General features: G+C 40.3%; 11 protein-coding genes and 1 long non-coding RNA gene across 19 annotated transcripts in view; 5 read left to right on the plus strand and 7 right to left on the minus strand.

The window, feature by feature from the left end:
* Positions 1–902: 902 nt before the first annotated feature.
* Positions 903–13414, plus strand: LOC127371424 (uncharacterized). The gene is made up of 2 exons (XR_007886404.1): positions 903–1079; positions 11786–13414. It is a non-coding gene; the product is annotated as an uncharacterized LOC127371424 (long non-coding RNA).
* Positions 13415–14566: 1152 nt separating this feature from the next.
* On the plus strand, positions 14567–64721 carry sema3fa (sema domain, immunoglobulin domain (Ig), short basic domain, secreted, (semaphorin) 3Fa). Of its 4 annotated transcripts, none has more exons than XM_051414187.1 (19): positions 14570–14941; positions 16604–16757; positions 43598–43758; positions 43902–43964; positions 46417–46536; positions 48019–48108; positions 49431–49524; positions 51001–51120; positions 53039–53178; positions 54600–54714; positions 59134–59203; positions 60018–60162; positions 60285–60507; positions 60749–60837; positions 60993–61034; positions 61342–61498; positions 61636–61719; positions 61917–62050; positions 62233–64721. In XM_051414187.1, the coding sequence occupies exons 2-19, from the start codon at positions 16646–16648 to the stop codon at positions 62659–62661; spliced, it is 2388 nt and encodes a 795-aa protein (XP_051270147.1). In that variant the 5' UTR covers positions 14570–14941; positions 16604–16645; the 3' UTR covers positions 62662–64721. The 4 variants fall into 4 exon arrangements, with proteins under 4 accessions (XP_051270149.1, XP_051270147.1, XP_051270150.1 ...); XM_051414188.1 differs by having other exon boundaries at positions 14574–14941; positions 61342–61499; positions 61652–61719; XM_051414189.1 differs by lacking the exon at positions 48019–48108 and having other exon boundaries at positions 14567–14941.
* Positions 64722–65879: 1158 nt separating this feature from the next.
* Positions 65880–69614, plus strand: gnat1 (guanine nucleotide binding protein (G protein), alpha transducing activity polypeptide 1). The gene is made up of 9 exons (XM_051414204.1): positions 65880–66152; positions 67145–67187; positions 67273–67414; positions 67524–67681; positions 67765–67893; positions 68003–68132; positions 68222–68375; positions 68466–68682; positions 68771–69614. Exons 1-8 carry the CDS (start codon positions 66047–66049, stop codon positions 68654–68656), a joined length of 1053 nt encoding a protein of 350 aa, XP_051270164.1. The 5' UTR covers positions 65880–66046; the 3' UTR covers positions 68657–68682; positions 68771–69614.
* A 1101-nt stretch (positions 69615–70715) lies between these two features.
* edem1 (ER degradation enhancer, mannosidase alpha-like 1) lies at positions 70716–78950 on the minus strand. Its single transcript, XM_051414191.1, has 12 exons — positions 78330–78950; positions 76437–76509; positions 75375–75478; positions 74526–74697; positions 74241–74424; positions 73957–74131; positions 73438–73558; positions 73179–73349; positions 73005–73078; positions 72820–72916; positions 71955–72134; positions 70716–71829 (listed from the first exon to the last, which is right to left on the minus strand). Exons 1-12 carry the CDS (start codon positions 78797–78799, stop codon positions 71740–71742), a joined length of 1911 nt encoding a protein of 636 aa, XP_051270151.1. The 5' UTR covers positions 78800–78950; the 3' UTR covers positions 70716–71739.
* Positions 78951–82148: 3198 nt separating this feature from the next.
* On the minus strand, positions 82149–89869 carry arl8ba (ADP-ribosylation factor-like 8Ba). The gene is made up of 7 exons (XM_051414210.1): positions 89626–89869; positions 86933–87013; positions 86770–86843; positions 86517–86610; positions 86240–86307; positions 85341–85411; positions 82149–83121 (listed from the first exon to the last, which is right to left on the minus strand). The coding sequence occupies exons 1-7, from the start codon at positions 89746–89748 to the stop codon at positions 83072–83074; spliced, it is 561 nt and encodes a 186-aa protein (XP_051270170.1). The 5' UTR covers positions 89749–89869; the 3' UTR covers positions 82149–83071.
* A 2071-nt stretch (positions 89870–91940) lies between these two features.
* On the minus strand, positions 91941–96138 carry tnfrsf18 (tumor necrosis factor receptor superfamily, member 18). Of its 2 annotated transcripts, none has more exons than XM_051416070.1 (7): positions 95984–96138; positions 95735–95860; positions 95420–95551; positions 93659–93767; positions 93507–93574; positions 93252–93273; positions 91941–92514 (listed from the first exon to the last, which is right to left on the minus strand). In XM_051416070.1, exons 1-7 carry the CDS (start codon positions 96108–96110, stop codon positions 92418–92420), a joined length of 681 nt encoding a protein of 226 aa, XP_051272030.1. In that variant the 5' UTR covers positions 96111–96138; the 3' UTR covers positions 91941–92417. The 2 variants fall into 2 exon arrangements, with proteins under 2 accessions (XP_051272030.1, XP_051272029.1); XM_051416069.1 differs by having other exon boundaries at positions 93252–93377.
* A 3211-nt stretch (positions 96139–99349) lies between these two features.
* Positions 99350–103299, minus strand: si:ch73-361p23.3 (tumor necrosis factor receptor superfamily member 4). The gene is made up of 7 exons (XM_051415988.1): positions 103091–103299; positions 102820–102930; positions 102025–102159; positions 101876–101942; positions 101498–101766; positions 101294–101398; positions 99350–100934 (listed from the first exon to the last, which is right to left on the minus strand). Exons 1-7 carry the CDS (start codon positions 103164–103166, stop codon positions 100849–100851), a joined length of 849 nt encoding a protein of 282 aa, XP_051271948.1. The 5' UTR covers positions 103167–103299; the 3' UTR covers positions 99350–100848.
* A 5558-nt stretch (positions 103300–108857) lies between these two features.
* On the plus strand, positions 108858–119878 carry ddi2 (DNA-damage inducible protein 2). Of its 3 annotated transcripts, none has more exons than XM_051414429.1 (10): positions 108858–108986; positions 109158–109390; positions 110874–111003; positions 111615–111950; positions 112040–112166; positions 112415–112542; positions 113664–113792; positions 114370–114473; positions 114623–114815; positions 117266–119878. In XM_051414429.1, the coding sequence occupies exons 2-10, from the start codon at positions 109253–109255 to the stop codon at positions 118765–118767; spliced, it is 2787 nt and encodes a 928-aa protein (XP_051270389.1). In that variant the 5' UTR covers positions 108858–108986; positions 109158–109252; the 3' UTR covers positions 118768–119878. The 3 variants fall into 3 exon arrangements, with proteins under 3 accessions (XP_051270389.1, XP_051270390.1, XP_051270388.1); XM_051414430.1 differs by adding an exon at positions 116879–116927 and having other exon boundaries at positions 108873–109390; positions 117266–117366; XM_051414428.1 differs by having other exon boundaries at positions 108874–109390.
* Positions 119879–120682: 804 nt separating this feature from the next.
* On the plus strand, positions 120683–124330 carry si:ch73-15b2.5 (rho guanine nucleotide exchange factor 19). Its single transcript, XM_051414431.1, has 12 exons — positions 120683–120924; positions 121008–121166; positions 121245–121309; positions 121400–121698; positions 122130–122290; positions 122374–122526; positions 122618–122747; positions 122834–122908; positions 123091–123183; positions 123323–123471; positions 123656–123820; positions 123910–124330. Exons 1-12 carry the CDS (start codon positions 120767–120769, stop codon positions 123953–123955), a joined length of 1653 nt encoding a protein of 550 aa, XP_051270391.1. The 5' UTR covers positions 120683–120766; the 3' UTR covers positions 123956–124330.
* On the minus strand, positions 124149–127333 carry cplane2 (ciliogenesis and planar polarity effector 2). Its single transcript, XM_051414432.1, has 5 exons — positions 126977–127333; positions 125796–125948; positions 125579–125703; positions 125296–125435; positions 124149–125138 (listed from the first exon to the last, which is right to left on the minus strand). The coding sequence occupies exons 1-5, from the start codon at positions 127086–127088 to the stop codon at positions 124916–124918; spliced, it is 753 nt and encodes a 250-aa protein (XP_051270392.1). The 5' UTR covers positions 127089–127333; the 3' UTR covers positions 124149–124915.
* Positions 127334–128324: 991 nt separating this feature from the next.
* Positions 128325–129492, minus strand: LOC127371566 (heat shock protein beta-7-like). 2 transcript variants are annotated; one of them, XM_051414434.1, is made up of 3 exons: positions 129343–129492; positions 129181–129242; positions 128325–128694 (listed from the first exon to the last, which is right to left on the minus strand). In XM_051414434.1, exons 1-3 carry the CDS (start codon positions 129419–129421, stop codon positions 128560–128562), a joined length of 276 nt encoding a protein of 91 aa, XP_051270394.1. In that variant the 5' UTR covers positions 129422–129492; the 3' UTR covers positions 128325–128559. The 2 variants fall into 2 exon arrangements, with proteins under 2 accessions (XP_051270394.1, XP_051270393.1); XM_051414433.1 differs by having other exon boundaries at positions 129109–129242.
* A 1506-nt stretch (positions 129493–130998) lies between these two features.
* epha2a (eph receptor A2 a) overlaps positions 130999–141110 on the minus strand; it is a 13135-nt gene continuing 3023 nt past the window's right edge. Inside the window, exons 3-17 of the mRNA XM_051415612.1 lie at positions 140819–141110; positions 136804–136959; positions 136353–136685; positions 135533–135660; positions 135239–135416; positions 135019–135121; positions 134730–134782; positions 134500–134625; positions 134224–134409; positions 134051–134112; positions 133439–133648; positions 133101–133250; positions 132600–132793; positions 132236–132391; positions 130999–131790 (exon numbers count right to left, since the gene is read on the minus strand). The exon at positions 140819–141110 is cut by the window's right edge and continues 345 nt beyond it. Of these exons, the coding sequence (XP_051271572.1) occupies positions 131682–131790; positions 132236–132391; positions 132600–132793; positions 133101–133250; positions 133439–133648; positions 134051–134112; positions 134224–134409; positions 134500–134625; positions 134730–134782; positions 135019–135121; positions 135239–135416; positions 135533–135660; positions 136353–136685; positions 136804–136959; positions 140819–141110 (2436 nt within the window). The 3' untranslated portion in view covers positions 130999–131681. The remainder of the gene's footprint in view (positions 131791–132235; positions 132392–132599; positions 132794–133100; positions 133251–133438; positions 133649–134050; positions 134113–134223; positions 134410–134499; positions 134626–134729; positions 134783–135018; positions 135122–135238; positions 135417–135532; positions 135661–136352; positions 136686–136803; positions 136960–140818) is intronic.

Here is a 141110-nt window from a genome sequence, read left to right on the forward strand (position 1 = left end):
GTCTTCCCGAACTTCACGATGGCCAGCCCGTCCACAGTGGGAGAAGTTCAATATGAAGGGATGGACTGGAGTCAACAAGATGTGACATTTAACACAGGAGACTCTTACTGGCAATCAATATGGTTTTCTTTTAATCATAGTTCTCCTAACATTACCCACATGATTATTATTGTAACCAACCAAGCCTTAATGAAATAGTCTTTTTAATCCAAACCACAATGTTTCCTTAACTATAACTAAGTATTTATTTTAATCCAAATCATAATCTTATACATAATACTAAGTTGTGTTTGTGTCTTGTCTTGACCTTACCAAACCTTAACTATAGCCAAGTCCCATACTGTGAACTCATTTGAAACAGTTTTGAAAGGAACAGGCCAATGATGTCATCCTGCCAGTAGGGGCATCAGATCAGAAAACACTTTTACGCGTTGTTCTACAGGGCAGTGTTTTGTCATTTAATTTGAAGGAATTTCTTGGGTAATTTATAGGACTTTTTCACAGCAGACATTTTGACATGTCATTGTAGGAAAAGCACTGGTGTTATCAATAACATTAACGATGACGCTGTTCTATTAAAGTATTCCAATTAGCCATGACAGTGCGGCACTGATTACTTACACCTGTGCTTTATTTACTGACATGATACATCAAACTTTGGCTATGCAGCATAACAATAAGAACCAGTTAATTCGAATCCACTTTACAGGCACACTCTCTCAGTATGTCCCTAACGCCCATGCGTCTGTGCAATCCCACTGTGCCCATAGACTCGTTGCAAGAGAAGCATCCCAGAGAGCGTTGTAGAGTTTTCGTTGCCATGGTAACAGAACACAGTTGGGACTGCAGGGAGGAAAAAGACGTGTACAGCAGATTCAAATGGTGCTACAGGTGAACCCACATGGGCTCTGAGGCTCTGACATGTAGGGCTTTCAGCCAACTGTGCTGAGGGATGACATACATGTAGGGAGGATGGAGGAGAGTCTTAAAACATCAGTGTGTCAGCAGCTTTCTCTCTCTCTCTCCACGGTGGGCTGTCATACATGAACAACATCTCCCTACAGCATGCTGCACTGCAGGTGAGTGTCAGGTTTGAATCTGCTAAAGCTTCATTAATATTCAAAATTGAACTCACCAGCAGGCAGTGAGCACAGCTGTGCCTGAGAACCCGATATGGGTGAGGTGGAGAGCTCCTCCAGCTGTGTGAATTGAGGGAAAGATGTGCGAAATACTGTGAGAGCTGGGGATAGGAAAGGACTGGTGACAGTGCAGGGACTATCTTTGTGTGGAGCTATGAAGTGTCATGAAAATGATCCAATTACAGAACAGCCAAAGGCACCAACTGTCACTTACAGGACATCACTTTGGGCTCATTTAAAAAAAAAATGCCATGCCACAGGAAATACCAATAACTTTAGACTGCAGTTTTATTGGAAGTAGAGAAATTCACTGTCAGAGGTTTAGCCAGGTCCTTGTGGATATACAGTAATGAGTGCCCTCCTCTCTTACCTGACTTTCTATGTTAATGAGAAGTGACACTAAAGATGTGGCTGATTTCCTACATGGCCCTGGCAGTCGCTTTGCATTAGCAGGGATGACAGATGATTAAAGGGGGAGGCAGAAAGTGGTATCTCGCTGAGTGACAGTCAAATGAGGGAAACGCGAGTAAGGCAACAACCTGCGAGAGGCAGGAGCTTGATTACTTGATCGCTCCCTCTCTCTGGCTGCTGTGAATACATGCAGGCTCCCCAGCAATTTTTAATGAGAAAAAGATGCAGATGCAGATAGCTCAGCTGAGTATCTATTAGCACAAGAAAAAAAATTACACATTGAATGAATTTGGCAGTATCATGCTGTTTAATTCACTGCTATACCTAAAATGTGTTATAATCTATGCAGTGAAGAAAACAACACTTAACACCTCAGAGGAATCAGAAGACCATTTATAGACTTGTAGTTTTGCTGCTGTTGGCATTTCACTATTTGTATTGACATTTATTTATGGCATATAATAGAAATGAACAATAAACTGCAGTAACTGAAACATAATTTCATTACTATGTATCACAATTGTCTAAGTTCTTGATGCCATAATGGTGCCTTGTTGGGTCTAGGTACACAATCTTCCTCATTTTTATGTATTAAATGTCTACAGTTGCCTTGCACAGATTGGTGCCTGCACTCATATATGCAGTCTATGCAAACCTGCAGACCATAGTAAAGACTTAACACACACTCTTAAACCGAATGCACTGCGAGGTCGGTTAATTTGTTGGTTTGCTAAAAGCATCCCACCATCCTCCTTCCCTCTTTCAGTCTGTCAAATAGCCATTTCCTGACATTTACAAGTCTGATAGTCATTGTTTGGATAATAAGGGGTTTCCACCAACCCCCCCCAAAAAAAGCCATATTGCTGGCAAGTGCAGAAGGGACCATAGAAATGTGGCTGGTCTTGGTGCCCCAGGGAGAGCTGCATGTGGGGTTCTCCCCTGCTGTTTTCAGGAAGGGATTAGTAAATCTATTGTGATTACTGCTGCATTGTGTTCAACCTCTCCCCATAATATCTTGTGGTACAGAAAGTACCAAGGTTTACCATTCCTCAGGCATCTCTCAGCCCCTGATGGCTCTCATTTGAATTGAATCCACATTATACTAATAACCTCAACTAATTGATTACCATGTTTTACACAAATTAACATGCTTCAGACAGTCGTCAAGACATTTCAAAAGGAAAACAACAAAGCGTGCATTCCACTTAACATTTCCCATATGTATCGGTTTACATAACATTGGTTAGGCACGTAAATCCTGGAGAGGTGAGAGGTTGTGTCAGTGACAGTGACCCAGGTCCTGGGTATCTCAGGAGGGAAGTCCCAGCACAGCATTCTGGGGTAGCTCATGTTGCAAATATGTCTAAAAGTCACAATCCTGCAGGAAAACAGGGCTGATATCACATCCACTGCTGGGCCCCGCTGACCCCTCAGTCAACGTGACAAAGAATTCAAGGCAATTATTTTGCACAGAAGTTCAAATGTTATGTTGCCTCAGCCTTAAATACAGGGCAGGATATTATGTGCTGGTATTGAGTGTAAGTAAAACAATTTATACTCATATTCATTAACGAATATTAAGTTGTAGACTAAACCTGATAATTTATCAATCAGTGTTTTACTTTATTTAAAGTAAACATTTATGAAGATCCATTGGTAGAAATTAAACATAATATAGATAGGTACGTTTTCATTAGTGTAAAATCACTTTAAAGTATACTTTCAAGACATCATTGTGTATTCGTTATCTTAGAATGAGACGCCTACCGCGGTGGCCGCCATTTTGACCCGCCATGTTTCTACAGTAGCTTGAATGGACAGACCAAAAACTGGCTTTTGATAGGGCTGTTTGCGTTTTCTGCATTTTTCTGTCGGCGTAGTTTCTCCCTTGTGGTTGGAAACGGGGCGTGAAACAAGTGAGTGCGATCTGTAACTACACCGCTAGATGCCACTAAATCCTACACACCGGACCTATAAAATTGTGGATAATTGTGAACTGTATTATTTTTACAGCAAATAAACAAAAATCTCCCATATATGACTAGGAGAAATAATAAAAATTGACCTGCAGACAATTATTAACACTAAAGAAGTCTAAATATCAACTAAACAGCAGCAGCAAGTATGCTGGCAGCCAGGAATAGTGTCCAAATGCTAACGAGAAAGCTTCTACTGTATGACTCTGGTACATGAATTCAACCTGGCGAGCCCCCAAAAGAAGTCTTCGGTATTCTCTTGCAGTGATTTGGCATGTACGGAAAGAGGGCAACGACTATGTACAAGAGCAAGTATCACCCGCAGCAAATCAGGTTGAGTCTAGTATATGAGTTCGTAGTGCTAAACAAGCTCAACCACGAGCACATACAGCTAAGGAAAGCCCAGACAGGAAAGTATGTGTCAGTGTTAAAGCAAGTTAAATAGTGCTCAAGTAAGATTGTAAATCTGTTAGGAGTGGTCATGGTAATGCTTCCATTTTGATCCCTGGCAGTTGCTTATATATAAAAGTAGAGTAGATGGAAAAGAAGAAGACAAGAACTTTTGTCATGTCGGAGTGTGAGGCTGTGGCTACTTCCTGGAAACAGAATGTACCAGTAGAAAAGATTTGTTTGTTAATGTTTGCCAGCAATGGCATGCTCACAATTGGAGCTCTCTACAGAAGCTGCTGGGCACGGAGGATGGAGACAACATTGCCTCATATCTTTCTTGACTACCTTTGGCCTTTATCACATGGATGCACGAAGCATGACACACTGCATGCTGGTCAGTGTCCAGCATGGATTAAATGTGGGATACTTCATATATCTGTGCAGGTTGTCACAAAACGAAATGCTGATGAGGGTTATTAAACACTGACACATTTCGTAGCACCCATCCTCAGCTCTGTAAATAGCCCGAATTATTTCCATCTTTTGCCAAAACTATTTCTCAATTTTACCAGCCCCAGATTTAGACGTAATTCAAATGGACTGTGTATTACGTCAGCCAGCGTGTTAGAGATGGTTGAGAATCCTGATCTGCTTTGAGTGAAGCTAGCACAGCCTTGACTAGCATGCTTGTCAAAGTGAGCCATCCATGGCCCCTGTCCTGGGCATCATGCCACTGGTCTATTGCTGGAGACATGAACTCTTGGGAATGTTGGGATAAACAGTAGGTCACTGTATGATTACAGCGCATGTTCTTTTTCCTGTAACACCACCAAAAAGAAGAAGTGACTGAATAAAGAGAAAGGCAATAGAAGTATACTGCATGCTAAGTATACAAGGGTATTTATATCTTACAGTTTGCTGCAATCAATCAGTGTTTGCCCTTCATTTTCCAAAAAAGCAAAAAAGACAGTCAAATTATGAGGAAACTGTTTTGGCAAGTTTAAATTAACTTTATCCTGAATCTGAATTTGCATGTACTGATGGAACTGGTGAAGAAATCCAGTCCGCTGACATTTTGGGAAATGTGCTTATTTGCTTTCTTGCAGAGCGTTAGATGAGAGGACGGATACCATTCTCATTATGAAGTTACAACCAGCGTGTGGCCTGTCCTGTCTCGTAATACCACTTTGTACCTCAGAAGGTGATAGTGATTCACTGTAGCGTCCAGTCTGCCCTCAGTCCAACATGAGAGGATGGAGAAGTTGCACTGCTTCAAGGGCAAAAAAACGTTTGGTGGCAAAGAAAGATGTGATAGAAATAGACTCAAAATAAGAGTCAACTTTGGCATTGCTTTCCACTGCTGAAGACAGCTCTTGGTGAGTAAAGGGATAGTTTGGATTTGTTTTTTCTTGTCAAGCTTTCAGAATTCTTTGTACTAAATAAACCACTATTGCTGGACAAATGCATCACTTCCTGTGTGCAACGGATGATTCACAGAGAAGGCCTCACTAAAATGTATAACTGTGTATGAGTTGAATAAGTTATTCTGTTTGACCATATAAAAAAATGTTGCCGGTTACCTTAATTTAGTGAGCTTTTAGAGAGGAAAGTTTTAGATTTCAGCAGTCTGTGAATTATAATATCAGGTTTTAACAAAAGCATGTTCAACTCTCAACAAAGTATTTGGATTGTTCAGACTCTTTTTCATACAAATACACCAGAACAAGGCAGACAGGACTTGGCCTTTGAGCCTGAAAAACAAACTCATACACAAGGGAAAAGGTGGAAAAGAAAAGGTCCTCTACCACCTGCCTTTTGACACAGCAGGTGGGTTTTTTCCTTCGGTTTAGAGGTTGAGGATATGCTGGTTTGTTTCTGTGAGTGGCAAGCCAGAGGTGAGAGGTTTGACGGAGGCTGCGGGGCACACATAAGAGTCTGCCTGGACCCACTTGGTATGCTGCGGGCTCTCAAGGGGCAGAGAGAAAGGACGGGGGCTTCAGTCTCTGCTAATCTAGTTGGCAGATGACTGACGTCTCCCTGTCCATCAAAGTGTGACCTGGGGCATACTTTTAATGAGATCCATTCCACATGACAGGCGCCACCTCTCCCTGGGCTGTCTGTCTAATCGCCTCCTCTGTTCCAGTCATATTGCAGACTACATGTGTTGCTGCCTTAACGTACAGAGTGAGACTGTGTGTCTATGTGTATGTGTACAGTGTTTGTATGTCTTGAGGGTAAGCTCCTCAGTGTGTCTGTTAAAATGTCTCAGAAAAGGAAGTGATGTTGAAACCTCCAACAAAAACTGAATGAACGTGTCAAACTCAACACTAGCCTGTCAACTGCTTCTGTCAGCCACCAGCCTTCAAGTACAATATTGTTTTGAGTAACAGCTCATTTTACTTTTAGCTTGTCAACTTTGTACAACAGCACATTTTCATGTCCTTACAGCCAGTACAAAACTTGCACGTATACTAGAGATGCTGAACAGTTTACATTGTTTAACAGCAAAAAAAACATGCCCAATGTTTGTGGAGGCGAGAGTATTTATTCAACAGTTGAATCTGTCAACCTCACTTCAGAGTTCATGTGCTAATGTGGAATGTATGTGCACAGGCAAACATCCATCATACACCCAGTAGAAGAATCTAAGCCTTGGCTGAACTGGATTGGCCTTTTGGTTTGTATCAGAAACACATCTTGCTGGGAGGTTGTGCAACCTCTGCCACGCATCTTTAAAAAATTCTCAGATTCAGAGAGACTGAGACAGAAACAATGAAACACTACATGCTAACAGCGAAAAGACATGTGAGGTCTGGGATTCTGGATCCTCCAGTATTGCCCAATTGTTTCAGTAATTACTACTCAACTTGAAATCTGGTAGCCATGTGGTCCAAGACAATAAAATGTGTGTCTGCTCTGTGAGTTTCAAGCAACAAAGTGTAGGAACCTTCACACAAACACAGTCTCGGTCCACATCCTTACAGCGGACAACTACAGCGTATCTGGAAATACAGAGGCAAATGATCTCTCTGTCAACTTCACACAGAGAACAAGATGAGGTTAGCTTACTTTGGCTGTAAACCACTGGCACAACTGGTTCAAATGAGTGCTCTGCTTCTTACTGCAGAATTATGAGCCAGATATGCCATTTAGCCAATTGCTGGACACTGTCCCCAGTGATTGACCATAAAACTGTCAACATGTGTTAATACCATGGTGTAATGTTGTGCAAAGCAACTGGCAAGATATTTTGAACATTTTGAGCATTTTTCAATTTGGTTTCCCTGTATTAGAACGAATTGACACAACTGTATCAACAATGCTTTGACAACAGAAAATCGGTTTTGCTGCCAAATCTAAAAGAACCACAGCTGAAATAAAATCAAAGCCATACTGTGAACATGACTGACTAACAATACAACAATGCTGTGATCAGAATTTGTGTGAAATGTGTGAGACCGATTGGTAACTCGAGTGTCGGGAGGAGGGAGTGCTGATGGGAAAGCAGACGGTGATAAGACTGAGTGACTTTCTTCTGGGATTGAGTGGGGAGCCACCGACAGTTGTGACATCCCCTCAACAACATTTTCACAGCTAATTAAATTGGGAACTAAGCCACAGAGAAAGACATAGTTTAGAAAATGTGCTTGATGTGCCATACTGTCTCCAGACAACTTACTACAGGATCTTTTGCAACACAACTGCTGGAGAAAAATCTGGGAACAGATGTCAAGGCAGATTTGCTTTCTTTCTGCAGAGCTGAGAAAAGTTTTCTGTTAGTAAAGTATTTCTTTGTATCACTGCAAGTCACTGTATCTGTTTCAACAGATCTATACAATGCCACAGTCATGAATGCTTTTGACTTGTATAAACCGTCCAATATACCGCTTCCAGCTCTTCATCTGCAATACTTTAGAGTCCAGGGTTTGAATCAAGGAGGATTTCATTAACTTTAATTTAATTTAGGTGTGTTCTGGAAACAGGCTCACAGTTTAGGCAGAGAGGGGAATCTGAAATAACTGTGAGAGAGAGAACTAGAATGTGGAAGTGGGTTCGGCAGAAATTATCAGCAAAAACACAAAGTAACCAAATTAGAATTTTGTTTGTTATTGTTGTTTTTGGAGGGCCCCTTCCTTTCTTCCTCTCTCTCTTTCATGAACACAGACACACACACAGAATGTTCACACACACACACACACACACACACACACACACAAACACACACACACAACTGTTTGGTTGCCATCTCTCCTATGTCATTTTGAATTCTCGAGCCACCTGTTTCACGGCCTCATCAGAGCAAGTGATGACAGGAGGATGAGATGGGGGGAGAGAGGGAGGAGGAGCGAGGGGAAGGGTGAAGGACAAGGGACTCAGCATTGTCCAGCTAGAGTCGCTGCAAAATAAGGGTAAATTAAAGACAGGTATTGTCAATATTTTAAACATTGCCTACTCTTTTAACCTCATGTGAACACATATGTATTTTTTCTCTTGTCAGCTGTAGATTGAAAACTAGACTAAGATTGTACAGCTATGCAAGCAACTCTGCTGTGAGGCTGTACGTCAGTGCTAAGTATAGGAAAAAAGGAAATTTTGCCCTGACCATGACACTTCATGAAAAGTCATCAAAGCAGTTATATTTCATGTGAACCTCACAGTGGGACAAGAAGAGAGTCACCACCGATTTATCCTCTGGGAACGATGAATGTCTATACAAAATGTTATGTCAATCAGGGGTTCACGTTATGTGGAAGCCAGTGGAACCTGAGCTCCCAAGAAGAGGTCTGAGTTCCTATCGAAGCAGGTCACTAATACGTCACTAAAAAACATTATTTTAATTACAAATAATGGATTTTTCCATATAATGATTATTACTTCTCTCTGTATTTACTGCTTGCCTTGTATTGGATTTCCGACTAGCAAAAAAAAAATTGCATCTTCCCAGTAGTGAAGCACTTCATAGGGTAGGGTACTGTGCAGAACTTAAAATAATAATTGCTGGAAAATAAGCAAGAAACTCAAAAGAAAGGGCGCCTGGTTAGCTCAGTGGGTAGACCTGGCGACCCATGTACCGAGGCGGAGTCCTTGCTGCAGCGGCTCAGGGTTCGAATCCGACCTGCGGCCCTTTGCTACGTGTCATCCCCTCTCTCTGTCTATCTTTAGCTGTCACTATCATAAAGGCAATAAAAAGCCCCAAAAAATACTTACAAAAAAAAAGAAAAGAAAAAGAAATTCAAAAGAAAGTTGTACATATTGAGAAGGTTTTCATTCTCTATAAATAATGAAAGAACTAGGCAATGGCAAAAAGTCCCATGTATTCCCCTATCAGACCACAGGCTACATTAGATTGAGCTCAACTACAAAAGCTGACCACTTTTCAGTGCAGTGTAGAACAAAAAGCATAGTCATTTCCTCTTGCTGTCTTCAGTCTCTCCCTCTGGCCAGAGACCTGCGGCTGGATGCAGATGAAGAATGACACTGACAGACCAGACCCTCAGCGCTGCATGGGAAAACTGTTTTCCCAAACCCACTCAACCGACCACAGGTAGCATTGCCGGGGCACCTTCAACCACAAACTCATGCTAAATATAAAACCATTGTTATTGCTTGCAGTACATTTTACTACGAAGAACAAAAAGACAAGGGGCAAAAAGAGCTGATGTAATGTAATACGCGCTCTCCTCTGGTTGATACTGGGGGAGAGAATCCACCAGACAGCTAGGGGACAGGATCAGACCCTGTGGAGCCTGTTAGGAAACAGCTTTAATTCATACCAAATCATCCCACCACAGCTGCCCGCCTTCCCTCTGTTCCCAGGCAGGAGACATGTGAGCCAGATACAATGAGACAAACTTGTGTCATTTAAAAAAGGCAGCTGTCCCATTTTTAGCTCCGCAAAGCTCCAGCTGAGTCATAGTCAGCTTCTGTGACAAAAGACTGAGGAACAAATACGAGCAGAAAAATGACAGTCAGCCAAACACAGTAAGATCTGGATGAGAAAAATATGAGAAAAGAGTGTGGGTAATTTTAAGAGCGCAGCTCAAAAGGCATGTCATGTGTGAGTAAGGAAGAAAAGTACATACGTGTTTGGCTAATTACAGATTCACTAGCAAACAATAACATTGTCTTCTACATTTGTTAGTGTTACAAAGAGCTATTGTTTTAGATTTAAAGTGGACTATTATAATACAGTAAAGTCAACATCGCTAGCATCACCGCCAGGCCAACAAAAATAGCAAAAATCCAAGGTATTTTTCTGGTTCGGGTTCAAACACTGACTAACAGTATGTGGTAAGAATGTGAATCTCCAAACCGGGGGTGAATGTCTCTCCTGCTGCCATGAATGTACTTGAAGAATAATAGACAAATATTGCTGTGTATATTACTGTACTGTTAGAGAAAACACAGAATGGTGGCTCTAATATTAGAGTAACAAGACAGAATATCTGGAATTACTCCAACAACAAGAGACTGTCCGCAGAGTCAGCATTTTATTTGTGATTTTACATTCAATTAACTTTTTTTTATTGTTTTGCTACTGAGTATATAAAGGAAAATAAAGGAATATAAATCCCTGTTGATTGGCTCAAGTTAGATTCACTGGCAGTTATAGTATGTATAAAATATAAAAGTAGAATAGAACAGACTGTGACATAACATTACTAATAAGATGTAACTATTTCCATTCTCAGGTGTCTAAAAACAGACAAAGTTTTCAGGGCCTGATTCAAGTTTTCTCCTCTGTCTGCCAGCTTTGTGATGGAGGTATGACTCTGCGAAGTGCAGTGTTATCTTTTTCCCATTTAAATGCTAATGAGTGTGCTGCCGTACTAGTCAAAGCGCTGCAGAAACAGTGTGAATTTTTAATATCTTATCACACCAAAAGGTAACAGCTCTCCCAGTGAGGTGGAGGGATGAGTACATGTTCCCTCATTAAATTCTACACAAACGATGTGTCCCTCAGAGAGCGCTGAGGGCCAGTCTGTGTGCCACGGCATCCTCAGCTCTGCGTGTGTGTGTTGTTAGTGTGCTGTTCATGGTCAATTGTGTAAGGATGTGTGCCACTCACTTCTGTCCTTGTCATTTAGATGTGTACGTACGTGCAGATGTGCGCAGCAGTGTGCGGGTGCACTTGATTTTTCACCTCATCAGTAATGAACAGCTGTTAATTGCCTCCCCATCATGTGGTGGAGCCAGCAGACAGAGGTTAAGGTTGTCACAGCCTGTTAATAATTACCTTCCATTGCTGGTGGAGTCATTGATGGCAAAAGGTTGGAGGAACATTCATTGAATGTAATGAAACTCATATGAGAAAATGACCTCTGCTCTTCTACTGCCTGGATTTGTATTCCCCGCTGCCACCTGTTTCCATGAAAACCACCAGTGTCTTCTTCTCAGAATGTAAATGTTAATGTAGTTGTGAATGATTTCCTTGTTATAGAGTTGCAGTGGATAAATAAATGTGAAATGGTTCTTATGAGCAATCCTCAGAGAGCTCAGATAACAATAATCTATTCAGCATTGCCTTCATGTCCTCCAGAAAAATGACAACATTTTTAAATAGATACGTTCAACTTGGAGTCAGACTCACATTGGCAGGTTTAGTGTGGCTGATAAAAGTGAAGCATTTGTGTTAAAGTGTTGTGATGTAATATCTGGAACAAACATAAAACTTCTCAAGAGAAAGAAGAATAAAGTGACCCACCAGCAGTATTCAAACTCAGATTTATAAACCTGGCATCTCCTCCGCAGAACAAAAGGCCCAAACGTCACTTTTTCACAGAACTCCTCTAAATGTGTTGCCTCTGTGGTCTGGCACCCAATGGTGATCTTTGGTTTCAACATTATCTTTCACATTTTACTCCTCAGATAGCTGCCGGAGAAAGCAACGCTGGAGGAAAAAACTGGAAAGCATGAGGGACTTTTATGAAGGCGTGCGCTCCTCAAAGCCAGGATTCAATAATTGCTTTCCTCTTGTCTCACGCAAGTGACAGATGGTGAGGCCACCAGAGGCCTGAAGATGGGAATAATATTGTTGATTAAAAAGAAATATAGGAAACAACATGCAGCTGTTGGCTACAATACAGACGAGGGAAGACAAAAAAGAAAGAGGAAAGAGAGAAAATAGGACTAGATGGAGCTTGGGAACAAGTATCAGTAATGACACAATTAAACTTGGCTGGTCCACACACATTTGGATTGGAGATTGTTTGAACTGCCGATATGTGAAGTTTGGGGGTAGAGATTTTATTGTTTGACTGATTTATTCTTGGTGAGTCCTGCGGGATTGGGAGTTGTGTTCCAGATATTTATGAAAGTAGTTATTTATTTGGCTCTGTGCAGTCTGGTGTTCAGACCACCCTTCAAACATGAACGCCCACCTGCATATGTTACGCTGTGTGCCTGTTTGTGCTCGTGTGTGAGGGGAAAAAAGAAAAGAGTCTTGATGATTTTTCAAGAGTGCCTAAGATTTAGATGGACTAAAACATATCAATATCTTCTGCCTTGTGTGCGTGAGCTGGTAAGTGTGAGGGTAATTGTTTCCCAGAGCTCTTTGCTGGTATCAAGGGAAATTTAACACTTTTAATGGCAAATGCTGATGCTGAGCTCTGTTCCTTTTTCTGCTATGAGCATCAAAGCCTGGAGTCACACTGCGAAGCCTCTTTTGCATAGACTAATGTAGTAATTGTCTTTCTTAGGCATCTTTCAAAGGACAGAAAACTTAAAGTCACAGCCAGAGATCCAGTATCTTTTTAGTTCACATCCATCATAAAGCTGCTGACTCCACCAATCCAATTTATGATCCCCGTCAACACAAATGTTACAAAAAGACTGAAAGTATAGAAATTTGTGACAAAGTAAACGGCAAAATAAACATAAATTAAAGTCATACATCACCAGTTTGGTTATTTTAAATGGAGTACAGATAAGTTTCAGTGAAATCGCCACCCAGTCAGTTTAGGTGCAGGTTTAATGGTTTAACACTGTAACGTTATCTTTCCCGTGAACTAGGAAACACAGAACAGTAACAGGAAACAATAAATCTGCTCTACAGCCATGATTCAATAACAGAAAGTCTTTGTATCCTCCAAATTCCTCTCTGATGTTATACATTTCTGCAATAGTAATGTCCCTAAGACTGCATGAAACCAGAGCTACTGTATTTATCATTTATGGAATAATAAGCATGCACACTGGGCGTCAGCTGCGTTGTGCGTTGACTGGATAAGAAGCAAAATAAGCCAGTGTGATCAGGGGAGGGATCGAGTGAGATTAAAAGATTTAAGGCTCCATTTGCCCATGAATATCTGATGCCTATCTGAGGCGAGAGCCAGTGATCCTCTGTCAGGTCGTGAGGTGTCAGAGGAAATCTACCTTATCTGCATCTGGCCACTTTTCAACAGTTTCTTATGTGAATGTGCCGCCACATTCCTGTTGTGCCGAAGAGTTATGCAGCAGCTGTTTGCATCAAATGAAAACTGTTCCTCTCATCTTAAATCATTGTCGACTTGGTTGCTTGTTTGCCTGCAAGTCAAAATATAGTAAGTGATTCATACTTCATTCAAAAAGCCAACACTGTTCCATACTGTGAGACTGCCAATAGCAGCAGATACTGAACAATTGTTTGGCTCAGACCTGCCATCTGAAAGCTTCTCAGCACAATTCCATGTTGGCTCCAGTCGGCAAATAAAAATCAGTAGCTGGCAGCCACAGGCTAATCAAGTTGTTAAATGACCTCAGTCCTATTTTGATACTTACACAGCCCAAAAAAAAAAAAAGCTTCCTCTGGACAGTGCAAAGAATACCCCCCCCTCTAAAACTGAACAGAAACAAAGTACAATTTTAAGACCTTATTGTTTGGACACATGGTTGTGACATTGTTACAGCAAAGTATTGCTTCTCTCAGACAAAATTAAGACTACCCAAGTTCCCATGTGTCCTGTATTACAGTGAGTATGTGTGTTTTGCATTGTTTATTCTGCAATAAAGTCATTATAGGGGTATTTGAATTGGAAACCTTACACTGTCTGGGAGCTTGTGCCTGTGTGCCTTTGCTTGTTTTATATTAATCTATCTTTATCTTAATCTTTATCTTAATATATCTACTTTCTGGGGACAAAGATAAATGCTAATAGAAATAAAAACAAATTGCATAATGTCCGCCTACTGCAGGCTTTAATTTCAACTCAGTGAATCAACTACAGATCACACTGACAGAGTATAAAGTGCAGATGTAGCCTAAATGCAACAGTGTTCCCACACTTTATAGGAAAAAAATAAAAACACGGTACGGGAGTTGTGATATGATAATTAAATACCAAGACACTGGAGACGCATGCGCAAATGTTGCCAACTGCTTTTAAGGTAATTTAAAAACCAAAAGGTACATTTTTTTAGGGGGAAAAAGATATTTATGTTATTATTCTAGCAGAAGATTTAGTAGAACTCCTCCTAATGTTGAAGTGATAATCCCCACATCTCCTCCAGCTGCCCTTCATCCCACTTGTACAGCTTGTTCTTCATCGTTTTCAGCGAGTTTACCTCTGTAGCCCCTCTGGAGTGTATGAAGATGCAAAGCAGACTTGTTTTGTGCTAGATTTTGGGGCGGAACGGAGCGCAAGGATGCTAAGGTAGGTTCCCTCCCCCATGGGTGTGTTCAGTGCCGGGAGACCTCAGTCTATCCACCTGCAGAGCCGCTTCCCTGCACTACACACTTGAGCGCCACTGCGCACGACAGAAGCACCGCACTGCCACCACTCATCTCCAGGAGCAACTCTTTGTTTCTAACCTCCTCCTGTGGACAATACAGAATCTGTTGATGCGATTTAGAGATCACTTCAAGTTAAGGCGGCCGCGTCAAGTTAATTTTAAATCCAAGCTTTGTTTGGCTCTGGGATAATCGTGCAGAATCTGCGGCGGATACACTGATACTCTGCGTGCGGACAGAGGAGCTCAAAGGATCTGGGTGGAGGGTTTTAAATGTTGACCAGCTTTATCACAATATTCACTGGACGTAACTAGAAGGTAAGTCATAGTGCAAGTGCTATTTTGACACATGACAAATCAAATGTATTATTTGTATTGAGACTGGTGCGCATATAGGCAGCCACATTTGGTGGAGTCGAGCAATAAGACTGATTCCTGCGCTTCATGTGCAAGATAGAAGGCTCTAATATATAAAAAGTGTTTTAAAAGTTCTGTCACATAATTTTGTATAACTTTGAATATTGTTTATTTTAAGCAATTATTTATCTTAATGTATTAATTTATTTGTTGGTGTGTCTTTCCAGGAAGCAGTTTTAAATGAACTATAATTTCAAACACAAATTTCTAATACTGCAAGAGCTAACACAGTAGGTGTGTGTGTGTGTGTGTGTGTGTGTGTGTGTGTGTGTGTGTGTGTGTGTGTGTGTGTGGCGGGGGGGGGGGGCTTTCAGTGCACTGAAAGTTTTTTGCTGCATGTGATGCTGTATATATCTTCACAGAGATTATTCCCAGTGATTGAATGTATGTCCTCAATGTCAGTTTTCACATTATCTTAAAATTCCAGTTACTCTTATAAATGACACGTGGTTCATGTTCATGTCCTCATAACTCAAAGCACAGTCACGCTTTATTTTGGTTAAGGGATCTGCTTTGGAGTTCTGCCTTCGGGGGGCTCAATGTGGAACTTGATCTTAAACCCTGACTGACAGTTTGACCCCAGACTCAGATCCACGTTTACGAGTAGATATCAGATCAGTGCCATGCATGGAGAATAATTACAGCAAACCGCTCTCACTGAAATTGTTTCATTGGATACAAAACGTGGCACAGATATTTCATTCTATAAGTTGTTGGGGTTTTTTGCGTGCTGGTATTTCGCACAGTCGTGCCACCGCGTCCGCACGCTGATAACTTGAGTCATCATCCGATCCTTTTATGGGGATATTATTAACTTCAGCTCCCTTTGTGGCGGATAACAGCGTGTTGATGCGCTTTGTGATTTAATCTGTGAGCACTGCCAGTGCGCGCCAGGCTTAACGCGCAACTCCGTGTAGCCTACTACTGGGGGGGATTCAGCTCTTGCTTTTTAATCGTAATAATAATGCTTTACCAGGTATTTGCACAATTCTGTATGAAAAGTAGAGAGAGTGAGGAGCTCCTTCTGGCTCTCCCAGCTGGAAGGAGACTCCGTCCATTCAGACTGTTGCCCTTAAAGCACACAGAAGCCGACACAGACAAGAATAACTGTGGGCGGTTAGGAAAGGCACATTCATAAGAAAATCCATCCAGTAGCAATGATGACAATTCAATTCTGAACCAGCAGAGTTTCCTTCTAAGCCCTCGGGTTCTATGGTTCAGGTTTTGCGGTTTTGGGTAAGTTACTTGGTGTCTTGGTCGTGTTGGACACCATAATGAAATTAGGACTCATGTCAGGATTTTAAACATTTTGATTCTCCCATATGATATCCAACCAATAGCTTGTGCACAGCAGATCCAGAAACAGATGCAGTTTTTAGCTTTGTGTCTTAGTCCCTGCTCTGTCTCATCAGTGTATGGCCTCAGTACCAAAAAACCTAATGCTGTGTGACTATACGAAAGCAAACTGATTCTTTATGGCAGCTCAGTGACCGACGATTAGTCGCTGCAGCTGGTTTGTGAGGTGGAAGCACGGCCTCATTGTTGTCCCATTTTGTCCCTCAGCTCCTGGACTCTCCTTCTCCTCTGTTAACAAACAGAGGAACAATGTTGTGGGACAAACTGTGCTGGCTACTGGCCCTGCTGGCCCTATCATCCGGGGCGCTAACCCCCTCCAACGAGCCCCTCTCTGCTCCCAGGATCTTCCTGTCCTTCAAAGGTAAGGCACTCAAAATACTGCTGTATCTGTGACCCAGTTTGTTTGGTTCTGTGTTTCTCTACAGACATGTAGATGTGATCGCTGGTGTAACACTCACTTCTGTCACCGGCCTTTTATCTCTCGGTCTTGTTCAATAACTGGAATGGGTAAACTATTGGCACTGGCTGAACTCAGAGCTTGGCAAGCCTGGCATTTATTCCTTCACTGCCTAACAGAGAGTTTGATTGTGTGTCGGTGTGAGAGAGGCATGATGAGAGGGACGAGGAGATGTGCTGCTGATTGTCCTGACTATTCAGGGCCAGAGAATATGTCTTCATTTAATCGCCCGGCTGCTATTAGTTCCCCAAACAGCCCTTTGTGTGACCTCGGCTCCCTTCTGAAATCAAGTCAGATTTAACACTTGGCTGGGCACACACTCAGGGCGCAGATCCAGCATGTTATGAATGTTTGCCAGTGCCACATGAGACCCTGTGTGTGTGTTGAACTGTCCTGTTAAAATAGGTCTCAGCGGTGCAGTCTCTGGTGCTTTGTCCTTCCAGCGCCGGTGTGGCCGCCGTGTCCATGTAAAGCTCTTGAGGTTTTATAGTAGGGCTACCTGCCTCTGAAGGAGATTTAAATAAGCATTTCACAAGTTCAGATTCCTGTCTTGTCATGAGATTACAACACATCAGTTGTGTGGAGGTTGAACAATTGGAATTGGAGTAATCTGTGGAAATCACATGGAAAATCATGTTTTTTAGGGCATTTATAATCTGTCAGATGTTTCTAGTGTGTATTTGTCAAGATAACCCAGTCCTGGAATAGCAGAAATATTTTATTTGCTTACATTTTTTTATTGTTACCTCATGTCGAGGTCTCTTGAAAACTTTAAACTGAGAGCTTTCTTAGTTTCTCCCTCTTGCTCAGATATTTTGCTTACCTGTTTGTTTTCTCTCTCTTCATCCCTCAAATCCCATCTCTTTCTCCCTGTCTCTAATCAAGTTGGATTTCACACTCGGCTGGTCTCACATTTACTTGGTAGAAAAGAGTTCATCTATTTTCTTCTTCTTTTAATTGAGTTCCTTTTTGTTTTTAATTAGTTTTGGAGGTTACTTTATGCCTCACGGAGCAACTTCAGATAGCTGGAGACTAGAAATGCACCTAAGCTGTGCATTGCCTAATTGTATCGGTTTTGCACCGTACTGTTGGGAATAGCTCTGTAATGTGCTTTTATTAATTTTTTATGTGCTCATGTACTTAACCAAATAATTGGCTTTAGGTTTCATGATATCTGTCTAGTGCTGGCATAAAGATTTGTTGTAATAAATGCTTTTTGATAACATAATAAATCCGTCAAATTTGTAATAAGCATTTCAGTTTTGATGATAAAACAAAACAAGGAGACAAGCTACAAATGTAGGCAACTGTAGCTGCTAATAGAATCAGTTTTTTTTCTTACTGCATTGTTGAATTTCTTTCTGTCTGTGACCTAGCCTTACATGTTTATCCATAAAGGTTACACAGTATCACTTCCAACTGATTATTTGGATTTTATATTCTGGTAGAGAAGATTTTGTTGGTTTTGGCTGAAATCCAAGACTTTGACACAAGAGAACCAACATTTTGTCTTTGCTTTTCAAATATTTGCCCTCTATCAAAGCCAAAGACAACGGGTTATATATATGGATACACACACATTTCTCTAAAGGATATATTATATATATATACAGAATATATACAGTATTATTACTGCATTTCTGTTATAAACACTTGAAATTCCATTCTACATACACTGCCATTTATTGACTTTTCAGCTTTTTTTTGTGTTGATCTGAGATATTTATATAATATGCCATTTTTCCTGAAACTCTGCATAACTAAATGCTAAAGGATCTTCATGCATAAAAGCCCAGATCAGATCACACAAAACATCACCATGACAAGCAGGTTAAGTTTAATCTAAGAATCTAAGAAGAAAAATCATGCACTTTGGTATTTGGCTCTGGCTTTTCCATTTTGTACAATATTAAAATCAATTGTTTAATACTGGAAGATAATTTTATGCATGTAATATTTTCATTCTTGTTCAGCATTTAGGCTCTATGTCTGCAGGATCCTCAAATAAATAAACAAATTATTCAGTAAGTAAATTGTCACTACTAGATCTCTTAAAACTTAGGTTTACAATGTAAACAACCATCAGCAACCTACGCTTTTTTCTGTCTCTTGTGGTTCCTAAAGTAGCTACTGAGTGTGTTGATGCAAGCTGTGTTATTAACTGTGAAAAGGACCAAGAGAGCAAACAGAGGCTAAGACCAAAGGAATGTACAAAGCTTGTAGGGGTAGATCATCAGCCCGGACTTCAAAAGACACACACACTTTCTAAACACCATGCTGCAATGCATTTCTCAAATTAAACATTGTGTCCCCCCCCCAAAAAAAAACACCCCCACAGCGAGCTATATTCTGCACTGTCACATTTTTTCAGTAGTACATTCATTTAAAGGTGTAGATGAGGTTATGAAAGTAACGTTTCTTAAGCAGCGTACTGATGACAAACAAAAGGTCACAGTTGTGTAGGTGTATTCTTTCTCTCATAAAAGACTGGACGAGGTTTGCTTCAGCTGCTGAGAACTCCTATATTTACTTTTAAACAAGGTCTGTAATCACATGCTATTTTAGTGCGTGGGGCTCTGTGAGGTTGTGACCCTTCAAACAGAAGCCAGTCACGCCCGAGGTTAACTGCCCTCAAACTGTGGGAGAATGGCACCATATTAACAAGTAATAGCTTGTTACGCTAATCCTCGGGCGCATTTGAAAGTGTTTAACTTTGTTTTTCTTCAGCCCCCGTAGTCCTTGGTGGAACACCTGGGCACAAGGTTAGCTCTGGGAAGAAAGCCAGACAAAGGAAGGTGGTCCTGTAATTGGACTAATTCTCAGGGACAATCTTAAGGTTACTCCTGCCTTTGCACTTTCCACCCGACGTCTTTTTGTGCCACGTAATGGGTCGATGATTGTCACGCCTGAACAAAGACTTCCCTATCGGCTCATCTCGCACGACAGTTTTCAGGGTTAAGATCAGAAATGGCGAGTTGTCCTCCACCTCTTTGTTCTCTGAATAATTAGGAGCTGCTACTGAGTTTGAACTTTACAGCTTGTTCTATTTCTGACTCTACAACAATAGACCTCATCACCCACAGATTATGTTCTATAGGCAGAGCTATGTGTATATATATAGTACATAAGAGAAGCCCTTTGTCTTTCTCTAGTCATATCAGGGTGACGTTCGTCTACAGTATGTAGGTGGTCCTTTTGACTTGTCTGGTGATCGAGAAAGTATTATAATAATAATCATCCTTGTCTTGCCATGAGATATTACACCATTCTCCAGATTGTTAGAGGGATACCAAAGCAAGGTTTATCTCCTTGCACCAGCCAACCTGCTGACGTCTTATATATATATATATATATATATATAAAATTGTGCCACTAGAGACAGAGAGAAGTGCCTCAGCCAAGCCTTGCTGCAATCAATGAACGGCTGAAAGCTTATCCACCTAACCTGTCTGCTAGCACATGACCCCCTGGCTACCCTGGATGGATATTTAGTCTGGCCAGTGAAGTCCAGACAAACCAATCCCACAGATGTTAAAAGTCACCAGAAGACATTTAAAAACACGTTGTTTTGCAGCTTCGAATGTCTTGATCCGTCTCCTTCAAACAAAGGTGAACAGGCTGGATGTAACCAGCTACTGTGATTGGCTAATCCCCAGGGAGATGGTAAATGCATTCGGTCCGCAAGCACGTTGTTCTCATTACCCAGAAACGCTCCTGCTGTTCAGCTACAAAAGTAATGTCATTAATTATCCGTATCATCCAACCACATTACTCATTATAGTGCATTATGTTACATGCATTGTCAGAGATGTTAAACATAACAAGACATTCATTGCACAGTGAAACATAGTTGGCAGATTTCCACAGCGTAATCATTAATTTAATTATAAATCATTACATCGGTAGTAAACAATGGTCATAGTAACATAGTGAGAAGTGCTTTGCTTAATGGACATTTATGTAAGGTACAGAGGTGGCCACCATTCCCACCATTTTTTGTTGGCATCTTTTTATTTTAGGGGTTTGTTCAATGTGTGAAAGTCTAATAACAATGGGCATAAATCATGACTTTTCAGTTGCTTTATGTTGTTAAGTTATAGCACCCTTGCATGACATTTCAAAAAAGAAGAAGAAATTATACATCTTTAACTCTCTATTTCACTCTTCACAATACCTTTACAGGAAGTCAGAACCTGTAACGTCCACATTCTCTTTATAATTATGTCAAAATAAGTTATTTCAAACAAGCTGAAGTGACAATTGGCAGCCATGGGGATCAGATAGTATTAAGAATATGTTTGATGTTTGATTTGTCATCCATTAGTGGGGCAGTAGTTATGTTATCAGGATTTTTGACAATAAGAAAGGAAAACCACAAGAAATGTTGGGACCATGAAAGAAAAGTGGTGTAACAACTTTAAGCTTTAGGAAATAAATAAGAAACAAATGACACGCAGGAGCAATATTTCTTCTCAGCTAGATGATGTGTGATGTGTTTATTTTCTAAGACAACCAGCAGAAACCAGCAGCAACACTGGCTTGCTGCTTTTTTCAAAAACTTTTTGCACCGGCTAAAGTCCATTTGAACCACTCACATACATTATCTAATTCACTTCCTCTGTGCCTTTCTACCTACCAGCTGTGCTTGTTTACTTCTTTCCCAGCAGATAATCATCATGAGGGTAGTAACAAGTTTGTCACAGCCTTTCAATGTCCCTGTCCTACATGCATTCCAATTCTGAGAAATTATGGATAGCAGAATTCTTTTATAACTGTCTTTTGGTCACGTTGCTGCTCATTCATACACACAGTACTTGGATGCCGTTTGCTCTCTTGCTATGCATCACACATGCAACATTGTACCTGTTGGCATCATTCTGTAGTCCAAAACTCCCTCCCTTCTCCATTAGAGAATGTCAGGGCACTAAAAAATGTTTCCACAGAGTAATGTGTGGTGGCTGTGGCACGCAAGCCTGCAGCAATTATTACAATACTTTGCTACTTTCTCCCCGGAGATGCTGCGGGTAGAGGAGGGGAGGGGGGTAGTGCATCCCAGCAACCTCTGCTCTGCAGGATACATGCTGTCAAACTATGATTATTCAGAAGAGAAAAACAGAAGGCGACAGCTCCAGTGCTAAATATAGTGTCCTTCCTGTCTGTTTCTTTCTCTTTTTATCTCCCTCTCCTCCTCTGCCTCGTCGTCCTCCTCCTCTGCCTTTACTCTACACTCACACCCTCTCTATTTGCTTGTTGATAAGAGGTTGGCAGTGGTGAGGTGAGGGAGGAGAGCACCCACTATGCCACCCACAGCAGGAGTGCACTGTTTAGCATACTCAAAAGGCAAAAGAGGAGTGGGACGGGGGGGTCTCCAAAGTGCACAGACTTTCCTTGAGAGAAAGGCACAACAGTGAGGAAGCAGGGGAATGTATAAGGGAGGAGTGGGTGGACATATTCAACTGAGGGCACAGACAGGTTTTGCATACGAGCTCAGCTAACATGCAGTAAGTGCAGTACTAACTCAGATCGCAGGCTTGAAAGGAAGAAATATGTCTCCATTGTGTTGGCCTTTTAGTCATTTTTACTCAATAAATTGCAGGGTCCCCACCCTGTAATGATGTCACAGAGAGAAATACACATACAAATCATTGCTCCAAGTCAAAAGCTCCAGATTGAAAACTGTTTGCTGCGATTTGAATATTTCTTCTGAGCTGGCAAGCAGAGCCCATGCCTAAGCACTTATTAATGCTGGAATCTCCCCCTGTGGTGATTAAAATGCACAGCATCCAAATGAAATCGTAATCACTTTGCAATTTATTATTCCAGTCTTTAGCTATTAGGTATTTTAATCATAGATTTAATTATTTGTACTGGGGGGTGGGAAGCAGATACTCATCCAGCCACAGAATAAGCTTGTGAGATACGGTGAAGCCACGGTGAAGAAACAGTGGAAGTATAACACCTGTATATTTTTGGGTTGAGTAACGATGAACCTTGTTTGACAACAGTGTAGAAGTTTCAAGTCTAATTTTTTTCTGGTTTTCTGAACCAACTTTCTCATCTTTTCTACTAATGAAAGAAAGTTTAATGCCCACCCAAACCTTGGAAGTGATCCAACTTACCACAGTCACACTCAGTCTATGCAAAAAAAAGATCAGGACTTCTACTTCAAGAACCCCGAACGCTTGAGATAGCTCATACCACTGTGCAACTCTGTGCCATTTATAGTTTCAAGATTTTTAAGAACATTTTGTGTTAATTGTTTTTTGTCAGAGAGCTTCTGTGAATGATGTGATGCTTTGACAGGCTCGATAAATAGCCCTTCCAGTTCTCTGTCTGCTGTGTAAAGGGGGGCAACACAGCAGGGGGTGAAAGACAGCCACACTGTGATGAGTGTGTGTGTGTGTGTGTGTGTGTGTGTGTGTGTGATAGACAGATAGATAGTGTGCATGTTTGTGTCTCTTGGTCCCTGCTGCAGACAATTTTTTAGATTGAATTGTGGCAGACAGGATAAAAATAGGCGGAAGCCACGGTGGTACATCAGACCAATGTCATATTTTTCCCCTCATGTTTGAGGAGCTTGATTGGCTTGTGTGGTTAAAGTGGTTAGTGTAGTCTTTGTAATTGTTTTCTGTTGGGCCCTGGAGCACTTTACAGAGCCCATAATTCTTGAGGTGTGATTTTAATCATTATTAGAGGCAGATTATTTTGCAGGCAGTGATCAACCTCACCACCTGCAGAAGAAGAGCAGGAGGGCGGGGGAGTTGAAGAGGACAGTTGTTGTGGTTAGAGATGGAGTTAGAGAGCGAGATTGTAATGGCTTTTACAAGAGCTGGTCTTAAGAGTCAAAGTGACAGAGAGGAATGGGAGAGAGTCTTTTAATATTCATGTCAAGTCCATGTGGTTATGTCTGCGTTGTCGTGTGTGTGTGCTCACATGCTTTTGGAGCTTCTGTAAAAAGCTATATATGATACTGCTTTGGTTTGGTTGCCATAGCAGCGTCTACCTGTCACTCCTTACAAACCGAATCGGGTTCAAATGATTCTCTCCACAGAGAAGAGGTGGGATGTAATCACAGCGTTGTGCTTATTTCCCCTGATGTCTGCTGTCTCGTCTGCTTCCAGGAAATCCTGAAGTGAAGCAGCGTTGAGGCATCAAGGTTTATTAAGACAAATGAGAAAATAAATTAGCTAAAACAATAGACTTTGATAACGCTGTGGTGTGGTCCTCTCTGGAAGTGTTGGGGAGGGTTGGGGAGTTTAGTGGGCGAATGTAGAGACTCCACCCACTGGACGTGGTCTCCAGATGTGACCGAGTTGTGGGAGTCCTCAGGTGGGGGGTTTGCAGCTCAGACTGAAATTAAGGAGACAGCGGGTCAAGGGCACCCCTCCTCTTGTTTACTCAGACAGCTATCATTCATTATCATTTGTCTGTCAGTGTTAGGATCCTGTTACTTCAGTGCCATTGACCTCGTTCATATGGGGGCCATTGTGAACACTTGGGGTGGGAAACCTACTTGGGACACACACTATATACACACTAAATATACTGTATATGTGTATGTGTTTGTGACTTTAACTTCAACATATATGAGGACCTCAGATACATTCTTGAAGCCACTTTTGTTTTAGCTTAGATGATTCTTGTGTCTGGTTCAAGGTTTAAGGTACAAAATAGAATTTATTGTCATTCTCTCTCCATATACAATACAAATAACACAATAAAAACAGATATAAAAACAGAAAACAAGTACAAAGACACTAAAGTGTGAGTAAAATCTGCAAGAAATGTGTCTGCAAACAAAGGAACAATATTGCAGTGCATGAACTATGAATCTTTTCAGTAATTCATCAAATATAAGAAAATTAGCAACAGTTTTAATTCTGTCTGCCAAATCCAACAACAACAAAACATCTTTAATCAAAACTCTGTCCAGTGATTCAGATTCAACTTTCTCCAGACTTTGTACCATTTGAAGGCATGACCTTGGGGAAATTTCTGATGTCTGTTTCCTGACTACAGCTCAAACTATAAATATTTAATAAATTAATAGATAATAGAAAATGTTCTTTTTGTTGCAGTGTTTTCAAATGGCACTGTGAAATGATGTGTGCATAATTGTATGATTTCTTTTTTCTAACATTTTACAGGCTGTTTAATTTATACATTTAAGAAATAATCAACAGAATAATCAATGACGAAATAGTAATAATTAGTTTCAGCACTGCTGGGCAGGGAGTAACTGTTGGTGGTAGACAGCGTTTATCGGTGTTAACAAATGAGTCTGAAGAAGGAGAGGGACGTTATGTTAGAGGAGACAGGCTGGAGGAGAGTTATCTGAGGAGCTATTGTTGGTATAATGTGTCTAAGGGAATATTTTCTGCAGCCCCATCACAGTAATGTTATCTGAATTTGACATGAGTGACTACAGGCTTGTTCTCCCCCCGTACATACAGAGACTGACATGTTGAACTTGAGGAGGTCGTCTTGTTCCAACTCCAAACATCATCTAGGAGAAAAGGAGGAAGGCGCGGAGACAGAAAGACAGAGAGAGTCAGATAAGAAGTGCAAGAGTCGAAGTGAGGACTGTCAGGAAGATAGGATGAGTGGAGGAAAATGTGAGGGGTGCAAGAGAGCAGAGTCAGACGGGGCTCTGAGAGTGCTAATGGACTACAGGGCATCAGTGTCAGGTTTGCTATCTCAGCCAGAGCGTGGATAGATGGAGGGATTTGAGAATGAGAAGGAGGAGAGGAGTGTGGGTGCACAAAAGGCATACTCAGGACAAATTGTGTGTCTGCTTCCCATTAGTGGTGTATGAGTGTCGGTTGAGATGGTTTACCTCAGCTGGTGACTGTTCGGACTGTTCAGCTCTGCGCCAATGCCCCGGTAATAACCTCGTACCGCAAGGTTCGATGTTAAAGTTAATGAAATGTGCTGACTTCATTCACACTTACATATTGTCATACAGATTGTCTGAGGAGAAGTGTTGTAAGTCATCTGGCACCAGGGAACATTTGGACTGAAGCCCAAAGTGCCATACACCATACATCTATTCACTGACGATACAAAATGATGTGAAGCCAAAGTACAGATTTGTACAAATATTTCTTTGTGCTGAGTGTTTATACGATCAAAGTAGCTTGCACTCTGCCAGTTTGGCAAAGTTTTATGAAGAGTGCTTCCTTTCATAAGTGAAAGGTCAAAGTTGGTTTTTAGGCAGAAGCTGGGCAGCCTCAAACACCTACAGCCTCGTGAAATTTTTCAGGTGTGGGAGATTCAGACTAATAGTCCATCAAGCCTCTTTGTGTGTACAGTATATTTTGGATGAAGACCAAGTAGCTGTCTATGTGATTATGGGAGAAATGAGGCCTGTGGTTGAGCCTGACCATGATCCTGTGGGAGGTTGCAGTAGTGGTGTCTCACTATTGGATTAAAAAAGCCAGAACATTCTTCCTTCTCCTCCTGCTCCTGTCAGAGCTCTATTTCATCTCAGTCTCAGCCATCTCCTACTTTTATACGCTCTACATACATTCTCTCTGCCGGATGCATAATTGGTGAAAACTGAGCCTCAGTCAGATGCTAACATCATTACAAAGCCCACCTTCAAGGTTTGCGATGTAAATGCTTGGTAAATAGCAAAGCCTTCCTTCCTTGTCAGATTGATCTCGCTTCAATCGGATTTGTATTCCCTATGTTCCATTAGCTGCCGTGGCTTCAGGCAAGTAATGCTTGAGTTTGAAGGTCAGACCTCTGAGTGAGATCACCCCTGTGTGGGCGAGAACCCCCTGAACCCATCTCGTCCTGGAAGAACAACAGAGAAGAACCGAGTGGCGGAGGAAGGGCAGAATGTGGTGGAACATGAGGGTTCCAGGCCTTGTTTTTTTGGGTTCATGCACTGATGGGCTTCCTGATAATGTGTTGATTGTGAAGGGGAGGAGATGGCCTCTCATCCCTGATCATTGTGGCGGTTGCATTGACGTGATGCCAAGATTTTTTCCATCCCTGCCCCGTTCACGCCCCTTTGCCTCCACGCTTTGTTAGTCAGCCCTGTTCTCAGGAACCCTCTCTAGGTGTCCCTAATGGTATGTTGGCAGTGTTGTCCATAGTATCTGTGCCATATGTGTGTGTCTGTGTGACTGCATACATATGTATGAATGAGAAATGGGAGTAAGGGCCTCCTATGTTGCTGTTGTTATTGTTGTTGTTGGTGTCGACGCCTCACTCATCCCCGTGAATGGACTGCTTGGTCTCAATAGAAGAGGGGCGTTTGTGTGGGCTGGGTCCATCATTCATTTACTTCATTCATGTCCCTGGGGAAGCGGAGGGGGAGTGGCATACAACACTGGCATGGCATTAATGCTCAAAGCATCTCTGTCTGTCCTTTTCCACCCTCTGCTCGCTCTCTCTCTGTCTCTCATCATTCTCGTCTCTCACTTTTCCTCCTCTTGGCACAAGTGTTGAAACAGTCATCAGTCAAAGCTTGGCTATGATCCTGGGCTTTCATGTTCTGTAGGATTTCATGTTAGATGAATTGATGTGCTCCTCAGGAGCATGTGCTTTACGGCACTACATTGATGGAAGACCACAGACAGCCCCTCAGAGAGCTTATAGGAAGCAGCACCTCCTGGCACAAACACAGAGACATGAACTTTTTTCCACGGCTGACAGATCTAGTTTTAATGTGGTCGACTCAGCTAAGAGTCACACAGAGGAAACAAAAAATGTCTTTTGACACTGGGAAGATCTCCAACCTAAATGATGCTTTGTTCAAGTGTAATCGCATTTAGAAGGTAAATAAAGCTTGGAATTCATTAGTCTATGGCTTTTGATTATACTAATGTCACTTGCGTGAAGGATTGGTGCACAGCATGAAATTTACCTTTTCACCACCGTGGCCAGATTACACTGTCCTACTAAACCATCTATGCATGATTAATTAGTCGCAAACCATTGCAATGCACTATGAGCACCATTAGACTATGAAAACAACAGGAACTGCACCACACTGCATGCTGTGGTCTGGAACAGTATTATTCTGTGTCACTAAAAGCCATGTTGTTTTTGCAGTTGCAAAGATATTGTTTTATATGGAGTGTCAAAAATGATGAATTATATTCACATTGTTTGTGACTTCTTGACAAACTACCAATGTATTAAAGACCCCAGCATTCATTCAAGTACATCAGAGTATTTTCACTTTTTGAGAAAGCTCCATTATGCTACATCCAGTTTTTTGTGTCAAAATGAGTTTAATTCAATTCAATTCAATTCAATTTTATTTGTATAGCGCCAATTCATAACAGAAGTTATCTCAGGACACTTTTCAAATAGAGCAGGTCTAGACCGAACTCTTTAACATTTACAGGTCCCACATTTCAGTCCAACTCTTGGCAAGACAGACAATATATTTCTTTAAAAATCTGGGATCATTCTTTTAAAACTATTACAAGCAGTTTTGGTTTATAAAGGTTATCTCAATGCTATTTAATGTCATTTAAACACAGAGACTATTTTCATCATCAATCCACAAAATGACATAAACTATTAAGATAAGAAAGCAGCTGTGGAGTTAACTTATGGGTTACCCTGCCATAGACGTGTCATCATTGGACCACTGTTTTGTAGCATGAGCTGGACTGTCCTTGACTCGCTTTTGGTAACATAATAGTCCTGTGGCAGTGACATCCACCTGGCAGATTCAGTTTCAATAAAGTCTTGGCATTACTTCTTTCTTTTTTTTATTGCAGTGACGATCAAAGGATCGTTTCTCAGCACTCCCAACTCTTTCTTGTGTGAATGTTGCAAATTATTCACTAGTTCCTCAGATGATCATAACCAGCCTGCTGGAAAAGCTACAAGAGAAAATATGGCAAGCTGCAAACAAACAAGCCCCAAACAGAAAAAAAAACCCAACTTGTCTGCTGTTCAGATCTGATGAATGAAAAACAGATAACGAAGATAGGAGAAGGGAGTGTGTGAGTGAGAGCGAGAGAGGCCACTCATAAAAAGGAAAAAAAAGTCTCTCTCCATTCCTGGTGTGGATCAGCCTGTGTTTGGTTGCCTTATCAGTGCAGAGCGGATAGCTAAGCACTGATTTATGAGAAGGTATGACAGTGTAAGATAAGGGTTTTTAGCCTCCATGTGTCTGTGCAATCACTGGCCTTCTTCAACACCCCATGTAAGGACGGATGGAGGGACTGTGACTACGATTTCCCACTGTTACGCTTGTTGCCTCCCAGCTGATAAGACTCTTGCCTTCCTCTCAGTTTTTTTTCCTTTTCTCTTTATATTTATATCTTGCTATCTCTCTCACACTCCAATCAAAACAGGTACTTCCAGGTAATACTTCCTTTGTCAAAACTGTCTGAGCATCTCCCACCTGGATGTTTAATCACAGATGTGTTGCTTTCAGTATAAGAGTGAGCCTGAAGTCAAATACCTGCGAATTCCTAGATCCTGTAATGTAAAAACTAACAGAATGGTTATGAGACTCCGCCACATTGGTTTTGAATGTGTTGCATCATGAGTGTTTTAACTGCTGGAAAGGTCATTTCAACATTTCTTATCTCTCTCAATTTGTGTGCATACTAAATCTCACTGAGCAGAACTGCCAACAATAACATACCAGAGAAATCACAGCCCTTTTCTGATTTGCTGTTGGCTTTTGGGTGCACAGCCTGTAATCTGAACAGTGGGCCATCTTATTTGTCCATTTCATGCCTGGTGTGCAGTAATTGCTGTGTAGTATTGACATAAAGGGTTTATGTGAACCAGAGGCCATTGTTGGTTGTGGGTTGTATTTTATTCACCTTTTACTCTCTTCCTGGCTCTAAACAAGCCTCTCAGTTTTGCTACTTGTGCTTCCTTTGTTTGGAAAACCTCACTGCTCAATTTCATGTGGGAAACTTATCCTTATTAATATGAATGTATCTCTAACTAGATCCATTCAAATATCCACTGCCCCTAAGCAGCCGCACTCTGCACACTGACCCCTATGGTCACGGGTGAGAAGAAGGTCACAGGGTCACGGGTAGGATGTCCCATCTGTCCATCAAACATGAAAGCTTCCAAATCAACAGGCGCTGGTGTTTTAAATGGGAGGGGTGAGTGCGTCAGTCAGCGAGGGGAGTAAAAAAGGCCGTGCATTACACAGACAGACAGTAATCTATAGGTCTGTCAGCCTGTCAGTCAGCCTGACCTTGGGTAGCTTTACTTTAATTGCAGGCTGGGATGAGAGAGTGGGGCCCGCCTTTAGCAGACAATTCACATTATCCATTAAAGATGTAATGGCTGCCAACATGTTTCATCTTGAATGACATTTTTTTGCTTTCAAAGCACATATTTAACCTATTGGAATGTAAATGATAGTTTTAGCCTGTAATTATTTTCTGTAAAGAAGGCCCCTTATTCTTTAAGTAATTCAGGTCCTTCATGCTGAGAAAGATCATCACATGCAACATTCCTACTTAAGTTACTGCTTCCTTGGAGGTTACTTGAACAAACATAACTCTAAAGCTGATGGCACTAAGGTGGTCTAAGCTGACTGCTGCCCTGTGAGATTACACTTCAGTGCCACACCTGTTTGCTGTTTACTGCGACTGTGGGACGTACGTCTCCCTTCACACCTCTTATAAGCCCAGCTATCACCTTGTCAAATTATCATCTTCACAGAGACCCTTTTGACCTAGAAACAAGACAGGTGGCATATGATGATAGAAGGTGAAAAGTGAAAAAACAACCCATGAAATATTTGGTATCTTGTGAAAGCTTAAAGATCCGTTGCAACATTAATGCGACTCCATGTTCTTTTTTTTTTCCTGTAGTCAGTACAGTTTGAATATGTTTCCAAAGCCAACTATTTCCTTAACAATGTTGTATAATAGCATTCCCACACATTCCTTTATGCTACCTCTTCCTCCCACTTCAGCCCCTTCTCCTGTTGCTCTAGCTCCGCCATTTCTGCTACCATCATCTCCATCATACAGCCACTCTTCCACTTGGAAAAGATGAATGCCCTTGACTGATGGTCATCATCCCCCACTTTGTTTTCTCCACTCCTATGCTCCCATTTATGCCAAACAGACAGACAGACAGACAGCAAATGGACAAGTTAACATGGATGCTCTGTCACTCACAGCATCAAGTCAGCTTATTCTCACCAGTTGGTCTCCCCTCTTTCTTTTCTTCCCACAGCTTTCACCAAACTTTCCTGCTGCGTTTCATTGAACGTTTGAATCAAATCTGTGTGTGTGTGTGCATGGGTTTGTGTCTGTTTTTTGTGAGTGTGAGCTGTCATGCTTGTAAATGTACCAAAATAAAAACAGTTACTGTTGAAAGGGGCACATACAAAAGATGAAAAGAGGCAGTGGGATGCTGTCGGCTGCAGTCGGGTCAGAATATCAGTTTTCTGTGTCAACTCTTGTACACTTGACCATGAAACTCGTCATGCCAGCAATGAGAAGGCTACTGGACTTCATACACACTAAAGAGCAGACTCAAAGACATACAGATAAAGCTGCTGCTTGTTCTGGGAAGTATTCATTGAGAGGATACTTAGTATAAGCTGAGCCAGTGTTGGGCCCAAACCCAAGAAGTGAAACACTAGCAAATAACATATCACATTTGTGGGGCTCAAGCTGCTCTCACTCAGGTCACAAGAAGAAAATGTAATATTGTTCCTGGGCTGCTCCCAAGTAATAACAGCTGAGGAGTTACCTGTAATAACTTGTCAGCGAATTTTTTTTTGAGAAAAATCCAAGTCTGAGACCTATTTTTCTTGTTAAATTATTTTTCCTAGGCAAGCTTGTGTTTGCAGAGCTTAAGAGAGAGGAAAGGCAGAGTTTGTTCTCTGAGTGTAATTACCTTTAGAATCATCTACTGAGGTCAATGTTATATTGATCTGTTGGTTCACAGTCGGCCACTAACGGAATGGATTACTAGAGGAATGTTATGTTTGATCTATTTCCAAAGATCTTCTCTTTAGGGAGTGTGTTTTGAAAAATGTTGACCTTCTACATTCATGAAAGTGTCATTCAACCAGGACTTGTAGTAGCAGTGGTAAAAGAACCAAATATTTATATTTTATTGGATATCTCTGTAGTACTTGTCAAAGATTGTAAGCAAATGAGTTTAGCCTGAAATGATATACTGTAACAAGACTAAGAGTGTACAGCCAAGCCAGTAGCTTTGTTAGGCTAGTGTCAACATGCTAACATCAGCAGAGGCTGATGTAATTAATTTTGCTGGTTTTTTGGTCATAAACCAAAGTAATTTATATTTTGACCTGATGATTGCACTAAAAGGAAAGTTATGGGATTATCAAGAGTATTACAATGCATCCTAAAGGGAACGTGAATGTCTGAATGAAATTTGGTCCTAAATCCTTTGGTCCTAAAATCAGTGGATCACCAAAGTCATTAGGATTCATCCTCTAGAGATCATGAATATATCTACTGAATTTCATGGCAATCCATTCAAAAGTTGTTGAGATATTTCTATCTTGATTTAAGTCATGGACCGATCAACAGACCAACATTGCCATACCAGGAGCCACACCACTGGCTAAAAATATTATCATAGGTCTATCATCTAAAAAATCAGAAGTGTGACAGTATATTGTAGAAAAACTTTGGGGAATTTAGGAGGTAATTTCAGCTGGTTTAATAAGGACATTGGTGTCTTATGGTTATGTATGCCTGTCTCAGTCTTTGTGGCTAAACTCCCACTCGCTGTTAACTGAGCACAAAGCCTGTCAGACAAATGAGCAGGTCCTCACTGCAGGCCCGGACTCCAATACCCCATCTGAGGACCATGACACGCTGCTCAACAACCAGCCGTCTGATTGTTGAGCATTATCTGGTTGTCCCTTGCCTGTCATATAGCATTAGAGGACGGGGCTCGACCCGGGATCTGTGCTGACACGTACCTGGTCGGGGGTGACCCTTGCTTTGTCTTGCAGTGACGCAGGGTCAAGTGGATGGTATGCAGCAGCAGGGCGTGCAGTATTGTGTAGACCGTGCAGAGGCAGATGGGCTTCTGGTGCTCACTCATTAGTAGTTTGTAGTATGATAAATCCACAAATGTTGGTGACCCCGGAGATCGACTAGTTGCCCTGGCTGGCCATTTGGAACCGAGGGCACGTTTATATTCACATCACAATTCTCTAATTGACCATCTCATTTCACGCCCAATATATGATAACAGACATAATACAGCGTGTCCTGAGCAATGCAGTGCATTTAACAATGGTTACCACATTTTCCATTAGCAGATTTAATTCAAAGGCTCCAGCTGAGCTTATTAAGGGCATTTCCGCCAACTGTTTTAATGCATGCTTTGAATTTGTGCTTTAAAAAATGAGGGTAAATAAACCAAAAGGTTTTGCCTCTTGGGACAGGATAAAAAAAATTGCCCTGTCTCTCCAAGTGGCCTGGTAGTTGAGGACACATGCTACAAAACATCCCCAGTGGCCAGCCAGTGGCTTGTGTTGCTTGTCATCCTGTCTCTGTCTCCACGTGTAGCTGAAAAAACGCCACATGTTGTGGGTGGACAGAGGAGACAATTCATTAAAATAACATAAATGCCATCTTAGCTGGGAAGCAGCAATGAAATGCCATGATGTATCAGAGTTATTGGTCCTTTTTTGAATATGACATGTCATATCCTCTTGAGTAATTTTGCACAACTCTAGCTGATGGAACCACATAACTATAAGCATTTTATTTGATCAACTTTGGAGAAATTGGCTTAAAAATTGCACAACATTTGGAAGCATAACTGTTGAATCCCATTAGACATGTCCCTTAACAACACTTGTTGAGAGACATGTCTAACTTTTCATGCTAGAATTAAATACTTTTAATGGGTGAAGTGACAGTCATAGAAAAATACATCATCACTGCACTCACCATGCACGCATTTCCCCCATCATCTTGCTTCTGCGGCATGCTGGGTGTTAAATAAAGGAGCTTGTGTTATCTCAAAGGGTTGGTATGCAGACAGGAGCCAGTGGATGGTGGCAGGATCAGACAAGCTGAGGAAAAGGAAAGGTGTCAGAGGAAGCCAGGTGATAAATCAAAATAACATTAAGCAGGCATAGAGAGGGAGATTTAAGATAGAGGGAGATCCTATAATTTTTTGTAGAGTTGCATGCATGACAACCTCTTTATAGAATCCGTACAATGTTCTGGATGGTGTGCAAGGCTGGCGGAAATGCTCAAGCAATCTGAGGAGGTTGATGCAGGACAGGAAAGTGATAAATGATGTTGAGATGTTTGTTTCCTCATCACTCCTCACCGAGAGATAATTCAGTTTTATTTTGTAAAATAGAGGAAGCGGTGTTTTGGTTATCTGACTTTTGCCATCGCTGTAAATTGAAAATCATCCAAATGAATGGCGGATTGAGAAGTCTAAAAGGAAGAAAATGATTTGGCCTGTTTAATGTAAGAGAGGTTTGGTCTTAACTGCAGTCACATCTCATCAAATTCAGATGGTGTTCAACCTTATCTGTGTTTGGAGGGTTGAACCCTTACACATGAGAGCTCACTACTTCAGTTTGCCCCACTCCATTTCTGCCACATCGGGACCATAGAAATGATCCTGAACAGCGGCATCACTGTCTGGAATAGGAAGTACATAATTTGCATGGCCTCCAGAACAAAACATATAAGCATTTTCTAAATGGGACATACATTTCCAATGCTTTCCAAAGTTGTTTGAAATACAGTTTCATCAGTTTTCTAATCTGACACTGCAATAGTTAAGATTAAGTTAAGTTTATGCACAAAAAAAGAAACAATGTTGACTGTTGGTAGGAAACAGGAAGAGAACAGCATTCCCCCCAGTCAAAGTCCAATGATTTGTTGACCCATCCATCCACCTCCAATGCCTCCCTCTGCAGACTTTGTGGCTTTATAGCAATACATTTTGGGTATTTGTTAGGGGGGGGACATTCTGGGTACAACGTATACCATAAATGTGACATCAGCATTTTGCTAGCATAGCTAACACCCACACTCTAATGGACTGTTTGCCCACATCCCATTAGGGAGAAGATTTCCAGAGCGTCTGAACCAGCACCACCAGGTTACAGTTGTTTCGCACTAATCCTCGACTCTCCCCTCCATTATCTCCATTTGAACTCCAAACAGACTGATCTGAACCATTTCTTTATGCATCTATGGCATTAACTACTTGGTCAGGAATCTGTTCAAACCTGGTCGATGCATTAAAAGCAGCAAGGGAAACTTATATAAGCAAATGGAGAGCATCTTGTATGTCTTCTAGAATAATGTGTATTTGCTCATTTGACATATACATAGAAAACATGTTACTTATAGCTTCTTAATGTCTATTTAACATGGGAATGTGGCTGTCTGTATATGTTAGTGCGTGACTGCCAAATGTTGCTTTCCCATTACTTCTACCTCCCTTTTCTTTTCAGGATAAACATGATTTTGAGAACTTCTCTCTCCTTTTCACTCTTGCTCTTTACCTAAGCTGGCAGCTGAGATCTCAATCAGTGTTTTTGTGTATTTGGGCACACAATCAAGGTGTTTTGTCCCCCATCCAACTCATGATTAGAATTCACATTGGAGAGGTTCTGTGTGCCTTTGTGAGCTGTGGTTTTGCCCCTCCAGCAGCAGTAAAGGAGATCTCAGCCTCTCTGTGTTGGCTGTATGAAGCAGCTCTCTCAGAGTTCGACTCAGAGTTTCCATGGCTCTCCTCTGCCTGCTTTGATAAATGAAAGTTCTTAGGCTCGCTGTCAGGCTCCTCTGCCCTCGGGACTCCTCCCTCCATTCTCACTCCTCTACCACACCATTTGCTGTTGTAGGTGAAAAATGACCACAGGGAATATAGTAGATTCTTAGTGCTGGACTGGGGAGTGGAACACCCAGAGAGGGTAGAGGTGGCTATTGTCCCCAGTGGATCGTGAGTCAACACTTGCTGCTAATGGTCTCTCTAAATATACCTCCTAATTACCCTCCTCTCATTGCCCCCAGCTAGCAATACACTAGCCATGACCTTGATACACGAGGAAGCAAGAGGGCATGCTTAAAATTATGCCTTGTTCAGTTCTGGTTAAAATCAGCCAGAAAGAGAACTGATTTATCATGTCGATAAATCAGTTGGCTCAGGAACTATGCAAATTTTCAGACTCCCAACCGAATGGAGGATTAGGGGAAATCCATAAATAAGAATTAACAGACTCTTCTGAGAAAGCATTATTCATCTGGGTGTGTGTTAGTACAGCTGACCGAGAGGGAGAGTGTTTGTTCTGAGTGCCAGGCCAGAGGTCAGCCAGGGAGAGGAGGATTTTTCACTCATTCACACCAGCTATGTCTCATTATTCAGTCCTTTCCATAATCCCTCTAACCTGTGTATTCACCACTGACCACTGCCGCCACCCTGACCAGCTTGCTGCAAGCGACAGCACAGCTACAACAACAAACACAGCTTTATCATCATTACAGCGGCTTGCAGCATCTGCACGACCCCATCTCCACACACACACAAACACTTGAGCATACGACGGCCTGCCACGGGCCCAAACAGCGCCTTGGGATAGAGCATTTTGTAAACAAAGTAAGCAACTAACCAGTGTTTTTCATGTTCTCCAAAATCCGGAGATTAGTGTTGTAGAGGAAGAGAGTCAGGAAGACTTGCACACTGATTTCCAGAAATGAAAGGCTTTATTTTATTTACAGCTCAGTGTGAATATGGATTTTTTGTTCTGTAGAATGTGAAGGCTTAAGTATATATTTTATGCTGTTTGAATGTAACACACTATACTTTTCTATGTGTAACCAAGCAGAAAGCTGATGATTATAAAAACTAGATAAAAAGCTAGCTTTTAGTCACTTTGTGAAGAGACAACAGTAAAGTATCAATTTAATTCAATTGTACTTTTTAAACAGTTGCAATTACAACATTGTTCTTCCTGCCCTTTCAGACATTTATTTAAAGGTACATTTACCATACTCTCCCTGCTCTTCTCTCCTCGAACCATCCCACCCTGGTATCATCATGACCACCCTGCTCTCTCCAGACCCTGCTTGCAGCAAGCACCCTGCATGACCCCCCAGAGATAATCCTGATTATGCCGAAGTGTGTAAGGAGGCCAGGGATGAGCTTTCACCTCAGACCCCTCGTGTCCTTTAACCTTTCACCTGCTGCCCTGCAGGGCTGTTGAGGGCAGCTGTCTATGGCAGTGTGTGTTGAGGGAAAAGCATTGTCAGTATTCACAGGACACCTCAGGATTCTCTGAGGTCACTCTGCATTTGTTTTTGCCAGGTCTTTACCAAATGTATATCGAAAGAACCATGCGCAAAATATGAATATAGTTTTTTACAGTTTTTCACTGAAAGTTCTCTTTGTGTCTGGAAAACAAAGAATACTAATTTATTATAGTCCATCCTTTTGTGTAATAGGAAGAAAAGCTGGAATTACATTTAAAAAGCAATCAGAAGTCTTGCACATGTCTTTTGCTTCCCCTCTCTGCATGTAATCCCATTGTATCCTCCTCTGATGACTACATACAGTATAACATGGACTTAATGAAGGTTGGGTTTGCAGACCAGAGACAGTGGAATAAAAAAACTGAATGACCTTTTCTGTCAGTTGAACCAGATACTCCTCTACTCCCTCGTGCTTTAATTAACCTTTCCTGTCATCCGAAACAGCAGAAATAGATTTGTTATAATCTCTCGTTCCCACTCAGGAAGTGAACTCACTACTTAAATCAATCTGTCTCTGCTCTTGATTTGTGCAGTGGGAGACAGGTGTCCCTGATTTGATGTGAGGATCAGAGGGCTCTACTTCTATTTCTATGTACGCACCCCCACATACACACAAACATATCAGTGGCAGACAAGCGTGAAGAGCATTTGAGTGACAGCATCCGGAAGCTCAGAGATAAGGTGTAATCTGGTGCCAATTATTTGTCCTTGACAGGCACAGGTAAGCAGCAATCAGCTCCAGTGACATGTGTTCTCAGTCAATAGTCCTGGCCCCAGTGGGTGGTGAGAGGCTGATTATGAGGTGCTGAACGGAGGCAAACACAAAGTTGTGACAGGTTGGGCTGATAAGGCTTCCCACTGCTTTTCAGCCCCTCTGATATCTGCAATGACCTCTCTGTCCTGTGCACTTACAAAGATGCACTGGACTCCGGCATTTATACTGTATGCACTTGGTATTAGCACTGAACACACACACACATATTTTTGGGAAATATAGTACCTGCTTTTGTTAAATCCTTACACAAACAGAAATGTAAAAATTGCAAGTTGTTACATGGAGTTACATGCTGTAATTTCTTGGCAAACAGCGGCTACATGTGCTGCAACTTCCTCCCTATGAAACCACAACTTTTCATTTTAACATTTGTGTTGGTGTAGGGATTAAACAAATTAGATACATAAAGTTGTGAGCTTTAGAGGTGCTGGTAGGTTTAATTTTTTTACTTTTGAGAGATTCAGGCAATTTCTTTCCTCCTACTTCCAGTCACTTTTGCTATGTTTATAAGTTAGGAGAGACAAGGTTTGACTTGTATGAGAAGTTAGATGGTTTGTCAACTATTTCAAAGTCACATGCTTTATTTGGCCGGCTATACACCCTGACCTCCTTCTGTAGAATTGTCAGGTGAAAACCACAGTCACTACTTGCCAAAATAATTTTAATTGTTGCAACAAATAACCAAAGTTGTCTTTGTTCTGTTGAGGACAGCCCTTATGTATACGCTATTGGTGTCCCTCACTTAATAAAGAAAATCCACAGAGGTACACATCTGTGCACGCATGGCTGCAGACAAGCTGCAGCAAGGTGAGGCCACACCTCTACTTTATGAGAATGTGAACATGAGTAGATTGGGGAATTCAGACAACATGCCGGGGATGCCTGCAGGTATGTGGGATTTTCTTTTGCCTGCTTCCTCAGACCCCCCTTCTCTTTCACCCGTAACACACACACACACACACACACACACACACACACACACACACACACACACACACACACACACACACACACACACACACACTAATGGGAAAGAATGGAAGATCTGCAAGGCTGATAGTTGCATGAAAAGAAGTGGAAGCGGTGTCGGAGAGCTGTGTCTTTCGTCATCTCCTTACAAATACAAGACAGAGGTCCCTTATATCCCTTTGAGGACGACCCAGGAAAACCACACCAAGGTACAAAGCTTTGCCAAAAGGCTTGGCCTTGGCCACAGAACAGAGCAGAGAGTGACCACAGTGCAGAGGGATCACATCAACAGGTGGACAGATTACAGGCTCATTTTACCAGCATATGTTATTCATAGTCTGGGGCAGTAGTAGGAACAGATTGAGTTCAATCCAACAAAAAAGATCTTCATCAAATTGATAAGCAATTCCACATTTACACATTAAAAAGAAAAAGACAATTTAGTCTGCTTGTGAGTCTGGTAGTGATTACAAAGTCCTTGCTGGGAAACTTGCTGATATACACCAGATCCTGTGGTCTTTATGGACTGACATTTGTGCCCTATCATTGCTGAATTTTACCAGCTGGTTATAAAGACAACCGTTTAACACGATGTCAAGGCCGTGTTTTGTTTTGTAAAGTTGTTCTTGGCATCAGAGGGATGGACAATTTAGGCTGGGCTGTAACACAGAGGAATGTTTCTGAGAAAATGAATTTGTGCTGACAATAGAGCATATGAGCGCTTTGTGGTGGACTGTTATCATACCTAACTCCTTATCTCACCACGCCACAGGCATTATTTCAAAGAAAATGTGTTTTAGCATGTCTCGTCTCACAGAGATGTAATATGTCTCCTGAGTGCAAGATTGCCACTTCCTTTTCACAGATTCAAATGGCAAGATGAATTAAGTTAATGTACAGTGTAACTATAATACAGTCATTGTATTTTAGCCGGAGGGTCTTTATGTAGGCTTTAAACGTGCTTTGGAATGAGTGTGCCCACGTACATGTCCCATATATGCTCTTGTAAGCAGTTCTGGTTAACTCCATTATGTCCCATTCATTATGATCTCCTACAATACAGTTTTACTACTACGAGGGCTGCATACAGGGTTCTGTTATGAGGTTAAGCATGCATCCTAAACTGTTTTTTTCTCTTTGGCCAGGCCTTGCTTCTTAGATTAGCAATACAGTTCAATTCAGAATCAAATCAGAAATATGCAGATCTCCATGAAAAGATTCATTCCTTTTCATGTAATTTTTTTCAAACATAGCCAGACATCTTTTTCAGTCAGTGGGCTCTCAATTGCAGTTAGCTTTAGGAAAATGAGGCAAGAACACTGTGTCTTCATATGGTTGTTGAATGAAGCTGTCCAAACCACAATTGGATATAATTTGCAGCCTGCATATTTTCAGAAACGAGATAATTGTTCTATTTTGAAAGTGTCTCACAGTTTATTTTAATATAATTTAGAACCTGACTTGTGGGTTTTGTTAACTGCCAAGAAAATTTTTATCAGTAATGTAATTGCTGTGAAATAATCTTCTCTAATTGAAAAGTATCTTGTACTATGAGTTTGTTAGCAGTTTTTTAACCAGTTTTTTTTTTTTTTTTTTTTTTTACTTTTTATGTTGGTCATTCAGGTCATTTTTGTCAGGATGAAATTAGTCTGTTCCAAAAGTGATAGATATTGATCCAGTGATCCTGAATCAAAGAATGAGGCAGAGGGAGAAGATGACAGGCTGTCAGACACTCAGACACGCTGTTAACTGATAATCTGCTTTGATTAATGTTTATTTGTAACATAGTAGATCTGTCTGTCTGCCCGTATAGTCTGTCTCGTCTGTCTGTCTCCGCTCTCATTGAACTTTTTGAAGACCTAACCACTGTCGGACTTGTGACAGCCAGTCACCACCAGCAAGCTCCCATTTAGATGTGTCTGAGTGTGAATCTGAGTGCAGAGGTGATAAATGTGGGATGTCAGCTGGTGACGTCTGATGTCCCTGAAGCTCCAGTATCGTTGGATCGCTGGGCCTGCCAGAGCAGCTAGTTGGCTAAGTGTGCGGATGACAAGCAGACAAGATGGAAAACGAGACGGATTTATGAAAGAGAGTGGAGTTTTAGGATGTTGTCTATTTGTGTATGTGTGTGTGTATGTATGTGTGTGCTGTTTTTGATGCTTGGTGCTTAACATAGGCCATCCAGTGGGGCTGTGATTTATCATCATGTTACTGTCACCACCTACACCCATGTCCTATTTACTGTGCTCTTGCATGTGTTCTGCTCTAGGGCTGGGGGAAACGGTTGATATCAATTGAAGTTAAAATGCTTGAAAGTTCAATTCTGGTTGATTTGGCGTCATCTTTCGTTACTAGCAGAAACAAGAAGAAGATTGAATCAACTTTATTGTCACCTATATAATCACACACAATCTAAGTCAGTGCCTTGGTCAAAGATACTGAAAGGAGAATTATCTAACATGCATGTTTTGATGGTGGGGGGAGCCGGAGCACCTAGAGGAACCCCACACGCAAACCCCATACAGAAACAGCTTACTGTGGCTGGTCTGAGCAATATTTAAAACTGATTCAACAAGCGTTAAAACTAGTCTTATTTTGTAGAAGCATTTTTAATGTAAACTATTGCTATTGACAAATACATTGCATTTCCTGTGACTGCTTCACAATAAAATCCAACTTTTGCCTTTTAATGTGTAGCAGTAGGAAATGTTGGGTCAGCATTAGCAGTAACTTAATACAGCTCAGACACAGTGTAAAGAGAGCAGACAGTAAATATTGAGGCTGATATTAATGAGATAAAATTACAAGCAGTAATGCTGCATGCATGCATCATTTCAATATAAATGCATGCATGGGAATTGAACATAAAAACTAACAATAAAAACCCCTGTAAAGAGAGATTGCAGAATTTAAAAACATTGATTGCTGAAGAAATGCTGGCCAAAAATAGCCTCAAGAATGGAGTTTGATTTCAACTCTTTAAGATCAATATCAATAAAAATCGATGTTCAAATAATTTAAGCAGATAGAAAAAAACTCATAAAACAGACTTCAGTGACTAATTTTGAATTGGCTTTGAATCATTAATTTTAATAGATCTGCACATAATTCTGTAAAATAATTCGATATAGTCACCACAATATTCCACTAAAAGTCCATAAACTCCCAGGCCTACTATAATGCTCTGTCCATAAGACTGAGAACAAATTGTAAAGCATATGTGTTTGGAGGCAACTTATGAGAATTACACAGGTGACAGCCATGTCTATTCCTATTTACTACCTTATCCACCCCACTGCGTGCCTTGATGCTGCACCATGACGGTAATATTTCACAGTTCCTGAAGGAGCTCAGCACACCAGCAGCTGAGAAGCTTTCTGGCAGAGGATTCATGTCAGTATTTCAAGATGTCTTGTGCAGGTGGAGAACATCACGCTGTCTTTTAAGTAACAAGACATTCTGCTTATTCCTGGTCAAGAAAAGCTGTTTTAGCAAGTCTTTCTCATCTTCATTGAATCTCAGACTCGGCTAAGGAGAACAGTAGGGACGTTTGTTTGGTACTATTGAAGTGGAACATGAACAGGTCCTCTATCTGGTCCTCTGGCTTTCACTGCAAACAGAACAGCACAAGTGCAGGCTCAGCTTTCTCAAGCTTCACTTTCCCAAGCGTATTTTGAAAGAAGGCTTGAGAAAGAGAGAGACCTCCTATCAGATTCACTAACAGCTTGGGAGGTAATGGGAGGACCGGGAGAAAAAGCTGCTTTCCGTACACCAGATCTCCACTTATCTCCCCTCACACCAAGAGTGTAACTTAAACTCACACACCAGCGATCTGCCCGAGCAGTATGTGAGCCATTGGAGAGAAGTTTATATAGTGGAATAGTTTTAACAGTGATATGGAGGAAAAGGTTGTGGCCATGTTATGTATGATATGATGTGAGACTAAGCATGGGAGTGGCAGGCAATATCTCTGCTGCAGCTGAAATGGAGAATTCACAAGAGGCGATTATAGTGAAGGCCATCATCTCCGCCACAGCTCAATAGAATTCACAGAAGGTGAAGGAAAGCCGGGGTCAGACTGCCAGGTCCTGAACATTATCTGCTATTTGGCTTTTTGTAATGGAGGCCACCTTCCATGACTGTAACTCAGGATACCAACAGTGTGAAAAAAAAATAGCACAGACCAAAATTAACGGTCACTTAGAGCTTTTTTGACAGCTTTCTGTTGCCATACAGCAGTGAGTGATCAATTCCTTGTCTGTTTCCATTCACTTCTAAGTCTTGTGAGACTTACTGTATGCCTCCATGCTTTTGTCAAACCTGTCATATCCAGATTTAGCCTATCCAGAACCCCATAATGACAGAAAGTAATTGTAGTGCTTAAAAAAAAAAAAAAAGAACAGCTTCTGTAAATCAGTTTTAGGGGAGTCTGAGGGGAGATTTGGCGGATGATTAGCATACTATCATGTCATTAGCATACTGTGTGTGTGTGTGTGTGTGTGTGTGTGTGTGTGCGCGTAAGTGGTTTAGATTTGTAAAGTAAATAAAGAGAAGATCAGCTCTAGTAAGGAAAGAAAGAAAGAAAGAAAGATCTTTGGCAAACCAAAGGGCATATTGTGCCAAAAATAAGCAGCCTATACACATCTCTTTGTGACCATGTCTGTGGTTTGCGTTTTCCAATTTTATTGTGTGTTTTTCTACTACACTATTATTGCCACAGCTTGAAGAGAAACATTTATTTCTCCCCTCTGTTTGCCTCTTTATAGAGTTAAAGTCTACAGGCACCGCTCACCACTTCTCCTTTCTGCTGAACTCCACCGACTATCGGATCCTTCGCATGGATGAGGACCACGACCGCATGTATGTGGGCAGCAAAGATTACATCCTCTCTCTGGATCTGCACGACATCAACAAGGAGCCACTCATAGTAAGAAACATCCCACACAAACAATAATCCTGGCTGAGCTCTGCACAAGTTTACATCTAACCAGCTCTCTCTCTCTCTCTCTCTCTCTCTCTCTCTCTCTCTCTCTCTCTCTCTCTCTCTCTCTCTCTCTCTCTCTCTCTCAGATCCACTGGCCTGTTGTCCCCCAAAGGAAGACTGAATGTGTCCTGTCAGGCAAAGACACCAATGTGAGTATTCAACTAATGTGATGGTTGAAACAATTAGTTTATTACTTATTCAGTCAATTGACAGAACATGAATTGTTTCATGTTTCTAAGGATTCTCTGTTTTTCTCTATTTTATATTATAAATGAATACTGTTTTGGGTTTTAGACTGTCAGATAAAGTGAGCATTTAAAAATGAAGATGTGCTCAATATTGTTTTTCACTATTAACACTTAAATAATGGACGGATCACTCTTTAGTAAAGCAATCATGAGTTCCTCAACCCTCAAAACCCTGTGCCGTAGGCGTAACAGGTCCCTTATTGCACCAGCTGATAAAAGCACAGCTGTAAACCTTCGTCCTTTTTGACCTGCTGCACATTTAAACATCATTTCATCAGCGATAACCTCGTGTAAAAAGCGTGTGTGTTTCCAGAGTGTCTTTTTGGCGACACTTGGCGATTTGAATGTGGCACCGGGGTCAGTGGAGGACATTTTAAAGCTCCTTCTTTCTGTGTGACTTGCTGTGAAGCTCTTATTTACTGTCTCTGGATCCCTGATTGCTGATTGCATACAGCTGCCACCAATTAAGCTGCAGCAGGAACTCTGAACGTGCAATATTCAGTTCTCTTTAGCAAGGGCGGAAAACATATTCACTAACCATATCTCATACACATCACACAGACATTTCAATTACATTTTTTAACATAATCTAATTGAGGTTTTTTTTTGCACACTAATTATTTTACTCTGTGTTGTCCAGACAGGCAGATAAAATGAATTAGCCACTGGAAGCTGCAGGCCTGTCTGAAGTGTTAATACAATTCAGACATTCAAACACAGCCGCCGCTACTGCGACCCCCACAACGAAACTCGTCATTAAAATTCATATAAAAACCAGATCCTTCGCTTTTGATTTTGTTCACATATTCTCACCCCCCTAAAACACCCACACACACACACACACACACACACACACACACACACACACACACACTTACATACACACACTCATCTCACCCATGTTAGGGGTGAGCACAGGCAGGAGCCGGTGATGAGGCCTTGGCTAATAACCCTGCTCTCCCCTGCTGGTAGAGAGCACAGGCTGCTGTTTATCCAACTGGAATGTTCATTTATGCGTGTTTGGTGACCCGCGCCTCTCACTGCCTCCAGCTACATTGTATTGGCCTCTGTATGTCCATGTGTGCATGTATGTGCTTCTGTGTGTGTGTGTGTGTGTGTGTGTGTGTGTGTGTGTGTGTGTGTGTGTGTGTGTCAGAGGTGGGTCTGAAATTTCATCACTAAAATAAGAAATAAAATTGGCTACCAGGAGACATCTTGGCGATCGCGGCCACTCTTTAGGGAATGACAGATGATGACAATTCAAAAGCAATTCAGAGGGGATGTCGGTTCAGGCGGGAGGTCAAAGGCAATCATACCCACTGAGCTCTCTGTGGGGGAGCACAACTGTGCACTGAATAATACACGCAGGCCCACATGCGCAAACACACACACACACACACACACACACACACACACACACACACACAAAAAAAAAAAAAAAAACACATCCTCTCAAACCTCTGACTTGTGCATCTGTCGTGTTGCAAAGATCTGCCAAAATGGTTCATCCCCCATCCTGCATACAATCTTTTTTTTTTAGGCTTGGTACATCCTTTCTTTTTCGCCAGCTGTCACTAGCAGCCGACGTGACGGACAAATCTGAACAGATATCATCGGCCTGTCCATTTCTGTAGTTGGAGTTTAGATTTGAGTGGATTGAGACCAGGACGGCAGACAGCTGGTCGGAAAAAAAGAGAAGAGATCATTAAGCTGCAAACCTCGAAAGCACAGAGCTGTTTTCACCAGCATCACCTCTTTGTCTTGCGCTCCAAAAGGAAAAGTGTTGTCCTTGTCTGAATTCTCACCACTTAAATAATTAAAATTCTAAATAAACCACATTGATGTTGAGATCCTAAAAAGCTCAAAACAAAAAGCATGTATTTATGTCTTCTTCTAAAAAACCCTAATTGGATTTTAAAATCTCTCTTTTGCAAAACCCCAAATTTTCACTCAACAGTCTTGTTTGGTCTAACCAAAATGTTTTTCAGTTGTCAAATCTGACAGGAGATTGAATTGGTTTTACCCTCAATCCCCATAGCAAACACACTTCACAGCTCAGATGCACTGCTTTTCTTGGTTTCTGCCACACAGTTATATGGTGTTTGGAAACATTTTTCCCTCTGACAGTGTGGTCTGATCTGAAACCCGGGCCAGGCCTGCACACAGAGCCAGGGAGGAGAGCTGCCAAACACAAGCCAGCCAACAGCGGAAATGATAGATGTGATGGTTTTAAGCCAGGCAGAGGGGTTATTAACCATCAGTGGGGCATTATGCAACCCTTTTTTACCGTTGCATTTTCGTGATCAGAATTCTTTTTTAACCTAAGTATCTAACCCTGTTTGCTCTTCCTCAGGGGGAATGCGGAAACTTTATCCGTCTCATTGAGCCGTGGAACCGGACCCACCTTTATGTGTGTGGAACAGGCGCGTACAACCCCATCTGCACCTATGTGGACCGAGGACGCAGGTCACAGGTAACCAAAGATGAAGCCGGGCTGCCTTGGAGACATTTTGACCTCTTCTTTTAAGAATCATATCTGCCAATCAATCTCGTGTTAGAGAAAGAGAATCTCCTTCTGCTCTTGCTACTTAGTTTCATGGGCTCTGCTTCTCTTCCATCATTTTCTGCCTTTTACTTTTCATCCATTTGTGCTGTTTCACGGTCTGGGAGACTCAAAGAAAAAAGCTTGTGGCCAGTCCACTCTAGACCTCTGTTATTATTGCAAAATTGCTGTTGGTGAGGCACCTAACTGCTACCGCTTAGAGATTGTGGAGGCACCAATCTTCTCTTACCACTGGGAATAGCACGTTGACAGTATGTCTGTAGCAAATACCTTGTACCCTCACCCCCCCCTTCACCTGTTTATACACAGCAGAGCCTATGGCCTGTCTTTCTCTCTGGCTGAGAGCCTCTGAAAGGCCATCATTACAGATGGAGCCTGTCATCCATCATCAGCCTTGTAGCTCACCCCTCCCTCCGTCCCTTCCTCCATCCCTCCCTCGCTCTAGCACTATGGCCATGCAGAGCTGCAGCAGCTGCCGGCCCAGCTATAGTCCGCACACTTACATTCACCACTCTGCCTGTTTAGTCTCACTGTTCAAATGGAGGGTTCAGATTTCAATGTAAAGGTCAATCTGCCTCTTGTCATTCAGCTTTTCCCCTAAGGCCCAATCGCTATGTTACTTCACACTGTAAAGATTTTCTTCAGATGTAAACAGAAACCAATTGTTCAGAAGTTGTTCTGCTTCATACATGGAGGGCTTTATACATTTTTAGTCCCTAGTTAACTCTCAACTTTTTCCCTTAACTGCAAACTTTTTCCTTTTCCCTTTACACTTCCTGGTTTTTATGTAGTTTCAGAGCGCCTTTTGCTGAGTTTGTGTCAACCTGTCGAGTTCTACATCAAAAACCTACACATTCTTGGAAAAATTCATTTGGGGAAAAATCCGAACTAGACCGTTTATTTTAGGAAAGATTAAGACTAATAACAATAGGAAGGAATTTATTATATATATTCCAATATTTCTTAAATTGTTCTTTCCTTCACTTTCATGTTACACTGCTGGATGTAATGCATTATTTCAGTTGTTGCTTGTCTCATTATGTTGCATTTCCTTTTCTGTTTTCTTTCCTGGCACTGCATGGTTTATGCATGCATGGAGTTTGCAGCTGTGTTTGCATGACACTAGTCTAATCCAACATGGTTACTAAATTATGAATGTCACCCACCAGGCTCTCTCCACTCTACTTTGACCTCCACTGTGACATTTTTCTTTCCATTTTTTAGAATTGTTCGTCTTCGTCAAGTCTGCTTGTTTTTTCCGTTCTTAATTTTTTGCACTTTTCTATTTTCCTCTTCTGTTTATGTCACAGTCACCATCAGGATAAATTCACGTTGTTTTGGGATGTCGAATGTGGTAATGAGATGGCACACTGTGCCATGTCTCTGTTTTAGGGCTCCCACTACCTACAGGCACCCCAGTCTGGAGGGAGAACAAGTCGGGCAGCAGACTACAGCACTACATCAGAGCCTTTGGAGGCGAAGGTGGGCTGAAGGGAGTTTTGTAAAGGCTCTTAAGTTTGGTGCCCACCTGGAGTACTTTTTCAGTCTCAGGTTTTAACAGATCGTGGAGCAACAAAACTACTTACTGAACTGTTGAATCTCCAAAAACCTGCAAGATCAAAATATCAACTGTGAATGTGTTTTTTTGCAAACACAGAAATCTTGCTTCCCCCCAACAGCAACACAAATGAATGTTTTGGAAATGTACTATTCTCATGCCATCAGATTCTTACTTTGAGCAATGGGCTCCAACACGAACACAAACTTTTCTCCCAAAGTCAGAACAATGTTGTTTTTTATATGAAATATTTCTGTATTTGTGTTTTTGTTTGTGCCTTTCTCACTGGTGAGAGCTTAGTTGCTAATAGGTGATGTCACATACTCTGCACCAATCATGGTTTAGCAACATTTGCAGAGCTGTTATCAAATCTAATGAAACCACACCCACGCTGCATATTTCAGTTTATTTGAGTATTAAACTCAATTATTAAATTATAATGTGACATTTTCAAAACTTTAACTCTTAATGATGCTTAATAGCTACTGCTAGTTATAGAAAAATATAGATAGACATTTGTGTTATAAATTGTATTTTTTGTTTCTACTATGTGGAGCTTTCAGTCAAATATGCAAAGTTGTTGAATTTAGCTTGAATGTTATTATCACATTAGAGGTTGAGATGTTTTTCCAAATGTTTTTCATCCACACACACATACTTTATGCTGTTAATGAAAGAAATATTCAAGAACGGGTTACAGACACAGCTTTGACATTATTCTGCTTTGCCTTACATTTTTCCTACCTGTCAGACATCATCAGCCAGCTTTGAAGTACCTGACAGAACTCTATGTAGACACATACCCAGTGTTGACACAGATGTTCAAGATGTCCTCTTGCACTGTGGAATAATGAATTCTTGTTTGAGCCACTAACATCAGAAGCATGGTGGATGAGTTTTGGATTGCTCTCAGCATTTTCCTCCACCTCTCTATCTCACAGATATCTGGCTTTGTATGCTTTTTGCTCCCCTCAGCAGATCCAATAGTGCTGTGAGAGAGTCTGTAGGGTCACAGCTCGCACCTCGTCATTGTCACTGTGTCTCTAAACGGATCACATTATTAGTTTGATGCTAGTGCTTTTAACATATGTGTATTCAAAGTGCCTTATACATGCTGCATTCAAAGAATAACCTCCCTACACACACACAAAATAAATTCCTTAAACACAATAAATCTGTTAACAAAATGAGAAACAAAAACAAGAAAAATATTAATGATGTTTTTCCTGATTCTTTACCGTTATAGGAATATATTTTCCGGCTCGAACCTGGTAAAGTGGATTCTGGGAAAGGAAAATGTCCTTATGACCCCAAACTTAACAGCGTCTCTGCTTTGATCAGTAAGTCCCTGTTTTTTTTTCCTTCATACAACGTGTGCAGGCAGCTTTAAATAGCTATCTGTGGAAAACAAAGAAGTTCTGCAGTATGTCTTTAGTCAGTTCAATTTCAGTGCATGCCTCAAAAGAATTGTGTGTAACTACATTAATTCTGTAAAACTCATTATTGAATTCAAATATTTTCCTTCGGGTTTTGTAGTTTTTGTTTTGAAGATTTAGGCTGTTACAGTAGCTGCTCCTCTGATTATGGACAGTCTGGGGCTGATTTTTGCAATTATTTATTTTTAAGCTTTTGTTTTTATGAAAGGGGAAAAAAATGAAAAGTACATTTTGAGTTTTTTAACTGCTTGGTTTGTCCGACCTACAGTCCAAACCCCAAATTAGTTCTTTACAATCATAGACAGAGAAAATCAGCAATTTGTTTGCAAAAATTTTTAAGTTTTTGTCACTTCAGCTCTACTGTTATACTTTCATCGATACTGTATGTTCACTTGCATTGTCAGACTGATGAATGTGCTCTTGTGTCAGTGGGTGGTCTTCTGTTGTCAGTGGCTTACAGGTGGTCAGACATGGCAGGATGACCTCCTACCCTGTATGCATGTGTGTGTGTGCTGTGTGTGTGTGTGTGTGTGTGTGTGTGTGTGTGTGTGTGTGTGTGTGTGTGTGAGACAGAGAAAAATAGAGAGACCCTCTTGCTGACCTGAACAGAACTGTAACACCAAGAAAGTCAGCTACAGGTTGTCTTACATAACTGGCAGGGCAGAGACATACCACACTGAGGACAACAGAGGAAGGTGGAATTCCCCTGGTTTAGGCGTCAGGAGTTATTTTTTACCCTTGTCATCTCTCATTAACCTCCTTAAAATATCACTACAATAGATAGACAGCAAAGACTCTTAAGTTCCACCTCTGTTCATATATGGAAAATTACCTTGTCTGACATCAGACATGATGTGTCAGGGTCTAATTCTGTCAAAAATCTGCAGTAACGATACTTAAACATTGCACGAACAGGCCTGACGGGCTGCAGTTTTCACTGTTCCCTAACCTCCACACCATGAATCCAGCTAACACGAAACTGTGTAAATCCAGCAGTCCTTGGAAATTGCACTGATTGGCCTAATGAGTGTGATATAAGTATGATTGCAATAATTATGAGGTCAACATTTTTAACCCACGTGTGACATTTCCACTGGATCAACTTTGATGAGATTTGATGAGAAGTATGGTGTATTTTGGCACTGTGTTGTGTTTCTTTTTGAGATTACAAATAAATTATAATCCTCATGCAGAGTAGAAACTGTGAATGGCCACAGCTGCTGTGCGTGCCACCAGTCTGATTTTGACAAAACCCAGAGGGATGATGAAACTTCAACCAGACCTGTTTAGAGAACGCATTCTTTATTTAAACCTGAAAATATTTCACTCGTCATGACTTCACCTCCGCAACACCCTTCCTTCTTTCTCTGTGACTGACAGATGGAGAGCTGTACGCAGGAGTCTACATTGATTTCATGGGAACAGACTCTGCTATCTTCCGTACACTGGGGAAGCAGACAGCCATGAGGACTGATCAGTACAACTCCAGATGGTTAAACGGTAATGTCTCAAATCACGGCTTGTTCTGTAGCCAGATTTATTTTTTTCTCTCATCTCTTTCCAGACCGTTTTTTAATTTATTCTCGAGCTCCTGAAGTACATTGCTGTGATGTTTCACCTAACTGCCCATATGTTGCTTCAACACTGTGCTGCACATTGTTTATTTCTAGAGCCGTGTCTTCTAGAAATGAGATTGTTGATCTTTCCAGCTTGCTCCACATGACCATATGATTTGACCGTACCATATGACTCGAAGCATAAAATGCACTACGCTAATTGTTGACTACATGTCTGCAGAGCCTGACTGCGAGGTCAGTTGTGTAGTAGCAGGGGGAAATGTCAATAATGACTCAGAGTTGGCTCCGCTCTCTAATGAACCATGATTGTCAGAACATTATAAATGCTGGTCGGGTGCTTTCGGTTGATGTTGCCAAACCAATCAAGGCCTCCCCCAGTTTTGCTGGCTCCCAGATTTTCCTCTGACCCTGTTGCCCTGACAACAGTCCCCTGGTAGTGGTACACTGAAGCGGGACACCTGAGTCCTGCTAATCAGCCATGTGGAATCCCTCTGATATTTCCCCTCCCCCCTTACATGGTTCCTGGTCACCCCCCTCCTCTTGGTTTTGGTTTGTCCTCATTTGGGACCCTGGTAGGTCGCAGCAGGGAGGGGCTCCCTGTGTTTTGTGCCCAGCGGTGACCCAGTAAGTTAGTCATTGGGAACACACTGTGATGCCATATTGAGCGTTGTCACTAGGAAGAAATAAAGGGGTGGGTTAGTTAAAGTGCTGCTCTGGGCAGTGGGCTACTGTTTGTATTTATGCATCAGTAATCATTCACAATAGACCTCTGCCTCATCCAGTTCCTCTGTCAGAGTTTAAATTATGTCTGTGGCTGAATCCAAATCTTCACGCTTTAGACTTGTAGCCTGAACCCTCGCAGTCATACATACTGTGACACGTTCACTGTCATTACGTCAAGTCAGCAAGGGCGTTTGGCTCTGAGAAGCTAAAATGTGCTGTAAAACAGGACTTAAGACCTCACTTGTTTCAATGGGTATGATTTCAAGTTTCCAACTATGTCACCCAGTGTATTTCTTCATGGTCTACTGCTTTAAGGGTAGGGTAAAGGATAGGGTGACATTTTTTAATGTCTGTCTTAAAACAATAGTCAGGTTCCCACATGTATATTGAAACAATTTAGATTGCTGTAATAATTTCTCCTATTTATACTGGCTATTAATGGAAGTGATAGCAGACAAAATACACAGACTTAGCTTTGTGCAAAAATGTATATCAAAGTTTAGCTAAAACTTATATGAGGCTTCAGCAGTCTGAGTTAACCAGATTAAACCGATATCTTACAAATATAGTCTTTTTAGCCAAACATTTCCTGTTTCTGTCGCTCCTGTAGCAAAGAAACACACAGAGGGAATTTTAAACCAAAAGGATTGTGACTTTGGAAGTGATTCTTGTACTGAACAAGAGCAGTAGTTTTTGTCTCCCATAATTTACATTGGGAGCATGTAAGAAAGGGACCTCTTAATGACCAGTAGGGACAGGAGGAATGACTGCAGCTACCAAAAATTGTTTTGAATGTGAGTATTGTTTGGAGACAGCTGGCTTGAAAAACCTGTGTGAATATATCCTTTAAAGAATAAAGGAAACAAAGGTTGAGGTTGATATGCACAACTTTCAGTCCACTGAAAGCTACATCTCAAGCGGACTCTGTGGAAATCCACAGAAAGTCCACTTGAGGCCTGTTGCAGATTTGAGGATTTGTGGATTTGAGCATGCTTTGGCACTTGTGGCTTTCCCAGGTACTGTAGTGCACGCTGGACATTTGGATACAAGCTGTGTGTAGAGCAATAATGACTACTCGGCTGCTAAGGCTCTCTTCATCTCTTCTGTCTTCCTCACAGATCCCACATTTGTCCACGCACACCTCATCCCAGACAGTGCCGAGAAGAATGATGACAAGCTCTACTTCTTCTTCCGCGAGAAAGCCTCTGAGATGGGCCAGAGTCCCATGACCCAGTCCAGGATCGGGCGGATCTGCCTGGTGAGTTATCACATCAGTCAGCAAACCTCATGTTGATCATCACAGCTGAAAGGTTTATATGTCTCCATAATGGTTAGTTATAGTCTGTTGCCTGTTTCTTAGTCTCTTAGAGGCCCAGAAAGGAAGTTCCCCATGATCATCAGTAATTGCTGAGCACGAAACAGTAACACACACCAATTACAAGTTAGAAAACAAAACCTTTGCTGTTTGCCTAAACAGCTAAATTTGGAAAGCATTCTGTTATTTTGTTCCTCTGGATGAAATGTTTGAGCGGCAGAGTTTACTTTAGTCCACATCTGTATACATGCAAAGACATCCATACAAAGCTGAGCTGTGTTTACTCAGCAATGCAGTGCTGTGGCCTCAAGTGTTCGTGCCATCTGTATATGGACTTCAGAAAAATGTCTCTCAAGATGCTCTTGTGTTTGCAAGATGCATTCCTGAAGTATGTACTTTACCAGAAATATATTAAACAATCATGCTCAGTGGCTGTATGAGTCTGTACTTAGGCAGCAGTGCTTGGAGCTAAATGCTAACATCAACATGCTAACATGACAATACTAACTTAATGAACATGCTAACATTTGCTAACGACAGTCCATCATATTTGTTTGTCAAGTTATTTCAATAAAAAAACAAAAATGTCCTTACAAGACATCATCTGAAAACTATGAATAACTGTACAAACTTTGGTGCCAATCGATCAAGTAGTTTTTGGGATATTTCACTGACTAGGTGAAAAGTTTGACCTTCCAGTGGTGCTAGAGGATTTAAGTCATTAAAATTATGGCAAGCCATCTGACAACTGTCTAAATATTTAACTCTGAACCATACATTTCTAGCATTGTTAATGCTAGAAGAAAAGTCAGGGGATCATAAAAGTTAGTAGGGTTCATCCTCTTCATGTTCATGTTAATCCATCAGATAGTCTTTGAGATTTTTCAATCTGAACCAAAGTGGTGGACTGACAGAGATTGTCATTCCTAAAGCTGCTAGCAGGGCTAATAAGAACAATATAAAACATTTCTATCTGTTTTTGGAAGATATTAAAACATGTTAACCTTTCACCAAAGAAGAAAACTCTAAAAACCGACTTCTTCCCAACGTGATACACAGCGGATAAAGATAGAAACCAAATGTATATGTCTTCCGGCTCTGCAAATCATTTGGAAAATGTGTAGAGTTACAAACCGTGAGTTATTTTCCCATGGCTTGAATCTTTAGGTCAGCAGTAGAAGTTGGCTGACCTCCTGTGCAGATGGACCAAGCTGAAACACAGAGCTGATCTTTATTCATACCCAATAACAACAGGCCCAGAGCAGTTAGTTTGGACGGTTGTTTCAAACAGCTGTTAGTCAGACGTTGGTCAGTCTCTTCCTGTAGAGGTAGATGGATGACTACTGTCTATCTTTTTCCCACAGAATGACGACGGTGGACACTGCTGTCTGGTCAACAAGTGGAGCACATTTCTGAAAGCTCGACTCATCTGCTCAGTGCCTGGAGCTGACGGCATTGAGACGCACTTTGATGAACTAAGTGAGTTTGAATTATTATTTCCCATTTCAAGATACTGCCCAACACCCGGCCACGTCCACCACCTGTTGATCATTTACACTCTTCTAGTCAATCGAACTAGTCACTATCTAAAATACTTAATGGGCGTTTTCACAGATAATTTTCCAGATTTCAGGGAACATGTAATGCATCTGCTTAGAGTGAGAGTATGAAGCACACAATGACCTGACAGAAAAACTGGCAGATGGAAAATGTGAATTCTTACATGGCCATGGAAACCATGTAACAATCTAAAACAAAGGTCTCCAGATGGACCTCTTGTTGATAGATTCAGTATCAACAACTTTCTCGTTTGCAGAGTTCTCCTCACATTTTGCCCTCCATTTGCTTTGCATACTTTCACCATGATGTTACAGTTTTAATGCCTTCGGCATTAACATCTATTTTGCTGCAGTGTGTGAGCCAACAGCTCCACTGTACTGAAGGGACACACACATGCCCAGCAAAGCAGCATTTACAGCAGCATCTGTCTGAAGAATCCCAGAGAAGCTGCAGCTTTAGATTAAGGTATCACTGACTCATACATGTTAAGCTTGACATGTCTCTTCCTTTGAACTTCAACATGGCTCCTGTAACATCCTTAAAGGTAATATCCTTACTGTAAGACTGTGATCGTTCTGCTTCTAAGCACCATCAACGTTTCGCTAACAATTTGTAAAGAAAAACAAGAGATAGCAAAGTAAACACACACAAGCAAAGTAATCAAAGTAATGAGCAGCTGGAGTCAGTCCGACCCCCTTCGGCTCATCCCGGCCTGTCCGTCATTCACATGACTGACAGGATTAAGGAGGGATTTGTAGTATCCTTGAAATTGTAATGACTTGTGGTATGAGCAGCAAATCTTTCACTACTTTTCACTGGTTTTGCTCCATTTTCGTAGAACATATGTGCTCTTACTGTAAATTAAACTCAAGTTAAAATTTAACTCGTGCAATCTCACTCGCACAGTTTTAAAATCTTCTGCGAGGCAGCTTTTTTTGAAACTGTATTTATTGTTTTTTTATACAAACAGTATTATCATATAGTGCATACAAATCTCTACACACACACAGGCACACATATGTAGACAAAGCATACTGTAATAACAAAGGCACAGCAGCACAACATAAATTAAGATAATTATTTGAAGAATGATTGTCTGTTATTTTTAATATGTCACAAATTCTGTACCCGAGCATATTCAATATAGATTTTACATTATGGAAAGATAATACACAATACGTAATAAAGATGACCTTCTGTGAAGTACCCTGTGTGATACCTTTGGTGGGCAGCAGTCACTTTTAGTGTCACTGAATGCATTTAATGCCCCATAATGAAAAAAGGAATTCTCAGAGTTTTGTGGCATTAAACATTATTCTTGGACAAAATGTAATTTATGAACGTAATGTAATTTTGTGGCACTAAATGCTGTCCAAATGGAACAAAATTGCATTTCCTTCAAAGCCTTAGAGAATGAAGTAGTTATTATACTAGAATTATCTGATCATCATCCGACATTAACATAATGAAATGCAGCATGTGACCTATATGCACTTGAACGCACCACATAGACTGCAGCTGATGGCCAGTAACATGCACATACATTCATGTCAGTCATTATTTTTCATTCAGATTTGGCCCATGTATTGTGTCTAAAGCTAAATGCATGGTAACAAACCTCTCATCCTGCTGTGACTGAGGCTTTGCACGTTGCAAATGTATGTTATGCATTAAGAGCACTCTGTCAGGGCCAGAAGAGCACTCTTCTGTCAGAGTTACTGTACTTTAAGCCATCTATCCGCAGCGCAGCAGGTCAGTTGTAGTTTCAGCACAGATGAGCTCTCGTGGTGAGGTCATTGTGAGTCCTGAGGTGCAGAGGAACATCCCACAGCCCTGTGGTCGTCCTTCCCACAACCACAGACAGTCTGGTAGAAATGTGTTCTGTCTCCAGTCCTGCTGGTCCTGATGGAGCCCAGCAGAGGCATCAGAGTGGTTGTATGAGCACTCAGGGGAGAGAGTGGAGTAGATTCAGATGGTGAGGCAGAGGCTAACAGAAGAGAAAGCATTCAGTGTTGTACCGAGGGAAAGGAGGACTATAAAAGAGAGCGGGAAAGAGACACACAAACGCAGGAGAGATAAAAATGTTTGCCAGACAAAAATGAGAATGAATGTGTGGGCAATAAAGTTTTATTGCCTTTTCTGAAATGTAATTATGGAGCGAAACATTGTTTTTTCATTGAATTATTTTTTATGTCATTGTAGACCACAAATCCCAAAACCTAATATACCAGTATGAAGACATAGGTCCTTTTTGTTGGTGGATTTTGTTTGTTTCTCAATTTCCCCTGTAATTATTCTAAGTGGACATTTTAACAACATATTTTAGATGCACATTGTTTAGAGTGAGTATCAAGGAACTAAGGATATACTCTATAGTCATTAGACAGCCCCTCTTCCACCCGGTGACTATTCACTGAGTGCATCACTCACTTTCTCTTGTTTTTACTTTTCAAAAATACCTTATTTATCTCCTCTCTTTGTGTTCTTTCTGTGCTCACAGCAATCAGAGATGTTTCTCTGCTAATGTGATGCTGAGAGCCCCTCAAAGACTGCCTGATCTGACACATCAGAAACAAAAGTTGCAGTGACACAGCTTTTTCCAGTTCTCTGCTGATTTATTTCTTTTCTCTTTCACTGGGCTCGTTCTGTAGCCAGGAGGCCTGTCAAACTGGCGTCAGATGGGTTATGAAGTTCTATTTTGTTTGCCAAAAGTTAATTTTTGCTTTAGTGCGCAGCCATTACCTGTCATTTTCATACCTTGGCATGTAAGGAGATATTTTTTCTGAAATGATTTCGACTCATGATCAAAGGGGAGTTTGTTGATTTTGCAGCTTTGCAGAGTCAGAAATGATGTTTTCATTCAAGCCATGTGAATTCAAGTTTCCTCGTGTTTATTTTGTGCTCACCAGATAACGCCAAGGGCACAAGGATCAAATCATGTGTTATTACATTTCACCCTCAATTCCACATGCATAATCGTGGCTTAACATTTTGTTCTTCAACGCTGCTTCTTGCATTCATCCAGGTGATATTTGAGAGATAAACCTGAGCGGGCGGCTCTACATTGCTCTACAATGTGGTGTGCCAGATTTATGTCTTGCTCCTAGCTTCACAGATAGCCATGACAAAGATCTCATGTTATAAAAGAGAGGATATAGGATTTCATGTTTCTTCATTGTAATTGCCGTTTTTTAAAGACTTTTGACTTTAGATAATTATTGTCCTTGTCTTTTCAAGGCCATTTAAAACAAGCGATCTGAGCCCTTTTCACTGGTTTCCCATTGCTGCACAGCATTAAATGGACCTATGTGTTCGATGTGTTATTCTACTCAACCTGTCTACTTTAAATTTATTTCAGTTTTCTTCCTTATTGTTTTTCCATGCACTTTTCTCTCATTAAGCCATCAGAGGATACCCAGGGTTCGCAACTGCCTCAGCCCCACAGTCATTGGATGCATATGGCTCCTATTAAAGTCATGTTTCACCAGAGATCTCTATTTCACTTATATTCCCTGCTGGGATGCAGGAACTGTAGTTTCAGCATTGGAAGGGTTTGAATGCATTTAGGCCCTGGTAACCACAGTTCATGAAGAAACGCTCCCTTAACTCCCCCTCCTAAATAGCAAAAAATCTCCATATGTCACAGTTATAATTACTTTGGGTTGGTACCAGGTGGAATCTGGAAACGAATAAAACCTTGGGATGATTTGAGACACAGACACTAATATTTACTTAATATACCATGTTTTTTCTGTCCGACCGTTCATCATGACAGTTATTGTGCTTCTGCAGAAACGCTACCTTTCTTCATTAGTGCTAAAATGTAACTACGAATATTTTCTCAATTGCTTATATGCAATTTTAATGTACTTGCATGTTTCTGTTTCCTTTTTCTGCTACTTTATACTTCTACTCCACTACATTTCAGAGGGAAATGTTGTACTTATTACTCCACTGCATTTTTTAGACAGCTGTAGTTACTTTATAGATTAAGATTTTAAATACAAAAATATGTTATGACCTGACCTCTAGGTTGGGAACCACTGGACTTAACTAACGAACTGTATATACAGTAAAGTGGTTGAAACAAGCTACAAATCAACAAGCTGCAACAGTAAAATGCTGCATGTGCACTGATGCCACAATATCAACAATCTGACAATGTTGTATATGATAATATATGAGTCACAGCGGCCATTTTTGTGCAGAGTACTATTATTTAAGTGCATTTTGCTAATAATACTTCTCATACTCATACTCATACTTGTACTTCTTCCTCCATTGCTTCTCATGGTTTATGACTTTGACTAATGTCATAATTCTGTCTTTATCTATTAGGGGACGTGTATATCCAGCCGACTCAAGACACAAAGAATCCTGTCATCTACGGCGTCTTCTCTGTTTCAGGGTGAGTGACTGACAGCTTTCTCAAGCTCTCTAACTTTCATGCAGTTTGAAGGAAAGGTATATTTTGGTTTCCTCCAGCACTCTGTATTCATTTTTCACGCAGCGTGTGTTAGAGCTCTCTCTGATATTGAAATGCCGTGTTGCTTATGGCCTGTCAGATTCAGGCTACAAAGACAAAACAGGGCTGTGAATCCTGAGCCCAGAGGGAGTCGCATTTTTCTGAGAGACTGACTGAGCCTATAGTTCCTTATAGGTCAGGTTTGATAACGAGTTGTCATTCAACACACAGCATTAAAAGTCAAGGGAACCAACCAGACATGTAAATTGAGATTCTGACTGCACACAAGCAGGGAGACGTGCCTACCGAGTCATAATAAACACGCCTTGATTAATGTATTTGAGAAACAAATACTGTTATTGTTTCCATCCTCTCCTTAGGCATCAGGCACATTTAAACCAAGCTGATAAAAACACATGCAGTGCTAATGATAGAGGCCCATGACAGGAGTTACAAACATAGTACACCCACCACACAGCAGCGAGAGCCGGAGCTCTGGCGATTCTCTGCAATACGTGGGTGTTTGTATGTCAGTGTGTCAGACAGCTTGACTCTAGTTGAATCGGTTTGAGAGTGTGTTTGTGCGTCATGATGTTTCAGTGTGTTCCTGTAAGAGGCCATGTGAGTATGTGGGAAGGAAGTAGATTGTACCAGCCGCAGAGAACACCCGTAGTAATTATCTCAGAGGAGAGAGTTAATCTGTATCCTCTAGCTGCTGTCTCTGTGTGTTCACCCTTTTTCTCCTGCCCTCTTCCAGATCTGTATTTAAAGGCTCCGCAGTGTGTGTCTACTCCATGGCCGACATCCGTATGGTCTTCAATGGGCCTTTTGCCCACAAGGAGGGGCCCAATTACCAGTGGGTGGCATACACTGGGAAGATCCCTTACCCACGACCTGGCACAGTGAGTTATAAACAATAATAAATCTCTCATCCGTTTTTATGAGAACATGTTTTTACCACAAAAGGAATTTGGTAAATTGGAGGTTTGACATTTAGATCTGTATTTTTTTTTTTCGTCAATAGTGTCCTGGAGGCACTTTCACCCCCAACATGAAATCCACAAAGGATTACCCAGATGAGGTTATCAACTTCATGAGAAACCACCCCACCATGTACAATGCTGTATACCCAGTGCACAAGCGCCCCCTGGTGGTCAGAACCAACGTGGACTATGAGTTCACCACAATTGCGGTAGACCAAGTGGCAGCTGCTGATGGGAGCTACGAGGTGCTCTTCCTGGGCACAGGTCAGGCCTTAAGTGACATTATATGATGATTGTCCTGTGATATAATGTTGTATCAGTTAGCAGGTTGAAGCCCATTGTTCTCTACCGTTGGCTCTGTCTAGATAGGGTTACATTTTAGGGGATTCTAAAAGCAGTTTTCTTATTAAAACTATCTAACTATCTAAAAACAACTACATTATCTTATCAGATATTAAATGGGTGGATGAATGAGCTAAACTTGCTTCTCTCTTGTGTTTTATAGATCGGGGGTCAGTCCAGAAAGTGATTGTTCTGCCTAGAGACGACTTGCAAACAGAGGAGCTGGTCTTGGAGGAAGTGGAGGTCTTCAAGGTCTGACCTTATTCTTATTACCCCTCCTCTTTCTGTTATTTTACTATGTTTATGTATATTGTGTATATTGTGTATATGTTTGTTATCTGAGACAAAGAATATCACACTGAATATTCCTGGTCTGCTCATTTAAAGCTGTTACTGTATCACTGCAGGTTCCCACAGCCATTACCACCATGAAGATTTCATCAAAACGGGTATGTATTTAGATAATAATAAATCATTTTAGTACAGCAATCAGACTTATGATAAATAAGAAAATTATAAAACATTTGTAAAATTTCCATGATTTAAAACAACGTAGTAATGCTTTAATTTACAGTTCTCATAGTCCTACAATTTCTTAGAAAGGAACAACAACTGCTTATAAAGTCAACAAGTAACTAATAAATGTCTCAAAGCATCTTTATTTTATTTGAAACAATCCCAAATTGCATAGTTAGCATAGAAAATCATTAGCATAATGCAGCTTTTCTGATCTTTATCTCTATTTTTTTTTAATAGCAACAACTGTATGTAGGCTCAGTCTTGGGGGTGACCCACCTGGCTCTCCATCGCTGTGATGTGTATGGGGAGGCCTGCGCTGACTGCTGTCTGGCCAGAGACCCGTACTGCGCCTGGGACGGCAAATCTTGCTCCAGATACTCATCCTCACAGAAGAGGTGAGGATTAAGATAGTATACAGGCCATGCAAGGCTACTGTGCTTATGTGTGTGTGTTAAGAACATTTAAATTGTTACTTAAGCACGTAATATTTTTCAAAATATGTTGAAGTTAAGCTTTTTATTTTCGTTTGTTGATCTGACCCCTCTAGACGGAGCCGACGGCAGGATGTAAAGTACGGCAACCCAATCCGCCAGTGCAGAGGTTATAACTCTAACAGTGAGTATGAGGATCACTTTGTATTAAGCCCATGCAGTACACACAGTATCGAAACAACAACAGCAACTAAAGTGGGAATAGGATTTTTTAAATGTATTTATTGGCCTGTTATTCTAATTTATTCATTATTGTGCCAGTATTTTATATACTTTCCTCAGCAATAATAAATCAAGTATATTCTACATATTGTTTTATAGCCAATAAGAATACTCTGGAGACAGTTCAGTATGGTGTGGAGGGCAGCACAACGTTCCTGGAGTGCCAGGCCAGGTCCCCTCATGTGTCTCTCAAGTGGCACTTGCAGAAGGAAAACAGTGACAGGAGAAAGGAGGTGAGCAAAGCTTTCACTGTAAAACAATTACAGTTATGTTTCCACAGCCATTTGCAGCTGTCTTTATAATGCTTTTCATTCTGCAGGTCTAGTGTGGGAATCTTAATGAGCAAGCAGAAGACGAATGAATGAATGGAATGCTTAAATTTCACATTTAACATCTTCACTTTCCTTCCTTCCAGATTCGCTCAGAGGGCCGCATCCTCAAAACAGAACAAGGTCTTCTGATCCGCTCGCTGCAGTCGTCTGACAGCGGCATCTACCAGTGCACATCTACAGAGAAAAACTTCAAACACACGCTTGTCAAACTGCAGCTCGTGGTCCTCTCCAGTCGCACGGTTAACAACGTGTTGGTGGAAACGGGCAGCCCGGCCCTCCCTCCACTGCAGTCCAGTGCCTGGACTCCGAGCGCTGGTCAGTATAAGGACCTGCTGACCATCCTAAGCCAGCCAGAGATGGGCCTGATCAACCAGTACTGCCAGGATTACTGGCAGCTTGGAGAAGGCAGCCTTGGGGACAACAAAGCCAAAAGCCTGAAGGAGCTTAAAGAACAGAAGAAGCCTCGCAACCGTCGGCATCATGATGAGCAGACAACTCCAGCTGAGACATGAGGAGCTGGATATACACCTTATTATATTCAAACACCCCTAAGTCTACCTTTTCACACCACCTCCTAAACACTGCAACCCTCCATTTAGGGTAATGACTCCAGTTAGAAAGATCAAATTATCATAACGGACAAAAGCAGATACTGCAACCAAAAGCAACAGCATCAAACAGTAACTGTTGGAAAAAACACACAATATTTATTGTAGGTTGTAAAAAGTAATTCTTTGTACCTATCTAGAAAAAACATGTTTTTTTTGTGAATAGGTAAATCTGTGCAAATATTGTTGTTATTATAATATTATTGTTAGTGTTATTGTTTATTACAATGTGTTATTATGTTGAGAATATCTTTATGTTTGGTGTTTTTGAGAAACAGCAACAATAACCCAGGACATTGGGAGTTATCCACGCGTAGGCAAGGACAGAGGAACATGTATTCAGAAACTGTTAAAGGCGACCATGTTGGATCACTTGACTGCAGGCAGTATTCAGTGTCTAAGCTGGAAGTCGAATCGCTGCTTCAGTGAAATTCTTGAACTTCCCTAAACTTCTTCACCAGAACTCTCTACTGTAAAGCAGACAGGTTTTTGTTGTTGTTGTTTTTTTACTGCAAGCTGTTGAAAGAATGATGACGGCATTTCTTGGGACATGCAAGGATAAAAAGAAATGTCCACAGACTGCAGCTGTGACAACATGTCACACTCGTACAGTCACATGTTGATGAAAGGCCCTTTGGGGCCGGTAAGACGTCTCCCGTTCATGTTGTGGTCCAGCCTGGCCTCAAGTAATGATGTTGCATCATATGCCCAAATTCTTCCAAAATCAGTTGCTGCCAAGTGTTTGTTTTGTTTATATGTGAATATCACATCTCAATGTTGTATCCTTAACAAACGTGATCTTTGTGATAAGCTGTTTTTTGGGGGGAAAGGGTCTTTTAACGGCACAAAATATAACATTGCCTTGTCTTTCCTCTTTTGGGATAAGAAATTCCAGCAGGCAGCTATATGTGAGTTTGTGACAGTTTGTGATAAATAAAAAAATATTAGAGACAAAGCACCTTCTGTTGCCAAATTGGTAATCTTGATAAACAGTGAATCCTTCACATGTATCTGTGGCATTTGTATTATATTCATATAAGGCAGAGCGTGCAGCTCAAAGGTTTATTTTTAGCTCTCCAACGTTTGCATTCCTGCCAGTTTCATGCAAAATATTGGTTTCACTAAGTGAATATTAATCATGTAATAAGTCTACACTTCTATTGGATTATATCAACAAATGTTCTGCTTTGCATTGATTGGGAATTGTCTTCTTTGATTGGTTCTGTATTTACTGTATCAGCCAGTTTACAACAGAGACTTTCACAGCTACTTGTTTTGTCAGTCCAGCGCAGTGCCATTCTGCTATCATACGTGCCACAGACTTCGTATAGAATTGTTTGTACTGAGCGACTTCCATACAGTAAAAAAAAATAAATGTCACAAGTAAAACCACTAACAAGCTGATCACCACCAAACCTGAAGAGAAACTCGTACCAAAATCTTCAGAAGGTGGCTTTTCATTGTGCATGGCATGTACAGTGTATGTGTATGATATTTGTCTAAAATGCTATGTTGCTGTGGATGTCAGTGAATGTCTTTCTTGTTGTGGGAATATGGAAAAACTATCAGTGCAAGAAAGATGTGCTCAAACCATTTTATGGTGGGAAATGCCGAAAGTACAGAAAGGTCAGATTGTTATTTAAAATTCTCTCTTTATTCTCTCTCTCTCTCTCTCTCTCTCTCTCTCTCTCTCTCTCTCTCTCTCTCTCTCTCTCTACGTCTCCTAGTCTCTCTATTCTTTCTCTTGCTTGTTCTCGAAACTTTGCAAAACAAATTTGCATATATTTCAAACACGTGCATCTATTTTATTTTCTCTGTTTGGCAGACTTTGCTCTGGGTCATTGAGGTAATGTATGATATAATGCACAGTTGATGTTATTGTAATGACTTGTAAAAAATTACTATCTTTTTCTTCCTCATCAATGTTGCTGACTAATAAATTAAAGCTCTATATTTTATAATAACAGAGGTTCTGTTCTGTGTGCCACCGATGAGCACGTATCCGCCGGGTTTGTTGTTTGATCGTATCAATACCACACTGTAAATCTGTCCTAGTATTGTCAGCAAAATGTATCAAAGATAAAAGTACACAATGCAGAAGGCACTATTACACATTCTATCATTATATCATTAGATTATTAATGGGAAAGTACTAGTTTACTGTTGTAGCTGATCAATGTGGAGCTATTTTTTAATAATTGTATACACTTCTCGGTTGTTTAACCTATAACATTTTATCATATTTTACAAGCTCATCATGTTTTCTATTTGTAAAAGTACAATATTCACCATTTGAAATGTAAGCAGCATAAAATGGAAATACCGAACAAGTACCTCAAATTTCTACTTAAGAACAGTACTTGACTAAATGTACTTAGTTACATTCTACCACTGGTTATCTGCATAAATGTTGGTTTCAGAGTGCTTACAACAGACAACCAGACAACCACATGTTGCCGTTGGAAAATGCAGTGCAATGTTCTCACACACATACTGTATGTGCATACATAATTAAAAGTGAGTAGATTAGGATCCTTAACCAGCTTCAGATTGAGGTCAATGAGATCTGTCAGGTGAAACCGCAAAGCTCTGTAAGCACTTCAGAGCTCACCCTTCAGTCTGCTATATCCTATGAGAAATGTCAGTATGTCTTTCTTTATGTGTGGACTGGGAGCTGAGGGGTCTGCTTATTTACTTTAGTGACCCCATTTGCTGTGGTTGTTCTGTGTGGAGTAGAGAGTTCTTTTGTTTTAATCCCCCTAATCGACCTCTTTGCAAACACATGTTGCAAAAACATTTAAGACCACATCAGACTTCATATCTATTTTGGTTCTGATATTAGATTAATCTAGTTGGGAGTTCCCAGCGATAGCACCAGGTAATTTAGCTTTACGTGCTTCTCTTTTAAAGGCACCTAAGAACAGCATAGAGAGATAAGCACTTGAGCCGATGTTCATCTTCCGCTGAGCACAGCAAAGTCCCCCTAAAGGTTAGATCACTCCTACACTGATGTATGTCTGCTTCTCCCCACACCTTTCGCTCTGCCCTAAAACACCCCTGTCCTTGCACTCCATTGGCCCTCCTCAGTCAGGTGGGTAGAGGATGCCCAAAATCCTCTCCTAAGACAGGAAAATACTCAAACATTCTCCAGTGTTTGCTGCAGGCAGTTGACGCATCAGCTGCGCAGTTGACGGCACCAGTTGGAAAGTAGGCGATCACCTAGGACCTACTCCCATTTTTCTTGACACTTGGCTTTTGAGCAGAGGGGCCCCAAGCCAGGAAGAGTAGGATGGGGGCTGGAGGCAGCGCTGAGGACAAACGCTCCAGAGAGCTGGAGAAGAAGCTGAAGGAGGATGCCGACATGGATGCCAGAACTGTCAAGCTGCTGCTGCTAGGTAAAGACAGTTGAGCTGGTCAAATTTAAGGGCCCCATAAGGCCCCTTGGTGAGGCTATTTTTTATGTTAAGTCATGCAAGAGAAATAGACCCTATCTGCCTATGGGACATAATTGTTGTCTCTTGTAAAAAGTTTTTTTTTAATCTTCCATACACTTTATAAATTATCAACACAAAAAGATCTTGTTGACTGAGGTTTGTTATTATCTGAATTACCTAATTCTAGCTAAATCTGCTTCATTTTAAAAAATTTAAATGAACTGTGATGAATACAAGCAACATGTTTGAGTCAGGTAAAAGCTTAATGTCATTGAATTGCTGAGACACTTATAATCACTCAACTCAATCCCTTGTTAATCCTGAAACAACAGGTCCTCAACACAAAGGGCTTAACCCTGAAGGACACAGATACCATACTGCCCATCTCAAATAGGGCCTGTGGCTGTAGCATTAAAGTGCAATAACCTAAATATACCACGTGCACTATTTAGTTAGCTGATTGAGATAGAAAATGTGTACTTTTAAATGTTTTAATTTCAATAATTTTTCAATTTAAGGACCAACACATTCTGTATACCATAATATCTGTGTATTGTACATAACAATGTTGGATTTAAAAGCACACAATACAGTAATACAGTAATCTGTTCTGAATGTCTGTCGGATTGTTACGGATTTTTTTCACGCTCAGCTTCATCATCTCCTCATGACAATGTAGGTCAGGGACAGGAAAAGTTTCCCTTGACATCAGCTTTGAACAAGATTAGACCTGAAGTAAGAAGTATTATGACCTGTTGGGTTCCTCTTTCTGATAAATGCCACGAGGTCACCTGCAGTTAATTTCAGTCTCCTATCAATTAAAGCAAAACATGACTAAAACCACAAAAACTGTTGTTAAGACAAAATCATGTTTCTCTAAAGTTGTTAAAAATATTGCAAATGTATTATTATGAATTTATAACTACATTTAACATGTTTTTCTTCTTTTACAGGTGCTGGAGAATCAGGAAAAAGCACTATCGTCAAACAGATGAAGTGAGATAATTTGACTTTGCATCTAAGCAATGTCTCATTCCTTTCTGACTGTAAATCACATACTAATACTGTACTCTTTCTTCAGAATTATCCACAAAGATGGTTACTCACTTGAAGAATGCTTGGAGTTCATTGTCATCATCTACAGCAACACCCTGCAGTCCATCATGGCTATTGTGAAGGCCATGAACACACTCAATATTGGTTTTGGCCACGCTGATCAGCAGGTAATAACAGCTCAGATAGACTTCAATGTGTTTTGCGTTGACTCATTTCAGGTTTCTAGCTGAGAACTAAACATGTGTCCCCCTCTATCCTCTTGCATCCATCCTGCAGGATGATGCCAGGAAACTCATGCATCTTGCAGACACCATTGAGGAAGGCACCATGCCTAAAGAGCTGGCAGACATCATTTTGCGCCTGTGGAAGGACTCCGGCATACAGGCCTGCTTTGACAGGGCCTCGGAGTACCAGCTCAACGACTCAGCTGGATAGTAAGAAAACCAGCTTAGATTTAAAATTGTTGCAAAGTCTCACATTGGTGTTTGTTATTGAATTAATTGTATTTTCCCCTCAGCTACCTGAATGACTTGGAGCGGCTGGTCCAACCAGGCTACGTGCCCACTGAGCAGGATGTGCTGCGATCAAGAGTGAAGACCACTGGTATCATCGAGACCCAGTTTTCCTTCAAAGATCTCCATTTCAGGTGATTCAGTGTGGCATTTCTCAAGAGGACTGCACCAATAACTCACGATCAGTGCTCCCACTGTGCTGGATTTCAGTCATAAAGATAACAAGCTTCTGTTTCCATGCAGAATGTTTGACGTGGGTGGCCAGAGGTCAGAGAGGAAGAAGTGGATCCATTGTTTCGAAGGTGTCACCTGTATCATCTTCATTGCAGCTTTGAGCGCCTATGACATGGTGCTGGTGGAGGATGATGAAGTGGTATGATAACATCTATTTCACACTATTTGTGTCTTATCCAAAAAGGATTTGGTAAAACTAAATTTGGACAACGCACATTTTTCTTTCAGAATCGAATGCACGAAAGTCTGCATTTGTTCAACAGTATCTGCAACCACCGCTACTTCGCTGCCACCTCCATTGTACTCTTCCTTAACAAGAAAGATGTGTTCATTGAGAAGATCAAGAAGGCTCATCTCAACATGTGCTTCCCCGAATATGATGGTGAGGTCACCAAAACACACAAATTGCAGTGCATTTAAGGATGATAAAAAGTGACAAACTAACTAATGAGCCCCTTTCATTTTCGTTAAGGCCCCAACACTTATGAGGATGCTGGTCACTACATCAAAATGCAGTTCTTGGACCTGAACTTACGTCGAGACGTCAAAGAAATCTACTCTCACATGACCTGTGCCACAGACACAGAGAACGTCAAGTTTGTGTTTGACGCCGTAACTGACATCATCATCAAAGAAAACCTGAAAGATTGTGGTCTCTTCTAAGAGCCACGCTGAGACACCCAATGACGGTGAGTAAAGTTTGCACAGTATCGTAACGATGATTCAAATTTGCGGACCAGCTGATTAAGCAGCGTGTCTTTTCTTTCTTTTCTACAGGGTGATGTTGTAGCCCAGTCACATTCCACAAATCCCTTCTCACTGAGGACTGAAGATGAAAACCATCCCCTCCAACAGCCATCCTCAAACCAGCGAACGCAAAAAATAAAAATGTAATTTGTTGTGTTCAAAACCAAGTTGTAGCTTTGACCAAAGACTTCAGGTCAACTGAGACCAGAAGAAAGCTCTTAAGTCAGAAAATCCTGTACAGATTTCACACGAGTTGAATTTTAGTCAAGCTAACTTCTCTCTCAAGTCTCTTGACCTCGTCTTTGGGAGGGCTATGCAATCTGTAGTTAAGACATCAAACGCTTCTGTCAGCATAAAGTGATTTCTTCTGACATGTACTAATGTGAATAGATGTCAAGCTTATGCATTGTCTCTATGCTCCAGTAACTGGTCAATATACAGCCAAAAAGCAAACAAGAGGGCCTCACCACCTGCAGACGCACTTCAACTTTTGTTAGAGATTTAAAAAGAACTTGTCGCTAGAAATGGCTTTTACATGCAGAAACTCTACAGTACAGTTTGAGACACAATTCAAACAGGAAACAAAATGAATTGTTAGAAAATGTTACTTTTTGCAGTAGTTGAGGGCCAGTGTATATAATTAAAATGTTTTCCAGGAAGTGGGGCCGATACCATGTGGATCTTTAACACTGTTGAGTGGTAGATGTAATATAATTCAAAATCCTTGTCTAAAAGTTAAGTGAATCTACAGGCCTTTGAGCCGATTATCTTGTACAGTAACCAATAACTGTAAACCTTTACTAAACCTATTAAAGCTTCTGTAGAAAACTGAGTAGTTTTCCACTTTTCACAAATAAAAACCAACAGAGCAATATCTTGTTCATACTCTGTCATTTATTAATTTTACAGAATATTTCATGACTTCTAGAATTATAAAACCAGTCACGTTTAGGATTGAACAGCATTTGCCTTTAATTTGAGTCAGATTAAATTAATAGTTTCAGTTTTGGGAAATACAGTGATTCACTTTCTTTCAGAGAGTCAGATGGAAAGATCAATACCACTTTCATGTCTGTACCGTAAACAGCAAGATACTGCCAGCAGCGGGTTAGTTTACCAAACTCAAGTCATAAGCACCTCTAAAGTTCACAAATTATATCAAATCCAAATTAATTAAAAGGAGCTATAACGTGTTAATTAGTGAGTTTAGAGGGGCTTGTAGGTGGATTTTGTTAGCTTTGGACAGAGCCAAACTGGCTGACTACCCTTGTCTTTGTGCTAAGCTAGGCTAACCTGTTGCTAGCAGCAGCTTAATATTGGGACCCATTTTCATCAAATTTGCAAAATAACAATCCAATTAATTTTAATGTGTTTTATTAAATAGAATTAACACCATACATTTGACCTGTGCATGCGCGTAAGAGTCCTGCAGGAACAACAATTTAAATTTCTGAGCAAACATTTGCCATCTGCGTGCTAGTCTTGCTCACAAATCATAATCACCAGATACCCAGACTGGTATGTGGTATCGATCTTGTCTGTGTATTTCCCATAATGTTTAACTATTCCTTTAAAGGTAATCTGGCACAAAGTGGTTGGGATGATGTTAGCCAGTTAGAAAACTCAGAAATATCATTCCTATGGCCTGGAGCAGTTCAGACAACAATTTAGAATATGAACAGCTGTCTCCCAAAGCCAAAGAAGATGCCAATGTTGTGGTGTAATGGATCCATGCAGCCTGAAGCTCTGAGCTTTACTTACCTACACTCACATAGGATGTTTGGTAAGAGATTAACCAGTACAGAATATATACTTCAGGTGAGCTGTACATGAATCAAACCTCACCGTTAAGGGGACAGCATACACTTTTTCTTTCTGCGTGGAACAACAATGAATATTCACAGTACAACTGTACTTTAGTTCAGTGCAGTTATTCTTTGACCTCAGATAACAAAGTTAAGACTATCCTAAGACATTTCAAGAAAGTTTAATTTTATTATGAAAGCATTCATTGATTTTTGTTTTTCATTTAAACCCTGAGTTCTCACCACATGACAATTAATAGGTATGTTGATGTGCAATTAAGAGAAACAGAAAGAGAAACAGTAAATGGCAACTTCCATCTACTCTAAACAAGAATAAACTATGTGTACTAAATACGTCGGACAGAAAAAAATAGTGAAAACAAACACATTTTCACTCATTAACATTAAAAAATACATTTTATGGCTTGTTTCGTCATGTCTTAAAAAAAAAACGTGGATGTCATAATCGGTGTAAAACTGTATACACATGGAATGACGCCAATTGTGCAATATCAACAGTGGCTCCAAAAATACTTGACAATGTTATGCACAACTAATATGCACTGTAGAGGAGAAGAAAAAACTGAAGGCACTTTAAAAACAGCAAGAGTCACCCTTAACCTCTCTCACTGCCGTTATCTGTTAATGTGCAGCCCTTATGTGAAAGCACAGAACTAGTCAAGTGAATAAACTGAGAAGAGGCACTAATCATCATGTTCAGAGAGATACTTTTTGAGGTGAGTGTTTTTATAGGCTATGCATTTTACATATGTGTGGCTAGATGGCACTGTTCCCATAAACACAATATTATGATTCACAGCTCAGCTGTAATTTCAAACACACACACACAGACACACACACAGACACACACACACACACACACACACACACACACACAGACACACACACAGACACACACACACCAACATTTTTTGCTCCATATAGTAATTTTAAAACCACTTACACAACCTCCTCATTTTGCAGGAGAAAGATTGTTCGCCTTGTACTTAATGCAGCAAGTGATAAAGTTGCTTTCTCAGGTTCTGCCTTCATGTCAGTTTCCTCAGCAGCAGAACAGACGGGACGAGGATTCTGACCAACAGGGCATCCTTTTTAATCTCACTGCATCTGCACCCGAGGGCGTGTGTGCTAAAGGCTTGTTCTTGCCAGTGTCACCACATGCGTCCTCTTAACTCAGTAAAGTCCCACCATGTGATCGATCTGCCTCATGTAGGCGCTCTTTAGTGGCAGAGAGTACCGCTGCTCCTCTGAGATCCTGTTGCACTGCAGAATGAGAGAAATAGGAACAAATAATTCATCATAGCATTGTGTTTTAAGAAAGTGTGTTTTTTTTAAGAAAGGTAATGTTACATATGACACTGTAAACAGTGAGGTGGACTGGGTCTTACATTGCTGATGTTGCTAAGCCGGTTGTTTGGCTCACTTTCTGTCAGCACTCCCTCTTCACAAGGAAACAAGTCATTCCACTGTTTCTCCCTGAAGAGCTTGTCTATAGGCACAACGTGGCCCTCTGTGGTGAAGATGTACTTGTTATCAGATTTGTGAAGCGGGTTGTCCTCATCAAACAGCTGCAATGCAACAGAGAAATGTCTGAATTTCTTTTTGACAATGGCTGGGTGACACCAACAAAATCAAAAACGAGGTTACCTCGGTATTAATATTGGGACAACATTCAGAAGATAATCAATAGTGTTTATTATAGATATTATAATAATAATTAATTTATGATTTCAGTAATTTATCTGTTTTATATTGTTAATACTGTTTGTTAAAAATTAAAATAAATATTAAGTATCTATGGGTTTGCAACAAATCAAGCAATTTTAGGATGCTACCTTGAGCTCAGTTAATTAGTTAATCAGTTAATCCATTGATTGAAAAAAACTTAATCTATTCTAAAAAAAATATATTAATTGTAACAATAATTTAAAATATAAGAATTTAGGAAAAGGTTATAATGAACTTATGCTCAGCTACAATAGTCTAGTTTAATAAATTGTACCAGTTAACTGCACTTCAGGCTCTAAGATTAAATCCAGGAGAATACAACAGTTAGTCTACTACAATAGCTTGTATCACGTTATGCTCTCAAATCATGAGGTCACATTAATATATAACATTAATACGGCTGCTACCTTGGCCAGGTCTCTCTTGTAAAAGAGATTTTTGATATCAATGGGACTTCCTGGTAAACTGAATAAATAAAAATATACAATAAAGCTTTATCTCTGATATGCTCAGGTCATAGCTTACCAGATAAAGGTATTTGCATGTCTCACTGAGGAAGAAGCTCTCCATACGATCTTCTTTGGATTTGTCCACAACATGGTGGAGAGTGGCATACCCACATCTGCAAATGACACAGCTCGGCTTAAAGTAGACATATCCAAGTATCGTAAAACTCCCCCCAAAAAAGCACAATACTGTATAATCCGCACCTGACTTTGGCATTTTTCTCAAGGCTCTGAAGAATATCCATTCCAACGTGCAAATAGAAAGGATTTTTGGTCGCCTGTGGGAAGTGAAGAAGAAGAAAAGACCCCATGAGTAAAAGATAGCATACAACAAACCACCAACACCAATGCTGCGTTACGACAGATCAGAACTGTTACCTGGTACAGCAGATATGTAGACTCCACCAGCTCAGGTCTTAAAGGGTAGAAGAGCACATCGGGAGCCTGCAGCTGCCAGTTGTATCTCTCTGGCAAAGCCCCGAAGCGCTTCCAGATGGCATAGTAGAAGGCGTGCAGGCAAATTGCATTATCTACATCACCATTCAGCACCTAGTATACAGAGTGGAACCGCCTACTTTTAGTTAAACACAACACAGATTTCACCTCATGTGTCAAAGCTTAAAGTGCAAAATCTAACCTGCAGCCCAGGAAAAAAGGCCTGAAGGGAGTCAATCCAGGTGTTCATTATCTCACCGCTGAACATGTTCACATTAACATAGAGAGGTGGGTCACCCTCTCCTTCATTACATGACTCTCTCCTGGAAAAACACAGAGGCAGAGGAGGTTTCACAATATGTCATACTACTCTCTCAGTTAGTTATGTCCCTATTATCAGCAGTTGCTGAGGAGGAAGAATGTGTTACTGTGTGGCTCTGTGTGAATGCAGATGTCCTGTCAGACATCTCGTGACCGCCACAAGTGTCAGAATTCAACTTTCCACATCTCCTTTCCACCTTCAGTAAGAAAAAGAATACTGAAAACTGTCAGCAGTTTCATTTCCTCTGTGTGTTGCCAATCTCAGGCATAGACTCATTTACATGGCAGCAAAAGTTTCTCGTTTCAGGTGCAACCTTGCGTGAATCTTCCTTATGCCGCCAACACACACTGTTACTTTCACATAAGCTCCAGTGTCACATTCTTTCAGTGCGGGACTCACCCTCTTCTCATGTGATTCTGAATGCTTTCATAAGCAGCTTGGAACATCTTGTAGTCCTCTTTTTCACCAAACAGGATGTATGATTTGAGCAAATACTCATAGAAGGAGTCCATACCAGCTCCCAGACCGCTCTGCTTGCCAACCCACTGGCCGGTTTGGATATTAACTACATTCCCTAAAGAATTACAGAGAGAAAGTAAAGTTTATGATGACCGCAGACATCATATTTACATGTCGTAGACTTACCATTCTGAGTAAAAGTTTACATTAAAAGCTGTGCGTACCTAACAGGCCGGTTTCGTTGCTCCTAAGGCTCCACAGAGCTCTGACAGCTCGTCTGGCGACCCACTCAAACGTGGAATCTCCAATCAAGCGGCTCAAAATCCCAAACTCCACCAGCAAGGACCCAGCTCCTGCAGTACAAGTCTCATTGATGCTATCAGGAGGAACCCCCGTCTTCAGGTTCACCTGCATTTAAGATACAAATCAATAAAAATGCTGAGTGACATTTCAGTCTTTATGAAATGTATATTAGTTGGCATCTTCATCGTCACAACAGTCTCACTCACCCTGGGGTAAGGAATGCCCGTGCTGGTGTTCTCAAAGGCTGGCAGCAAGCGGACAGCCAAGTCATGAGCCAAGTGAAGCAGCTCGTTATCGTAACCTTCAAAGCCCACCTTGCCAAAAGGATGTTTTGGGTCCGTCAGCAGGATGTGAGATGAGATAAGGCCTCCCAAAATTCTTCAGAGAAAAGGAGTTCCACACAGAAACAGATTAATATCAGTATCATGACATCTGTTTACCTATGGTAACTCACATGTCAAATTGTTTATCATTTTTCACAGCAGCCATTTTGACACGAAATAGTAGGGTAAACACCAGTGTTACCAATGTTACCAATTACGGCTCTGTTATTTAGTGTAGCAGAGCCTTTCCGATGGGCCAGCATGCACATCAGCAGCACCCTGACTGTGACCTGAATGCAACTTTAATTAGTAACACTGGTAACACCTGTCAAAATGGCTGCTGTGAAAAAGGTCTTAATTTTTTAAAATAATTTCAAACAGAATTTAAAAGTCCTATTAAGCGCTACAGAAGTAATCATGATCACATTCAAGATTCTGACTTTCACAATTAAACTTGATCAAGTGCAAAACTGATGGGTTGTTTTCAGAGTGCCTGCTTTACTTTTTAAAGTAAATTAAATCAATTATATACATACTGTAAGCTAATTGAGTGCAGCTGAATATTAAGAAAGTAAAAAAAAAAAAAATTCGAGATCGATATAAGACAGATGAAGCAGTTCTCTGGAGTGTTTGACAAGATTTGTTTCTTGAAATCTGAAATTGTTAAGAGTTCTGAGAATGTCGTCAACTCAAATGAATATCAAATACATGAAATAGTAGCAACATTTGTACCTGATGTTTGCCTCAAAAACTTGCACAGTTGAGTCTTTGTCAAAAGACACAGTATCTATAACCAGCTTGACAGCTCTCTGGAACTCTGTCACATTGCCGAGCACCTGCAGAGAACACCACATTATATAACTTCAGTATACCGTATCAACAAGCGTCTTTGGTCACATAACTACTGAGTGGCTCACAGGTATTTTGCTCAAATTCTATTTTTATCATTATAGATGGCAACTATTGAAAATAAACTCTAAACCATCTAGTTATAACTTCATAAAAGAGTCCAGTGCACTAAATAACTCTCACCGAAAATATTTTGGCAATATTTTCTAATCCAGGATCCTGTTTAGGATTATGGATTCTGGATATGAGCACAGGACAAAGAGACACCTTGGGTTTAAACACAGTAACACTTGTACCTACAGGCAGTAGAGACTCTGCTCCATCTGACTCCGTGTCAGGGGAAGTTTTGGTTGAGGTAGAAAACACACAACTTACAACACAGGAAGTGCAAACCACTGTGCTACTGAATGGAGAACAAAAGTGATGTTAGGACAATGTAAAAACCTCTGCTTAAAGTTAATATATTGCCAAATGTCAATACTAAACAGAAGGTGAACACAGGGCTCAAACCTAAAACCCTCAGTCTCCCACAACTGTCCCAAATTCTAATTTGTGTCCCAGACTTAACAACCATTGTCTGAAATTTAAGTTATTTTTGTTTCATTCCACATAATGAATATAGTTTAATAACTTTGTTTCAATAACTCCTTCTGGTCCACCATGGAAGTTCTGCTAGTGTCAGCCAGTTGGCAGTGGCAACACTGGTTTCTCTCTATGATTTATTTTGTGTGTGTGTGTGTGTGTGTGTGTGTGTGTGTGTGTGTGTGTGTGTGTGTGTGTGTGTGTGTGTGTGTGTGTGTAAGCAAGCATGTGAGGTTTCTACCACTGCCTGCACAGATTCTAATTTCCAACTTTATCTCTATAAGAGCAATGAAAACTGAAAACTGTGCTCAGTCTGCAGTGCATTGTCTAACATAAAGACACAGTAATGGAGATACAACTTACCAGTAGGGTGTCTAAGGTGTCAATCAGTGTAAGGGAATAGTTCCCCAGAACATCGTTTATGTTGATGTTTGACCTGAAATGAAACAGGGAAACGGACTCAGTGGTGTTGTGCAAAAAGGGGGAGAAATTATCAACAGATCACAAAACAGGGAGCATATTTCACATCACAAAGTGGAGTGTCTGAATGAAACGGCAACACAACACAGCACACTAAACTTTCTGATATTACGCCACAAAGTGTGGTTGTTCTCCCTCATTACAAGATTATTATCAGTACAGCATTATTTTCATTATCGAAACATCTGCAGATTATTGACTCAGTGAAACCCAAAAATATTAAATATATTATTAAGTACGACATGGAACAGCAGGAAATGAATCATGAATGACGATGAAATGATTAGTTCCAACTGAAGACATTTGAAATTTCGAAAGCTCTGTTTCTGCTATGTGAGTGAAGAAATGTTGATGGATAACATTGTTGAGTCCGCAGCTGCAGATAATAAAGAATGTTTTTTTAAATCAATCACATGACAATATTAGATACATATTTAACTGAAAATGTGCATCTAACGATGGAACAGCATTTATCATCTTGGGGTGCTCACTTTTGTGAATCGAAAGCTCTTCCAGTGATATTTTCCGATGCTTTATGCACCATAAAAGGAAAAGCGGTCATATCTTAAAACCTTGCCACAAGCATAACTACCAGCATGGCTAGATAACCACTATGGCTTTTTGGGTATTTGGGTGACCTGTTTTTACATGACACATAAATTAGCTTCTGTGAGAGCAGGATCTTATTTCACATCTTATTCTCAGTTTACTCTGTACGCAAACTGGACAACAGTTGACCCTGAAAATCTAGAATAACAGTATGGGGAGTGAAACTTTTGATTGGATTGCATTTTGTAGTGTAATTCTAGTCTTTCAGTTTCAATGTTCAGCACATGGGAATAATATTGACAGGTATAGCTTTCAGCTATACAAATTCAAAAAGACTGAACCATCCCCAAAACCTGAAAGACAAGAATTACAACAGCATTCTGTTTGAAATGGGTTTACAAAAACTTCCTCTGAAGCTTGCTGGACTTTCACTATAATTACACACACGCCTTTCTTTTTGTCTTTCACTGATTTTTTTTAGGTTTAGTACTTGGGTCGTACTAAACAAGCAATTTGAATATGTCCCCTAGGGCTCTGGGGAATGTGATGGACATTTTACATTATTTCCTGACATTTAAAACTAAATAATGAAATGATTCAATAATCAGCAGATAAATTGATGATAAAATAATCGTTATTTGAAATCCTAATGTCTTTTTCTAGAGATACACAATACTAATTGGGATCAAAGCCAAAGTATGTTTGTGAAGTTAATAATAAATGAACATCTGAAGGATCAGAACTGCTGGTGTATTATTGTTATTAACAATAGTGATTATCCACCCTAAACTACGGGTTATGAACTTCTTTTTAAAATACAAAAATGTGAAATTATCAGTTACCTTACCGATATCGGCCATGACAAGAAGGTAATTATAGTTTATCATATCGGCTCCATACCCTGCATCCCTATTTTTATTTATTTCTGTGTTCATTAGATTAAATATTTGAGTATTAACAGTTCCTTAATGTGTCATAAAGCCCCTGGGACCCCCATAAAGACCCTTTAAGTGATAGCTGGATGCCAGTTTGGGACCTACTGTACAGTCTGAAGCCCAACGTGTTCATTACTGAGCAGCAGTGGGCAGCACTGAGAGCAGCAGGATTACACTACCAGCTAATATGATTACAAACTAAATGCAAATAGTCCGGTGTGCAGAGGACAGTTAGGATGTAAATGTCTGTCCAGTAGGTGCCTGCCAGTCAGGACAGCTTTGAATGACTCACGGGTTTAGCACGTCTGGTCCCCTCCCCTCACAGTCAATGGGATTCAGCTCGTCCTCGGGAAAGGCATATTTCATGTAATTGTCATATCCGAAATAGAACATTTCTTTGGCCATGTCCTTCATTTTGGCTTTGAGTGTGTCCGGGAAGGTGCGGTATCTGCGGACGTACTCGTCCTTGTTGCCATCGAAGAAGCTCAGGTAGGATCTCTTGAGGGACTCCTCTTCCACCTTCGCACAGGTGCTCGCCGTCTCTTCATATCTCTGCCCGTGTATTCGTTGAGACCACGAGCTGCCCCTCGGGTCGGTCCCTCTCTCCTCTCTGAATAACAAGTCTAATTTGTGCAAACTGAAACCCAGGTGGAAGTTGAACCCCCAGCTAACGCTGGGTCCGAGTCCGAAGGCTAGCCACAGCACACAGCTGAGGGAGAGTCTCAATACGACCAGACCAACTACTATTGACCTCCATTGCATCTTTGATCCGGATCGATGTTAAAACGCATAATTTAAGTCCACACACCTCCGAGGGGTGAACGAATGTGAAATCCTGTTTGTCAGGCTAAACTACAAGCACAGAGAGGTTGTAGTGATTCCGCCTCACACGCTTCCTGTCAACAGAACCGCCCCTCCAAGATCCAGAGCTGTGATTGGCTCGTCCCCTGTGTCGTCATTAAAACAATCGAAGCGCCATCGTCTCGTGATTGGCCGAGGAGCTGTCAATCACCTGGTCGCGTTTCGTGGCATTTCTGACGTGTCTTAATCTAACTTCTCCTCCAATAGAAAACGGACACAAGAGTGAAATGTTCAGGGCTTTAAACTGAAACATCTTTTGTTTAAGTTTTGGTTAGCAAATTAAAAATGACAAAGGCTGCCGGCTACATGTCAATGTAACAAGTAGATATTTTAATCTGCATTATTATTATATTATTATTATATTTGTAGCATTTTCTAATAAGACCCAAAGTGTTGGCTTTATTGGTGGCTAATGAATAATGTACTAAAGCTGTATAAACAGGTTATTAGCCTATCCAATAACGAAAACCTTGTGGGTGGTTGTGACCTTCTTCTGGAAAAAATTATTTTTCACAAATAAATATTGAATAACCTTGTTAAAAAAAAAAAACCTGACTGTGAGAAATATATTTATAAACAGATTACCAACCAAAATGAGATCTTCCCACAGAGATCTACAGCAGAAGGGCACCACCGCAGCACAAAAAGTGATACATTTTTATAAAAGAAAACATTAACCATAGGGTAAAAGAGCAAATGCCATATATTGAATTAGTGTGACACAAATCTACTGACTAATCACAATGTGGCTTACCACCTCAGTTACATAATATAGACTTTTTTTCACTTTTCACTGTAGGTAAAGTGTGATGCAAATTTCATTAAAGATCATGGATAACATGAGGATCCTAGAACTAGCTCACCTAAACTGAACATTTAATGTTATCAATTACACCTGTGATTTTAATGCTGATCATAAGAAAAATATTTGTTTTTTTTACCTGAGGCCACCAAACCACGAAGTAATAAGTCTTAGTAACTCTAATTTTGTATTTTCATAATACACTACTTCTATCTTTCTGCTGCCCTGCTCTTATCTTTACATTGGTACTACTATTGCTATCACTTTGCATATTGGGGTTATAAAGGCAAAACACAAATTAAGTGATGCAACTTCATCTGCATACAACCAGACTGCCGAAGGCCAACCTGGAGAACACACAGGTGGGTGATCCCCTCATCACATGGGTCGATGACTATCTGACGGGCAGACCACAGTTTGTGGGATTAAAGAACTGTGTGTCTGACCGTCTGATTAGTAACATCGGGGCCCCCCAGGGAACTGTACTGTCTCCCCTACACTGCAGACTTTAAGTACTGCACTGAGTCGTGTCATCTTCAGAAATTCTCTGATGACACAGCTATTGTGGGGTGTGTTGAGGGTGGGAGGGAGGCTGAGTACAGGGACCTGGTCGACCGCTTTGTGAAGTGGTGTGAGGAGAACCACCTGCAGCTGAATGTGGCAAAGACAAAGGAGATGGTGGTGGACTTCAGGAGGAACAAGTCCCTGCCCTCTCCTGTCAGCATCGGTGGGACAGATGTGGATATGGTGTCGGTGTATAAGTACTTGGGTGTCACACTGGACAACAAACTGGACTGGTCCACAAACTCAGAGGCCATATACAAGAAGGGCCTGAGCCAGCTTTACTTCCTGAGGAGGCTCAGTTCCTTCAATGTCTGCAACAGGATGTTGCAGATGTTCTATCAGTCTGTTGTGGCGAGCACCATCTTCTTTGCTGCGGTGTCCTGGGTTGTGGGCATCAAGGCAAAGGACGCCAACAGACTGAACAAACTCATTAAAAAGGCTGAGTAAGTTGTTGTTTCTAAGCTTGTCACCCTGGAGTGGGTGATGGAGGAGAGGATGTTGGCAAAACTGCTGGCAATCATGGACAATCCCTCTCACCCCCTCCACACAACACTGGACAAGCTAAAGAGCAGCTTCAGCAACAGACTCATTCAACCACGCTGCTCTAAGGAACGATACAGAAAATCGTTCCTCCCCACTGTTATAAGACTCTATAACTCATCTTCCTCTGTCAGAGCCACAATTACAAAACTGGACTAAATCTACCTGGGGAACATATACTTCATATCATATGTGATATGTGTTAATATAAACCATGTTGATATTATATATCATATTTATACAATATATTATTATTATATTAATAATAATTATATTATTATTATTATTATTATTATATTACAATATATATTATTTATTGTATGTATATCTTTCTTGTATAGTCAAGTATCTATAATACATGTGCTATATATCGTATATCTTGTATATATATATATGTACATATTATATATACACATATCATTATTATTATTATATACTGTTAACAATAACACTACCTTCGTATCATCAGTACTCTTACCACCATCTTGCAACTACAACTTCTTTGCACCTTATCTATCTATTTATCTTTTCTACCTCAGTATTTTATTCTATTGTTGTATTTTATTGTATTTAAATGTACCTGGCTTCTATGACAACCCAATATCCCTTCGGGGATTAATAAAATCTATCTATCTTCTAAAATATAGCTTGTATAATGAATATTTTACGCAAACAAGATTTTTTTGCAAGAAGTACAGTTAAATATCAAACTTTATTTTCTTTTACTATTTTAGTATTTTTAAAGGGATATTTAAAGATCCATGGTAGACCTACACAAGTGTTTTCACTTGCTTGATTAGAACTGTTGTCAGGACTGTGTGGGTGTGTATAACCTGAACTTGACTGACTCTCATGTAAGTTTTGTTGCAGCTATTATTAGTATATGGAGTGTAGGTCAGTGGTTCTCAGCCTTTTTGGTGTCAAGGACCCTCGTCTTATAAGATTTGATTATTACATAACTGTTTAAACTGTATTGACAGATTAACAATGAAAAGTGTGAAACCTTTGAACACAATACATTTGTTCAGAACCCCCTCAAGGACCCCCACACAGCGAACCGCTGATTTAGGTGACCTAATAAGGTAATCCTTTGCATTGTGCCAACAAACATCAACCTGAGCAAAGGTCCTTATTTTCACACTGTGGGGGTATTTGAAGACTTACTCTAAAAATTTACCACACAGAGACAGTTCAGTTCAAAATAAAAGGCTTACTCTTCTCAGAAGCCCAGCAACAATAAAAGAAATACCTTCTCAGTAACATGCCAAACCTTTCTCATACACGTGCATACACTTAAAGAACGATTTGGTTCATAATTTGGTGTACAAATAACAGGACAATGTCTAAATTAAAAAGCATGCCTTTTTATTTCTTGAAGTGGTTTTTTTTTTTACTCTACCCAGGTAGGCACACCTTGCACGCTGCTTTGCTTCAGAGGTGAGAGACATTGCACAAGGCACTTTGAATTCTGCCGCTCTCTCAGCCTCAAGGCAGCACAAAGAACATCATTCCACTGAGACTACTTACAAACAGAGGCCAATATGAACCACACAATCCCGTACAGCTTTACTTCTAGTACATTCAGACTTTAAATAGAATTATATATTCATACACGCACATCTCACATCAGTAAAAATCATACTAGCTTGATATTTGTACAGACCTGTTTCAATTAACTTGCTTAAATGCACAATTTTCTAAAACAATGGACTCCTCGTAAAAAGAAAACCTGATGGAGCGAAAGGTGACACCCAATGAAGACAATCACAGGGTGGAGCTCTACAGAAACGGGAAAACCTGGATGTCCACTTCATCCATCTTCAGGCATCATATCTGACTGTGTGAAGAACTTGTTTTTTGTTATGTGAGGCCTGTTTGACAAATTCAGCCCTCACTTAAGAAGGGTGTTGTTGTATACCCAAGATTAGTGTTTTAAACCACTGGGTATGATCAACCGGTTAATGCCTAAATGGTAAAAAGAAGATAGATAAATTAGGTTCTTACTCCAAGTTAAAGGAAACAGCTTTGCAGGACGTACAGAATAATGCCAATTGCATTCCTTAAATTTCAGAATCACATTTTTAGTAGTGCATTCTCAGGGTTTGTGAAAGAATCACAAGGTGAAAAGGGGGAGAAAAGGAACTTGTGTGAAACGAGCAGAACAGTGCAGCATGTGTGTTGAAGACTGAACATCGACGCAGCAGAGTGATTGGGTTGTGGCATGACAGTAACATGGCAAACACAGCTGGGAAACAACTCGTGCATTTTCAGCTCCTCCTGGATTTTGAGTGCTGGATGAGCCACTGAAGTGTGATATCTGGAATCAATGAAACGGCCGAGTCAGTCTGAGAATCAGTTTATGATTCAGGCATTCCTAACTCACTTGCAACGCAACATATGATACAATACATCCTACAGATTGAGCTACACAGAACCCCATTCAAACACTATAATCATGTTTGGTGCTTTCCATAATGATTGCCCTCACTTATACTGCAGGTTAAGACAAGAGTGGAGGTTTGGGGTCAGAAGTGACACAAGGAAACTCTGTTCTTAAACAAACAAAAAAAAAAAAATCTGTTATTGTGCTTGCTATAACTAAGGTAAAATACAATGGTAAAGTAAAATAAATGAATCAAGTTAAAAATAATTAAATAAATGTGGACATTACTGCATTGTAATGTACTAACCAACTTTTATTTCAATTTTATTTTTATAGAAACAAATCATAACAGAAGTTATCTCAGGACACTTTATAAAAAGAGCAGGTCTAGACCGTACTCCTTATAAAATTATTTACAGAGACTGACAGAAAAGGAGTTCGGAATACATTTTCAGGCCCAACCATTCCCTGCATTTATCTTCTCAGGCTGCATTTAGCCCCAAAAAAACGTGGATCACCTGCTGCTGTTTTTTTTTAAAAGGACACTACAATGATTTTGTATTGCACCATAAAGTTTTGAGACTCACATGGTCAGAATCTAAGCAGCAGAGAGATATCCTGACTTTCTCTAATCAGTGGAGCTTAAAAAACACTGAAACCTACAATTCCCATAATACAACTTAATTACGTCTTTCATTACATCACCAGGATTATTTTTAAGTCAACTCCTCCCGAGCCACAGAAATTATACAACTGTACTCATAGGGTGAGTAGTACTCATAAAGAGTAAATTTCATATGTAATATCGGTGGAATAGCCCTTTAAGTTTATTATTATGCGACCATCTCTTCCATCATCTGGATTTTCAGGGCTGGACAGTAACACAAGACTGTTTACAGAGATTTGAGTAATTGTGAGTAAAATATAAACTGTGTGCAATTAGGCTCTTGATATACAGTTTCTTTCATTTGCTTTGGCTCATTATTTGAAACAGTAATAAACTGTAAGTTCAATTGTCACAACTGTTGTGTCAGTAAATTGGCCAATACCACCAAAATGAAACAATGTTTTTATCATTGTGTGAGCCGAACTCATCAAAATGTTTCGATGTTTTGTCCACCATGGTTTTTGAGAAGAAGAAGAATGTCAGTCTAGCTGAATGCTATTGTGTATCGCACTGAGCTTTTTAGACTCAGATTTCAACTGTAGGTAAGTTAATACTGTACAATACTGAAGTAGACAGAAAAAGGCTATGAACATACGCATGTATACAGTACATTTATTTGTGTAGCAATGTGTTACATGTACTGTAAACAGAAAGTTAGCCTTTGATCTTTCAACTCATTACCCTCTGCCTGTCTGGTTTATTTTATATAGAGCACGTATCAGTGTATTTTGTATAGTATGAAGCATAGACAAGGGTATTATACTTTTCCTCACTTGAGGTCATATACCATGTAATTCATAATTAAGGTTTTTCTCAATATTATACAATTGTCTTTATCTATAGCTTCATGTAAGTCGGTTAATCGGGATTGTATAGCTCTTTTTGTTGCTATGCATTTCTGGGCAGTCATACTAACATTTTCACATAATGTCACAGCTCATTATTTTCATGTCTGTGGTCACACCTTTTTCATTACGAGAGGCTGCTTATGGGCGGCTCATTCACAGATGTATTTGATCATGCAATCATACTGTTTGCTGATTGTGTTTTAAACCACATCAATAAATTGCCCTTTTTACTGACTGCACTACACTGATGATGGCTTAGAGCTCAAATGTGTTTGTTTTCCCTCGAGAAACAAGAAGATATTTCTCTGTGAGTGTCAGGATCCTGTTTTAGTTCATTACCAATATAGCAGACATCACAAACATTTCATGTCATAGATATTTATGGAATATACATGTATTTCTGACAGATTTTGATAACTGAATGGATAATTTTGCATGTGATGGCTTAAATGATGAAAGTGGTGCAAATTCTAAGTAAGTAAAGCTTTATTTATATAGCACTTTTTAAAACACACAGTGACAAAGTGCTTCACGAACACGCAACAACAATCTAATTGTTCAGAGATTTGAATTGCATAAAAAAAATTATAATAATTGAGCCAAAGCGTCTATTACTGCAGTCATTAACTGCAACTCACCGATGTTGTCTTTCTCTTTGCAGGAAATTGAGTAGCAGCATATCTCTCTGTCCTGAATAGCCGCCAGGTTCCTTTGAAGGGAAAAAAGTGCATGGACAAATAAATATATATATATATATATACATAAGCATGCATTCAGACTGATCATCAATGTCATTCATCTGCAGCCTGTGCGACACAGTTTAAGGTCTTAGCTCAACTCTGAGCACCTTTCTCATTTGACAGCAGAGGGAGCCACTTCCTTACAGTAAACTACCGCTTAACACAGTTTTAACAAATCAAATAAATCAAAGAGAAAAGGGGGATGTGCACGTGATATTAGTTATTACATTAGTTTTCAAAATGAGATCACATAGAAGATGTGTGTGCTTTGGTTAAAGAGACAGTTCAGAGATACAGTAGTTTTGCAATAGTAGTTTTTCCCACCTTCCAGAGTCAGAAACTAATAAATGCTAATAGGACAGCCCTTATTTATGCATTTGGTGTAGTCTAAAGTTATGTCAAACAGCAATATAAGGCTATCTTGGCTCAATTGTTGAGTGTCAATGGGATCAAATAAGATAAGCATGATCCCATAGGCATTCAGGGATTGAGGAAAACTAAGCAAGCAAACAAAGTCTGATTTATTTAAGGGGGGCTTAAGGGGCGCCTGTTTCCATGTTTTGTCTGGGGGGAGGTTTTGAAAACCCCATTGGAAATATATACAGACCAGTCAGATTTTAATAATATTCTGAAATTAAATTCCACTTTTTTGTTCCAGTAAAACTCTAAATAAGAATAAATACAGCCATTTTCATGACAGAAATAATTAGCAGTGCATTGTTGTACTTAACAAATGACAGAACTTAAAACTTCAAATTAAATACATTAAAGGTATTTCCACCATTTTTCATACTCACATTTTCTCAATGAGCTGCTTTTCATCTAGAGCAGTGGGAAGATCCCTTTTGTTACCGAGTACCAAAACCTAAAAATACATTACATTTTAAGTCTGCCACTGCAGCACTTAGTCATTAACAGAATTCACACACACACACACACACACACACACACACACACACACACACACACACACACACACACACACACACACACACACACACACACACACACACGTTTTGCGTGTCTGGTCCAGAAATCACACAAATCTTAAAACTGTTTTAAGTAGAAACTTACAGGAATTCCTTGCAACTGAGGTTTGTCTAATAAATTATGAAGCTCGTTTCTGGAAGCTTCAACCTTTTCTCGATCTGCTGCGTCAACCATGTACCTACAAATGACAACACAGAAACAACCCCCGAAACAATTAGTAAAATGTGTTTCACATACATTTACCGTATGGCTAATTCAACCCCAAGTGCTTGTTAAATGTATTCTCATTTCTTTTTCATACAAACTTGAGAATCAAAACTGACCCGGACATACTCACACGATTGCATTAACTCCCCGACAGTAGCGCTCCCACATGCTCCTGAACCTTGGCTGCCCTCCTATATCCCAGATCTACAGAATTAAGGGCACATCATCCCATGATATTCATGTTTCAAATGTCATTAACAATGCTCAATAACTCCTAGTTACAGTCGACATACTTTGATGGTGACGTTTCCTTTGGAGACCTTCCTCATATTGAACCCGACTGTAGGGATCATGTCTTCACTGAAATGTCCAGACTGAAAGGAAAGACACAAATATAAGTCATCTTCTTATAAAACTGTGTGACTTTTGACTGAAAATATCGATTTACTGTAGAGAATGTGTGCAGGGTCGGACGGGCATATACACACACGTATGCAATTAATTAATAAGGTATAATAAAGTAGAATATAGCCACTTCACACACACATTTTAATCAGGCATGTTCCATCCATATTACATATATATATTATATATTACAATATAAAGGAAGTTTCCTATAAGAACACAGTCATGAGTACAACAAGAAAAAAATGTAGTATAACTATGACATACTCCATAGGATCTCTTGTACTACTACACTTTTACATACTTTTATTAATAAAAGAAGTCTAATACTGCTCATTACACAGTATTTAAGGTTTAAATAGTCTGCAATTTCTGACACTAAAAATCTAGTTTATGTGTAACTATGTCCAAACCTGTGAAAAAAACAACAAACAAGCCAAATACTGTATCCGCCTCCCCCCCATTTTCAGACTTTTGTATATTGCTCATTTATGTGAACTGAAGTCAGAAGAAAAAGCCACATCAGATGGAATCAGAATCAGTGGCGTTCCCCTTTAACATCAAAACTCACAACCAAGCTGTTTATATTCCTTCTCCCCACCCTCCTTTGAGCATGCATTGTCTGCTGTACGCACACACTTCACAGCACATGACTTGACAGAGTCACCTGACGAAGCTAAGTGGAAACGAGTGCAGTCTTATGACTGAGGAAGGAGGAACCACCCCCACTACAACTACCGCTCGCTCTTTTTACTAGCTGGCTGACTCTCTTCAGTTTAAAGGAAGGATCAGAGTAATGTTTCAAACCCAACTTCCTCCTCACAAACCAGCCATGTTACCTGATATCAGGGAAATCCATTAAATTGTCTGTAAAGACTTTGTCTTCTTTTAAACTTAAATATATAGTAAAATATGCACTGGCGGTTTGTTTTCTCCTCAACAAAACTTTCTTACATCAATAGTAAGTCATTCTGCCTGGAAAAAGTTGGACCAGTTTCTTAATAGAGTGTGCATATTTCTGCGTGTTTTATTATCAATTAATGAATCAGTTATTCGGCCTAAACAAGACAAATGCCTAAAATATGTAATAGTGGCCGACACAGTTTCCTAAAGCCCAAGGTGACGCCTTCAGTCATCATCAAAAGTTTACAAAGATTAAAAAAAAGAAGCAGAGACCATTGAATGTTGAAACATAACTTTCCCAATTAATTGATTAAAACAATAGTTGTAGTAATTAGTTACCATTAATTTACTAATCAATTCACTGTTTAAGCTGTGAGAGATGTGTTGCAAATGTCAATCCACTTTAAAAAGGTTTTTTTAAACAACACTTGAACGCACAGAAAGATATACAGATTGTCAATCTCACAGATCAAAATAAGACAGACAGCCACAGTCTCAAGGGTTTTGTGAGAGGCAAAGGCCTAAAAAATGTTTGATCCATATCTCGGGTGCAAAGACTTCCTTCACGTCTCTTCCTCTGAGCTTATTAATTATCTGCAGACTTTGATCGCTCCAAGTTTTAGCTATCATTATTAGGATGCAAGGGTATTCTCCCTCACTGCACACCAAAGGATGCACAGTAAAATGTTTGATTGTTCATCAGAGAGAGCCGATGGAGTAAGATGCATGAGGGCAAAAAGGTTTTTAACAATATGCTGCTAAAAATTCTGCTGCTGTCTAGTAATTAGCCAACAAAAAAAACATTGCTCCATGAGAAACACCAGTTTTAAGAAACCCCTGCAAACAGTTGCACAAGAGAAACGGCCTGCAAACAGAACAGACGCAGAAGATAAAATGTCTGGATCATTTGCATCATTTCAGTTGTGTCAGATAGCTACAGAAAGCATTAACTGCTGTTTCAGTTACATCCTCCATTTAACTGAACAATGCTTAGAAACTAGTTACTCTAGTCCCTTTTGTTGGTGTGTTGAAGGAAGCTGTTTTCTGCCACATGCATTCAGATATCAACACTTAATAGCTTTAAACACAGGTTTTATTTGTCTAAATATGTCTGTAACCCAGTGTCTATTGACTGCAATTTAACATCTTTGCTGCTTTGGAGTTGAGGTCAGTTTCAACTTGTTGCAGGAGACCTGTTACAAAAGCAGACACAGTGTTGTAATGTGCAGCTGCTATAATGGTCAGCATGTTTTTCTTTTCAGTTAATTTCCTGGAGGCTGACAGACAGCTGACAGCTTTGAACTCAGAGTAAAAGAGAGCCCACAGTGTGAAAAGTGAGCAAATCTTGAGTCACAACAGAGCCAATGTATGTACCCCTACTGGAGTTGAGCATGCTAAACAATCACAACACATTTAAAAGCTACTGGCAGATTAGGAGCAAACGAGTTAGCTCAGCTGGCTTGTTGACACACACACACACACACAAGAACAACTACCTGACTCACTTTCAGATTTTGTTTCTATGGATGCTTCCCTCCCGACAGGGTAAAAATCACACCGTTTTTAGGACCCGACAACCAGAGAGCTGTTGTACAAACCTAGCTCTAGTTATCCCATTATTAGCGCTTATGGTATTAGCACTGCCCCTAGCAAGGTTGGCTAGCAGCTGAAGACTTACAGCGATCACGTTTACAAATGTTGTTTTTCCCGAGTACTGGAGGCCGACCAGCGTCAGCTCCATCTCCTCCTTCCAAAACAGAGACCTGAACCAGTCCAAAAGCCGGTTTATTAGTGCCAGCATCTTGAGGTCGGTGTTCAAGCTCCCCCGTGGTTGTTTCTGTTTCTCCCTCCCTGTCAGATGTGGCGTTTTTCCAGCGGGGAAGGGAAGTGTGGGACGCAGGCAGCTGTCATATGATCAGTGTGCCATAAACCGTGCTCTACAGCGCCCCCACCGGCAAACGGAGGGAACGCACCCAGGTTCACCCCCCCCTGAAGAGAAATAAATAAAATGTTAACTTCTAATAATAATTATACCTTAAATGAACCTTAGTTTACATTATAACAGGTCTTCCCATGAATATTATCAATGAAGACGCTGAAGAACAAGTACCTTATTCTGGGTAATGTGGAGGTTAATATGAGTAACTTTTACTGTTAACTCTGCCAAAATAATTGATCTTTTTTTCACAGCAGTTATTTTGACTTATAAATAGGGTAAAACACAGGTGTTACCAATGATATTAACTAAGGCTGCACTCAGGTCAAGTAGTCTTTTTTGATTAGGAGGGTTCCTAAATGAATTAAAGAACCGGTAGTATTTGAGTGTTTTTTATCTATGATATCTATTTTATTTTGTTATTTAATGTGTATTTCTTATTTTCTTATTTGCTGTGTTACACCTGGAGCTGCTGTAACAAGTGGATTTCCCCAGTGTGGGATCAATAAAGTCTATCTTATCTTCAGTGCTTCCTTTATTATCTCCTTTAGCAGAGGATGGACCATCCCTTAGACAGAAAGGAGATAATGCCGTCCCACAAAGCAAAGGACACAGATTATTTGTTTTATTATTAATCTACTTGAATTGATGAAGCTGTGGTCTTGTGTGAATCATATTAACGTGTATAAACCTTATTATATTAAAATGATCAAAGTGAAGTTTTGCTGTATTTCCAGCCTTTAGGAATATCATTTAAATATTTTAACTGTTCTTCAGTCACATATGCTGAAACTTCAGAAGGATCAGAGTCAGAATATATCCCAGCAGGTTTTCACATAAAGGAATCTGCCTCAGTATATTGGTGCATAACAATAAACACAGGAAACAATAGAATAGAAAATTAACAATAATATATAAAAACACATTATAAAGACAATAATAGACAGTATGTGCAATGTGGCTGTTATTTTAAATGGAAGATGTACAGTTTGTGCAGGAATGTGCAAAAGATCAGAAGAGGTAAAGAAGTATAAAGAATATTTGTCAAGTGCAGTAAAAATATTATATGTTCAGTAGCTGGTAGATTTTTATTTGTATTATTCTAACTCCAATGTCTGCAGTGAAATCACAGGTTTCACCGGGTTATCAGCGTGGCTATCGCCTACATGAAACTACACGGTGAGAGTGCACGTGCGAAGTACCTATAAGATGTGCTTTTTGTAGTCCAGCCTCAGAACGTTTTAGTTCCACCGCAGCAGACACGTCATCAACATCCGCCGTCGCATAATTACGTCAGCAGTTTTTAAGAAATGTGTCTAGAAATTATCATTTAGTATAACCGTAAATGTTTTAACCACATCATACAACAACAACAACAAAAAAACAACAACAACAAGACAACAGTCAACAAAACCTGCATATATGACTCGTGAACTTCTACTTCTAACCTGGTTATGGTCCTGATAATAACATATTGTTGTGTGGTTTCAAACTTATTACACCTTCTTGTCTTGTCTAAGCAATATTCATATGGTTTTTATAATAAAAGATATACAGAGTAAACGCTAGAACAAGCACTTCATTATAACTTTATTTAAAGAAATCAATATGAAGATAAACTGAGCAGATTCAGAAAGGTGGAAAGTAAAGATTTCCTTACTCTGTGTAAATGTGAATAGCCATCAAATGGACAACTCACCAACAGAAAGTACATTTAAGCATATATAATTTTTCAATAAATACATATATGCCGACCCCAATTCAGTAATCAAAATTATTTCTCATCTGTAGCTTTCACCCAAACTCCCCTCATTGCCACCACCAGAGACCACCAACCACCTCCACCATTAAGAAACTTTATAACAAGCACTGAATGTCTGAAATGGGTCTTCACTCAGACCATGACTGAGTTCTGTAATATAACCTGGATATACTAATCAATTACTATTGTAGTTACATTCATTTGGCAGGTGTTTCTGTGCAAAGCAGATTTGGGTTTTTCCTTCTATATACACAAGGAGTATGTATGTTGGCAGGAAGAGACATCCTGAGTTGGAAACCTTTAAAAACCTTTATTTATTCTTCAGAAGATTTACAAAACAATCTTTACAGTCACAGCCCTCTTTGGGGCGTTTGTAAGAAACAACTAAATATATAGACACTAGATTTCCTACTATTGAACTTTCACGCTTTACATTCCCACACATTGAAAACTGGACCTTTAATCTGTTGAACACTGAGTACTAGAGCAGATGAGGGTTAATCGCGTGCTCAGTGATACCCTAATGTAATCATAATGCTGAGATCTATCCTGCTGGAGATTGAACCAGGGACCTTTCAGTCACAAGCCCGTACCATTAATCTCAACAGGTTTCTCTATATTTAAATGTGTGCTGATACGGAGGAAGATCCTTTGTACCATTATATTAATATTATTATAGTACTTGTGATTGAACATGTCATCATAGACTTGTTATCACAAAGCACAGATTTTTTCCAGCTGCAGTTGGTCCAAACTTTCACTCTTCCTGGACTCATCCTGGATGATGAGCTGGAACCCACTCTCCTCCTTTGACAGGTGAAAGTTGCTGGTGTTGGTTGAGAGTGCTGGGATGCCGATGGGATGAGCATCTGAAAAGAGAGAGAATAAAAATAAACACAACATTATGAAATCAATAGCATCATCAAATACCCACTGCAGCCATATCTTAGTCGCATTTTATTAACATCATCAGTTAATTTATTCCAAGTATTTTAGGTCCCTCAGATGTTGATGCTGCTTTTTTTTATTTTTAAATGTGTAGGCCTAAATGATGTGTAAATGTATATATAATGTGTATTTTTTTTTTTTTTACCAAAGGCCTTTGATATTTGTTGTTATCTTATTTTATGTGATTTAAAACAATATGAGACAGATGAAAGTTTATTTTTTCACATTTTTGTATTAAACTATTACCACAAAAAACAAATAATACAAAGATCTAAGTAAAAGGCTGATTACGACAATGCAGTTTACAATTCAAACCTGTCAAATAAGGTTAATAATTTATAGACTTTTTGAAAATTGCTTTCAGAGCCATTTTGTTTCTACCCATTTCTCTTCACTTCACTCTGTCAGCAACAGTGTTGGGCTAGTTATTAAAAAAACTAGTTTATTGCTCTTTTTAAAAGTAATATTATTATTTTACTTATTACTCCCTTTCTGGGGAAAGTAATATTATTAGTAGTAGTAGTATTTGTTATTACTGAAATATTATTAGTAGTAAGTAGTAGTTTGTTGTCTTTGTATTTTTGCATGAAAATCCCTTTCTTTAAAATCATGCCTATGTTTTAATGAATTGTTTGTATTTTCATTTATGGCCACTTACATGGTTTTTGCTTCCTCAGGTTCTTCATACAGGCATAAGATACAAGCACAAGGAAGGTGAGAGAAAGCAAAACAAAGCCGATGCCAAGGATCACATGAATGAAGTCTTTCCCATTTCTGTGCCTCTCTGGTTAAACATCAAATCATAGTCAAGTTAGTTCAGTTCAACAATATTGTCATTGGTACACTATAGCAAAAACATTTAGTTTCCATCCACATATAGATTATGTCAATAAAATATATGTTTACATATCACCTCGATCACAAACAGAGTTGTGGGTTTTGTTGCCTGGAAACTGCTCAGCAAGTCCAAATAAACTGCACCTGTTGACCAGAAATTGTTTATGTTACAGTAATTTGCCGTTTTTATGAGGAATTATTATTGTAGCTGAAGTCTTGGGGTCTTACTGTGTTCGTGGCTTGCAGACATTTTCTTTCACATCAAAGTATGCATCATTAGGGCATGCAGGCTCACACTGATATGAATACACTATCAACCATTTTCCCTGGGAAATGTCTGCAACGATAGATAGATGATAGATGTTTACATTCCCCTGAACACAATTAAAAATATGCAATGCAGAATTATTTCCTGGGTGTATACAGTTAAATGTTAAAGTTTGTGCACCTGTTGACAAATAGATAATCTAGAGCAAGGAACACAATATTCAACATTCATGCATATTTACATTTTTTATCATAAACTGAACAAAAATAAAAAACATTGTGGCATGTGCAAACGTTTGGGCACTCTTTTTTTTACAAGGTCTCAGACTTTCATCAGCACCTTAGGCCTGAGGCAGTTGTGATTAGGAAGTGTCAGCTGGTGCCAGTTTCAAAGCTTTACAAATACTCTGATTCTTCAAACCTTGTGTGAACACTCACCAACCATAGGTTCCACTAATCAGCTGTGTAAGAAGTTATTGATGCCCACAATGCAGGAGAAAGCAACAAGATGAGAGCAAAGCATCGTAATGTTGCAGTTTCCAGTGAAATGTAAGTATGAGATGGCAGTTTAGGGGAACAGTGGAGATCAAGATGAGATCTGGAAGACCAAGAAAACTCTCAGAGAGAACTGCTCATATGCCAGAAAATTTAGCAGACTTTCAGAGTTTCACTGTCTAGAGCTGCTTGCGCAGAAAGAGTTAATAGAGGGGAACCTTATCTGTGTCCACATCAGACAGAAGTATGAAACATCGGCAGAAGCCTGATGTGTTTTGGAAATTCACAATAACTAAAGGTGGACCTATCATGCTTTACGGTTGTGTTGCAGCCAGAGGCACAGAAAACATTGCACGTGCGGAGGGAAGAATAGATTCCGCTAAATACCATCTGGGAGTAAACATCACAGCATCTGTTACAAAAAAAGAGCTGAAGCTGAAAAGATCGTTGAAAACAATTGTTGCACATGCCACACTTACGTTTTTATTTTTTATTTTAGTTCAATTTATTATATAAAATGTAATTATACATGAATGTTTGTTGAAGATATTATATTTTATGTTCCAGATCATTGAAAGGCTGTGTTTACATCTTTTCAATGAAAGAATCACTCATTTATTCTATGAATTTTACTGGCTTTTTCTATGTGTGTAGCACGAATGTTCTTGATTCTTGCTAATCTTGCGGCGGTGTTAGCATGCTGAAATTTACATTAAACTCAACTGCTGAATATAACCTCACAGAGCAGTGTGGTTGTAGACCTTTAGTCTTGTTAAAGTCAAACCACAGCTTGCAGTCAGTTTTGTGATGTTTCCCCATTTGAAATGCACCTAAACATCATTATTAAGATTATTGTATGATGGAGTTGAAACATTACCCCCTTGCATTTGATTCTAAAATTGGCTTCAAAATCTTGACAAAGCTTTCTTAATACTGAGATGAACCACTTTTTCTGAATTAAAGTACTAGCAGTCATAAAGGAACACATTAACACATGTTCAAATTTGAATGTGATAACAATATGGGAAAACCTCACCAGTTGTGTGCATGTGAGGGAACTGAGTTACTAAGAAATTGAACCCACATATACATTTGCAAACCTTGACACGCCCTGGCGCGACACAAATAAAAAAAAGCAGTTGATATATTAAAAGCAGCAATTCATTTTAAAACAAACAGTTAAGTCCCAACTTATTTATTTCATCTGAAAAATATGTCCATTCTCACCTGTCCTCTTCACCTTCTCCCCTGTGACACACTTGTTTTCCTCACACTTTGAACAGACATTGTTGGAGCACAGGAAACCAGAACGGCACGAACATTTTGCATCTGCGGTCGGTGTACATTTCCCAGCATATTCTGCAGACAGACCAGAATTCAAACCCCAGGTCTTCCATGTAATAACAGTGTTTTGTATTTTATCCATTGTGCAAAATTCACTGTTAGCATCACCTGGCAGGTGTTTCACTAGAGATCCTCAGAGAGCAGAGCTACCATTTTAGTGTATATCAAAACCCTTTCATCATTATTTTTTTGTCTTACCTTGTTGGCATGACCGGCATTTCTCACATCTGTCAAAGAAGTTATATTGGCTCGAGTAGTAGCCCTCCCCACAGGGGCTACAGACGGTTTTCCGTTGCTCTGTGCAGAATGCCTCAACATATTCACCTTCAAACAAATGAAACCATTCCCACTCAGTGCCTTGAGACAATGTCATAATTATCCAAAACAACTTAACAGATTTATATAAAACACAATTTATCTTATCATTTTAAAGATTATGTGTTTTACCTGGGGGACACAGGTCACAGCATCGTCCATTTGTCTTAGTCTGTCGATCACCACAGTCTGCAGCATATCCTGTAGTCCAAATACTCAATACACATATAACAGCCAGTGAAGAGCGCAGGGAACCCATTATGACCAATGCTCTGCTTGTTCACTCATGGTTTTATCCTCTCAGTCTCATGACGTATCAATTGTGAGTGTGGTTTTGCTCTGTGTGTGAGAGTGAAGGAAGTGAAAGACCACTTGTCACTACGCTGGTAATTTAACAGCAGCATACAGTGAATGACAAAAGTAACTATAGTGTATTTTGTTTTTTTGTCTCTTCTCTTTCTTTCTTTTTTTACTCAATTTACTAGATATTTGTTGTGATTTTATTGTTACATTTTATTTTATGTTTTCTAAAGTAGGAATATTTAGCTTTGTGTTAAGCAGGAAGCCTGGTGTTTGTCAGACAACATGGATGATATGTATAGGTAAATTATAAAGACAACAACAATCAAGACAGGATCAGCAGTATGTGTCATCAGCATGTGTTCACTATTACGGAGCTGTCTTCTAGAGACTTTCCTGTAAAGCCAATTGGTAGGGCGTGTGTTGGTGTTGTTTCAGGTTTTGTCAGAGATTTTAACACTTCTGCTGAAATTGGGATACAGTTGAAGTTTAACTAGCAAATGCACAAAAGAAACTCAACTCTTAAAACCATGATTAGTGGATGCTTATATGATCATACACTAGGATAAGATACAGGTATCCCCTTTCAGGTGTCAGATTTGACTTCTACGTGGTCCACTCGTCTCTAAATTCCAGGATTGGCTACTTTTGGTCCTTGAAGGCTCCTTTACAAAAGTAAAAAAATAAAATAGAATACAACTTTATTGTCCAACCGAGGCCAGAAAACAACCTGTGGTCTCACCAATCAGACAAAAACATCACATTACAGCATTGCGGCAGATTTCATCATCACATCACAATAGTTAATACAACATATGCACATGACACACTGCAATTTGTTCATGAACTTTTATATGCACTAAGTATAAGATTATAATGATAAGAGTTACTCTGTAGATTCGCTCTGAGGGGAGCAGCTTTAACTGAGCATGGAGGGGGTGTTTAGTTTCACCAATGATGGACAAAGCTTTCCTGTGTAGAGCTGTGCTGTACAGGTCATCCAGAGACTTTTGTTGGCAGCCTATTATCTTTCCTGCTGTTTTGACAATCCTGGCCAGCTTGCTTTTGTATGTGAGTGTCAATGTCCGTGCCAGGCAGAGATATTAAACAAAAGAATACTCTCTATCAGTAACAACTCAACGCAGCTGTAAGACTGAAAATCTGTTCTGCAAACCTGAAGATAAGGTTTTACTACTAATTTTACTCCTGGCAATCTCTTGGTGGTTTAATTTGATGGACTACTGTATATGGGGTATAAAACAGGACCACTGACGAGGAAGCCAAAAGTGTCATGTTGAAGAAGCATTATGACTAGATTGGGTTTCGATTGTGGGTTTTAACCGGGGTCGCTCGTCAAGTTGGTGAAATATCTGGATTGTTTGAGGTCTTTTTGATCTTTATATTTTTCGCTAAGCTAAATAAAATAATATCGGAAGTGATCGATCTTTATCATCAATCTTTTATTTTTAGTTCTTATAAGTTATTTGTAGATTTAATTAGGATTTGAAAGGATTCAAGTTGGATGCTGCATGGATTCAGAGCTGATAAGATGCCACCAAAGCTTACCAACAGCCTGTTTGTGATTGTTCACCCATATACCACTAAAGACCACACAACAAATCTCTTGTTGAAATTATCAGCGATTGTAGCAGTTCTTGTCATTTTCATATTTTCCTACTTATCCTTGGTGATATCTACTCACTCAGATAGATATTTGCCAAGCTATTGAGATACACCACTGAGACTTAAAAAAACTAAATATCTCATATCGGTTACATGTGGTTTCGGATTTCATTGGAGCAGGGTTTTGTCGTAACATGTATGTGTGTGGTTTTTAGCACTCGTATGTATAGAAAGTTCTTGCACTTTTGAGATTATATAGTTCATGTAATGTAGGAGTAGCTTAACATGCATGATGATGTGCAAAGAAATACTGTTGTCAGCTTGCTGTAGAGAGGAAGTTTCCCAGCAAATCTAACACACTGTTGAGTAGTGCTGAAATTAATAAACAAAAACACCAGCAAATGTGCATGGCTGCAATATTTTCCAATTTGAGGATTTGTTGTTTTTCTCTGTTTAATCTGACTGTAAATATATTATATTAGGGTTTCACAATTGATTGATTCTCTGACATTTTATATACCACACTAATTAATTCCTTAATCATAAAATAACAAAATCTATAATAAAAATAATTGGTTGCAGCCTTGTGAAGGTGCTTTTGGCTCTAGGGAAACATGCTGAAATAAGCCCACTAACTCTGATTATGTGTGCACACTGAGTCATTCTGAAAGCTTGCGCGAGTAAGTGATTAACACTGAAAATTTTTGAGAGCCTGATGTTTGCTGTCGTTCTCATATGCGTGGATCGCCTGTAGTCCGCATCATTGTGCAGACGTGTGTGAGAAGCCACCTTGAATCATTACCCAATGCACCGAAAAACCAATTCATGTGCTTTGGGAAAGGATTCAGCGACATCCCCCATCTGAATTCACACCCTTTAAAACCTCATCACACGTGGCTGCACCACCAAGAGTTTTAAAGAAATGTACTTCTCTCTCTGTCAGTCACAACCACATGGTCGCATGTCTGAAACCTCCCTCAGGTTGTGACATAACCATAGACGTGCTACTATACGTCAAGTACAAGTAGTTCTTCACAGTCGTCAGGGTGAATCTTTATTGTGTAGCCACAACAGGTGCTTTAGACACTTTAGAAAGCTTGATTACCCTTTATGACTGCACCCACTCTCTGTAGGTGTTGTGGTGAGGGGTGGGTTGTTGTAGTCGATCCTTCAACATAATGTAAATACTTTAGGTTAAGTTATGTAGTATATAAAGGTAAATACTTTATCATGTTTTATTAAATTAAAGGGGAACTCCACACACATCGCAGTCTGTTTACAGGTCTTGACTAGTGCATATATGACAGTAAGTTGTATAAAACCTTTGATGACTCCAGAGAGAGTCCCATGAAATCTGATAAAATGCCTCAGTAATGTCACAACTACTATCAGTTGGTGGTTTATTCCTGCCATTCAGGATGTAAAGTTGCTGTACTTTACAAAGCAAAAGTTTCAAGGTAAGTTCAAATATTTCTTTGAAACCACACAACAACTTCCTGGATCAGCGACCTTTACTGAAAGTATCTACAGGAACTGTTTTTAGCAAACTCTCACAAAACCACATACTCACGTTAGTTGTACTTTAAGGCAACTTTATTTATAGAAAATCTTAATTCACACAGCTATATGAAAACAGAAAAGAAAATATCAGAAACAAAAAATGCATTACAATAAGAGTGAGATAACAACTACTAATTACTATTTGTTGTTTTAAAAGTTGTGGAAAGTATGAATTTACTGTAAATAAGTGAAGAGCTTTTGAGCATTTGAGTATTACTAGCAGTACGTATTATACTTCTACTTAGTATAATTATTATATATACACACTTTATTTCACAGATATACTGTAGTTATTGATATTTTAAACAGAAAAATACAAAGTAGATGGTAAGCAAAAACTAGCATAAACTCCTGTGAATGATGTATCTTGATTAGGATACGTTTGAAAATGAGTCACATACTCCTTTTATATAAATGTCATGCATTTGTAAGGTTTAAGGTGATATAAAACAATAGAGGGCATTCCTCTATTTTTTCCTAAAGTATTCCAGCAGAGGGCACTGTTAAAGGAATCAATGAGCTGGAACCAGACTTCTGCTTTTCCAAGTAGATTATTATAGTCACATTGTGCCAGACAGGTACATACACAACATCTCTTATCAAAACACAAATGAATGTAAACATCAAGGGTGTGCTTTCATAACTCCTCTCACTGTACAGGTCTGGGGAAAGTCTCCAGTGAGGTCTAAACAACAATGCATATACAAGATCAATCTTTCCAACCGCTTAACTAAAACACAAGACGAACTATTCAGAGGGAAAAAGAGACACATGGGGAACTCCCCAACCCACATACTACTGAAAGCATTTTTTTTTTACTGTTCTCAGCCAGACAGACCTGCTACTAGAGGAACAGAGTCGAATAAACAAAACAGACATAAAAATAGAGAAACACTTCATGAAGATTTTTCAAAGGCTCTCCAGCAGTTCATAATAATTTGGCTCTATGGTATTTAATGTTACTACCTTCACTATAAACCATATTTCATGCTGTATATTTCTCAGAAATGTGTCCTTGCCCCATTAAACCATTTCACATTATAGAAGATCACAAGGTTAAAAAAAAAAAGCAAAGAATGTTTGAACTACTACAAAGACATTTAGTGGCATGATCCCTGAGGTTGTTACAAAACTCTGCATATCCAAGTTTGTAATAAATATTAAGGTTACATAGAAAGTGAATTATTGATTAAATTATGTTTCTAAAGAAAGAAATAAACAATAGTACAAACTACATTTACTACTTCAAATGACATGAAATGTGAGGTATGACACATACAAATCTTTCGTATGGTTCACCCAATATTCTATTACAACCCAGTCAAATATTGACAACTAGATATTAATCTTGAATACATCTGCTATAATACAGATACAGTAAAAAGTTTGTCTGATGTATTTTCTCATGTAAGATGAACAATCTGAGGAAAACATGATCAGTGCATATTTATTCATATGATGATTCTCTGATCTTAAAATTCACAGCACAAATTGACAGATTTTAAAGTTTCACCTCAAGGCTCTCCTGGATTCAGTTTGAGATAGGACAGACTGTCATCGCCACTTTCTTCCACTGGCCTCCGACACAACGACTCATTTTCTGAAAACAGACATTAGAGGATAATTAATGAAAATTTAATATTTACAACACTCTATCTACAATTAATATCCATATTCCATGACTTTGGGCCATCTGAAAAGATATAGGCACATTTGATAAATGACACATAACCTAGAGGGAAGGAGTACAGGTGGGTAAATTCATGTGAAACATTCATAATTCATAAAAAATATAAAATACAACAAAAAAACAAACATACATATGCAAGTAGGACATTTGAGTGGAACCAAACTTCTCATAAAACTCTGAGCAACGAACCGAACACCGAACACATTTCCCAAAATGTCATACTACTCTGTAAGCACTGAACAGCTTTAACTTTTAATCCTGTGACATACTTTTTACTGCTGGTTGTTTCTCCATGCAAGGAGCAATGTGCAGCTTGCAGGTCACCAAGGTCAGTATCAGCAGTATAGCTATTCCAACTATGAGGAGGGCCATACCTGAACAAGACAAGCAAGCAACAGGTTATTTTATGTTCCTTTTTAATCTGAGATTGTGTCATAAAAAGACAGCAGCAGATGTTTTAGCATTGTAGTTGCCTGCGTTTGAAGGCTGGAAAGGCTGAATTTTCTCCTCTGTAGTGGCGGGGTGTCTGGGAGTAGATGGGGTGGTGGTGGTGGTGGTGGTGGTGGTCCGCATCTTCTGAGTTACGGCCCCCTCATGTGGACGTTTCGATGTTAAGCGTGTCATTAGAGAAACTGTCGTGCTTGTCATGAGAGGTGTAGTGACATAAGTGTTACCCTTCGACTCATCATTACAGACGACATCTGACTTGTTGGTGCCGTTAATATTCACTCCTGATTTACATCTAGAATGAAGGATAAAAGATACAGCTGTAAACAACAGGTACAAACATTTGAGATTAAATGTGTTTATTTAATGTATCTCTAGAAAACACTGGAACACAGTGGACATACTCTTTCCATTTTTTACAGGGCAAGTTGATTCCTGCGTTGAAATATCCATCTTTACATTTTGAACACACTGGCAAGAGAAAAGAATGAATCATTAAAAAGAGAATTTCTTTGACATATTGCATACACAGTTGTCTGATAGATCTCTGTACCTCGGCCCTGTAGTCCAAATCCAGTGTCACATTTGCAAGTGGAAGAATCATTGTCGAAGGGAACAAATTCTCCACGGCACTGACATTTTGTGTTTGTCGTTTTCGTGCACTGCTTTTTAACAAAACTCCCAGAGTCTACAACAAAGGTGATAAATCTTTGTTAGAGACAGGTTGAGACTTGAGAAACAGCTGCTGAATTTGGGGGGAAAGTAGCTCGCTTCTTCAGTACAAAGTGAACGATTAAACTGCAAAGTGTTGGCTCTATGAATAGACCCATTAGTAGCCTAATTCAGCTCACACTGGTCAAACGAGACAACCCCCTTAAGGATTTGTTTTTCTGATATTTTAAACATGAGGAAATTATTAATCTTATTATGTCATTTGTGCTAACTTTCTCAAAAACTGTACGGTAAAATAACTCCAAACTTGACATGATTACATTATCAGGGTCATCTTGAACAGGAATACACTGAAAAGTCCAGAAAACCTTCTAAATAAAACATATATATACAAAATCTGACAATATGACCATTCAAATATAAGGACATTATATGAATGTCTGATTTTTTTTTTTATAATATCAGAGTCATCTCGATCCAGATAATATCAATTTTAACAAACCTATTAAAATTCAACAAAAATTCAAATATGTACAGTAATGTAATGATACGCTGTCATACTGGAGCGGGGGGAAAGAAATGAAACTAAAAAGTTAAAAACTACATTACACTGACCATTACACGGTCCAGCTATGTTAGTTTATAGACTGTTATAGACTTCAGCCTCAGCACGTACCTTCATCACAATGTGTGCATGCTTTGCAGCGCTGGGAACGATTGTCTTCCGGCTGGTAAGTATTATCTTGGCAGCTCTCACAGCTCTTGCCATCTTTTGCGATTCTTTGACCTTGATTTATTATAGTGTCAACAACAACAATGCACTTTAATCACACAGAAGCACATGAAAAATTGAAAGGTTGAAGTAGTAGTCGATCCAAAACCAAAAAAAACAGCCTATATAATTATAATATAAACGCCATTGTAGTACAAGAAAGTCATTACTTTACCTTTTGGGCAGTTGTAGGCATTCACATGAACAATGAGTTCATAAAAAGTCAAAGTGATTAGAAGTAGTTTCAGCATATTCAACACTTCAGCGCCGACGACTGCTGCTGAATGTTTCCTTAGATCCACAGGATGTAAAACTGACACGCCACAGGGCTTCACTGCTTGACGATTGTATCCACCCACTCACAGGTATAATCTCTCGTCACTGGCTGATCGGTGTAGAGTTTTGCACATAATGATCTTGACATTAAAATACAAACATTATATGACAGACATGCATGACATTTAAGTAACATAATTGAATAAATACTCCACTAATTCATTATTTGCTGATTCAAACTTTAGATTTCTGACTCAACGTTTAACTAGGGTATATATTTTGATAATGGTACTTTAAATCATTAAATGTGTGTGAGTTCATTTGATTGATATGAAATAATGTATATTTAAGATGCATAACTGCTTCATTTTCCACCTCTCCAGTGGCTTACCTCGTTATAAAAGCTTTTAGGAAACATTAATGTTATCATTAAGCAGCTTTACCTTTTATCTGGGTTATTTTTTACTCTTTCAGGACTCTTTCAAAGCGAAGAGCTTTTTGGTTTAACTATCGGAAAATATGCAGCTTTGTATTGTTTTGCTGGTAAGAACATGATTAGTATCTTACGTATGCTCCCAAGAAATGGAAACAACCACATGAAAGATACAACCACTCAAATGCTTGCTTCTTGAGAGCCTCCTCCGCCAAGTTCATGCTGGCTGTCGTTAAGTAAAAAACATTTTAATGGAGAACAAGTGACAGGTTGTAATCCTGATACAATTTTAACATAAACCAAACCAGATAAAAAAGTGAGAAGTCTTCAAAAATCTACAGGATTTGTAATGAGTCAGCCAACCCTACACTGAAATGAGGTTTATCAGTAGTGAAGCCTGTTTCAGAAGATTTTAGTCAGTCACTTTTTCTCTGGTTCCTCAAAAATGTATTGTCACTAGAAACAATCTACAGGAATTGATTTTGACTCCTGAGACAATTATTATATTATATTATTATATTGATTAATAAGCAAAAGTTTCATTGCTTGTGAGGGAGATCAAACTTTAAACAGCTCTTGTTGTAGTGTCACAACTTCCTTTGTGGTGGGAGTTCACAGATCTCACACCTGTTACCTTATTTTTTGTTTGTCTTTCACTGCAAACCAAATCTGCCTACAGGTACAAATAAAGTAACTGGAATCTCAACTTGAATCTGTTATTCCTGTGATAATGTACAACCACTGGTGGATTCGGGGCGGCAGGTGGGCAGCAATCGCCCTCCCTGGTGCCCCCATGTTTGAAAGAAACTTAGCAAAAGTGCCTCTATGTTGGATAAAACGTAATAAAGTTCCCCCGTTGGCCCAATGTGCAAAACAACGTGATAAAAAGCCTTCTATGGTGCTCTTCCAGTGGAGAACGCCACAGTGAACAATCATCTAAAAGCACTAAAGTTAAAGTTAACTTATTTTTTCTGCATGAGTAGATCATATCACACCAAAGTGAAGTTATTGTTATTTGTTCATTTGTTCCTTTTTTATGAAATGATGCAGTCATACAGTCGCACTGTGACCTTTAAAGGTCCTGAACATTCGCACACGTGTTTTCAGTCAGTCTGGCTAATTAGAACTCATGTCAGGTCGAAGTTGGGAGGAGATGTGGAGGAAGTTATGAGGTGTTCTGTGGAGACTTATAAGACTGATAAAGGTGATAATAGACCTTTTTCACAGCAGCCATTAGTAAGGTAAACACAGTTGTTAGAATTGATTAGGTTCCGTTGCCCCGTTTGACCCGAATGGTACAGAACCTTAATTAAGGCCTGAGTAGCTATCATTGGTAACACCTGTGTTTACCCTATTTTATGTCAAAATGGCTGCTGTGAAAAAGTCTGTTGTCCCACCCTAACAGGTAAAAGTAGCTGAAGAGTGAAGGAGATTAAACACAATCTTTAGAAGAGGGGAACACATGGAAGGAATGTTGTTTTTGTGGACACAGACATACATGTTGAGTCAGTATCTTTTTTTTTTTTTTTAGGAGGAACATCTTAAGATTGAGACTACACAAGAACACCCCCACTAACGAGTCAGCCGCCAGCACAGAAAAAAAACTTTGTATATGGGACTGCACCTATAGGTGGAGGTAACAGAAATAAAACCTCAACATTTTCTGTTTGAGTGTTGAAAGAAATAGATACATAAAAACCCTACAGATATATAGATAGTAATTGGTGTATAGTTCAGACTCAGCACTCAGGGTTGAAGTATGCAAAAAATAAAAGCATGGCAGTTTACATTCATTTCTGGTTTGTAGTTCCCATCAACTGTAACACATTTGAACTGCATACCAACACAATATGCAATACACTGAGCTTTATACAAATCCTCACCGCTAAATCTCAGTTTGTTTAGTTACTATTTGAGATTTATATTGCTTCAAATAAGATTTTACTATTGCAGAACTACAATTATTTGTAGATTTGTTCAGTCAACATAGTGCTTTACAATAAATGTTTAAACTGCTGTGATCCCAGAGCTGACTGGTAGCCCTCTGGATATTGCACATGAATTATTTCTTAGCTTCTTTTGAGTTAGGGCTAAAAATGTGTTACTCTGCAACTGGGTAGTGTTGAAAGTGGAGCAGATGTTATGCTTACTAGAAGAGAAAGTATTTGCACTTACTTTCTGCGTATTTCTGATATCTGTCACCGTTACCGTTACCAGGCAAATGACGGTTGTCGCGTAAGATCAAGAGACAACAACTCTGAAAACATATAATGTGCCAGGGGACAGACGCAGATAGACACTGACGCAGGATTTTGTGACATCTAGTACAAAGATATTGCACCTTTTTAAAGTAATATTCAACATTAAAAACATTTTATCTTCTTCATTCCTGGCTGACTATATATTAAAATGATCTCACCTTTTCCTAAAAGCTTTTGTTTTTCATGGGGATTTTTTTTTTTTGTACTAGACAAAGGTTAAAGTAGATTAAAAGCCTCTGCACACAGGATGTGATCTGTGATTTGTTTTTTGCAGCAGCAAGATGGAATGCTGGTGCAATGCTCTTCTGTGGGTGTGTACAGAAGAAAACACTAAAACTGAGAAAATCCCAGGAAACTGACGACGCAGTGATCGTCTGGTGTTAAAAGAGGAAGAGGTACAATGCAAAAATTAGCACCATAATTTGCCAAATCATGGGCTAAACCTTTAGGAAGAGCCAAAGAAGCAACGTCGAATTACACTGCACCACTGAACAAAAACAAACCTCTTGATTTAAGGCTTGTCATGACTTTGACCTTTAAATAAAGGTTAAAAATTTTCTCATTTTCCACTTACTTACTGAGACTGTTATTTCATTCATTTCATTACCACAGCAAGTATCTTGTATTTATAGTTTAATTATTCTTATTTTATGTTGTATTTTGTTCCTGTTTAAAGGACAATTGTGTAGGATTTAGTGCCGTCTAGCCGTGTAGTGCAGACTACTGTGGAAACATGGCAGTTCAGGCGAACTACGCAAAAGGCGACCTGTAGATTTAAAATTGCTCATTCTAACGTAACTAAAACACAACAATAATTATATTCAGTTCATTATTAATTAATGAAAACAAACCTATGAATGTTATGTCCCATTTCTGCCAGTAGATCCTCCTAAATGTTACACACTGGACCTTACATGCATTACGAAACCTTTTGAATTGCCTTTGTCTATGAAATGTATTAAACAGATAAACTTTGTTTTGCTAATTCAGTGTGATATTAAATGCAAAGTTACAGCATCAATTGTTTTAAATATAGGAAATGTATAAACGTAAACAATGCTGCAAAACAAACTACACAACTTTACTTGAAGTAAAGTAGCCTACACTAAAATATACTCAAAACAAAACAAAAAAATCACATGTCGAGTGTGTTGGAGGTATCTCGTTAATAAAGAGCTGAATTTATTTATTTGTATTCATTCATTTATTTATTATTTTGGCATGAAAATAAATAAATGAATAAATAATAATAATTAAAGCCGCAAGCAGCGCTGGGCGGGACCTCGCACTCCACACAACTCGGGGCGTGCTGCGGCCGCATCACGTGCCGCTGTAACACGTGTGGACCACAACATGAAAATCTCACATGAATCAGCTCAAAATCGTCACTCAGCCCTTACTTCCTGTTACCAGTAGGTGGCGCTATCATTATTTCTGAATATTTTCATGTAAACGTGTTCAGGGCGGGACTCTTATAGAACACATGAAGTTTCATTGAGATTGGACCATGTACACTTAAGTTGTGAGGATGTGTTACAGAATATGTGACATTAAGTGGACATGAGTTTATCTTGTTAGTTATTTATCTGTTTCATGGCCAATCAGCGGAATTCAACACGTATTGACCAATTTTGAAGTAGATCCAATGAATTCCCTAGGAGGAGTTTGTTCAAATATAATGCAAAAAATCTCAGAAAAAGGCTGCGAAATTCAACGTGGCCAACTTTGACGGCCCGCCACGGACACGCCCTTCAACATACATGCACAAATAGCACACCTTTAAATCAGCACCATTTTTTGACTGTACTGACCAATTTTGAAGCAGATACGATGAATTCTCTAGGAGGAGTTATACAAGGTGAAAAATTCACCGAAAATGAGCACAAAATTCAAAATGGCCAACTTTGACGGCACGCCACGGACACACCCTTCAAAGTACATGCACTAATAATTTTGAAGCAGATGCGATGAATTCCCTAGGAGGGGTTTGTTCAAATACAACGCGAAAAGGTCGCCGAAAGTGAAAATTAAAATCAAAATGGCTGACTTCCTGTGGGGTTTGGGGTATGGATCCAAGAGGCTTTTTTGTGCGTCTCAGCATGTTATCTGTGCCTACCGAGTTTCATACATATCGGTGAAATGTGGCGCCGGGGCTGCTTTTTTAAAATGCTGTAGGGGGCCCTACAAACACGACAAACACGATTTTTGGTATGTGAGTTTCAGGCACCACTCTAGACGTGCCCTGTGAATTTTATATTCATAACTATTACAGTCTCCGCGCAGTGATTTACACTGCCACTAGAGCGCCACCGGGTGTTTTTTTTTTCTCTTTTTAAAGTGAGCCTCGGGGAGCCATGGGCAAGCATCGTACCAAGTTTCATTTAAATCACACGTGCCGATGCAGAGATATAAACTTCTTCATTTTAAAGAGCGCCACCTTGTGGCTATGGCTTGAAATTGTGCACGATGCCTAAGGAAAACATCAGGAACTATGGACATAAGCTTGGTGTCAATCGGAAAACCAATGTGGAGAAATGGTCCACTTCCTTTTTTGACGAAAAATCTAAAGGAAAGTGTTAACTTTATAGCGCTTATTTTTTGAAATATCAAAAATGTTCAAATTACTTTTTTTGCCAGGGTGGTCCCCAGGTGCTAGGTGAAAATGTTCGTGCGAATCGGACAAAGCGTGTAGGAGGAACACGAAAAAGTAGTTTAAGGACATTTCGTGCTCTAACGAAAACAAATGAATGGCAGAAGTGGTTGGGGCCTATATGGAGAGATTCAGCTCCATTCACTGAACGCGTGGATACAAAGTTTATGAATGTGCGACAAACTATGCAAAAGTTATTAAGTAACCAAAAAGTCAAAATACTTTTTCTTTATTATAATTTCATAATGCCTTATTACATAGCTTCCAGTAGGGGGTGGTAATCGCACTCTGGCTCGCAGTGTCTTTAACACTAGAAGAAGAAACCACTCACGACGGAAATTTCTGTAATGCGACATGTCGAAAACGACCCGAATGAAATGCGGCACTACTGAGCAACACTTGATGTTTAGTTGTTGATGAAAGAGAAACTGTCACATCAGGCATTTACCCAGTAAGTGCAAAGCAAGTCACTGTCTGTCGGTGTGATATTAGTTACCCCCACTTTGACGCTTCTTCTACTAAATCAATCTTTAAACTGGGGGAGTCCGAGGAATAACTGGGGTATTTCTTCTTCCCTCTGTGAGACAAGGAACTAACCTACACTAACCGCATTCTGTTGCAGCGGGTTTGTCCAGTGAGCCTGTCTCTCTCCCCCCTCCCGACCCCCCTCACCCCCCAAAGCCCCGGAAAAAAACAACAAAAAAAAACAGAAAAGCGATGCTGGTCACCGTTTTCTGCGCGCCGAGGGATAACCCAGAAACCACCTTCGCCCTCGATGTGTCCCCGGAGCTGGAGCTGAGGGACTTTGTAGCACTTTGTGAACTGGAATCAGGAATCCCAGCTGGGGAAATTCAGGTAAGACCCGAGGGCTAGCTGTAGCCACGGAGCTAACGCGGCTAACAGCTAGCTAGCTCACTTGCTAGCATGAATCGGACTTTTTTTCGGGTCTGTTTTGATGGACGAGGTGTCGCGAAACTTCAGTTATCAACCGTTGGTGTCTGCAACGGTTCATAACGGCTACAAACGGCTACAAACAGTCGGTTTTAACGGTGGGCGGCCTCGGTAGTCAACCTAAAGGGAAACTAATGAAGCTAACTGTTCGTCTGACTTAAGTTTCCAGCTCCGGGACGATTGTTTAAGCGAACAGTTACATGTTGTTTCTTTCTTTATTTCTTTGTAGAGTAACGTTAGTTAACGTCCGGCTTTGTAACACTATAGGTGGGGATGTATAAGTTTAAACAGTGATTGTTGATTGGGCGTGTAGATAGCAGCGTTGTAATATTAAGGAGTGAATACAGTTTTTAATTACTGACTACATTCAGCAGTTAATACTCCTAATTATAGTTGTCAGACAGGTTTACCTTCAACTCTATCTTAGTTGGTAGGGTTTGTATTTTATAGGAGCACAATAGCATGTGAATAGCTGAAATGTTACCAGTTTTTATAATTTATGTAATTAACTGTGTAATTCACTTTTCATGCAAAGATGCTGACCTTCTCTATTTCACCTTCTTACTTATGAGACTGTACAGTGCAATCCATCACTACTGTCTTGGAAAACTACCCCCCACCCCACCCTTTCATGATGAATACAGTCTGTGGGCACGCTGAAAACAGAAAGTGAAGATTTAAAAATGAACCTGACACCAGTCCAGTGGTTCGCTGTGATATCACCTTGTAGATCTGTGTTAGAAGATAGTTGTTGCAGTCAGACCGCTGAATTAGCCAGTAAAACTATATAACATTTGCATTGGGTTGGGAATTGGGAAGATTTTATTGATAACGATGCCAGCATCTATTCTGCTTATTGGTCAGATTCTTTGTTGATTCCCTTATTGATTCCTGTGTGGGGAAGAAAAGTAGGCCTACACAGGTTGTCAGAGTCAACGCAACTGTTTTATTATCTCAGAGTCTTAACAGAGTAATTTCTTTGCGAAACGACACTCTGCTTTGGAGCGTTTTTTCCTCTCTGCCACGAATCCTCTTTGTTTCCAGCAGTTTGAGTTTGATGTCATTGTTTTGCAATGCGCAACTGTCAGGGGGAAAAATGCTGGCATTGATAAAAAGGAATCGATAAGGTTGGTGGCATACGATTACGACAGATCAGACAAATTGGAACATGTCTCGATTCGCATCCCTACATTTGCAGTCCGGCTTATTTAATGTAGAGTTTACCTAATGTCACCTAATGACTGCTGCATTTTGTGATCTAATGAAATATCTGTGTTTATCCAGTCCCGTGGGGTCTATACTCTTAATAGCCACATCAATGACAAAGGAAGAAAGAATCTGTACATCGTATGTATAAAATGTAATTCTGTGTTTTTTCCATAAACAGATCACATATGTAGAACAGCCCCTAAAAGACCCCACTCGTGCCTTGGGGACCTACGGTGTTAAGGATGGAGATGTGGTGGTTCTCAGGCAAGCTGACAGAAGGCCACCACCAACTCAGCCAGCCTTCCCAGGTAACACACACGTTTGGTAAAAACATAAATGAAAGCTATTGATTTAAGTCCGCTGCCAAGTTCCAGTTAAGATGCCAGTTATTGTACATTAAAGTCCCATGAAATTGCCCTGAGGGTGTAATATTCTTGTGTGGTTTGATGCATTTCCACAAGAAGAAGGATGATGGGCTGGGACTTGACATTGAGAAGTCAAAAACACGCAGGGCAAAAACGTAAAGGACACCGATAGGGAACAGTTACTGCCTCTTCCATCACACGACAGTTTGAGAGGGAGCTGCTGCTGATATTCACAACGTTGTTTCACACACTCCATTCAACCTGTCCTACTAGTGCTAGTTATAGTTAGAGAGGTAGACCAGCAGTTTAGATTTTTTGGCTGCGTGGCAAAACCAAGATAAGTCATTGAAAATATGAGGAAAGTAAGCACAGTTTTACAAGAAGTGAAAGTAGTAGTGTAACGTGTTGATTTTTAAAAAGCAGCCATATTCATTTAGGGACAATGGGCATCAATATTGAAAATACATAAAAGATGAATGCTTCATCTTAAGCAGAGATTTTGTACATGATATACGCTATGTAACCTCTCACCCGTTGTCCTTTGTGCTCCTTAGGTCTGCCCCATATTGACTTTCGTTCCATCACAGTCCCCGGCACCTCTTCTTCAACTAGTCAACGTGGTGCCATAAGGCCACAGCCACAGGCTTCACAGCCGCCGCCGCCACCGCAGCAGCAGCAGCAGCAGCCGCCGCCGCCGCCGCCACCAGAGCAGCAGCCGCAACAGCGCTCCGCACAACCTTCCTCGCCGATGGCCTTTCGCGGCTCCTCTCCTCAGGGGCTGGATGACCCTGCCTTACTCCAGCAGATGCTATTATCCAATCCACATGAGCTTTCTCTCCTCAAGGAGCGAAATCCGCCCCTTGCTGAGGCCCTGCTGAGCGGAGACTTGGGTAAAAAAAAAAAAGAGCCACGATTTGTGTTTTACGGTCTTTTTACTGAGGAATCTTTCACTTTAGTGTAATTGTCTATTTTTCCTCAGAGCGTTTCACCAAAGTGCTGCTGGAGCAACAGCAGGATCGAGCTAAGAGAGAACAAGAGAGAATCAGACTTCTTACTGCTGATCCTTTTGATTTGGAAGCTCAAGCAAAGATTGAGGAGGACATCAGGTAGATTTTGTTGACCGCATGTGAATATTCATAATACACCACATAATACCCCTCATCTTCAGCATGGTACAGCCTTAGTTTTACTTCCCTAATCAGAGATTGTGGTGTAATCTAATGATATTTGTAATTTTAATGAGTTTTGCTTTCACTGTTGTAACATAAGGAAAAGCAGCTTGTTTGCCAAAATCAGGCAGCATGTTTTCTTCTTTTGCTCATGTCTCTTACCCTTGAATTTGTGCATATTCCAGGCAGCACAATGTGGAAGAAAACATGACAATTGCAATGGAGGAGGCCCCAGAAAGCTTTGGACAGGTGGTTATGCTCTACATTAACTGCAAAGTCAATGGGCACCCTGTGAAAGCTTTTGTTGACTCAGGTAATGAGCATCGAATCTGGAGCCTTTTGTCGTAGTTATAATTGTGTGGTCATAAACAGGAATGGTACTAAAATGTTAATGTGCTACATATTGGTTTAGTTTTTGTTTGTGGCTTCACAGATAACCAACATAACAAACAACATATTTAGTTCTTAATTATTTGCAGATATATTACTATCTGCCTATTCAGTATTTAAATGATAGACTAATTCACTCAAAGAAAAGTGTTTTTAACTTGTAACGGTCATATCCTGAGCTTGTTCGGATATTTAAACCCTGACTGTAGTCTTCAGTATCAGTTACCCTCCTGCCTGTTTTGCAGATAATCAGATGACATCAGTGTCTTTTCCCCATCTCATTATCATGACTCATTTGCACATTAGTTAATACTCTATATCATCAATACATGTTTTTGGTCATACCTTGATACCACCATTATTAATCACTGTTTTCCGTGTGCTCAGGGAATATTTATTGCACTTCTGCACCGTAAAATGTTTTTCCTTTTTAAAATGTCTCATTGCAATTACTTGTAAAAACTGCAGCAGTAACAATAAAGTTAATCATTTTTCCTACTCTAATTGCATTTAAAAGGGGTTTTACTTGTTGGAGTTCACGCAGACTTATTTAAGAGCATGTCTCAAGCATTTATTTTTCTCACTACCCCTCCCTATAAGCTGCTTTCTTTTTAACCACAAGTCAGTTACAAGTTGAAGTAAAAAAAAAAAAAACTGCGCACAAGCCAGTACGAGGTAGGCATTTAAATCAGATGCTTGACCCACTTCAGGTAGCTCCTTTCAGCATAACAGAGCAGAGGTTCTGATCTGAGCTCTTTCTGAATATCTGAACTCCTCACCCTGCCCGAGATGAGCCAAGACTTGAATGTGTGATCTCATTCCCGTTGTGATCTTTACAACACCAGTATGACTCACCCACGACCTGGAACTGTAGCCGTTTCCTGGAGCACAGCGATATGATGCCATTTTGTACCATTTTGATTTACACAGCATTGTATTTCCGTCTTTATTGCGTAGGCCGTTTTTTGTTGTTGTTGTTGTTGTTGTTGTTGTTGTTGTTGTTGTTGTTAGGATTAAACATTTTCTGCCGTTCTTTATTTTTAGGAGCCCAGATGACCATCATGAGCCAAGCTTGTGCTGAGCGCTGCAACATCATGCGACTGGTGGACCGTCGCTGGGCCGGGATCGCCAAGGGAGTGGGCACACAGAAGATCATTGGCAGAGTTCATTTGGGTGGGTTTCTTTCCATTTTTGATCAACACTGCATTTTAAGACTAACTCACAGAAAACCATTAAGGTATGATATTTAGGCATTAGCTTTTTTCCCTGCTTACCGACAGTCAGACAAACTCTGCACACAGTTTAAAAATGTGCTAAATAGGGAGCTAGCCAAGCTTAGCACAATTACTGGATGTCTTTGGTCACTTCCTATTTACTCTCATCAATAGTTTCAGTTTGAAGTACGTACTTCCTCATGATCATTGAACGGTTAGGGTGTTGTACAGTGTGTGGCTTTTTGTAAGAAACACTGTCAGTGCTAGTTTAACATACCCACTGGAGAAAATGAATTCTCCTAACTTCCTGCAGATATCCACAAACTATCTAAGCTAAGCTAGGCTAAGTTTGCCATCCAGCATACCTTTTTTTAAAAGTGCACACAGGGAGATACGGTGTCAGAGATTGTCTGACTCTGGGTAGGTAGAATCATTTTCCCAAACTTGATGTATTCTTTTAACTGCATCCATATTCTGCGTCTCTGCGTGACATTTCAGTGTAGTTGAAATTGTGTTGTCTTGTTGCACTCATGTAGCTCAGGTCCAGATAGAGGGGGACTTCCTTCCTTGTTCTTTCTCCATCTTGGAGGACCAGCCAATGGACATGCTTCTTGGCCTGGATATGCTGAAGAGACACCAGGTGTGAGCCCCTTTTACCACAGGGTGCAGTACAGGATTGGATTGGAATTAGATAATACAGGGGTTTCCATTTTCTGCTTCCTGTATGCTGAATGCACAGGAAAGTTGGAAGAATATCTGGGAGCATTACTTGTCCTGTTTTTCTTGCAGTGTTCGATCGACCTGAAGAAGAACGTGCTTCTAATAGGCACTACAGGCACCGAAACCCGCTTCCTGTCTGAGGCGGAGCTGCCAGAGTGTGCCCGACTGGCATATGGAGCAGAGGGTCGTGAAGATGCCCGTCCAGATGAGATAGCTGACAGAGAACTGGCAGAGGCGCTTCAGAGGTCCATACAGGAAAGTGGTAAGGAACAGTCTCCTAACTCTGCACTTTAGCCTGTTTTTGATTGGGCTTTTTTTCAGCTCAGGTAGAACCACATTTGCATGTGCCACTTAAAGCTTTTTACTCTCAGCCCCGATCATGCAGTCATCTGAATTTTCAGTCACATGATCACTTCATGTCATCACCTCAGCAAATTGAATGTGCTTTAGAATAAGACGAGGTCAGGAAATTGAGACGTCTCTCAGGCGAATATAAGCATATATAAGAAAAGATGAGAAATTAGATCTTGGCTCAGATCAAGCTTTATAGGCTTAAAGGGAAACACTCATGATTAGTTACTCATGTAGACTTACATGAAAGGCACTTAAAATCTAATTTATTATAATTATGCTTTAAAACTTTATTTCTATATGATAATTATTGACTTAATAATTGATTAGCAACCTTTATCTCTAGTATGGTGATTAATTTGTCTAGTACTGCATCAGCAGACGTACTACAGTGGTGGGAGTGATGTTGTCGTAGGTTTAATTTGTTTTTAAACACCTATATTTAGAGAAGCTTTGGAGAAAACACTTAACCACTGATGGCTCCATTAGATTGCTAATCAGCAGTACTGAGTGTGTCTTATTGCAGTGAGTTCAGCATGGATTGTTAGATGTTATCAGATTCTGTGTTCGGACAACAGTGCAGATGGATCTCTGAAGGAGGGTGAGAACAGGACTTGAAGCCACCTACAAAGACAAACTGAAACGGACATTTAGTGCTAATACAATTGTGATTATATGTACTGTATCTTACACAGACAATGAAAATGAAAGGACAATCAGATATCACAGCCGCACTGCAGAAACGCGTTGTATTTTTCAAAGGAAAAAAAACTGCAACCTTTTCTCGTAATTATGATTTCTGTAGGAAATCATGAGTAAGCTTCTTATGAACGTGATCTTATAATTGTAAGATCTGAATCTTGTTATGATCAAAAAATGCTGTAACTAGGAAATAAAATATCAAAAAGATACAAAAGTTCAGAGGAAACGCCTTTTTATTATTTTAATTATCAGTTGAATTGACAGAAAGCTGCTTGCCTTCAAGTTTACTTCTGACTAAAAATTCCTCCACGGTCCTAATGACAATACTAATGATCGTGACATGACGGTCTCATAATTACTAGCGTTTTCTCATTGTTAAGAATTGTTTGTGAATTATGAAATTGTGTTTGTACAGTTGTCATTCAAACGGCTTTCTCCTACACAAACATTAGCATGGTGAAATGCTAATAGTGGTCAGTTGTAGCTGGATGTTGTCATCTTAGTTTGGCCAATAATGAGGTGATATACATTTCTCAACAAGTCAGTCATACTGTTTATATACCTTGATAGCTATCCCTTATGTCCCACCATAATTCTGAGTGTATGGGGCCAATGTTACAAATAAATGATCTTTAATATATTTTATTTAATTTACTGGATTAATATGTAAAACATTCTTGTCTTCTTACTTTATCCATATTGAATGTCAAAACATAATCATGGAAGTGTTTTCCTTTAATTCTTTCCTAGGCTCATATTAACATTTGTGCTATTGCCATTGATGCACTTAGTCTTTGTTATCATTTCCATTGGCCAGTCATGTCCGGTAATGGCTGCACATTGCAAATGGAATTACAACAACAACAACAACAACAACAACAACAACAAGCAGCAGCAGCAGTAGAGTTGCAGTGCGTTCAGGCTCATGGGGGTGTTGTGGTACAGCAGCCATGTTGTGGAATAAGGTAAACCTCCACCAGGGAAGAGATATCAGTCAATCAGTTCTGGTTTCGATTATCACGGTCAAGAGATTTTGGTCCAATGTCAAATTGACATGACCTCCATTGAGCTTTCTGAGGTTCAGTGACAGGGTGTGTGATTACACTGTGACCTCTCTGTCAGGACATAGGCTCAAGTTGTTTTTGGATGACACTTTTCACATCTGTGCGTGTGAAAAGGCTGATAAGTTGGTGCATGCTCTGTGTGTGACTGCTAACTTTCTCCGTCCCTTTGCATGATGTGTGTGGTGTGTGTGCCCTAACCCCTGAGCAGGACAGCACTGATGCATTTGGAGACAGCTGGAGAGGGCCCTACCAACCAGGTACTGCAAATTCACAACTCCATTGCCAGTGCTAAGTCCATTGCTATTTATGTCTTTTATTTTGCTGTTATTTTGCTGCTGGATTGGTTAATTGATGTTGTACTTTTGTTTGTACTTATTCATGTATTTATTCTGAATACATATAAGTGTTGAAAAGAGGAAAAAGTAGCACAAGTAAGCAACTAAATGTGCAGCGGGTATTCAAGAAGAAGAGTTTGTGTTTTGGGGTTGTTTCCTTTTATATTATTATGATGCATATTATTCAAAGTAATGCTTCCAGACTAGGTCCACTTAAATTCCAGCTGTTTAATTCCCAGTTATATTTTCTCTTATAATAGACACTGCAGATGGACAAACTACCTCACGGCAGCCCCCACCATTTACATTACCCAGAACCTTAGACCAAATGTCCTCATCCACCTCACCTTCACAAAGCCCTTCCTCTGGCCAGCCCCAGACCCTTGATCGCTCTCAGTCTGCCCCGGCCGCCATGGAGCAGGCCTCAGCATCAGGGGTCTGCGAGAACCAACTTGGCCTCCAGGAGCTTCCTCTGCCTTCGTCCCTAGCAGAGGATGCTGGTTCTACACCTCACCAGGTCCACCCTCACCCTCTGCCTGTCCACGTAAACTCCAAAGTGCCCCCTGTGCCCAGTCCTTCAACAGACGTCCTCCGTACATGTACCCCTCCAGCAGACGTGACTACGGCACCCCAGTATCCGGGAGGTGAGCTACAGACTGGAGCCGCAGAGGCAGATGCTGAATCAGACGAGGTGGTGAACAGCTCCGTGCTCCCCCATCCAGAAGAACTTTCACCTGTTCAACCCATGGAGCAGGAGGCAACTGAGTCCGACACAGCTGAGGCAACTGAAGCCTGTCCGAGTGCTCCGAGGCAATCCGACTCAGTTGAAATGGAGTCCCCCCCTGCCTCCCAGGGCGGCGTGTCCCCTGAGAGGGACCAGCCCGAAGGAGAGCACTGCTCCAGCTCCGACAGCATCCCCTCGCTGGCGGCCGCTCTGATGGAGCTTCATGAGCTGCTGGTGTCTAACAACCAGGCTCAGTCCCAAAACCGCAGCACCTCCTGCTCCCCCTCACATCCATTCAAACAGGAAACGGACGAAGTGGCCCCCGAGCCGTGCCCACCGACACCCGAAAACACCCAGCCTATCCCTTTTACTGCCATCACAGCCGGTGCAGAACCAAGCGATGCCAAAGCCAACCATGCTGCTGCTGTGTCTGATGAGGGACCATCAAAGTGTCTTGTGCCTGACACCTCTGGCCAGGATGAGCATCTGGGCGGAGATACAGCAGAAACTGTGGAGGGACAAGGACCACCACAGTGTCCAGACGGCTGCGGGGAGAAGAGGGCAGATAGATGTGGGCAAGATGAAGCCAGTAACATCAGTTTTTTGCAGCCTGAGCCAGAGGTTCCTCCTGATCCTGCAGAGGATCTGGAGTTCAGGGAACCTCCCGAGGGGCAGCAGGGGAGAGGGGTTGCAGACGGTCGAGCCTCTGGCACCAACACCCCAGACACTCTTGGCCTCCAGACCGAGCACACATTTCTCAGCCCTCTGTCTATGGCAGTGGGCTCACCCGACGACATCTCCAGCACCTCGCCCCCCTCTTCCCCTTCTCTTGCTCAGGCTCCCCAGCCTACGTCTCCAGCCCCTCTTCTCCCTTCTCCGCATCCCTTTATAGAACAATTTCCAGCTGAGCACATCCAGAGAATCCAGGCAGCAGGGTTTTCTGCCGTGGAGGCTGCAGAGGCACTGGAAAGAGCCCACGGGGTTGTGGAGCTAGCTCTGCTGGCACTACTAGCCCGCAGTATCACTGTGCCCACCTAGACTCATTACTAGTCTTATGAGTCCCCCAGCCTCCCAACTTTGCATCTGTCTTATTTATAACTTGTTACTGATCCAGATGTCGCAGTCCCTCTTTAGCAGGGAGCACGTAAAAACACAGGGAAATGCTGTCTCTTGGTTTGTCGTACAGAATATCCAAGAATAAACAGGACAACTGGTAATACTTTTCTGGATATTGCAGATATGTGAGGTGTGTTTGCATGCAGATGTTTTGGGTGCCCACCCATTTCATTGGTTTTTAGAAATTTGGTATGGTAGGTTGATTTTCTTCTTGTTTTTTCGTCCAACATTGACACATTATTAAATGCCCAATGTATGATTCTTGAACCATTAAACATTTATTATAATTTCCCCTTTGATATGTCATGTGTGGAGCATCAATAAAAATAAAAAATTAAACTCAAAATGGAGTAGAGTTACTCCTACTCTCCATCTCAAAGCAACTGTCTGGTGGGTTTTGGATCATTCAGCACAAATATGGATATTTGAAGCAATTTGCTGATAAATAAAGCATCACGTTGATTTTTATGTTTGTACGCCCTTCAATTTACAAATCAGAACCCAATGACAGAAGCTACATTGTGGGAACTGCTGCAGTTGAGAAGGGTTGATCAGGTTTACAGATAGTTTCTCCAGATAAGTTGAAATCCTTATATACATGGCCATTATCACACTTAAATATCAAGCGAGCCACAGCGTTGACGTACGATCATTGATGGCATTTTTTTGGTTCAGTATGTGTATTACGGAAGGTATCTTTTACTGTATGTATCATTCACAGTTTGAGAGCCTTGCCATGTGTAGATTACGAAACTGTTTCCTGTTCAGCAAGTCCTTTTATTTTTTGTGTCAAATCATCATAGTGTGTGTTCATACCTTTAAAAAAAACAAAAAACTAAAAAACATCCATTTTCATTTTGTAATCTGAATATGGCCATACGCGCCTGTCAAATGTTTTGTCAGTACATCATATATCAAGTATTTTAATGGCTTTATTTGAGTCATATACCAACAATGTTCAGGCAGATTGAATTATCTACTTTTATCTTGTATGAAATTTTAAATTGCAAATAAAATGGAACTAGTATTTGTACACTTGTGTGAATTTATTTTGTACGTCCTGTAAATAAATGCAGCGCGATTATGATTTAGCCATTCCCTAATTAAGTCATCATTTCTTTGCTATTTACACAGTACCAGGGTAATCAGGAACCTGTTTCATACTGAAAAACACATTTAAGAAATGACTTGAAACCTTTTCGATGTGTGAACTAGTGTGTCCGTAACTGTCATAGTATGCTGTTTTTGCAGAGAGCATATACAAGAATTTATGTACGTAACCGTTTTGTAGTACAGGAAATGCCACAGTAAGCGCATCAGTGCACGTCAAATGTCACGTCCAATTTAACTTAAGAGGAAAATGTTTTTCCGTAGATGTGTTTTTTGAGGTGTTCACAAACCACCATCCACTTTTTTTTTTCCTCCAGCTGTGAGAAGGTCTTCCATTTACAAAATGCATGTTTGCATGTTTTTTTTTAAATACGTGTAGGGTACTGACTTTATTTTCCACTTTCGTCACTCGAACCCTGCTAAGAATTAGCTCTGCACGTAACTACTTGTTTTCATAATCAAATTATCGGCCAGTTATTTTGTGGATTCATCATTTTGTGTATAAAAGTCTGAAAATAGTGAATAATGAATTTCCCAGAGCCTATATTGACGATGACAAAATTTACTTGTTTTGTTTAACAAACAGTCTAAAACCCACAAATATTACATTTACCACCATAGAAGACAATGAAACCAGCAAGACACCTGTTAAACTTGAATTTACATTTATTATGGAGCTGAGACACAGCTAGAGTTTATCAGAGGCTTGAAAAAGAGCCACACCTGGTTCCAGTTTTTGTGATTGCTGCTTAGTAAAGACTGCAGCTTTGTGTGGGAGAACAGCGAGAGAACAGCTCCAGACCGAAGTGTTATGGCTCAGTTTGACTGCAGAGATGACGATAGCCGCTGTTTGAGCAGTAGCATTATCACTAATCTACACTCCTGTTTTGAAAACAGTCACTCAGTGAGTAATTGTAGCGGGGGCCCAGATGAGAGCAGTGACTCCATGAGTCAGGTGGAGGTTTACAGGTAAGGACCACATGGTGCAATTAGAAAACCTCAGTAAACACTTACAGGATTAAGATGATGAAATATCCTTTTTTTTTTTTTAGCCCTTCCAGAGACATGTCTTCAGCTCTTAGATCAGTGGCCTTAATGCACACATTGGATCTGAAAAAAATACATGCACCTGGGCTGTTCTCAGTACCGAGACCCGAGGAGGAGAATCCAACTCTGTCTCTATTGAATAATCAGGATACAAGTCCAGAAGGGTAAGAGAGGCTGTACATCTTTATACCTTTTTAATAATCTGTATCATTTTATCTAAATGTGGCCTTTATTGAACCCAGGGCAGCAGATCTAGCTGAGGAGGAAGTGTTGAGTATTTCATTCCAGTCAAAGTACATTCATTTTTGTAAGTTCACCTTTTCTCTTACGGCTATCAGTGAATATTGTTTTATTATTTATAGCAATCTAAAATACCGTGTCTTCCTTTGCTCTGCAGTCCCACTGTATCAGGATTACTGTCTGCAGGCGGTGAAGAAGGACGTGCTCAGACTGAACAAGAGTTTTGTGTCTGAACTGATAACAACCCAGTATCTGCCGGGTCTACAGTCCCGCCTTAGTCCTCACTGCCATTCTGAGCCTACATCCCCTCAGTCCAACCCTCCTGATGAGACTCCATCCTCTCCTCTGCCTCAGCCAATCAGGGTGACTCCGTGCACCCTTTGGCAAGATCTAGATGAGGTGAAGGCGTCTGGCCTGCTCAGCAGTTTGACAACCAGAGAGATTCGCCTTCAGGAGGTGTGAAAAGCTGCAATCTTATATAATCTGGAACCAAGCAACATTAAAATCAAACTATGTGATAAGAATGAACAAGACATTAGTGTATCAAACGATTACCTGGTTACCAGCTGTACCCGTTTCAGCAGGCTGACGGGTACTGCTGTGTGTTACTGTTGGTTAACCATGATGATGTTCAGCATACAGCATTTAGCATGTTGTTGTGCTTAAGTTTGCTCTTAACATAAAATATTTCTATATATTCTTTTTAGCCATTTTGAAATCTGTACAATAGTTTTAAAAAGACTTCAACACTAAAATGTATCATGTAACTTTGTAAGCTAGCATTAACATTTAGCATGTTAACCTGAAATCTAAAAAGTAATGCTCTTCAGGGTTTAGTGTGACAGTGAGAACATTCACTCTTGTTCCCTCATTTTCTTCCTCTGAAGTCAATGTTTGAGTTGATCGGCTCTGAAGCGTCCTACCTACAGAGCCTTGGAGTTGCTGTCAGTCATTTCTATGCCTCCAAGGCACTGAAACAAACTCTCTCTCGAATGGAGCATCACATTTTGTTTTCCAACATTCAGCGTGTGATGGCTGCCAGTGAAAAGTGAGAGCTCCACATGCAGTAACTTTTTGTTTTGAACTGGTTGTGTTTGTTTTCATCCTGATCTGGTGTCCCATCTCTTCTAGGTTTCTAATGGCTCTAGAAATCCGACTGGGAGAGAGTGTGTTCATATCTCACATTGGAGAAGTTGTGCTCCAGCACTGCCCAGAGTTTCACAGCCTCTATGTCCCATATGTGACGAACATGATGTACCAAGAGGTCCTTCTCAACCAGCTGCTGTAAGTCTCAGTTCACTACTTGATACCAATGGTGCTACTTCACAACAAACTTTTTATAGCATGTATTCAGTCACATCTCTTCCTTCTCAAGGCAGCAGAACAGAGACTTTGTGTATTCAATAAAGAAGCTTGGGAGTGACCCAGTGTGTCAAAGACAGAGCCTCAAGTCATTCCTTGTACTTCCCTTCCAGAGAATTACTCGCATTAAACTCATCCTAGAGGTAGGGAATTGTCTGCATCCAAATATATATTTTCAGCTTTGTATGACACATTTCAGAAGTCAACTGAGGCTTTGTTGGGTTTTCAGAGCATCCTGAAACTGACTGAGCCAGGCTCCGACTCCATTTTAAATCTCAAAAAGGCAATAGAAGCCATTCATGAGGTAATACTGTTTCACTTTCAAGTGTTTGGATCCGCACAGACAGAATTAAACCAGGGAATGTGCAAGTTATTGGAGGGCAGAGTATTATAGTGCTGAGCAAATGAATAAGAATTGCCATTTAAATTGCTTAAAAAGTCAAGTCTGAAAATGTAAACAATGGTATCACTATCTGTGCTGTCCAGATAGTAACAGAGTGTGACAAGGGGGTCAGAAAGATGAAACAAACTGAGGAGCTGGTCTGCATCGAATTGCTGCTGGATTTTGGCAAAGTTAAGGTGACAACTTGTTTCTTTTTATCTAAGATTTCTTATCAAGTCTTTAACAGATGTGATTCTGTTATGTAACCTGCAGATGGCAATAAGTTCTGTCAGCCTCTTTTTTTTTTTTTTTTTTTTTTTTCCCCCCCCCATCCAGTCTGTTCCTCTGGTCGTGAGCGAGCGTTTTCTGGTGCACCAGGGTCCCGTGAGACAGCTGACTGCGGAGGTCACTTACAGCTCAAGAGTGCCTTTCATCAGCGTCTACCTCCACCTCTTCAACGACCTTTTGATCATCTCCTCCAAAAAGTATTTGACATGCACTCAAAATGGGGCAATTACTAACCATTCTCTAACACATTTAAAAGCCATGTAAATGTTTTTTTCTTGATTCCAATTATGATCCACTTCAGATAATTAAATCAGTCCAGTTTGGTAATAGTCCTCACATTGTTGTTGGCCTTTTTAAAACCACACTGTTCTCTCATGTCAGGGATCAGAGGTTCACAGTTGTGGATTATGCTGAATTCCCCACGCATGTCCACCTGGAGCATCTGAAGACTGAGGTCCTTGGTGTCCCCCCAGACTCCTTCCTGTTGCATCTCTCTCAAAGTCAAACCGGACATCCGACCGCCATGATACTTGTTACACACACAAGGTACGAGTGGACATCCCCTACATTTTTAAAGACTAATAAATGTCCTTTTTTGTGTGATGTGTAATGTGATTCATCGTCTTTTATTGCAGGTCAGATAAAGAGGCGTGGATGACGGCGCTCTCGTCTAAACCATGACAGAATGAGAACGTGATTCTAAGATTTTGATTTTGTACATCAAACTTAAACTGTTTTAATTTGCACATTAGTGATATATACATTTGATAAGTTGTTCACTCTTTAAAGTTTATCTTGACTGCACTTAATAATGTTAATAACATGAAGCATTCAAACATACACTGAACTCATCACAATTAGACACACGTGGGAGTAAGGGGATACTTTTTATTTCATTGTTGGGAATATTTGTTTTTACTTGCATTAAGTCACTAACTTTTGTTAAGCACTGTGCCTTTTTTTTTTTTTTTGAATTTTTTGAAAATGTTTTTCTGACCTCATCAGATCAGCCTAATGGAACAAAAATGCATCAACTGAATAAAGATGGTGACTTGATCTTCGCACTGTGAAATACTGACAAATATTTAGCACAGTAACTCTAATGCAAAACAAGTGTTTTCAGAGGACATTAACAAGAATCCATGAACAAACAAAGAGGAATGGAGCTGTCACATAAAAATTAGAAATATTATTACACTAATATTGTGCTCCAATACAGACAATGGCATCAAGAGCACAACAAATACAAACGTTTACATTTGACCTTCTACTTTCTTTTCGTTCTAAATATTATAGTATTATGGACATGATGACCAACAGCACTCACTCTTCATGTCGTCAATCTTTCCTGGCAATCTTTAAGACCGGGAAAGCTCGGTAGTGACGATTCTATCTTGATCACATTAATGTAACCACAGTCATATCATGATATTAATACTGCCCAACAGTCTGCTGAAACTAGCTGAGAGAATTAAGACATTTCACAATAAAAATCAATCTTTGACAGCAGTGCATTAGACACAATAGTCAATTTATCTAAACAACAGTCTCATCCCGAGGAAGCTCAAGCTCTCCTACACAGGGCTGACCTTGCCTAGACTCCGGTTCACCTCAACTGCCTCCTAAACAACATGTTGGTTATTAGGGTGGGTTCACTGTCTCGTGCTGTGAATGGTAGCTGGCTGATCCGGCTGTAACACAGTCCTGATGCCACAGGTTCTCTGCCAGGCAGTTGAGGAGGGGAGCAACGTCACCCAGCCCGTCGCTGACCTCCCCACCCATACGCAGCACCGGTATGCTCCATGTCTCCTGGAAATCCCTCACATCTCTCTCTACCACATCACAATGCATGAAAAGGTCGAACCTGAAGGAAACATTAAGGACAAATGTCTACTGATATGGTTACATTTAGCTAAAAACACATTTAGGAAGTGGTGAGTATGTTTTAGCTCCTTCTCTTCTTACGTTTGATGTAAAAATAGGACTAGCAGTAGTTAGTCATAGTCTTCTCAAAAGGATACTTTGTGCCAACCACCAGTTTCACAACACGACCCACAGATGTCTCAGTCCATTTGGCAATTTGATTTGACAGATCATCAAAGGACGTCCTGTCAGTGAAGGAGAACAGGAAAAGGACAGCGTCCACCTGCTCTTTACAGGACTGGAACACACAGGAAACAGTGATGTAATAAAACTGCCGGTGTAATGGTGATCTAGAATAACTCGAGTGGAGTCCTCCTCCTGTTTCACATTAGCTTCATAACTCAATACAATGCGTGACAATGCTTTAGATTTTCTACATACTGGGAGCAAATGGTCAAATCTACGCAGGGCGTTCTCCCCACAGTCCCACAGCTGCAGACGGAAGAAAAGCACTCTGCCACTTTCTCGCAGCTTCACTGGCCAGTACACCACTGTTGTTTCAATACCTGAAACAACAACAGATCAGTTAGACAAATATTTGTGTGACCTGATCTGAACCTTTAAATTGAAGTTTGAACTGTATAAACTGCTGACCTACCTGTGGTTTCATAGTGCATGTTAGGAATATTAAGGCCTGCAAGATGTGCAGCCAGAGCACTTTTCCCAACTCCAGTCTTGCCAGAGATGAAGATCTTATAGTGAACAGTGTCCACAGCTACATGTGGGGGCATCACTGGAGACTCCAACAGGCCTGTAAAACAAGTTTTACCATCAAAATATTGACTAACTTGCTTGGTACTCTGTACCTAAATATACTATCATACTTTGTGATCTTTTACAGCCTTACAGAAAGATTGTTACAGCCTGTAACAGTCTTCATGCATGGACCTACAGTTGTGTTGTTGTATTGCAGGCTAAAGTCCAAAACGTTCATAATCATAAATAATTAAACCAGTAAGCTTTACTTTAAGCATCAATGGTGTCTGGTCAAAGTAAGGAGTACGGCATATGTTTGTTTTCAACATGAGTAGTTCTCATGTAATTATATAGAAATCCTGAATAATTTCAAGTCTGTCATTTTGTTTATATTTATTAAATCTGGATCAAGTGTCTGTCACTCTTAGAAGTATCCCACAACATCTACTCATCAATATCCAGTGTTAGAAAACACCCATATCCAGCAATCCTGGGCTCTTTGGCTGTTTAGCATTGCTTCTTTCTGCTATGTTATTTCACTGATGCTGTTTTGTTCAGTCAACTTGTTTGTTTTTTTGTTTTTTTTTGTTTTTAGTGATTTCGTGTTGATTATCCAATAAAACAGTACACAAAAACTCAGGGTTGTAACATGCACTTTTCTTTACACGTGTCCCGTTTCCTCTTCACACAACCTCAAACTCAAGCATAGGTGCATGTGATATTTGTACAGCCTCCTAGGTTCATTTAGTGTTTACAAACTGTCCCTACATCCAGAAGCCATGAGGACAAAAACCAACATCATGTCTCAAATTTAATGCATCCACAATATCTCTGCAATCAGCACCGTAGGAGGTTCATTTCATGGACACTGGTCACTGAGTGTTACTGCTTCATGAAGTGACAAACAATGTCTCTGCTAGTCCGCAAGTGGCAGCAGGTGAAGGTTTTCTGTACTGTAGAGCCAATATACTGAAATACTATGCTGTATAATAAAAAGAAACCTGGTTACACTACAAATGTACACATGAATTGGGCTTTTGAAAACGAGAAAGCCGCTGAAAACCACTAGTTTAGTTGTCATACCAAAGTTTTTGCGTCTCTTCTTGTGCAGGATCTTGCTGAAATATTCTTTGCTGTCTTTACATCGATGCCAGTCAGCCACTACGATCGATCCGGGAGGAAGAACTGGTGCCATGTTGTTGTTGTCGCTAGTGATGCTGCGTAGCTAAGTTAGCATCACACTGCTAAAGGTCAGTTTTTAATTCTTATAAAAAGGCAGAATAATGCAAATAATCTAATAACAATAACAACAACTGCAGTCGGGAAACAACATGTTTCAGCCTCAAAGTGCAGCTAACGTTACGTGATGGAAACTTCCGTCAACTTTAAAAGGTCCCTTGACAACCGCCTTAGATACAGCCGGTGACGTCATGGCTTCTTCTTCGCTGGGTTTAATTGGCGGTTGTCAGACTGGCGTGAAGACGCAGTGGAGCCACCTACCGGAGGTTTCTGTGCTACGAGCGTTTAATGAAGAAATGTCTCTACCACATGAAAGAACAAACTGCAGAGATGATTCCAGATGTGCACATTAGTTTATTTGTTCTCTAAATCATATCCAAAGATGATTGTAGGCAGACTTTACAGGGCTCATGCCGAGTCAAATTAAAAGGCTCAACATGCCAAATTAAATGTCCCGTGAAAATGTTGACTTTAGGATAAATATTGTGGAGGGGAAAAAAACAATATATGTGTTGTTTTATATATCCCTATAATCATCTTTGGATACCATTTGAACAACAGCAAAGGAACAAGTTTAGTTCAGAGGCATTTCGTCATCAGAGGTCCTATGACGTAGATCTGTATGCTGATGGTTGTTTCTCCGTGGACACACACTCACAGCCTTCAATAAAAATGGCCCCAAACAGCATCAGATGTTGGTGTTATGGTGTAATGACTCTTCCTCGGTTACTGTGGTTACAGTCTGTGCATAGTCCAGTTGGGTTTGTGAGTTTGTGATGTTGTCTACAGGTGTTACAGCTTTATTTGGCGCTCAGCTTTTTTAAACACGAGAACACTTTAGACCAGTGGTTCTCAACCTTGGGTCCGGGAACCCCCAGAAGTCCTTGAAGTGGTCCCCAAAATAAAAGAGGGATATTTTAATTTCACTATTATTTCATGGGCAAAAAAGTGAGCCCAATGACAGCAGGTCTATTGTGTTCATAGGTTTTACACTCTTCACTGTTAATCTGCCAGTCGACCCAGTTATGGATCTAAATCTTATCAGATCTCCATCAGATGTTATCAAACAAGGGCTCAAAGCCTGATGTGTATCAATATTGGGGGTCTTTGACACTTAAAACGTTGAGAACCACTGCTTTAGACATTAAACCTCACAGAGTTACAGCAGATGTGCGAATAATGCTTCAGTTAATCTGTTAACAAATGTTTATTTCAACAATCATTTGCAGGTTTCTGTGCTGTCCTCTTTAAATGTCACATGATGTTAACAAGAAAATCACACTTTTAAAATACTATTTGCTGTGTTGCTGTGTTCAAGCACACCAAATGAATGATGCACTGGTTGATTCCTTCAGGCGCCGCCAGATGTCGCCAAAACTCCAGCGTTGACATGTCAAAGGCAGAGAAGAGACATCAAACATCAGGAGCTACTGTAACCTGTGTGCTCTGATAGTCAGGAAACCGCTGCTGTCCATGGTCATGGTCACAGATTCCGGGTCCACTGACGATGGTAGTTTGCATTGGTGGGAAAAAGTGTTTGTGACTGCGCCATCGTCTCCCAGCTGCATGGACAACAGGCAGAGAAGTGGGAAAGTTAGAGTCAGAGAAATGTTTAATCTTACACATAGCCTACAACATTTTCCTCACCCTTAAATTCTTCAAAATGACAGTTTTATAATTCTGATTTTAGGCCCAAACTCAACTTTACTTTGTCACATTAAAAATAGAGTTCAGACTTTAAAGATGATCTGTAATCCATCAGATTCAAGACATTATAATAATTTGAGTAGGCTACTTTAATTTAATTAATTTATATGTTGATACTATTGTCATCTGCATTTACATCGGCTGTGAAGAATATTCTACAGCCAAAATTCTAAATACTTATTTTCAAATGAGTATTTGTCTGAGGCCCAATTCAGCAATCATTTACATTTTTGTGTTTGCTATTACAGATTACTGACTGCATGACTCACCTTCTCTGCATGCACCTCTATCATGTTATTGGAGAATGTGATGATAACATCCTCTGGAGAAAATTCACTCACATCGAGCGTGAACTGGAAAATGTCTCCAATGACCAGGATCTCCCCCGTAGGATACGAATGGCCTGAAACAGTCATTAACAGCTCTTCAATTCACTGATTTTTAGCAAAGAGCAGGTCGAACTTGCATTTGTAAAAGGAAAAACGGAGTATATCTGACCTCACCTGTGAATTTGTTTTCTCTAACGGTTTGCTGAGGTAGTGATCCTGAATCCTCAAAGAAAGTACCTTGACCTTTCTCCATACAGGCTGAGGATTGTGTCTAACGAGCCGAATGTACGGATGCAAGAGAGGTCATTTTAATCTAGCAAGTTCTCCCCTGTGTCACTATACATGAGTCTTTTATAGTCTACTGAGTGCTTGTTGGGGCCACTGTGTGTGTGTGTGTGTGTGTGTGTGTGTGTGTGTGTGTGTGTGTGTGTGTGTGTGTGTGTGTGTGTGAATGATTCAGCTGTACTGGAACATGACACGGATTGTAGATATTCAATGTGTCAGAACTGCTGTTGAACTGTTGTCAAGGGGTCCAAACTTTCTAGCCGCACCCCTGACTGGAGTCTTTGTGTTTGTGTGAGAAAGGGTGTGGAGATGTTTCTGTATGAAGGAATAATTATCAGGTGTGATATTGAAGGAACTGTCATTCACAACTTTAAGCTGGTAGAATGACAATATGACACAATTAAGTAGCTTTTGGATCAAATTTGTAATGTAATTGGGCTTTTTTAGGGTTTTTCCTATAGGTTTTCTCTTAAAAATGACACTATACGTTACAGTGGGGGAATTTAACATGGCTGAGTGACGGTGGTATGATGGAGCACAGTCGTGTGCAGGTGTGACATTCTACACCACCTTGGCAAAGTCACCGAGGTTGATCAACTCCATCTGGATGACAGGCGTCACCAAAACAAGCTCTGTGAGGCTATAAAGGAAATACCAACTAAAGTAAAAAGATAAAAGTTGAGGTCCAGAAATTTATTTTTGATAATTTAGCAGTCACAGTGAGGTAAACAACAGAGGAAAGGCCTTTGGTAACCTTTATCAGAAGAGTTTGCCATGTTTTGAGCATGAAAGTGAGATATGTGTGGCAGTATTACATATGTGTGAGGATGGTGTATGCAGAAAGGTTGTCATATTAGGCTATGAGATTTTATGATATCATATCTTCTTTAGGCTCTCAGTATTTATATGTATTGTTCTGGTTGTCATTTATGTGCACCTTGAAGTCTCTGCCCACTTAAACAAATATATTTTTCTTCTTAAGCTCATATAGTTGGATGTTTGACACTAGAAGGATACTTTCACAATTATCTGCTGAATGTGGAAAGTTTCTCTGAGCTCATTGAACATCAGATTTTAAGGGGCGGGGCCTAAGAGAATGATTTGTGACATCACAAACAGTTTGTAAACAGTTATATCTTAATTATGTCTGAATTATGATTAATTACATCTTAATTATGTCTGTTTATTAAACATCATCAGTGTTTTTTATCACTGTTCTTTTCTAGTTTCACGTTATACCATGCTCATAGTTGCTAATTAAAACTAGAGGTGAGGCCGATGGGAAGTATTGGGCAAATAATAAAGAAATAAGAAAACCTAAATGAAAAGTCTGGGATCTCCAAAGTTCACAAAAACTGTGAATGTCTGTGCCAAATTTACTGGCAATCCATCGAATAGTTGACATTTCAATAATTTAACAAATGTCAAGCTGCTGGTGGTGCTAGAGAAAAAAGTCAGGGCCTCACTAAAGTCAGTAGGATCATCCTCTGAGCAATTAAAAACAAATACAATACATTGACTACAGAGTACAAGAAAGTGATCCAGTCACAAAGAAACGCTGATTTTATTTAGACACAAAAATATACCTCCTGGCAAACATGCACCAGAGTTATTTCTCATGTAACAAATGACATAAATATAAAATAAAATAAATATTAAATAAAAATGGACAGTTGTTTTAAGACATGATGTAAACATGTTGAGGAAATGCATTATGTGATACAGAGACTACAACTACAAAACATAAGAATGTATGATTCTTTGCCCTGAGTGGAATAATCATTCCAAATATACAAATAAGTCTGACTGATTACAAAAACTGTAGAATCCAGACACACTGGCAGGATAAAGTGAGTGCTTGGAAGAAAAAGCCCTTAATCATATAGAGCGTTACATTTTTCAGTCAGTCAGTAAATATGAGCCAAGCACTCTCACATTGTCTCACATTCTGCACTTGTTTATGTTCAACATATAAGACATTTTTACATATAGATAAATTATCCGCCTTCTGTTATCATAAAGTACATAAGTGTTTTCGATCTCAGTCCTTTCTGAGTGGCTTGGAGGGTCCTCTTCAGTCGTGCCACACTGCGCCACAGAAAAAAGAAAAAACAACCTGCAGCGTAGCTCAGTTTCACCCCCCCTCACTCCCCTCCCTACTTCAGTCCTTCTCCATGAGTGAAATGGCATGGTCGGTCAGTGCACTTTGATTTGGAGGAATGCTTAGATCACACAGCAAACACGCTGAGGGAGCTGGTTTCATCTTTCAGACCCAGGATGCTGTATGCTATCCTCTTCATGTGACCAGGCAACCGTACTCCAATATTCCTGATGTCTCTGAAAGGAAGAGATAAATGATACCGTTTTAATTGTGCTAAAAACAATATGGACTCCGCTTTACATAAAGAGACACACGCAGTGGTCAACAGTGACTGAGTTGCTGAAATTATTAGAAAAAATAGAAATCACATTTCAACTAGGCCTATTAAAACACTTGAAAAGTTAGCTAAAAGTAATAGATAAAGAGTTTGAATAGTAAGCTAAAAGTAATGGATAAAGTTAGCTGGTGTAAATAAAAGGCTACAGGGCTGTGGGGGTACATCATACAAATAAGGCAGGGAACCACTGCTGTGGAAGTTATGGTAGTAGAGAATGAGAGGAATGGCATGGGCAGTGTGTTTCTGCATTACCAAACTGGATGACAAATGTTCATGCTGTGAGCTCAATACTTTCTCTGTGTAGCAAGTATGGCCTGCTGCACATGTGCCATGTGTGCACTTACTCATGCCTCAAGGCGAGCACCTGCTCCATGGTCGTGATCCCAGCGCGAGCAAAGCTCTCGTTGTACTGGCTCATTTTGATGGACTCCAGCCACTCAGGCACCGACCTGAACATGGTGCCGTCACAGCCGCTGGTGCTGGGCAGGCGGATGGACACGCTGCAAGGAACAACGTATAGGATTACTCATTGTTTACTGCTACAATATGAACAGTGCCTGCAGTGGTGTTTGAACAAGAAGGAACCAGTTTTACTGCAGTGTCTTGTCCTTATTTGTGCATAAAATGTTTGTTTTTTTGACCATTTCTTTTAATTTTGTCTTTTACTTTGTTATCAAACCAAAAATTAAACAAAAGTACTGTTCATACCGTGGGTCAAAGTCAGCGATGGTTTTCAAAGACTCTGGGCTTCGGAGCAGTTTGTCCAAAATGTTGACGATGTCTGAAAAGCGAGGACGTTTGGGGCGGTCGTGCTGCCAACACTGGAGCATGAGCTGGTAGATAGCGGATGGGCAGTCCATCGGAGCAGGAAGCCTGAAGGCCTCGTTGATAGCCTTCATGACCTGAGGAAGAGACGGGGTTGGAGGAAGGCAGTGGTTAGATCTAAACTATATTTATGGGTGCAGTGACAGACGGAGAGTTTGAAGAGTTATAACAGTTTGAAAAACAGTGCTGTGTTCGTTTGTTGACATTAACAGTTAATTTGAAGAGGATGGTGGGAAACTACCCTGGATGTCAGGAAACTTTATATCACCACCCAGCACAGACTCTCTGGTGGTAATACACATAAAAGTTTGACCTACACAGGCCAAAACAATCCTCCATCTCAACCGTAAGAGCTGGAAAGATGATGTGACAGATGAAACATACCTCATGGTTGCTCATGTCCCAGTAGGGCCGTTCTCCAAATGCCATGACTTCCCACATGACGATCCCGAAACTCCACACGTCGCTGGCTGAAGTGAATTTCCTGTATGCGATGGCCTCCGGGGCCGTCCAGCGAATGGGGATTTTACCTCCCTGAAAGAGAAACATTAACAAATCATATTTAATGGGTGAAGGGAGTGGAAACACAAGGTGCTGAAAGACCAACACTTTAAGATTGGACACTTGAGAGTGAAAATACCATTAACAGTCTGGCCTTTGTTACTAAGAAAAAAATTAAGGTTGCTCTGCTTTATGCTGTGAAATGTAGCTGTTAGACTTACTCTTGTTGTATAGGTGCCCTCAGCGTCATCCTCCAGCACACGAGACAGACCAAAATCAGACACCTTACACTCCAGGTTGCTGTTAACCAGAACGTTTCTTGCTGCCAGGTCACGGTGGACGTAGCTCATGTCAGAGAGGTATTTCATGCCGGCAGCTATTCCACGCAGCATCCCGACGAGCTGATAGCACGGAAGCTCTCCATCACGGTCCTGAAGGGACAAAATACATTTAGACATTTTTATTTTATGTGTCATAAATGTCAGTTAAGAGCAACTTTTTTTTGTTTGCTTTTGTGACAAGTTGTGGTTTTATGGGGGGGTTATGTGCCAGACTTTTTTGATTGAGATTTTTTGCCCCGAAGGAGTGACTTCCTGGAGTCTCTGTTGTTTGACAACCTACGGTGATAACAAGATTTCAGGAAGTCACTGCGTCCAACCATTAAACAATCCGCCAACACACACAACACAAAACTTGTTTTTGCACTTCTTATTCTTTAAATATGAGGAAAGAAACACAGAGTTTCCAAGGAATACAAATATGAAAGTACTAAAAATAGTTTAAGTCTGAAACTCGTTTGAGCCTCCTGTTCCCAACTAAATACATACACCTACCTTCAGATATATGTCGAGGGCTCCGTTTTCCATGTATTCTGTCACTATCATGATATGCTTGACTGAAAATGAAAACAAAAAAAATCACATTTAGTGAAAGAAAAGCATACGAGCAGTTGATACAAATGATTTGTGAACGACTGTTTGACTTCTGTCTGACGTCATCGACTCACATTTGGTGACAACTCCCTCCAGGCGGATGATATTCGGGTGCGAGAACTGACCCATGATGCTAGCCTCGCTCAAAAAGTCCTGCCTCTGTTTTTCTGAGTACCCCGGCTTCAAGGTCTTAATCGCCACAGCCACCTCGCCGCGCCCGGGAGTCTTCATCACACCCCGAAAAACTTCCCCGAACTCTCCTGATGGTCAGACGGACAGCAGGAGAAACATTACAAACTACACTTTGAGATTTCATTAAATGAAAGGTAGATGATTTTATAAACACTTACCAACACCGATGACTTTTTGTTTGCTGACGGCACTTGGGTCAATTTCTGTGACAAACTTCTGGATGGCAATGTTAGGGTCCTCATACATATGTGGATCAACATACGTCTTCAGAGGCTTGAGTTGATCTAAGGAGGACACAATGACCAGAATATTAGGCTGAATACTAACTTAATTAACTGTTTCACCAGTATATTAAACTATTATTGCATGTACAGAGTGGTTTTCTAACCTGTTGAAAAGTAGGGATCTTCAGGTCCTCCCCTGCCACGAGTGCTCAGTCTCCTGAGAGAAAAACATAAATAATCACTATAGGACTAAACAGAATACAGGCTGGCTTTTTAGTAATTGCAGGTCAGTCTCTGCTAAGAAAGACCAAGGCTGTATTCAATAGCAGCACTGACTATTACTGATAAACCCTCTCTGAGCTCTCATACCAAAATATCCTTAATTTACTCGAGCTTTTGGCACATAATCACACAGTTTGCAGGTCTGTAGATAACATTTATCTTGTTACCAACCGTTTACGCAACAGCAGGACAGCCACCACAACGAGCAGAATAACCGCTACTCCAACTATAGCTCCCATCACCATGGTGGCGTTGTTTTGGATCTGAGACTCGGCTATGCAAATCACAAAAAGAGAAACATTTATCAATTCAAATGTGTGAAATAAAAATTCATACAGAGAGACATTTTAGAAACAAGTTGCTCTTATGTAGATTATAAGGTTGCTGGTACCTAATGGTGAAGTCTGGAACTCGTGCTCCACACTGTAGCTGCCGGGGCTACCATCAGGACTCAGTGCCTGGACCCTGAACATGTAAGTAGTGTCTGGGGTGAGGTCGTTAATCTGTACTGAATCTTTCTCCAAAATCAGGACTGTGTAGGTGGTCACATCACGCTCGTCATCATCATCCTGCAGAGAGTAAAGTGGACGGATTAGAATAATTTTTCTTTGAAAAATTCATACGACAGGCTCCATTTTGAACGGGGGGATGGAGAGACAAAAGAGCACAAAGCGCTCTGTCTTACTTTTCTGCGGTACATAAGCTCATAGCGGTGATTGATGTGGGCTGGAGGCCTGCGAGACAGAGTCCAGGACAGAGACAGACTGGTGGGGGTGCGATCATCCAGATGGATCAACGTCACCTTGGGGGGATCTAACGGTCGGTGAGAGACAGAAAGCAAAATATTGGTTAGTGACTAATCATAGTCTTTGGAAATTAAAGCCTTTGGGACTCAGTGGGTCAGACTGAGTTCCTCTTTGTGTAGTAAGCTCTTCTTTTTGTACTTTTTACTGAGAAATACAAAATTATGTGAAGACATGTCTCACTCTGTTCCCCTAATATTCTTTTTGGAGCCCTGGAGACCCCAGACCAGCTCAACAACAGCTCAATAAACATACAAAAACAATACCGCCTGACTTTTTCTAACTTTATGAGAAACATGGAAATACAATGGATTTTCATACGCTGTACATCTCTGGTAGGTGTTGAGAGAACATTTTACACTTCAACTCCCAAATCCCAAAGAGGTTTATTTGGATTTCTGTTATTTGAGTTTTACAACAGTTTGGGAGTAACACCTCTCTGGGGTTTAATTACTCCAAACAAGTAATGTCACTACAGACGATAACATACTGTACATTTCTGTGTCTGTGAGTGAGTTTTTTTAGCAAACAAAAGCAATATATATTTGTTAACTGATAGTTCATATAACACATAAAACATTCTGTGGGTCACTCATGTGTCCAGGTTCATTTTTACATATGTTGCAGGAGGGTCTATGGGACCTCAAACAATGAGGAAGTAAAGAGAACAAAGCAAGAAGAAAAACCTTTTGATGAGCTCACCTGTATAGTCCAGGGTGGTGGTGATGCTCGCAGTGGGCCTCTCAGTACCGAACTGGGACACACCGCTGTGAGCCTCCACCGTGAACGTGTAGTTGAGATGAGAATCCAGGTCATTGACTATGACCATGGCATCGTGCAGGTCTGTAGGACCCGACTCAAAACGGATCTTCTCGCCACAGGGGACGCACAGGGCCCCGTCGCAGTGCTCGCAAACCACACTGTAGGTGAGGTCACTGCGGCCCCCGGTCACCAGCGGTGGGCTCCAGGACAGCTGCAGCCTTCCATCTGCTGACAGGGTGGTGGCGCTCAGGTCGCGAGGGGCACTTGGTGGAGCTTGGGGGAGGAAGTGGATGACACAGAATAGTTAGCCTGATCTTCTGACCTGCCTCTAATGAGCTGAAAGTTGATTTTGTAATAGCAATAGTAATATGACAGAGAGTGGGCTTGTTACCAGAGCAGGCTGACGTTGGAGGGTCTGAAGGGGAGCGGAAGAAACCTTCCTCACATTCACATTCAGTGGCGCCGGCTCTGGAGGGTTTGGTGTTATCAGGACAAACCTGACAAAACTTGTTGGATAGAGATGGCTTGAAGTAGCCTGGTTTACATGCTGTGTGAGAGAAAGAAGGTGTGTGTGTGTTAGTTTAAGCATGTTATATAAGAGTAACTGTGAAACAGACAAACACAGGAAGGAATGACTGATCAAAAAGCAAACAATGAAACTGTCTCTGTAATTCCAGCCCCTTCCACCCGACAGGAAGCATTTGTTGTGTGTAACCTATAATCACAAAGTCTTTGTATGCAGAGGAATGAAAAGGGATTTCCCTGACGATCTGCCTCCACTCGCCTTTTTTCGCCTCGAGGCCTAATCTCAGGTCGCACCGCCAGTGTCAACCGGATGACAATGGAGCATTAGTCCATCAGGTGATCTGATCTGCCTTTCCCCTGTGAACCCTCAGCTCATATTCTCTGGCAGATAATATTTATGTTTTTGCCAAAGGAAGTGGCACCTTGGACACTGGTTGTGATGGACATTTTAGCACACAGATAAACAGCCTTCCAGGGCATGGAAGGTTAATGAATGTGCAGAGTGGACAGAAACCAGGATGCGAGAGCTGCAATTCAGTCCGAAAGCTGATGTTTCCTCCCTTTCTTCCTTCCTTCCCCTAACCCCGACACCAGGAGCAAATTACAGCATCCAAGGCTGAATAGTTAGAGGACGAGTTTGATTTTCAGTGTGTTTATGGAAACAGATGCACATACTTTCTGGGGTGATAAAGGGCTCCAGCACAGTAAAAAACTTAAAAAGAACAGATCCTATGATAGATCTACTCTCTCTCTGCTTTCATTCTGCTCTCCCCCTAGGTAGGGACCTTTCATCTGGCCCTGTGCTGGTGGCCGTGAGAAGAGGTCGAGTGAACCCTGGATTGAAGACGTGGTCGCGTTACCTCACCACTGAGGCAGAAGGACCTTTGCACTCCAAGTATTGCTGCGGTGGAGGAGAAGGAGCAGGTTGAGTTTGAGTAGGAGGGATAAAGATGAATAGATGGACGGATGGGGGATGGGGGCAAAGGTCTGGAGCACCAACAGAAGTTCTCTCTGGGGAGTCACTTGGCGACAGTGGGGGTGTAGCTGAGGTCTTTTACGCATAAGAAAAGGGGGCCAGCCCATTTCATCTTGAGCTGGGGCAGCAGGACCTCTGTCACGTACCAAAGAAACTCCAGACCTATTCATCTATTGTCTCTGAGATTGGACAGAGTGGTGCCATAAATATGTTGCATTGCTCATTATACAGCTCGTAAATGGCGGCATGTGTTCAATGTATGAATACAAACATTTGCAAACTTTGGCACTGATGGATTATAATTGCTTTTTGAGTTTTTAAGCATCATATTTTTATTGGGGTTTTGTTTATCTACAAAAAAGGTTGAAATATTGATGTAATTTGATCCATAACTTTAATTCAACTAACTTTTATTTCCACTTGTCGGTGGAGATTGTTCCTGTAATTGTCCCACGCTCCTTTTTGACTACGACACACATGTGAAAAGGACTTATGTTCCGCACCGGTGCATCTGTTAATTGAATCTGTTTTTTGCTCTTTGTGTCGGCCCATTGTTCTAATGAGTGGGAACATGGATTAGGGAGCTCGTTGCGTGTGTTAACAACCGGATGAAAGAGCAAAGCGGGGCATGTCATTGGCTAACAGCTGTCCTGTTGCTCTACTAATCCTCTTGACTAAATTACACTCCACACCTAACTAAGCAGCCACGAAACTAACCACCCTCATGCACCAACTGTCGACTCGCTCCCCACCCTCTGACTCCGACCAAGGACAACCTGCTTATTTGTGTCAGTCAGCATTCCTCCTCATCTCACTTTACTTCCTTTTCCCACAACAGTTGGGCTCTTCAGTGGAATCCACATACCGGCCATGAGCCTCTAAGGATATCACTTTCTCTAGTAAACGTAAAATTGGAAATAGGGACCTGGCTGGAACAAACTACAAACATCATAATTTTGTTTTAACTTACGTAATAAAACATTGTTTCCTGAATCCAAACAATCAGGTCATCCTCCAGACTTTGGAATCACAGTTTTTCACATCATACATATTTCCTGTCTTCCTTTGCCAGCTTCCGTTTCAGGTGCTCAGCTCAGAGTCCGCCTGCGGTCAGGAACCTCAAAGACTAAAACATTCCTCTGTCTCGACTTCCTTCCCCGCCTTGCTCTCTTATTAGCTCTTCATTTTTACAACCTCAGTACAAGATTCACTCTCTGAGGCACAATACTTATCTAGCAATGGTATGTAGGGCAGCAACTAACAATAATTTTCATTAACTATTAATCTGGCGGCCATTACCCTGACTAATAGATTATTTGTCTATATATTTTCACAAAAAAAGCTGACACCCTCAAATGTCTTGTTTTGTCCAATCAACAGCCAAAACCCCCAAGATATTTAGCTCAGAGTGAAAAAAAAATGAAAATGTAAACAATTTAAAAGCCAAAAACATTGACTTTTTTGGCAGGAAAAAAAAGTTGGTATTGATTCAATCAATCTCTCAGTTCTTTCAGAGGGTGAGTATAATCTGCTCACTCACAGACTCCAAGAGACCAAACTCTGCCAGTTAAGGTGACTCGGACCATCAGGAGTCATAAACCGCCGCCTGACTCAGTCTGCTCTGATAGGCGTGTCGGCCCCATCCCTGTAATCTGTGGTTCCTGTCGCCTTAGCAACTGACACAACACAAATACTTGCGAGGAGAAGACATACCTCTCAGGTAGTCATTTTGACACATTCACACGGTCCTTCCTTTAGTCAATCAGTGCTGTAGGTGACGCGAGGGTGAAAGAATTCCTTTCAGAAATCCCCGCACCATACTGTGCCCTTCCTCCCTCCTTCCTCTTCTCTCCATACCCTCTCTCCTCCCACGTTTCCTCCAGACAGTTCAACACACCACACCCGAGAATGCTAAAAGACAGACCAACTTCCGCACAAACAGCAGGAGCACATACAGTATGAACACCGCAGTTTTGTGTATTTGTTTTTTGTATATGTACTCAGGCCTTTCTCGAGGGCAGTACATACTGCGAAGTGTTGCATACTTAACCTTTGTCTGGGTGTCACTCATATGAAAAAGTACGAACCTTCAGCAGTATGTTCCCAAACTGCTATTAGTTTTAAAATTATATGAATCTGTTTGTTTTAAAGACTACCTGTCTATATCTATCTGGGTAAAAAGTTTACCCTCATGTCTCTGTTTAACTACACAAATAACTTACTTTACTATTTTTAATTAACAATAAATTATAGTAGATTAACTGTATTTCGACATCAAATAGTGACTTTTGAGGTTCTGTAAACTTTAAGTGGAGCTCCAAAGAGAAAGTAAAATGTTTTTCTGAAGATTTCATACTTTTTGGCTTTAAGTAGCTCCTTGGTGTTGAATTGTGGGATAATGATACAATCAACACCACATTCAAAAACCAGTAAAATTTAGTAGATACTGAACTGATAAAGTCAATTCAGTATGTAGTATGTAATTAGGACACTTCTTTTACTGTACTTTATCACCTCCAGCCATCGACCTACCCATAAAACAGTGCCCCGTCCCAGCCCTACTTTCTGAGTCTTGAGAAAATGGCTGTGGAAAGAATGCACCATTGCCCAACAGGTAAAGAGATGACAGATTGACGGGACACTTGAAATTTCTTCAGTGATTTTTTTCCCTTCACATGATCACATGGAGCAATCTTCCAGGTCCTGCTGTACCTGCCCTACTTTCAAGACAGATATGTGTCTTGATGATAGATTTCCAAGCAAACCAGACACAATTAACATTCTTCTGCGCTCATTCGTCACACCTTGCCAAAGAAGTGGTCGGAGGTGTTTCATTTACTATAACTCACATCGAAACACAAACATGTCTCAGTTGAGTGCCTGGTGTATTCCTGGCATTGCTTACCTTGGCAGGCGTCCCCGGTGGTTTCGTAGCCTGCCAGACATTGGCACTGGCCCACGGGAACCACCCATTCACCCTCAGCTGTGCAGTAGATGCGTGGGGTGGCTTGACTGATGGCATTCTGCACACAGGCTCCCTCCACCTCTCTGAGGGAATCCGCCACGGTCTCCGGGAAGGCCGCCAAGCTCTGCACTGTGGACGGGCATGTCTTGTAGTACACTCTGACAGACAGAAGCGCCACACAAGCGCCCATGTCCTGAAAAGCCAGGTAGAAGCCCTTTCTAGACAGAGGCCC

The sequence above is a fragment of the Dicentrarchus labrax genome, unplaced genomic scaffold, assembly GCF_905237075.1.
Source record: "Dicentrarchus labrax unplaced genomic scaffold, dlabrax2021, whole genome shotgun sequence".
Taxonomy (NCBI): domain Eukaryota; kingdom Metazoa; phylum Chordata; class Actinopteri; family Moronidae; genus Dicentrarchus; species Dicentrarchus labrax.

Excerpts from the sequence above, each read along its gene's own strand:
- sema3fa (XM_051414187.1), top strand. The coding sequence starts at position 16,646 with ATGTTGTGGGACAAACTGTGCTGGCTACTGGCCCTGCTGGCCCTATCA. Across the intron at positions 43,965-46,416 it reads TGTCAGGCAAAGACACCAAT|GGGGAATGCGGAAACTTTAT; the intron begins GTGAGTATTCAA and ends GCTCTTCCTCAG. Across the intron at positions 48,109-49,430 it reads CAGAGCCTTTGGAGGCGAAG|GAATATATTTTCCGGCTCGA; the intron begins GTGGGCTGAAGG and ends TTACCGTTATAG.
- si:ch73-15b2.5 (XM_051414431.1), top strand. The coding sequence starts at position 120,767 with ATGGCTCAGTTTGACTGCAGAGATGACGATAGCCGCTGTTTGAGCAGT. Across the intron at positions 120,925-121,007 it reads AGTCAGGTGGAGGTTTACAG|CCCTTCCAGAGACATGTCTT; the intron begins GTAAGGACCACA and ends TTTTTTTTTTAG. Across the intron at positions 122,748-122,833 it reads GCATTAAACTCATCCTAGAG|AGCATCCTGAAACTGACTGA; the intron begins GTAGGGAATTGT and ends TTGGGTTTTCAG.
- arl8ba (XM_051414210.1), bottom strand. The coding sequence starts at position 89,748 with ATGCTGGCACTAATAAACCGGCTTTTGGACTGGTTCAGGTCTCTGTTT. Across the intron at positions 86,844-86,932 it reads AAGGAAACGTCACCATCAAA|ATCTGGGATATAGGAGGGCA; the intron begins GTATGTCGACTG and ends TTAATTCTGTAG. Across the intron at positions 83,122-85,340 it reads CAAAGAGAAAGACAACATCG|ATATCACACTTCAGTGGCTC; the intron begins GTGAGTTGCAGT and ends CATTGATTCCAG.
- gnat1 (XM_051414204.1), top strand. The coding sequence starts at position 66,047 with ATGGGGGCTGGAGGCAGCGCTGAGGACAAACGCTCCAGAGAGCTGGAG. Across the intron at positions 67,894-68,002 it reads TTCAAAGATCTCCATTTCAG|AATGTTTGACGTGGGTGGCC; the intron begins GTGATTCAGTGT and ends GTTTCCATGCAG. Across the intron at positions 68,133-68,221 it reads TGGTGGAGGATGATGAAGTG|AATCGAATGCACGAAAGTCT; the intron begins GTATGATAACAT and ends TTTTTCTTTCAG.
- ddi2 (XM_051414429.1), top strand. The coding sequence starts at position 109,253 with ATGCTGGTCACCGTTTTCTGCGCGCCGAGGGATAACCCAGAAACCACC. Across the intron at positions 109,391-110,873 it reads TCCCAGCTGGGGAAATTCAG|ATCACATATGTAGAACAGCC; the intron begins GTAAGACCCGAG and ends TTCCATAAACAG. Across the intron at positions 114,474-114,622 it reads ATATGCTGAAGAGACACCAG|TGTTCGATCGACCTGAAGAA; the intron begins GTGTGAGCCCCT and ends TTTTTCTTGCAG.
- si:ch73-361p23.3 (XM_051415988.1), bottom strand. The coding sequence starts at position 103,166 with ATGCTGAAACTACTTCTAATCACTTTGACTTTTTATGAACTCATTGTT. Across the intron at positions 101,943-102,024 it reads ATTTGGACTACAGGGCCGAG|TGTGTTCAAAATGTAAAGAT; the intron begins GTACAGAGATCT and ends TTCTCTTGCCAG. Across the intron at positions 101,399-101,497 it reads TTTCCAGCCTTCAAACGCAG|GTATGGCCCTCCTCATAGTT; the intron begins GCAACTACAATG and ends TGTCTTGTTCAG.
- LOC127371566 (XM_051414433.1), bottom strand. The coding sequence starts at position 129,421 with ATGGAGAAAGGTCAAGGTACTTTCTTTGAGGATTCAGGATCACTACCT. Across the intron at positions 129,243-129,342 it reads TAGAGAAAACAAATTCACAG|GCCATTCGTATCCTACGGGG; the intron begins GTGAGGTCAGAT and ends TGACTGTTTCAG. Across the intron at positions 128,695-129,108 it reads TAGAGGTGCATGCAGAGAAG|CTGGGAGACGATGGCGCAGT; the intron begins GTGAGTCATGCA and ends TTGTCCATGCAG.
- cplane2 (XM_051414432.1), bottom strand. The coding sequence starts at position 127,088 with ATGGCACCAGTTCTTCCTCCCGGATCGATCGTAGTGGCTGACTGGCAT. Across the intron at positions 125,704-125,795 it reads CATGCACTATGAAACCACAG|GTATTGAAACAACAGTGGTG; the intron begins GTAGGTCAGCAG and ends TTGTTGTTTCAG. Across the intron at positions 125,436-125,578 it reads GATTTGACCATTTGCTCCCA|TCCTGTAAAGAGCAGGTGGA; the intron begins GTATGTAGAAAA and ends TGTGTGTTCCAG.
- edem1 (XM_051414191.1), bottom strand. The coding sequence starts at position 78,799 with ATGCAATGGAGGTCAATAGTAGTTGGTCTGGTCGTATTGAGACTCTCC. Across the intron at positions 73,079-73,178 it reads CTACATATCTGCTGTACCAG|GCGACCAAAAATCCTTTCTA; the intron begins GTAACAGTTCTG and ends CACTTCCCACAG. Across the intron at positions 71,830-71,954 it reads GGCTTAGCAACATCAGCAAT|TGCAACAGGATCTCAGAGGA; the intron begins GTAAGACCCAGT and ends CTCATTCTGCAG.
- tnfrsf18 (XM_051416069.1), bottom strand. The coding sequence starts at position 96,110 with ATGGGTTCCCTGCGCTCTTCACTGGCTGTTATATGTGTATTGAGTATT. Across the intron at positions 95,552-95,734 it reads ATGCCGGTCATGCCAACAAG|AATATGCTGGGAAATGTACA; the intron begins GTAAGACAAAAA and ends GTCTGTCTGCAG. Across the intron at positions 93,575-93,658 it reads GTCTGCAAGCCACGAACACA|GTGCAGTTTATTTGGACTTG; the intron begins GTAAGACCCCAA and ends TCTGGTCAACAG.